The following is a 127,633-nucleotide window of genomic DNA, read 5'->3' on the forward strand; positions in this document are numbered from 1 at the left end:
CCATTTTGGTCTAATTTGGTTCGAATGGGTCTAGGGTTTGATTTTTAATTCAAGAAAGATGATCTGAAATTAAATAACTGAGCTCGGAGGCCTGGGGCATACACTATATACGGGGGGTCTAAGAAAAGAGTCAAGTAGTATCAATCAGTTCGGGGCCTTTTGTCCCTAGTAGCAGCGTCAGTAGGCTTATCAGTCTCCATGTGGTCGTCGGCAGCATCGGCGGCATCACCTCCCTCTTCCCCTTCCACAGTCTCTTCACCGAGGAGGTTGTCACTCTCCTCCTCCTCGGAGTTAGGGTCCTTAGCTGCCTCAAGGGCCATCTCCTCGGTGATCTTTGATGTTGTGATGGCGATGAGGTCGAGGTAAGGAAACTCATGCCGGGTCAACCACTTGTTGAGCTTGAAGCCTTTGCAGTAGCCCACTGTTCTAGTCTCGAAAAGCAGCTCGCGTTGTTCCATTGAAGACTTGTACTCCTCGACGGCCTTAACCTTCGCCTCCTTCATCAAACGAAGCAGGATGTCAGTCCGCTCCTTCACCAGCTCCTCGAGGCTCTGGACTTCTCTCTCAAGGCCGCCTCGCGCTTCTTCAACTCCTCCTTCTCCGCCATCAGAATAGTCAACAATTCTTTTCGAGCTCGCGTATCCTTCAGCAATTTGTTGTTCTCGCTGTGAGCCAAGTTCAGTTCGGAGTGAGCCTTGCGAGACGACTCCTCGGCCTCAAGAGCCCGCTTCTAGTTTGTCTCGGACTAGTAGACCAGGGCGTGGATCAAAGAGTTCACCTGACAAGAGAAGAAACGAAACAAAAGTATTGAGAAAAATCTAAGTATAGAAGAGTTGAAGGTTGAGTACGTACCACCATGCAGTGTGTCGCCGTTCTTCCCCTGAGCTGAGCAGCCGGTAGTTCGGTCCACCGACTAACTTCTTCGGGGAAGACCACGTCTTTGCTTTTAAGGATACCAAGCTTTGGACTCAAGACGCTCTGAGTTGGGATGTTGTCGTTCGATGGGGTAGCCTCCTAAGCTTGTTGAGCCTCGAAAGATGTGGTTTCCTCGAGCAAATGACGTGGAGAAGCCCTATCCTGGTCCTCCTCGACCAGGTCAGTTACCGATGGTTGTTCGGTGTCGGCTGGAGGTTCGGAGGTGGTGACACCGATGTCCAAGGTGGGAACCTCCTCATGAATGCGGGCCTTCTTGGAGGCCCTCTTCTTCTTCTTGCCCTTTTGCATGCCTTTGAAGAGCTCGTTGATAGAGAAGTCGGCCATGATGACTGCAAGAAGGCGACAAACAGAGTCAAATGCAACATCAAAGTAAAACAAAATAAGAAAAGGAGTACAGTAGTTAGTGACCTACCGGGAGGGCTTAGGCCGGCCTGCACGAGCTTCTCCTCAGTCACGAAGTCCTCAAACTTCAGGCCAAGCTTCGCCCAAGCCCGGACTTCCTCTCGCACTTGTTTATCCAGCCTAACGTCGGGGTCTTGCATGGCGGGTCTCCAGTGAGTTAGAAAAGCCCACCCCTCCGTGTTGTAGACTACGAAGTAACGTCTCTTCCAAGCTGGGACTTTGTTGGGGAGCTCGTGTAACAACTTGTACCTAGGGCCAGGAAACATGTAATAACTACGCCTGTGCTCGGGTAGAACACAGGCAGAATTATTTTTTATGGAAAGGATCGAGGAAAAAATGGCGAGGTCAAGAGGTTAGTTATAGTCATGAAAAAGGGAGATGGTACCTAAAATGTTGCGAATGGAGTTCGGGTGGAGCTGGTCTATGGCGATGTCAAAGAATTTGACGATCTTGACTATCAAAGGGTGGAGTGGAAGACGTAAGCCGGCTACCAAAGGGGCGGACTCACTGCTCCCATCTAGAAGGCTATCCAAACTAAGGCTAGACATAATGAATAAAAAGGGAATAAACAAAGTCGAAGTAAAAAAGGGGCAGGACAAGCCGAACTCATCGAAAGACGAAAGAGGAAGCAAACTACCCCGGATACAAGACGCGAGTTGAAGAATGGATGCATGACCTCAACTCTCGAATGCACTTTGAAGGATGAAAGAAAGGGGACCTGGGTCCCCCCTATTTATAGCCGCCATACCCGGGAACTGACGGTTCAGATCGATGCGATCCTACAACTCTCGTGAAAACCGGTCGCACTCCCTTCAAGGAAAGATTTCGGTTGAATGCGATTTTTTGCATCCGCCGAGTTTATAAATCGTGTCGAGTCCGCACACCCTCGACACGCGATCTGGTTTTTTCCATTGAGCCACATGGGTTACACCGGTCCGACCATCAAAACCAAGAGGTGAACAAAGAAGAAATCGGGCCAACCTGCTTGCGTTGACCGTGAACTCCCTGCACCGGGGTTATGACCCCTGGCATGGGGAGTGGGGGTGATTTGGCTCGACCTAGTGACCGAGGTACACGTGGATGCGATCAGCCAGTAGGATGACAACTCAGCATGGGGAGCCTTGTCAGCAGCTTGGGAGCTTGGGAACTTGAGTACCTTGGCATAAAGTCATCACGACATAAAGGCACCTCGGCACCCAATTTAGTTCAGGGCCAAAGAACTAAAGTGCTAGTTCAGGGTCAAAGAACTGAAGCGCCACGTAATCAACTCCAGAAGCTTCCCCAACGGACTCTGAATCTCTCGGGATCATGACGTCTAATAACAAGGCTCATCTTCACTCCACCCGAACCGGAGGAAAGTGATAAACCTTATCAACCGGCTCATCACTCTCTTTCGGAAACGGAACGGATCTTATCTATTTATCCCAAAGATCCCGGAGCCTTTCCGTAGGACTCACAACTACCCAACTATATAAAGGCATCGATCCTCAAGGCAAAGGTATGCACGATTACTTACACTCAAGCTCTCTAGCATTCATACTTAGCTCGCAAACACACAGAATGCTGACTTAAGCATCAGAGCGACCTCACCAGGTCTTCCACCTCGGTCCCTTTGAGCACTATTTTGCAGGTTGATCCAGCTCGCCACGCGAAAACATCCAGGCAATTCTCCAGCTAGGAACTTCCAGATTGCGCACCATCATTTCTCACAGAGAAAAAAAAAAAAGACATAAGCAAAAGAATGATTGACAATGTACAATCGACTAAATAAACACTTTTCAATTACCATTCAAGATAAATTACAAATAATTTAAGGAGTCCAAGTATGATATTGGAAAACATCTTGCTATGACTATTTCTATCCAACTTAGCAAAAACTTCAGCATTCCCAAATAGCATTTGCATGCCCCAACACCATCGAGGATACAAATGAAAAACCAATTAGAATATTAGTCATTAATAATATAGTAATTTTAAACAGATTCCATCCTTGTGCCTATTTCAATCAAGAAACACAAGCAAATACACATAGGTTACATACAAAACTCCCTGAAAATTTCAAACACTTCTATATTAATTGCCCCCTCAAAGTTGATGCAAATCTGAGTTATCAACCATACTTTCTCTCTCTCTCTCAACTTGCAAGATGCAGTCCCTACCTCCCTCCCAATTAAAAAATCAGGCCAGAAAACAATCGGTTAATATTTAGACCTCTTGTTCCTCTCCCAAAAATCAAGATAAAAAAACACAACAATTCTAACTAAATTCAGTCTTCATTCCACATTTTTTGGGAAAACACCCTATCAATCATAAAAATATTAATAATTATAATAATTGAGTTTCTTCCTAGGATCATAGATTATATGAGGTTATTTTGATTCATAATGTAAGTGATAAAATGTATATATGCAAACTTACAGAGCAAATCTTTAACTACCCAAAACCAAGAACTGAGACCTTAAACCAATTTCTAGTCCATTATAATTGTCCAATCTGCTTCAATTTCAAGAAAAAATAATTAGAAAGACCCAAGTGACATATCCATCAATCTTTGGTATATGGCTTATATAAGGACCAGCCCTTATATGGTATTATTTGTACACATGAAGTGTATATGACCCAAGGGCTAGTTAGATCCATATTAAATCTACCACTCCAAGAGCCTCAAAGAAAAAGGCCAAAGATAATAATAAATAATTAATTAGTATATAAAGTAAACAATACCTGCAGCAAGAGGATTGATTTGTTTGGATTTGGCCAGGCAAACATCAGCATTATGCCACCATGACAAACTTATATAGACATAAGCCAAATCGTGCCATGTTCCATTTCCAAATATCCTTCTACAAAAAGAATATTGGACATGATACAATTAAAAAAAGGGTAAAATATAAAAATCTCCCCTGAAATTTTTGATAATCATAAAATCCTCTCCTATACTTTAATTTTAACAAAAATCTTCCTTCAATTTTTAAAGAATTCTATAAAAAACCTCCCTTCCGTCACTGATACAGACAGAAAATGTTAGACTGATGCATTAATATTTTTCAAATACGCATTTTACTCTTTTGTAAACTAATTTACATGTATTTTTATTAAAATACCCCTGTTTCGTGATTAATGGTCTCTGTCTCTTGTCTCTCTCCGGAGAGTTAGGAGAGAGGTTTCTACAATTCTTTCACAGTTATCTTCTTGCTTAGTTTTGTCGAGCTTTTGTATATGCTCACTTGGTCGGCAATCCCTACCAAACATCTTGCTCAATCGGTTGATGTTTTCTCCTGGCATTATAAACATCTACCCTATAGCAATAGTGACATCACATGTTAGCAATGGGAATGGGAATGGGAAAAAATACAAAAAGAAAGAAGAATGACAAACATCCATAAAACCTAGTTTCCATTTCCATGTTACCAAAATAACATCCATTTTTTCCTTTAAATGAAAAAGGTGAGTCACTCTCATGTTATATGAAACCATAGTAGAAGCTGAAAATCTGTAATACTGCTAAAATCAGAATTTATCATTAAAAAATGCATCTATGAGATAAAGAATTAAGAACTCGATGACCTTTTCGAGGGCATCGAGACACTATGACCATGTTTGGTTCATTGCTGTGGGCCTCATTCTCTTAATTCTTGCTCATATTAGGCAAGAATGGGCAAGAATGAATAACATTAGAGTGTTTGGTTATGCAATTCTTGCCAAGGGCCACATTCTTTTTAAAAAATCAGCCCTATAGCACAAAAATTTACTAGCCTGCAGCATGAAACATAATCATGCCCCATCTTATTCATTTCATTCTTTTAGGAAACTCTACCTATAAAATTGTTGCCATAGATGTTTATTTTTTTGAAAGTACTTTTACGAAAGTACTTTTATATGAAAACACTTTTATGAAAGTATTTTTATGAAAGCACTTTTATGGAAGTACTTGTATGAAAACACTTTTATAAAAGTACATTACTAAAGCACTTTTATGAAAATACTTTTAGAAAAGCACTTTTATGACCACTTTTACGAAAGTAAATTTATAAAAGCACTTTTACAAAAGTACTTTTACGAAAGCACTTTTACAAAAATACTTTTATAAAAGCACTTTTACGAAAGTACTTTTGCAAAAGCACTTTTAGGAAGTACTTTCATAAAAGCACTTTTTACAAAAGTACTATTATAAAAAGCATTTTTACGAAAGTATTTTTATAAAAGCACTTGTACAAAAGTAGTTTTACAAAACATCTATGCCAATTGGTAAACATTGACTATTGGAGACATAGGCTAGCAGTTTGTGAATACCAGCACGATTTTTTTTTTTTTTTTTAAGAATGAAAATGAGCAACATAAGACACTCGTCAATTTGAAAAGAATTCATTTTTAGGAAAAAAAGTGTGATTCATAGCAATATTTTCTCATTCTACTTACTTTTACCCATTTTTTTTTCATTTTAGAATTTCATCTTGAATAAGAATGAGAGAATGAGAATTGAACCAAACATGGCCCTAGTGCGTCCAGAATATGATGAGTTCTAACAATTCCATTCCAAATTATTTACGGCAGCTGTCGGTGTTGCATTCTGGTAGGGAGTAATATTAAACATGGTGGGGCAGCTTAATGAGATGATTTGGTGGAGCCGAATTCCACAAACAGATAATCGCATCGCACGTTGAATTTGAATGAGGAATGTGAATGTTACGACTCTGGAGTGAGCTTTGAGTGAGTTGACGCACTTCTGTAAATCATCCGGCATCATTGGACCATATGATGACGTTGGTGTGGCCACCGAAACCTGAAGTGCTAACTTAGCATGTGTTGTAAAGAGCCAAGCTACAAGAACCGGACAACAGAGGCTACGGTCGAGGTTGTGACCGCATTTTCACTGACGCCGCCAAAGAGATCGTCGGAGAGGTCAAGATGGCATATCTGTACTTGTGTTTGGACGAGAAAGGCAAGAACAATGTTTGTAGTAGAGAAGTAACTAAGTTTTAGAGGTTTCTAGGGATCACTCTAAAAATCCGATGGATTACAGCGATGGATTCAGAAAGAAGAGAAGTTAGAACGATAAAACAAGTGCAATAAGGAGGTCGAAGGGAGATTTTTTTAGTGGATTTTTAAAGAGGGCTATAAAAGGATAAAATGGGTATTTAAGAAAAATGGTGTATCAGTCTAACGTTTTTTGTCTGAATCAATGACGCAAGGGAGGTTTTTGTCGAATACTTTAAAAGTTGAAAGGAGGTTTTTGTTAAAGTAAAACCATAAGGGAGGTTGTTATGATTGTAAAAAACTTTAGGGGGGTTTTTGATATTTTACCCTTAAAAAAACTACTGCTTAATCTAAAAATCCATAAAACCTAAATTCCTATCTCACCCCAAGTCTTCTAAGTAGAGAATCTCTTTCCGGACACCTAACCTGCAAAAGAAGAATGAAAACCATGCATACCAAAGAAGAAGAACACATATAACCTATTACAAATCAAAGAGGAATACAAAAACCAAATAATATAATAGAACTAAAAAACAAATAAAAAATAGTACCCAACTCCCTGATCAAATGGACAATATAAAACCAAACAAAACACCCAAAAACGAAGCTTCATTTCCACTCCGCTACACTTCCTTTAACCTACCATTGTAGAAAATCGGAAAATAATAAAACAAATCCTACCATAGGAGAAGCTATAAAGGAACCAAGAGAAGTAGGTTTATCCGATTAATAGCCATACTAATTTTGAAGTGAAAAACCTAAGAACGCAAAGAAATCAAAACTTTATTTTGGGAGAATAAAATAAAAAATAGAAGAAAATTCATCAAGAATCTAGCCAAAACCTATTACTCCGGATCTGTAATGAGACACAAATAAAATAAAATAAAATAATTTTTGGGAGTAAAATAAAAGGCAACGGAAGCAAGAAGGGCGGGAGACATTTTGGAAGTCCACATGCCTCTTGCCTCCAATTGGTTTTTAGTTTGAAGGGGGTTTCCTGTGAGGAGAGAGAGAGAGAGAATTTGTCTAGGGTTGTTTCCTAGACTCAAAACTTTTTGGAAATTCATAGGGAAGGAGATGTTTTGGAAATACACATTTCTCTTCCTTTCATTGGTTACTTGCATAGAAAATTAGAAAATTAAGTTAATTAACATCATGAATAACCTTACTATTAAGTTAATTGACCTTACATAAATGAAGTTGATTAACAAATGAGGACTGCTTGCCATTTAATTGAAAGGGCTCATACGTGTAAAGACTCAGAGGAAGCGCTCCGTGTGAAGCTTGTGGTGAGACCACTTGCCTCCTAATCTTTCCTCTTTATATTATAGATATAGATATTATTTTAAAGTACGAATAGCCTTAAGAATATTTCTGGAATTTTCTAAGGATAAATTTTATCCCTCTATATTTAAACTTATTGATAAAAAATGAGAGCAAATAGAAATAGGGTAATTGGGTATTGATATTAAATGAGTTTAAAAGAGTTAATTTTAAGATATTCAATGCATTTAAATCCCTTTCGTTAAACCCAACATTTAGGGTATTAACTTGCATTCACCTTCATTGAACATATAAGACAAATTTGTTTCTTCTCATCATTAAATTCTATTAATTAAATTCATACCTAATAAATTAATAATTCCAGTAACATAAAAACTTATACTTTTAAAATCTACCTAAAAATATAACGTTATCATTCAAGTGTTTGTAAGAATTTAAACCATTTTGGGTCAAATGGGTTAATCCATATTGCCACAATGAAATAATAAAATTTAAAAATACATAAAATACAAAAATAAATATAGAAATAAAAAAAATGGGAACATTTTTAACATCATATATTCGACATATTAAATAACAATAAATATGATACATAAGAAATGTTTTCATTAATGATGGAAATGGAATATAAAATTTAAAACCAATTGAAAATAAAAACTATTTCCTATTTTTTCTCATTTAGTCTCATATCTAAGGTATATTCTCTCATTAAATCCTATATTTAAGATATATTTTTTTCATCATTAAATTCTACAAATTAAATCCACAACAGTAATTTTAATAAACATTAATTTTAATAGTATAAAAATAAATATTTTGAAAAGTAATTTGAAAACAAAACCATTTTCTTTCCTTCTAGTGGTAGGTAAGAAATTCAATCATTTGAGGTTAAATGGCTTAATAAATAATGCTATAATTAAATAATAAAAATTAAAATATATAAAATTTATAATACAAAAAAAAGAATTGGGAATATCAATAATATTGTATATTCATTATATTAAACAAAAATAGGTATGAAATGTAAGAAGTATATTTATTAATGATAAAAATGGAATGCCAAATTTAAAATCAACCTAGTAAATGAAATGATGTCATAGTCAAATAATTACATTTTTTAAAATAGAAAATACAAAGAATAACAAAAATAAAAAAGTAGAGAAATTTGAGCACATATCTAATGTTATATGCTTATAAAAAAATAAAATATCGGATACATCTATAATAATATGCATTCACTATTTGAACAAAAATAAGTATTATACATAAGAAATAATTATATCAATGATGGAAATGCAATATAAAATTTAATATCAACCTAGAAATCAAACTATTTTCCTTTTTGCATGGTGAGTTAGTGGATTTGGTAAAATGGATTAATCGATGATATGATAGTTAAATAATAAATCTTTAAAAAATAAAAAAGTACACATGAGAAGATGTACAACGCAGGGGAAGGACCCCTACAAACTACAATGGAGGAAGCTTGTCGCTATATAGCTGCTCTAAGAATACACCACATTTAGCTAAGCCATCTGCTATATGATTGTGTTCCCTAGGAATCCAAACTAACTTTACATTTAGGCAGTCCAAGGAGTCCCTGGCCTCATCTAAATAGTGACTTAATCTCCAAGGCCCCCCTCTATCTCAACCATTTTATAGTATTTGCTGAATCACCTGCTATTGTAATATTTTGAATTCCCAAGCTTTTTATTATTCTGATTCCTGTGAGGGCAGCCATTACTTCAGCCTTTGTGGAATCTGCCACGCCTATTGGGCCACTGAAAGTCCAATAGATATTGGCCCTTTCATCCCTTAATGTTTGTAGGGATTTGGATGCTTCTCCATAGGCAACTTTAGCTTCTCCACAGCTTCCCTAGATACCAAGTTCTCACTGCTGCCCCCATCAAGTATGACATTACAGACCTTGTCATCACAAGTAACATGAGTGTGGAAAATGTTATGTCACCGCTAATCTTCAGCCTCCTTAACTTTTGGTGACATCATAACTCTTTGAATCACCAAACTTTCACTTTGAGTTGGGTAAATGTCTATACCTTCATCTTCTTCTTCTTCATAACAATCATATTCAGGTTCCCCCAACTCATTTTCTTCATCATCAAACTCCACTAAGTTAACTCTTCAATGTGGGCAGGTATAAGAAGCATGCATCTGTTCACCACATGTGAAGCAACAAAGATTAGAGTTGCTGCCACCTTTAGAAGTACCCCCATCTGAATGATTAGAATTGCTAAATCTTGTGGGTCCTTTCCCTTTCTCACCCTTACCAACTCCAATAGGAACCCACTGCTAGCAAGGTTACGTGGCCCACATGTTCCTGCATCACTTTGTTAACAATATATTCTTTAAAACCTCTCTATAAGTCTGAATTGCATTCTTCTCATCTTTTAGCCAACCAACCACCACCTGAAAATCCCCTTTAATAAGTATCCTCTCCATATTCATTTCTTTTGCTTTTTGTACTCCACATAAACAGCCAACAGTTCAACCATGGTGAATCACCAACACCACCAAGACCCAAGAACAATGCTAGGATATGACCTTTCTTATCCCTGAAAAGCCCTCCACAGTAACATCTAAGGGGTCTGGATTGCCAAAGCTACTCCCATCAAAATTTAACTTTATGAACATACCCACTTTATCCCTTTATTTAAAAGGTACAAGTCAAAAAATAATATATTATTACAAAGCTATATATTCTATTAGTATGTTATGTTTTTTTATTCGATAATAAGCCTAACAAGATACAAATGAAGAAGAACAAGGAAAAATCATTTTCTCATTCTATTCTAATGAGGTCCTGTCCAACAACCTTAACCACACAGGCCTGGCTGGGTGCCTGGGCCTACCTCCATCCCTAGAGGAGTACGAGGCAGAAGCCCCACATTCAGTTTTGAAGCCAAGCCTTTCCAACAATAGGGACTAGGTACCAATATGATGATTGTTTTAGGTAAGGTAGCCAACCTACTACAGGAACCTGTAGGGATTAGCAAGTGAGATTGTGATCCACAAATTGTCACATGGAATTCACTCTTTACGTGGGAATGGGGAGGGGAAACATGTCACAAGAGTAAGGCAAGGGGGGAGATGAGTGGGAGAGTGCTCTGTGTAGAGTTAAAGCCAGGAGTTTAGGGACTCTGTTTCTAGTTTAGAGGGAGGAAGTTCAGAAAAGGATCTGGGATCAGGGGTTACGAGTAAAGCTAGGGCGGAGGCAGGGGTGGAGGAAGTGGAGGAAAATCACAAGGTTTGGAATGAGGGAGGGAATAGGGAAGAAAGGGACTCTTCCAGAAGTTGAGGGCAAGCAGGCCTCTGACTTAGAGAATGTAAGTCAAGTCGAGGGACATAGGATCAACACCGATTACCGGGTCTTGGATGTGTTTGTTTGAAGGTTGGGAGTTTATTTGGGTTGCAGGGGATAAGAGGTGAGTGTAGTAGACAATAGTGATGCTTCGGAAATCCCAAAGAAGACCAGAAATTCAAGCAAACTCAATGTAGTGCATATCACGAAAGTTTTGTCAAGGGTAAAGGAGGGCCTGGTGGGAGCTGGACCGACAAGTATAAAAATATCTATAAAAGAATAAGTATTAAAATAAGTTCTTCGAGTCAGGAGAAATATTGCCCGGTTTCTTCACTTTCATCCAGTGGGATCAGAAATAAGCCTCGTCAAGATGGTTCTAACCAGGAGAAGTCGATTAATCTAAACTTGTCAGAGAAAATTGTGGGGGATGAGTCTGATTCGAGTGAGGTCTCTCCTAAGGAGGTACCGAAGGATAAGGAGATGAAAGGTGGCATGTATTTGAAGACTCTAATCAATAGAGAGGTGGAAGTTGGTAAATCCTTGGAATTGTTCTTCTTGGGGGGGGAGAGAAAAACGAGAGAAGAAAGCTTGAGAAAGGTCTCTGAAGAGTTAGGGGGTGAATCTTGGGGTGAGGAGGGAGGCCAATTCGGTGAGGTGGAAGATTGACCTGTGCTTTGCAGGTGCATCGCTTTGTTGGCACGGAGTTGCAGAAATGATGTGTTTCTTTTGCTTTCTCTGTTTTTGTTGTTCTTGTTGGTTGGTCGTAGTTGTGTGGTCTGGGGGTGTTATCTTAACACCTGCTCTGAGGTTGTATTCAGTTTCTTTTTTCTTTTAATAATTTTTTTTTCCTTTTACTTATAAAAAATGATCTTTTTCATAGCTTCTTATCTCTTCTCTAACTAACTCCAAATGACTAAACTACCCCAGAAAGTATATTGTTGTTTCTTTAAATTTTCAAATACATGGAGAACTCGTGCAGGAGTTTCCATTTCCGTAGGTTTCTATTGCCACTAATTTTGTTAACCAGTAAGAGAAAACTACGACTGATGTAGACAAGAAGAATAAATATAACAAGCATCCAATACAATGGTTGAGACCTATAATTAAAAATTACCACAAGACCTGTAGTTGAAAATTAACTAATGGAGCATAATACAAACTACTTTATTTTCCTTTCTAAAGATAATATTAACACATTTTCAAGAACCATTTTAATGCCTTCTTAGATATGAACAGCTCTAGGAACTCCTAGTATGACTTCTAAACATATTAATGGTCCTTTTTTGCATGTCCAGAAAAGGTAATCTGACTTTCAACTCCCTCCCTAAATCTTCCATGAAATGCATAGACATTTTACATGCCTTTTATGTAGCTGTAAATAGAAATTTTTAAATGAAGAGGAATAGTTGTTCATCTTCATAGAAAGTAGACAAGTACTACTACTGACCAGAATATAGACAGTAGGCTACATTTCAAAGAGCTGAAATAGAAATTGTGACACCCTGGTCAACTAAGGAATCAAATTCCAAAAATTATGTATTGAAGTCAGCAAGAAAATACAGATAAAAAACAATATCAGAAAGATAAGAAAATGCAAAAATAGCACCATGCAATAGAACCAGACCCCCATTAAAAAATAAAAAACAGAAAAAATATGAAAGAGAACATTTAACCATTACAAATACCAGAGTAACCCTTAACCACCCTAAGAAATGTAAACAAGGAGAAATGCAATCAATAAGTGAAGCAAGGGCTAACCATTTTTGACTTCCCTTGGTGATGGAATGGCTGAAGTGTGCCTAGGCATTGACATGTTGACCACAAAAACAGGATAAAAATTTAATACAATTCATGGAATATATACGCTACTAAAGACTGGCCATGCAAATAAAAGAAATAACAAAGAATATTTTAGTATATAGTTTCTGTTTTGCAAAAATAAAAGGGAAGTTTGGATAAACTGAGGCAAGGAACAATAGTATTTGTTCTTTAGAGAGAGAGTTAGGAACTTGACCATTTTGATGTAGTCCCCTTGTTTATGGCAACTCAGTACAGCACACTACTGATTGGAAGAGAACCTCAAACAGCTTTACTATTTTTTTGTTCTGGTTCAGTGATTAAAAATTGCAAGGCGCAAAAAAACAGTGTAAGGGGCAATTTGCGCGCAAGGTGAGGCGCGTGACTTTTCAAAGCAAGACGCAAAAATACAAAAAATACCAAAATAAATAAATAATTAAAATTAAACATAATATTAATAAAAATATAAACTTATATTTTAAAATAAATACTTTAAAAACATATTTCTAAAATTAAAATGCATAGACATAACATATTAAGTGTATTCAAATGAAAATTTAAAAATAAAATTAAACATATAAAACATTTTCAAGCATGTAAAACCTACAATTTCTTTTTTTCCTCAATTGCATTACTTCAAATAGCTAATGTGATGTAAAACATCTTATCTTGCATTCTTGAATCTACGAGCCACCTTTGTACCAAGCCCCTCAAATGCAAGCCTAAACAAGTCCATGTTAGAGTCTTAAATTCTTGCACAAAAAAAAATAATTTTATAATTTTAATTGCCTTTTAAGAAGATATTTTACTAAGGTGAATGAATGAACAACATTAGCAAATAGGGTGTTCTCGGAGCTTCAGTGAGTGAGCGAAGCAAGCGAACATGCTGGCATACCTTGTTGTAAAGATGTTTAACATGCTTCCTTGACGAAGGAGCTAACAAGTTACAAGTTATCCATTGGAACAATCACCATCCATCAAATATAACTTCTTAATTCTTCAATTCAAAAAATGCAGCTTCAATACTGAAACATAGCAATAAATCTGCAAGAACGCATACATTAATAACAGCTCAAGGATGATAAAAAAGTCCTTAAAAGAACAAAGAAATCAATTGCAATAAGACGACCTTCAACACCAAGTACAGCAATGGATCTGAACACATGGCAAGAACTAAGTCCATAGATTTTCTTTTTCTTCCTTTTTGGGGATTGGATCAGTTATGAAGCTGACATTACAGATCAAAACTGACTGCAAAAAGAGGTCCAGCTTTCCAAAAATGAGAACTAAATCAACATTCTTGTTTATCTACAAAAACAAGAAGGCCAAAAAACAAAGAAGCATAAAAATAAATAAATCCAAACACCAAAATTACAACCCACTAGCCTGGGATAACAGCCCTACAGAAAAAAAAAGGTCGGTCCTGTTCTGTCCGAAACAATGCTTATGGGAGTCTGGACAGATTTATTCATTGAATATGCATGATTAAAATACAGAACATAACCCGAACAATACAAAAGCAAATTCTGTTAAACAATAATTTTCTTCATTGAAATAATGGTATTTTGGCTTCAATAATTCTTTTGAGCCAAACAAAGGGTTACAAAAATGTTGTGCATGTACGAAGAGAAGCCCCTAATCCACATGAAAGTGTCTTCCATTCTGTTACCGGCATACGCTCATACTGTACATTAATAGATAAAACGACCACTTCCATAAACACAACATCATGGTACATCATAATCAGCACAATCACTTAATCTCCATGGTATCCATGAGTTCTGAAGGCTCCAACAAGTGTATGGGACACACATCAGACTCATCTTCACTTCCTGAAGCAGGATATTCTTGTGCATCAAATGCAAATTTCATTTCTTGGCCAACCAATTCAGCAAGGTCCTGCCTATTGGCACTTCTGTAGGCATCTATAACAGCCTTAAACAAGGATTCATTGGGCTCCATCTCTCCGTATTTTAACTGGCTGTGGATCCGCTTCACTCCTTCCAACATTCCAGCTTTTCCATAACAAACTACCAGATTAATAAAAGTAACAAGAACAGGTGCAATTCCCCTGTCTTGCATTTTCATGAAAATATTCAAAGCTCTCTACTTCCCCAAAAGCTCCATAAACATAAATTGCAACATTGTAGGCAGAGGAATCAAGACCCACCTCAGATTTTGTGAAGGTTTCACAGGCTTCCAGAGCAAAACTGTGCAAACCACCTACAGAGAACATGGAAGCTATAACAGCCTGTCTAGCAAAAGGTTTTCCCTCCCTGAAAGATGTTTCTAGTTGCATAACAGCCTCTACAGGAAAACCTCCTTTCTTCAACACAGTAAATATTACCTTAAAGGCCGTAATGTCAGGCAAAATTCTCCGAGCCACCATCAAGCATGCTCATGCTTTTGTATATCCTGAGCAATATCGATTGCTTCATCAAGCATGCCCATGCTTTTGTATAGGTACATCATTGTTGCAAATGAAACTCCATCTGCCTGGCCATTTTCTCTCAAACTATCGAATATCAATTTCGCTTCAGATACCATTCCTAGGTCTGGATAGAGATTGATCATACTATTTGACGCAATGATATCAGCACCACCCTCCAAGTCCATCATCTTCTGATACAATTCCTGTGCTCCCTCCAAGCACCCCACCTTACCATAAGCTTTTATTAACAAGGTATATACTATGCGATTTGCAGGAATCCCTGATTCTTCCATCATGTGAAAATAACGAAGAGCTTCTTCAACCTTTCCAGCTTCTGCAAATCCATTTATCAAAGACCCATAAATAACTTCATTTGGTTTGACGCCTGCTCTTCCCAACTCCTGATAGACATCCATGGCATCAGATAGTCGGCCCAAACGAATGTCACTTGCAATAACAGCAGAGAAGGTTGCACATCGTGGTTTAAATCCTGCCTTTTGCATTTCAGATAAAAGTTCGTGTGCTTCATGCACTAAATCACCTCCTGAAAGCATTTGGATAAGAGAATTATATGTGCAATCATCTGGCCATGTTCCACTGCACCTCATGTTATTGAAGATTGAGAGAGCTCTATCATAGAGTTTTGCCTTTCCATATGCTTTAATCATGACATTGTATTCTACCACATCTTTCTTTTGTCCTAACAAATCCCTCTTCCCAAGGAAGATAAACTCCGCTTCAGCCCACAGACCCTTATCTGCATAAACATCCATAACTGCTGCATATGTTTTTGTTGAAATTCCACTCTCAAGCTGACATTTTTCAAGGAGAACCTTTGCCCGATCAATCAATCCTTGATTGACATACATCCTAATAATTACAGGAACAGAGTGCTCATCAATATTTACCCCATTTCTCTCCATTTCTTCAATCACATAATTTAGTTCTTGAACCATGTTCCTCTCACACAAAATTTGTATAACAGCCCTGTGAGTTACACTGTCAGGGAAAAGACCAACAGACCTTATCTTCTTGTAGCACTTCAGTGCTGCATCAATGTTCCCTGCATCAGCATATAGGGACAGAAAAATGTTGTAAGTCTTTGTGTCAGGAAATATTCCCCTTTCTTCCATCTTACAGAACAATGACTCAGCCTCCAACAAATGCCCATGAGCTCCGCAAGTAGAGATCATGGTATTAAAAGTAAAGAGAGCCATTACGAGCCATTTGTTGAGCTGTGATCTCTTCATTGGGAGGGGCAAGGACCTCTCGGTAAAAAAAAAAAAAAAAAAAAAAAAAAGAGAAGATAAAGGAGAGAACACCGTACAAAAACTGCTCTGAATTCATTCATTCATCATGTAATTACAAAAAAAAATAAAACTCTATGGCCTCAATGGAAGAACACATTTACATCATAAAAAACAAAAAACAAAAACAAGCAGAAAGACAAAAACAGGAAGAACCCCACTAAGCTTCACCGCCAGCCGGGAGAAGGGCAGAGTCGTCAGCGACATCAGTAGCCCGGGTCTCTTTGGGGGAGTCATGGTACATCATAATCAGCACAATCACTTAATCTCCATGGTATCCATGAGTTCTGAAGGCTCCAACAAGTGTATGGGACACACATCAGACTCATCTTCACTTCCTGAAGCAGGATATTCTTGTGAATCAAATGCAAATTTCATTTCTTGGCCAACCAATTCAGCAAGGTCCTGCCTATTGGCACTTCTGTAGGCATCTATAACAGCCTTAAACAAGGATTCATTGGGCTCTATCTCTCCGTATTTTAACTGGCTGTGGATCCGCTTCACTCCTTCCAACATTCCAGCTTTTCCATAACAAACTACCAGATTAATAAAAGTAACAAGATCAGGTGCAATTCCCCTGTCTTGCATTTTCATGAAAATATTCAAAGCTTTCTCTACTTCCCCAAAAGCTCCATAAACATAAATTGCAACATTGTAGGCAGAGAAATCAAGACCCACCTCAGATTTTGTGAAGGTTTCACAGGCTTCCAGAGCAAAACTGTGCAAACCAACCACAGAGAACATGGAAGCTATAACAGCCTGTCTAGCAAAAGGTTTTCCCTCCCTGAAAGATGTTTCTAGTTGCATAACAGCCTCTAAAGGAAAACCTCCTTTCTTCAACACAGTAAATATTACCTTAAAGGTCGTAATGTCAGGCAAAATTCTCCGAGCCACCATCTGATGCAACAATTCACCACATTCTCTAAGTTGTCCATTTGTGACATAGGATGCCATTACTGTATTAAATGAAGCACAGTCCCTAAGCAAACCTGATAGTTGCATATCCTGAGCAATATCGATTGCTTCATCAAGCATGCCCATGCTTTTGTATAGGTACATCATTGTTGCAAATGAAACTCCATCTGCCTGGCCATTTTCTCTCAAACTATCGAATATCAATTTCGCATCAGATACCATTCCTAGGTCTGCATAGAGATTGATCATACTATTTGACGCAATGATATCAGCACCACCCTCCAAGTCCATCATCTTCTGATACAATTCCTGTGCTCCCTCCAAGCACCCCACCTTACCATAAGCTTTTATTAACGAGGTATATACTATGCGATTTGCAGGAATCCCTGATTCTTCCATCATGTGAAAATAACGAAGAGCTTCTTCAACCTTTCCAGCTTCGGCAAATCCATTTATCAAAGACCCATAAATAACTTCATTTGGTTTGACGCCTGCTCTTCCCAACTCCTGATAGACATCCATGGCATCGGATAGTCGGCCCAAACGAATGTCACTTGCAATAACAGCAGAGAAGGTTGCACATCGTGGTTTAAATCCTGCCTTTTGCATTTCAGATAAAAGTTCATGTGCTTCATCCACTAAATCACCTCCTGAAAGCATTTGGATAAGAGAATTATATGTGCAATCATCTGGCCATGTTCCACTGCATCTCATGTTATTGAAGATTGAGAGAGCTCTATCATAGAGTTTTGCCTTTCCATATGCTTTAATCATGACATTGTATTCTACCACATCTTTCTTTTGTCCTAACAAATCCCTCTTCCCAAGGAAGATAGACTCCGCTTCAGCCCATAGACCCTTATCTGCATAAACATCCATAATTGCTGCATATGTTTTTGTTGAAATTCCACTCTCAAGCTGACATTTTTCAAGGAGAACCTTTGCCCGATCAATCAATCCTTGATTGACATACATCCTAATAATTACAGGAACAGAGTGCTCATCAATATGTACCCCATTTCTCTCCATTTCTTCAATCACATAATTTAGTTCTTGAACCATGTTCCTCTCACACAAAATTTGTATAACAGCCCTGTGAGTTACACTGTCAGGGAAAAGACCAACAGACCTTATCTTCTTGTAGCACTTCAGTGCTGCATCAATGTTCCCTGCATCAGCATATAGGGATAGAAAAATGTTGTAAGTCTTTGTGTCAGGAAATATTCCCCTTTCTTCCATCTTACAGAACAATGACTCAGCCTCCAACAAATGCCCATGAGCTCCGCAAGTAGAGATCATGGTATTAAAAGTAAATACATCTGGTGCTACACCAGCTTTCAACATCTCTGCAAAGACATTAGATGCATCCTTCAGATGACCTGCCTTTCCATACAGATCTATCAGCGTATTATAAGTAGCAGCAAGTCGAGGCTTCTGAGCAGAACCTTCCCAGTCCGCAGAAGACAGTAGTTTTGATGGAGGGATTCGTCCTCCGGTTCTGAAAAGCTCAGTTGACAAGAAATGCTTGAGACTAATGGGATCTGAGACAGATACAGAATCAGCAATATTATTCAGATCAAGATCATTTAATTCAATCCGCCCAGCACACCAATTCTTGAAGAACCTAACTGCACGATCGTACTCTCCAGCCTCTTTGAGAACTCCAACCACAGTGTTCATGGTCACCTCATCGGGGAATAGACCTCTTAGCCTCATGTGTCTGAGCCATAAAAGCGCTTCTTTTACCAGACCCGCTTTTCCATATACGTCCACAAGCATTGCGTACGTATTGTTTGTTGGCAAAACACTGTCTCTGGCCATTTCAATCCAAACGAGCCGTAATTCATCCCATCTCTGAGCTCTTCCGAGAGCCCTAAGAACAACATTGTAATGAATTACATTAGATATGTAGTCCTTCTGCGATTTCATCCAACGGAAAACACTGATAACACGTTCCCATGTGCTTTGCTCTTTCAGAATTACAGTCTGTTCTTTGGGGCTGAGCTTCCCAGCCCAGGAATTTAGGATCTCATCAATGTCGCCTTTAGACTCCATAGCGCGCAAAACTGAATTCAACGAACCTCCATAAGTCCTCCTTTTCCGACCGTTGGAATTTTTTCTATGGGAGACTACAGCTCTTGTGTGGCACCGGAGCTTAAACCCTACAGAATCCCTATTTCCCCTGGATGTTTGCTTTCGACCGCATAGATTTATTCTGTGACCTAAGTATTTTTCAGTCTGGAAAGCAGGGAGAACAGAAGCTGCAGAACCGCCACCCCTCGTGCTTCGGCACCGGCTATGGAGGTTAAACCCTAGAGAAACCCTAGCATCTCTGGAAAACCAAACAGAAACCCTAGTAATGAAAGGGGATTGGAGGGTTTGAAGCATACGCGGAGAAGATAGCTGACTTTGGATCGACTTCTGGAAATTATTTGGCCCTAACTCTCTCCAACTGCAACAGTGTATCATCGTCGACGGAATTTTTTTTGCCTTCGTAGGTGAGCCCGAAAAAGATGGCGTTTTCGATGAAGTGGTTGAACGCCAAGTTGGTTTTAGGGGAGACAAAGAGAAATCTGACCACGAACTTTCTGTCTCAACATCTGTACCTGTTTCTGAAAATACATCATTCCGAGAGGTCTAAGCTTTCCCCTCGTCGGTTAATTTAGCTCTAAACCACTCCATACTTGGGGTTCTTGTTCACTGGAGTTGGACACCCCAAGGAACTTCCCGAAGTCCAAACACTTTCTCCATCTACTCTTCAATTACGACGTGTTCCTCTTTTTGCAAATCGGGCAAGGATTCCCTCGCCAGTTCCCCTCCGATGCTGGGCTCTCGGCTCTCCTTGCTCTAGAGGCCAAGCCTCACCGACCTGCAAAACGCCTCAAAACTGGGTGGAGAGGTCTTCACAGTTTCCTCGGGTGTTCCTTCAAAGTCTGGAGTCTCTGCCTAAAAGTCGAGCGAGCAATTTGGAAAGAGTATAAAGGTATTCGAAGTGGGCTGAGGAGAGCCCAACGCATGATTCTAACCTAAAGGTCGGGCGAGCAACAGAGATCGGGTTACACTAGTGCGTGCAGATAAATTTACATTACAACCAAACGCAGCCTTAGGCTCAATTTAGAAAGAGTATAAATAAAAATATATACGCTGCAAAGTCTTCTATTTTGTTTTTAAAAGTTGTATTTGCACTATATAGATTGGTATTTGTACTCTTTCCAAACTAAGCCTCATGTTCATTTTTCTCTTCGTGTGTATATATTTTTATTTGTACTCTTTTCAAATTGAGCCCTAATTTGAAAGGAGTATAAATACAAATATGTAAAGTGCAAAATCTTACATTTTATACTATTTTCTATATATTTGTACTCCTTCCAAATTGAGCCTTGAGGCTGTGTTTGGTTGTAATGCAAATTTATTTGCACTGATGCAAAATCATGACATTGCAAATGATTTTAGTGCAAATTATGATTTATTTTTATTTCAAATTTTACCTTATTTTGTTTGATTGTAATATAAATGAATTAAATAAAGACTTGAAGCAAAATAAATTAAAACCCAAAACAAATTTAAACCAAAATTTACATTCTTTTCATTTGCACTCCCATGCAATTGTATTAGTGCAAATAAAATTGCACTACAACCAAACAAAGCCTTATGTTCACTTTTGTCTTCGTGCCCTAAGCCCCTACTTCTCCTCTTTCTCTCTTGCCTAGCTGCCCCCACCCACTACTCCTTCCATCGATCACAAGATTCACAATAGTACTTCTTGATGTAGGCACATTTGGATGGCCTCTACAAGGCTAACGCATGTTGACTAGAGGGTGCCAGCATAGGCTTGCCATAAGGACACTCAGGGTTACCCGTCGCGGACCCAATCGCAGGGCACCGCATGGCTCTGGCAAAACATCTTACTAGGCCCTGGTACGGCTCACATCTGGACCATCCGAGCATAACTACCCCTGGCAACTCTGACTATAAATACAAGGCACCGCCCACAAGGTAAGGGATTCGAAACCTTTGTGATCTCTAGTGCTCTCTCCTCTAAGGACTTAGCGCTATCTGAGACCTCGTCTGGACCCCTCGGTTCCAGACTCGTTGCTTACCTTGGGCACTTACTAACTTGACCGTTGGAGTCCTCGCCTCGAGTTATCACTCGAGGCATTTGACACCTTCTCCCTTGCAGATCCACAACTGCAAGACTCGCATCTCATCCTCCCTCGGACACCCTTCTCAATACTAGCCCTCATCTTCTACAGTATCCGAAGGAGCGATTCGCCTCAGCCTCAGCTCATCTCCTCTGGACCATCAAAGCCTTCGGCCTTCCTTCGAAGCTTGGAAGCAAATTTACTTTGTTGCCCTCGACTAATCCGAGCATCAACAATTGGCGCCATCTATGGGAAACGTTGCTAAGACGATTCCCTAAAATACTACAAACGCAAGATCTCCTAAAGCTTCAGACACCATGATACGAAGAGCCAAGAACCCTCAAAACCTAGTCGCGAATGAACAATTTCAGGCGGTCCTCGACCGTTTGGAATATTTCACGCAACGTATGGAGCAAGCCTACCCCCAGACAGGAGGTCTCTCCTAAGGTGACCACCTCGCCAGGGTGTCGGATCACCAGGGCTGACCTGAGCACGTCAAGCCCCCAACACTCAACCTGGCCGACCCCCAACCGAGCCCGCCAAGTCTAGCAGCAGCCGACCCACCAGCCCAACACAGAGAAATGTGACGCCTCCTAGCCGAAGGGAGGAAGAGCCAACATAGTCCGAAGACAGTCGCCAACCTTATGAACAACACCTCGCCACATGAGGGAGAACCCCCAGGACGAAGGCGGGCACCTCGGTTGTCGCAGCGCCCACTCAAGGGTCGAGGGCCGACGCCGCGCCTCTCCCACACCGGTCTCAGACCTCTGCGACGTCTTGAACGACCGCCGCACCAGACGGGAGGCACGCGGTCCTACCTCGGAGCATTCTAGAGTTCATGTCGACCCTCACCATGTCCATGAAAACAGAGACGGGTGGCAAGCTCCAGCCAACCCTTGGATTGTAGAGCTGTGAGCCGAGCTTGGGGCCATCAAAGACGAGCTCCGCCAAGTCCGAGAGAGCCGGGCTGACGCCTCGGCTGATCAAAGCAATCCGATGGGGAGAAAGGATGTCTTCACCCCGGATATCATCTCCGAGCCTCTCCCCCAACACTTCAATGCTTTCACACTTGAGATGTACCACGGGACTTCGGAGCCCGTCGACCACTTGGAAAGTTTCAAAGCACTCATGACACTCTATGGGTATTCCGACGCCTTGATGTGCCAGAATTTCCATGCCACTTTCAAGGGGGTTTCCTGTCATTGGTTCTCCAGCCTCCCGCCTTGGTCAATCAGCTCGTGGGAGCAATTTGCCAACATATTTCTTGTTCGATTCATCAACAGCAAACGATGCCAGAAAAGCATAGTCTCGCTAATGTCTATCAAGCAAAAGTAGGGAGAACTTGAGGTCCGTGACCTCGACCCCATGGTCTCTATGCATGCTGCCATCAATGGGTTCCACAATGCTCGGTCGCCAAAACCCTGTCGAAGACAAAGCTAGAGTTCCTCAAGAAGGCCCAAAAGTACATCGCAGCTGAAGAGACTTCGGTCGGGGACCACCAAGAAAGAGAAGTCGAGCGCCACAACGGGTCCCCTGAGAAGAAGAGAAAGGGCGGAGACCACCACCACAACAACAACAGTAGCAAGGACCACAAGAAGCCACTGGCCTCGGCCCTAGCTTACAACCAATACACTTCGCTCAACTCTACCTGGATGTAGATACTAATGCAGATCGGGGAGGAGAAGTTCATGAAGTGCCTGAGAAGAAGAAGAGGAACCCCAAGAGGGAATCCCAAGAAATACTACAAGTATCAATGCAGCACCAACCACGACACCGAGGGATGCTATGACCTGAAGAACGAGATAGAGTCCCTCATCCAATGAGGGCACCTTAAACAATTCGTGGGTGGCAAGCCCGATGTTTCATCCTCCCAACAGCAGCAGCAGCACCAGTAGCACTAGCAGATAGCCGGCGTCATCGACGTCATCGCTGGGGGCACAGCCTCGGGTGGAGCCTCGGCCCGCAAGGTCTATGCCAGGCAGTTGAGCATCCACAGGCCTGCCCCTAAAAAGCCAAAGCAGTAGGAAACCCTCTCCTTCACAGACGAGGACTTGAAGGGGGTCACAGTCCCCCATGATGACGCTTTGGTGATCTCAGCCATCATTGCAAATTTCGTAGTTAAGAGGATTCTTGTCGACACTGGCTCCTCGGCTGACATCCTCTTCTACGAAGCCTTTCAGAAGATGAAGATAGCGCCTGAGTGCCTCTAGTCAGTCGACGTCCCACTAGTCGGCTTCTTCAATAACGTGGTCAAACGGGAGGGAAGAATTACCCTACCTGTCACGGTAGGGACCGAGCCTCAACAAGTGACGAGGATGAACAAGTTTTTAGTCGTGAGGATCGGATCACCCTACAATGCAATCATGGGGAGACTGACCCTTCACATGCTCAAGGCTGCCACCACCTCGTATCACCTCGCTCTCAAGTTCCCTATCGAGCACGGCATCGAAGTCGTTTGGGGGGACCAGCAAGTAGCCCGCCAGTGCTATGTGGCAGCACTAAAGGGCAAGAACAAGGAAGCACTACCACTAGAGGGTTTCGACCTCGGGGAGGAACCAGCAAGCCGAGGCCAACCAGCCGAGGACCTCACCTCGGTGAGGTCGAGCCCGAGAAGACAGTCTGTGTCGAGTCCAACCTTCCCCCAGGAAGCCTAGTCGAACTGGTATGTTTCCTCAAAACTAATGCAAACGTCTTTGCTTGGTTCACCGTTGACATGCCTAGAATTGACCCTTTGGTCATCACTCACAAGCTGAGCGTGGACTCGACCTCTAGGCCAGTTTGGTAAAAGAAGAGGAACTTTACACCGGAGCGTTGGAAGGCTATAGAAGAGGAAGTTGGCAAGCTACTCGACGTCGGATTCATCCAAGAGGTATACTACCCTAACTGATTGTCAAATGTGGTTTTGGTAAAGAAGGCTAATGGGAAATGACAGATCTATATTGATTTCACAGACATTAACCGAGCCTGCCCCAAGGATAGTTTTCCTTTATCAAGGATAGACCACATCATCGATGCCACTGCAGGGTACGAGCTACTCAGCTTCATGGATGCCTTATCCAGATACAACCAAATAAAGATGCACCCAAAAGACAAGGAGAATACCTCGTTCATCACCGAGCATGACACTTACTGCTACAAAGTAATGCCCTTTGACCTAAAAAATGTAGGGGCCACCTACCAACGCCTCATCAACAAGGTGTTTAAAAATCAGATGGGGAGGAACATCAAAGCCTATGTGGATGATATGATGGTGAAGAACCTGAAAGTCAAAGCACACACCTCGGACCTGGCCGAGACCTTCGACACCTTGCGAAGGTTCAACATGAAGCTTAATCCCAACAAGTGTGCCTTCGGCATCACATCAGACAAGTTCTTAGGTTTTGTCATTACTCAAAGAGGCATTGAAGCTAACCCGGATATGGCACCCCCCCGGTCGGTGAAGGAAACTCAAAGACTCACCAGTCGAATAGCTGCTCTCAACCGCTTCATGTCGAAATCGGCTAACCATTGCCTTCCCTTCTTCCATGCCATCAAAAAGTTGAAGGATTTTTAGTGGATGGAGGAATGCCAACGTTCCTAACCATTGCTCATTATACCATACTTTTCACTATTATTTTCCTTCAATGGTTATTTGGTTCAGAGGAAAACTTCCAGAACCACCTATCCAGTAAAGCAAAGTTGAGATTCTTAATGTTTCATATGTCTATACCACCTTGGGATACATGTTTAAAGATTTGGTCCCAATTAACTGGGTGGTATTTGGATGATTCTTTCCAACCCAACTAGAGGAACTCTCTTATCTTCTCCAATTCTTTAGCTACTTCCAAGGGAACCAGAAATAAGGTCATGTAATTGGCAGGGAGACTTGCTAAAACACTTTTGATGAGAGTTATCTTACCCATTTAGATAGGTACCTTGCTTCCCAAACCATCAACTTTTGACCCATCCATTCTAAAATAGGATTCCAAATGGATTTAGAAATGCGCTTTGTACTTAGAGGTAAACGCAAGTACCTAGAAGGCATGCTTCTAATTTTGAATCCCAACAAATCAGCAAGATCCTATAAATTTGGAACTTCCCCGACAACTACCATCTCATTTTTAACTAGATTTACCTTCTTCTGGAGTTAATTAGCTTATTTTCTATGAGAACACCATCATGGATGTGTTTATCATGGACAAAAGCTCCTTGAGTAATAGAAATTGACAAGTCCAATACTAACCTTAGACTAGTGCCAAAATTTTAGCCAAGATCTTGTAAACAATTTCAATTAGGTTGATTGGCCTAAAATCTTTTAGTTCAATGGATTCATTTCTCTTAGGAATAGGATAAAAATAGTTGCATTTAGACTTCTTTCTAGTGCTACAGAATTATGGAATTCCTCTAACATTTTTAGTAAGTAAACTTTGATTAATTCCCGGTATTTCTTGTAAAATAAGATTGTGAAACCATCAACCCCCAAAGCCTTTTCCCCTTCTAGATCATCTATAGCCTTTTTAAATACTTCCTCTGAAAAGGGCTTTTCCAAGTTTATTACTTGTTGCTTAGAGAGACAACTAAAATTTAACCCATCTAGAGTTGGCCTTCTTTTACAAAGTTTATTGAAGAGCTATTTATAGGAGTTTAGAAAAGTATTAGCAATTTCCTTTTCTTGATCCACAAGAGGATATTTTCCACTACCACAATTTAATTTTGCTCTTTAGCCATTATAATTTTTTGAACATAACATGGCTTGCTTAACCATCAAAGGAAGCTTTTGTCCACCACCTGTAGATATTAGTATCGAACTCCTCCATCCCCAATCAATGTTCTTACCTAAAAGGACGAAGATTCTTTTTCAAGACTTCTATGTCTAGCAATATGGGAATGCGATCAAACTCGGCGAGGCTAGCTTCCTGGGTTGAATTAGGAAAAGCTTCTACCCATTCTACTGAAAGAAGAAATTTGTCCAACCTAACTAAAGAGGGAACCTCCTGGTTATTAGTCTAGGTATATTTAGCCCTTAAAAATGGCAGGTTTAGTAACTCCCATCTTTGAAGGAACTCCACAAAAAGTTTCATTCCTCTAGCTATTGTTCTAACACAATCTTTTATTTCTTCCAGTTTTACAATTGCATTAAACTAATCCCTTATCACCCTAGGTCCTCCCCACCTTCCTCTCACATTGTTTAATTCTTTCCAGAATTCTATCTTCAACCTAGAATCCATTGGCCCATAAACCCTATTACCACTATATGCACATTATTCACCATCTGTAGAAATCTAGCTTAGATGTGGAAAAAGCACCCACCTATTTGTCTAGAAGAAACAAGATAACTTTCATCAAAAAAAGATTAGAAACCACATTGCTTAAAACTAAAGCAGGTGGCTAAATTTACATCAGATCCTCTATGCAAGCCAAGGAAAAAACAAATACGATAGAGAATCTGCAAGCACAGTTCCATGAAAAAGCAAAGTAGAAACAAAAATAAGCTTTTACACCACCATGTTTAACAAATTGAGGTCAATCAATTCATAATTTTTTCTTCATTTTCCTAGTACTTGATACTCTATTCTTTGTAGTATTTTGGCTTCCACTATAAGGCAATAAACAATATAGGTTTGGTAATTGTGCACTGTCAACACAAATTTCATGTACAAATCCAAATATAAGAAAAATGAAGACAATTTCAAATAAATTGATTTTTTATATATTTAAAATAAATGGGATACAAACTCCTTGTATTTAAAACTCTTACAAAAGAGATAAAACCTTTATTTCTCATTTGATTGTGTTTCTTGCAACTTGAGGATTTGAATTGAGTTAAAGCCGAGGATCGGATGACATGCTCTCGTACTTCAAAGAATAGCAGAGATTGCTTCTTTCAACTTGCTTTTGAAAGCTTGATTAAAAGAAGGATTTTGCAGGACTTCAAGAGTATTGTAGCTTTGCTCTTAAGAAGATGGTGTATGTGCTTACTTCTTCTCCAAAGCCTTCTTACTTCACTTAGTTTTTCTCTTTGACTAAAAGCTCCCTCCCTCTTATAGATTTCTTGGTCTAATATGTTAATCTCCTTGATTGAGAATTTGATTAGCTCTTCTTACCCTTTTTACATAGTAAAAGGTTGTAATTATTGCCATTCTTGGAGAGAATAATTTATCATCTAGTATTCTCTCTTCAATCATTAGCTAATTTCCATCTATGTGAAGATGTGCCTTGATTGACTAGAGATTTGATTAGATTTATTTACCTTTCACAAAGAAGAAAGTTAGCAATTTACTATTTATGGAGAGAATGATTTTTAATCAATTATTCTCTCTTCAATCATTGACTAAATTTCTATGACTTTAGATGAACTCTAATTAGATTATTTCCATAAACCACTAAGATTTGTAATTCAAATTTGAATTTGAATTTAATTTTGACTTCAACGTTGGTCCCACATGGACCCCTCCATCATACTAATGAATTTGCAATAGCAAAGCCCAAATGTTAAGGCCCATGAACACATTTAAGTTTTATGGGGTAGGGCCCATTTAAAAGCCCATGATTTAAATGTCTACAAATGCCTCCCAAGTTTGTGCTAATGTTAGTATCAACGGCATGAGCATAGACTTGCTTATTTTACTTGGGGATTATTTGGCGAGTCTTTCTAAGTAAATGTTTCAATAGCCCATTAGGTGAGAAGATGGGTTAAAGTTTTGGAGTTTTGTCTTTAAAGATGAAGACCATTTGAATCGCGCTATGCCATTGAGTTGTAAAAACAACAGGGGAGGCTATTTTTCTTAGCACGAAAAGAACAAACGCTCCTTAATTTTCATCCTTTTTGGTCCTTTTGCATGCTCATCTGCACATGTTTTGATCTTCATGTTTTCAGTTTTTTGAGCTTTTTGTTCCCAAAAGACGTGTCAGAAATATGCACAAAACACCTACTTAGGTAACTGTTAGATAGTACCCTAGATTTTCGTATGCGATGAGCTCCATGATCACGAGTCATGACCCGATATTTGTAGGGAATAACCCTATTGGGAATTTCTGTGGTGGGGACCAACCTATTATCTTAGTGTAGTCTTGCCTCCGTATACGTCAATATTGATGACATAAGGGTAAACTTGCCTAATTTACTTGGGGGTTGTTATACTCATGGTTTTCAAAACTGGACTGCTGGACCAAACGGTCGGACCGGAAAAACCGGTAATTGTTCAGCCCTCGGATCCTGTTATATTATAAACCAGTAAATCCTTAAAACCCGTTGAAAAAGTTAGAAAACTGTTGACCTGGGCAGTCGAACCACTAAACCGCTTGACCCAGGTAGCGGTTTGCAGGTTACCAAGTTTATTTTCGGTGGTTTAAAAAAATAATAAAAGCAAAAATAAAATGACCACCATATCCCCGATCCCACCTCTTACAAATGTTTAGGGTTAGAATGACCCCCATTTTCGTTCTAATCCTTCCCTCCTCTCAACCCTCACACCCAACCGATCACCTGCGGCAGCCACGACCTACAATATCTGATAGCGACACACAGTGACCGACGATGATTCACGACGACCAGTGACAACGGTGAGTTTCATCTAGGGCGATTAGCGTTGATTTTGTAGCAGGTCCAGCAGTAACTTCTAAAGTCTTAGTCTACTCTATTTATCAATGAGTTGCAGCGGCTGCTAGCAATTTTGTAGCAGTGGGCGGGGGTTTCTAACATGCTGCGGCAGTAACAGTTGCAGCAGCACTTGGAGCTTGGAAGCAGAAGTAATAGTTGCAGTGGCAATCACCTACAACCAAGCCTGAGCTCAATAATAGTTGCAGCAGCACTTGGAGCTTGGAAGCGGAAGTAATAGTTGCAGTGACAATCACATACGACCAAGCCCGAGCCCACCGGTGGCGATTTTTGTGAGTTTAACACCGTCACACCACCATTACTGGCAATGAAGCCAAGGACCTGAAGGTATAAAATGCTTACTTCTTTGAATTTTTTGTGAGTTTAATTGATTCTTTGAATTTTTTGCTTAATTCTTTCTTTAATTAATCTTGCTTAATTATTTTTTTTCTGAATTCTTTGCTTAATTAGTTATAGAGGCTAGTTCAAAGAATGATGATGATGATGTCAAAGAATGAACATGTATCACTAAAACATTCTACATTCTTTTTATGTTTTTTTCTGTAATTTTCAGTATTTGTTTGCAATTTTCTGTGTTTTTTTTTCTATTTTTCACAATTTTCTGTGTTTTCTGTAGTTTTTTGGATTTTTTTTTTGTATTTTCTGCACATGTATGAGTATGACTCAACACATACTAATTTATGTTTATTCTTTCTGTATTTTCTTTATTTTTTGTGTTTTTTCTGTATTTTTAGAATTTTTTTTTGTAATTTCTATGCGTTATGTACTTTATTACTTTTGTATTTAGATAGTTTTATTTTTCTGTATTTTTAGAATTTTTCTGTATTTTTTTGTATTTTCTGTGTTCTATATTTTATTATTTTTGTATTTAGATAGTTTTATTTTCTATATTTTTTATGTATTTTATTTAATTTTATATTATTTATAAATATTTTTTATTTTTAATTGATTTATGACATCATGGGTTGAACCGTTTGGCCCTTGAACCACCAAATCGGAAAACGATTCCCTAACCGGTTCTATTTGTTAGACAGTTTTGTATGCCCTTAGCTTCAATCAGAATGATGTACTTTATGAGTTTATTGTAAATGAATAAAGATACATATTTGATTCATGTTCCCTTGGTATGTTTCTGTGTAATACCCTTAAACTGGACACTTAATGAGACTCGTGTTAGTTTAGAATGTTCACACAGTGGGTCGGTCTGGGGAGACCTATCCTGACAAGGCTGACACTGTGGTGCCACCAAGTCGATTGGGGTGGCCTGTCTCAGCTACCAGGGTGAGACCCTAGGCACATACAGTGTAGGATTAATTGAATCTTTGAACTGGACCAGATTTCCAGTATTGCCCTGGACCTTGGAGATTGATGGGCAAAACTGGAAAGTTACACCCGACCCCTAGACTCGATTATGATACTGCACTAGGTGTCGGATTGGGCTATCTTTGATGTACCAATCAGTGAGATCCTTAGCGGGGGTAAAAACCTGGGTATGTTGGGACAGTCCGAGAATTCATTTGAGTGGGTGATCATAGTGACAGGATCAGCCCCTTTGTCGAACAAAGGTAATGATCGGGGATGCACTCTCACTGATGGAAACCAAGACTGTCGGCAGCCGATTTCAACCGTTGAGATTTGTTTTGCAAAATGTATTTTATATAAGATATAAAAATATATATATATGGTTTCTAAATTGTTTGCAAGAAGGTTTTAATTCCCGGGATCCATATGAGTGGAGAGTGCAACACTGTTCCTTACAGCCGAAGGAGAGGTCCTCTCTTGTCGGGCAGTGTATGATCATTATGGGCTGAGAGGTTAAGTGTAAGACCATTGAGGATAATACCTGATGGGCTAATCTTGCATCTGCCCACAGTCCCTGGGTGTTACAAGGTGGCTTGGCCCAGGGACCTCTTAAGGTAAGTGTTGGGCCCGTAGAGCCCATTTCTAAGTGGATAGGGGGTGCATTGTCTTTAACAGTGTATTCGGCCAGGCCTTGTAACAAAGGCTGGGCCGAACCCATGTGGCTGATGTGTAGATCAATGCTTGGGTCCCACGCCATACAAGGAAGCCCAACTGGGCAGCAGTTAAGAGGGTTAAGTGAGCACATAAGCTTAATGGGCCTAAAGCCCATTTCGAACTGGGCTGTTTATTTAGTTAATAAATGGGCGAAATCTGAAGTGGATCAGCTAATAGGATTGGGCTTAGACCCTATCCACTTAGAGAGTCCAAGATCTAAATAAGATTTAGATCTGGAAACCTCCTAATTAGATTAGGAGATGGCTGATCTGATCTCCAGATAAGATAAGGATTATCCCTTATCACTTAAAGGGACTTCTAACCCAAATGTGATTTGGATTAGCAACTCCTAATCTGATTAGGAGCTGATCCCTTTAAGACTATAAAAGAAGAAAGGGGTGGCAGCCTAATAGACACACAGATCATCAGGTTTTCTTTAGTGCTGAAATCAAGAAGAGAGAATTCTGCTCCCTGCAAATACTCTCTTGCCGCCTCCCTGTTCTTGCCGCCTTGTTTGCCAGTTCGATCTCCACTTGTGGGAGAAGTCAAGATTGGATCTTGACATCAGTCCTTTGAGAAAGGATTGAAAGGAAGCTGTGCTCACGTACCATCTTGCTGATTCTTGCGAAGGACAGAGTTCTTGGAGAAGAACACTGCTGATTCTGCTCCACCTGCACTGCGCCATCTTCAGTGGGAGTAGTCTTTGGATCCTTCCTTGGGCGTGAACACCTTCGTTGGGAGATATTACTTCTCCGTATCAGGTATAATCCTTCCCACTCCTTTTTGGTTCAGATCTGGTTCAGTTTATGGTTCAGAGTTGATCGTTGAAAATATGATTTTCTAAATGGGGAATACGATTCCCAGTTGAAGGGAGAGAAAAATTTTTGAAATTCGCCCCTTATTCCGTAATCTTTTGGGCGTCCATAGGATGGATCTCTCATCCCCTTCAGTGGTATCAGAGCCAGGTTCAAATCTTGAACCAGTTTGTTTCAGATCTGAACCTGCGCAAATGGGCAGAAGGTGTTCTACCCGATTTGCGCAAATATGGGTTTTGGGAAATTTGTTCCCAAAATTAATGGGCGAATAATCTGAAATTAATTTTATATAAATCTGATTATTATTTAGAATTGTTCTTTATGATTTTCTTGATTTATGGGTTGTTCGTACAAGAGGAGATCGAAATCTTGCTTTGCGCAGGGAACCTGCAAGATTTGCAGTTTCTTGATTTATTTATTACATTTGGTCTGTAAATAATTTTTTTTTATTTTCTAGACTCAATGTATAGGTATTCGATCTGTTGTAATTATTAATAGAAATAGGATTTCTATTTATTTTAATTATGGATCGAAGATGGCGGCGCAGAAAGGGAGATTTCGTAGAGAAGAAGATTTCGCAGATGGGAGAATCGCCATCTGCGATTTGCAGTTTGTGAAACTGCATTCTGTGATCTAACCTTTGTTTTGCAGGATGGATTGTGCGAACAGCCCTGATTTACTGATTCTTGTTTTTCTTTTATCAGTAATTAATTTTAGATTATTTTCTTGAATTAAAGATTTAATTAAAAATCAAACCCTAGACCCATTCGAACCAAGATTGGTTCAAACTGTTTTGACCAAATCTAGGGTTTAATCAAGGCAGAAAGTCAGCCCTAATTTTCCCACTAATGGGCCTAAGGATTGATATTTAATTGAATGGTTAATTCGGCCCAACCTGTAAAGGCCCAGTTTTAAACAGTTAAAACTGCTAAAAGCCCACTTAACCCTTAAAGCTATATGGGTTGAACCGTTTGGCCCATATACCTAGATAATGTTAATGGTTAATATTATGGATTTAAAATGGGCTTCAAATGGGCTTTACAGATAATTAATTGATTGGATCAATTTATCCCTGCATGTGATGTATGGATGTGTGATGTGCTACGTACATGGGCCATAAGTACTTGGCCCATGCTCAATCGACAGTGGCTCTTTCGCACACCATGGCTAAATGCACATCATTGCCATGGTGTCCCTTTTGGTCATTGGATGACCTCCCTCAGTGGTGGGCCCCACACCTCATCATGAGGTCTCGTGCGGAACCCTAGCCGATTTAGGCCCACCAAAATCTGGCTTTATGAAAGTCAGTGGGAGCCACTTTGGTTTGACCTAAAGATAGAATTAGGGCATAATTATCTGTTCCCTCCAGATAATATGAGTGCATGTGATAGGGAGATTCATATGATGAACTCTCTAAAGGCCTTCCATCATTAGCACGAGGATGGGTCCTTCAGTAATGAGGAAACGCACCAGAAAATGGGCTATCCATTTGCTGTTGGGCTTGTCTAAGTGTTTCATAAGATGATAGGGGCGTCATAGACCGATGTGGGAGGGGCTTCACCAGAAAATGGGAACTCTCTCACGGTACCTTGGCGTTCACGAATATGATGGGTAAGCACTCACTGGACAGAAAGGTTTACCTGAAAACGGCTCTGAACCTTGTCTGACAGAGGCCAAAGGGAAAACTCATATGATGAGTGGATATGATCCTTCACAGAAAGGTGGTGGGGTTTTGCAGCTGAAACAGTTGGCCTCATGCACCCAATGTGATTTCCCACATTTCCAGAGACAACCCGTAGTCTCCATCACTGAGAAAGGAGGGAAATCTCAGAGACGAATAAATGGAAATGGATCGTAGACTAAAATCCATATCTATGAAATGAACATGAATCAAATTAGGTTGTGGACTGATGTTTGCTCTTTTATCAGAAAATGGCAAACGGATCATTTGCAAAGCTACTTGATGACAACAAGTTGAAAGGCCCAAACTATGCTGACTGGTACAGGAACCTTTTGTTGGTCTTAACCTCTGAGAAATTGGACAAGGTAGCCAAGAATCCTGCCCCAGATCGTCCGGGGGATAGGGCTTCTGAGGCCCGAAGAAGAGAATACCAAGAATGGGAGGAGAAAAACTCTCTTGCCCGCTGCTATATCATTGCCTCCTTAGACAATCCAATTCAGAGGCAGTTCGATCAGATCGAACTTGCTAAGGACGTATTGGACAGTCTTAGGACAATGTACGAAGAGCAGAATCGTTCTACTCGGCAGAAGGTCTTGAAACAGTTCATGACCGCGCAGATGACCAAGGGCCAACAAGTTCACGACCATTGTCTCCGGATGATGGGCTATATCAACGAACTAGAGGCTCTTGGATCCGGGCTGGATCTGGTAACTCAGATCGATGCTATTCTCAACTCTCTGCCTCCATCCTTTAATCCATTCATCATGAACTATAACATGAACAAGCTGAACGTCAGCTTGCAGGAACTCAGCAATATGTTGCAAAGGGCCGAAGAATTGATTAAAAAGGATGAGCCCATTGCCATGCTTGTTGAAACTAGCAAATCGGGCAAGAAAAGGAAGGCGAAGAGAAAGCCCCAGAAAAAGGCTACCAAACCCAAGAAACAGAGGAAGGACAAGGCATCAGATGCCTATCAATTTTGCAAGAAGATCGGCCACTGGAAAAGGAATTGTCCTGCCTACCTGGAATCCAAGAAAGGTAATTTCGAAACTTGTGTTATAGAAACCAATTTGTTGGTAGCTTCTGCGTCCTGGTGTATTGACTCTGGGGCTTCAACTCATGCGTGTAACTCACTGCAGGGGTTCAAGGTAAGAAGAAGGCTGAGTGAAGGAGAAGTCACACTCTACTTAGGGACTAGTGCAACTATTGCAGCCGCGGCCATAGGAACCGTGGAATTATATTTTAGAGAAGGAATAATTGTACTGAAAGATTGTCTTTATGTACAAAATTTAAGAAGAAATTTGATTTCTGTCTCAAAACTGTGTGTAGATGGTTATTCTGTCTTCTTTAGTAATACGATTACTATTAAAAGAAACAACAGATTCATCGCATACGGGGAACTGGAGAACGGTCTCTATGTTCTACATCCTTCTCTAGAAACTAACATAACCGAAACTACGTCGGTTGAAAACCCCAAGAAGAGAGCCCGTGATACAGTTAATCCCACGTGTCTGTGGCATTACCGACTTGGCCACATTGGTGTTGACCGAATCACAAGGTTGGTAAACGATGGTCCTTTGGATTTTCTAGCTGTAGAAGATCTTCCCACCTGTGAGCCTTGCCTACAAGGCAAGATGACGAAACGGCCATTTAACGGTAAGCCTGAAAGATGTACAGGCACACTTGACCTAATACATACTGATGTATGTGGTCCCCTGAGTGTTAGGACACGAAATCAACACGTGTATTTCATCACCTTCACAGATAATTTTTCATGATATGGTTACGTGTACCTAATGAGACACAAGTCTGAATCCTTTGAAAAGTTCAAAGAGTTTAGACAAGAGGTCGAGAAACAGTTAGGGAGAGAAATTAAAGCCCTTCGATCAGATCGAGGTGGCGAATATCTCTCTGACGAATTCAGGGACTACTTAAAGGACAATGGGATAGTGTCACAATTAGCTCCTCCTGCTACACCACAACTTAACGGTGTTTCAGAGAGGAGGAATAGGACCTTATTAGATATGGTCCGGTCGCTTCTCATACACTCAGAGTTACCCACATCCTTTTGGGGTTACGCATTAGAGACTGCGATTTATGTGCTGAATCGGGTTTCAACCAAATCGGTTCCGAATACTCCATATGAACTTTGGACCGGAAAGAAACCAAGTGTCAGACACTTGAAGATTTGGGGTTGTCCAGCACACGTTAAAAGAACGAGTGCAGACAAGTTGGAATCTAAGACCAGCCGTTGCCTATTTGTAGGCTACCCAAAAGGCTCTGTAGGTTACCTTTTCTATGACCCAAGTGAGCAGAAAGTGTTCTGCTGTCGAAATGCGCAATTCTTGGAAACCGACTATATCCTGGACACCCATCGTCAGGAAGTTGTTCTTGATGAGGAGAACTCAGGAGCAATGGGAGATGTCCCACAAGTTCCAGGTAGTGACCAACTTAGAAGATCCACTCGGGCATCCAGGCCACCAGTCCGTTATGGTTATGATCAGGATAGTTACCTGGTGGAAACCTTGACTAGTGAGGAGGATCCCGTGACTTACGCGGAAGCTATGTTGGACATAGATTCCCAGAAGTGGGTGGAGGCCATGAGAGCAGAGATGGACTCAATGGAGGCCAATGGAGTCTGGACTCTAGTAGATCCACCCTCCGGGGTGAAAGCAATCGGTTGCAAATGGATTTACAAGAAGAAGAAGGGCCTCGATGGCAGGATTGAGACCTTCAAGGCTCGTCTAGTGGCGAAAGGGTACACTCAGAAAGAAGGCATCGATTATGAGGAAACCTTTTCGCCTGTGGCCATGCTTAAATCCATTAGGATCCTGCTAGCTGTAGCAGCATACCATGATTATGAGATTTGGCAGATGGATGTCAAAACTGCATTCCTGAATGGAGATCTTACTGAAGATATCTATATGCAGCAGCCGCAAGGCTTCATTGCTACAGGTCAGGAAAACATGGTATGTAAACTTAATAGATCTATTTATGGACTTAAGCAAGCTTCTAGAAGTTGGAACATCCGTTTTGACTCTGTTGTCAAATCATTTGACTTCGAGCAGAATCCGGATGAACCCTGTGTCTACAGGAAGTTCAATGGAGATAAGGTTACCTTTTTGGTTCTATATGTAGATGACATTCTACTCATTGGGAATGATGTAGGAATGTTAACTACAGTGAAAGTATGGCTTTCGCAGCAATTCTCCATGAAAAATCTTGGAGAAGCCTCCTATATACTGGGTCTTCGACTCTATAGAGATAGATCGAAGCGGATAATTGGATTATCCCAATCTGCTTATATTGACAAAATAGTCAAAAGATACAGCATGGAAAACTCCAAGAAAGGAAATGTTCCTTTCAGGCACAGAGTCACTCTCTCCAAGAAGATGTCTCCCAAGACTTCTGAGGAGATTGATGGCATGAAAGACGTTCCCTATGCCTCTGTCATAGGGAGCATCATGTATGTCATGTTGTGCACTCGTCCTGACATTGCTCAGGCGGTGAGTGTAGTAAGCAGATTTCAGGCCAACTTAGGGCAGGAGCATTGGACTGCTGTGAAAAACATACTTAAGTACCTTCGAAGGACAAAAGAGTTTTGTCTGGTGTTCGACGGTAGCTCACTACAGATCCAGGGGTTTACAAATGCCGATTTCCAGTCAGACCCAGATGATAGAAAGTCTATATCTGGATATGTTTTCACGATAGGATCGTGTGCTGTTTGCTAGAAAAGCAGCAAACAGGGGTCCACTGCAGACTCCACGACCGAGGCCGAATACATTGCCGCAAGTGAGGCTGCCAAAAAAGCTGTGTGGATGAAGAAGTTCGTTCACGAGTTGGGAGTTGTTCCGTCCAGCACATCACCCATCCCATTGTTGTGTGACAACAATGGAGCCATTGCTCAGGCTAAGGAGCCACGAGCCCACTCGAAGTCAAAGCACATCGAGAGGAAGTACCACGTACTGCGGGAGATTGTTGGTAGAGGGGACGTCCTGATTCAGAAGGTAGCGTCAGCGGAAAATGTAGCAGACCCATTGACAAAGCCACTATCACAGAAAGTGTTTGAGAAACACGTGGAAAGCATGGGACTCCGGCTAGTACCTGATTGGACCTAAGTGCAAGTGGGAGCTGTTAGACAGTTTTGTATGCCCTTAGCTTCAATCAGAATGATGTACTTTATGAGTTTATTGTAAATGAATAAAGATACATATTTGATTCATGTTCCCTTGGTATGTTTCTGTGTAATACCCTTAAACTGGACACTTAATGAGACTCGTGTTAGTTTAGAATGTTCACAGCCAGTGGGTCGGTCTGGGGAGACCTATCCTGACAAGGCTGACACTGTGGTGCCACCTGCACTGCGCCATCTTCAGTGGGAGTAGTCTTTGGATCCTTCCTTGGGCGTGAACACCTTCGTTGGGAGATATTACTTCTCCGTATCAGGTATAATCCTTCCCACTCCTTTTTGGTTCAGATCTGGTTTAGTTTATGGTTCAGAATTGATCCTTGAAAATATGATTTTCTAAATGTGTAATACGATTCCCAGTTGAAGGGAGAAAAAAATTTTTGAAATTCGCCCCTTATTCCGTAATCTTTTGGGTGTCCATAGGATGGATCTCTCATCCCCTTCACTATTTTCGGGTCATTTTTAAAAACCTTTGTTGTACTTACCCGATATTTGTAATGAATAACTTTGCGGGGAATTTTCATGGTACGGGCCAACCTAGTGCATATATATAGGTTTTGCATGCACTTGAATATGTGCCCAACAACGCCCAAAGTAGGGTTGTTCATAAGAAGACCCAATCCAACCAAATTGACCAACCCAGACCAACCCAACCCGAGTCGGCCGGGTTTTCTTCAGCATCGGTCGGTTTCGGGTTATAAAAATCATAAACCAATGATTCGGTTCGGTTTCGGTTTTCACACATAAAAATCGAAACCGACCCCACCCGAACCGACTTAGTAGTTAGTTCCTAGTTAGTAGTTACAACCTATTTAGTTCCTACTTAACTAAGTTGTCTCTATCCTAGAAGTTAGGTTGTATAGCAACTAAGTCACCACTAAGTAGAGTTGAAACCGATCCAAACCGACCCAAATCGATCAGGTCGATTTTGCTTAACACTGGATCGGTTTCGATTTCAATTTCAGGTAACCCAACCAGGTCGAGTGTTGGAAAAACATCAATAAACCGACCCAACCCGACCCATGAACAGCCCTAGTCAAAAAAAAATAAAAATCACAACCACACTTCATTTATCAAACCATTTAACTTTGTTATGGTACAAAAACCCACATGCTTTCTCATGCATGATTCAAGGCCTTGTGCCTCATGCCACACACATATGTTGCCTAGCCAACACAATGTTTGATTTTTTTTTTCTATATATAGTTTATAAGGTACTCTGTATCGTGATGACACATCATAGTTAGCGGTGGCAATTGGACGAGTTAGATTGGATTCGGTTTGGTTTGGATTGCCAACTCGTAATTGACCCAGTAAGGAAATTTAAATGGGTTGGGTTTAACCTAAAACCTCCTTAATCTAATCCAACCTGCCCAACCCATTAATTCTATATATAAATTACAGAAAATATAACAAAAATTATAAAAAACATAAAAATAAAAATTATAAGAAAATATAAAAAAAAAGTTATAAATAAACATAGAAATTGAAACAAATAACAAAAATTATAGGAAAATATAACAAAGATTAAATAAACATAGAAAATAAAAATAACAAAAATTACACCATAGGTAAGAGATTTTATGTTCAAACTAGGCTTTGGGCTTTATATTAGGGTCAGGCTTGAATTCAGGCCTAGACATTTTTTATTAATAAAAAGGCAAATCTTGATCCGAATCGACGAAATGCAACTCATGAAAAGGTTTATTCAACACCAATTGATGAAGACTCTTGCATAGAGGTGTAAATCGGGCCATGTCGGGCCAGACCCATTATTGTAACATGCAGGTCATGCTGTGGCCTAACTCATACTCTAGGCCGTGTCGGGCTCTGATTTTCAGGCATGTGGGCTGGCATGGCATGACATGACAAAGTGGGTCGTACTGCCATGGGCTTGCAGCACAACCCATATATATTATTATATATAATAATTATAGAATTATATACATATATATATATATATGTATATTTAATAAAAATTATATATAATATAATTATATATTAATATAAAAATTTTCAATTTTTTGTCTATTTTGTTAATTTAAAAATTTTCACTATTTTAAATTACGACGGCGGTGATCCACCAACTCATAAATGACCCAAGCCTGCTTGGGCTCATGCCATGGGCCATGTCGGATCTAACCTCTTAAGGATCCCAAAGGAGGTAGGCACGACCCGCATAGGCCCGATAAACATTGGCAACTGACCAAGTTGTGTCATGCCAGCCTGGCATGGCCCAATTTACACCTCTACTCTTGTGAAAGTCAGGTGAAAAATAATAAAAATATAAGAATAGAAAGAATGAAAATTTGTTAGTCTTCACATGCTCTAATTGTTGTTTTCAATTCCTTATTGGTGTTCGGATGGGATGGATTAGTAAGATAGTAGAACGAAAAAAAAAAATGACTTGATCTTGTGCTAGAAAGAGTAGAACTGTAGAATTAAAATGAGTAGAGAGAGAAAGAGAAGGGGGGAATAGTGGTTACCCATTGGATAACCATGACCAAGCCCAACCCAACCCATTAAATAGTACTTTATTAGATTAACCATCCCACTACTGACCTAGGCTAAATGATTACAACCCAAACCATTAATTAATGGGTGGATTGGGTGGATTAGAGGGTTGTGTCAAAAAATTGCCGCCCCTAACCGGTGTATAAGCCTCATGTCGAGCAATGTGTAGCTTATTTGATGAGAAGTCATGAGATTTTAGACTTTATAGACAAACAATATCATTCTCCTTTTTATCTTTTTTTTTTTTTTTTTTTTTTACTTTACTTCATTCTCAGATTGTGGAGAAAAATTTGGAAACTTCCAATTAAAGGATCTTGCTGTTAGACAGTTTTTGTATGCCCTTATCTTCAATCAAAATTATGTACATTATGAGTTTATTGTAAATGAATAAAGTACATATTTGATTCATATTCCTTTGGTATGTTTGACACTTAATGAAACTCTTGTTAGTTTAGAATGTTCACAGCCAGTGGGTCGGTCTGGGGAGACCTATCCTAATAGGGCTGACATTGATGTGCCGCCAATTCGGTTGGGGTGGCCTGTCTCAGCCACTAGGGTGAGACCCAAGGTACATGTAGTGTAGGATTAATTGAATCTTTGAACCGGACCAAATTTCCAGTATTGCCCTGAACCTTGATGATTAATGGGCAAGACTGGAAAGTTACACCCGACCCCTAGACTCGATTATGATACTGCACTAGGTGTTGGATTGGGCTGTCTTTGATGTACCAATCAGTGAGATCCTTAGCGGGAGTCAAAACCTGGGTATGTTGGGACAGTTTGAGAATTCATCTGAGTGGGTGATCATAGTGACAGGATCAACCCCTTTATCGAACAAAGGTAATGATCGGGGATGTACTCTCACCGATGGAAACCAAGACTGCCGACAGCCAATTTCAATCGTTGAGATTTGTTTTTGCAAAATATATTTTATGAGATATCAAATATATATATATATATATATATACATTATGGTTTCCAAAATGTTTGCAAGAAGGTTTTAATTCCCGGGATCCATTTAAGCAGAGAGTGCAACACTGTTCCTTGTAGCCGAGGGAGAGGTCCTCTCTTGTCGGGCAGTGTTTGATCATTATGGGTTGAAATGTTGAGTGTAAGACTATTGAAGATAATGCCTGATGGGCTAATCTTGCATCTACCCAGTCCTTGGGTGTTACAAAGTGGCTTGGCCCAAGGACCACTTAGGGTAAGTGTTGGGCCCATAGAGCCCATGTCATGGGTTTTAGGGGTGCACTGTCCATAACAGTGTATTCGGCTAGGCCTTGTAACAAAGGCTGGGCCGAACCCATGTTGCTGATGTGTAGATCAATGCTTGGGTCCCACGCCATACAAGAAAGCCCAACTGTGTAGCAGTTAAGAAGGCTAAGTGAGCACATGACCTTAATAGGCCTAAAGCCCATTTCAAACTAGGCTATTTTAATTAGTTAAATATGGGGCGAATTCTGTGATGGATTAGCAGATAGGATAGGGTCTTAACCCTATCCACTTAGAGAGTCTAGATCTGAATGTGATTTAGATCTGGAAACCTCCTAATGAGATTAGGAGAAAGCTAATCTAATCTGCAGATAAGATAAGGATTTATCCTTATCACCTAAAGGGATGTCTGATCCAAATATGATTTGGATCAGCAACTCCTAATGGGATTAGGAGCTGATCCTTTAAGGTTACAAAAGAAGGAAGGGGTCGCAGCTTTTAGATCATCACAAGATCATCAGATCACTATAAGTCTTTGGAGCTGAAATCACATAACAAAGAATTCAGCATACCTGCGAAAATTCTCTTGCCGCCTCCTTCCTACCGCCGCCTCGCCTGCCAGTTCGACCTTCTTTTCAGTGGGAGAAATCAAGATTCGATCTTTATATCAGTTCCTTGTGAAGGGACTGATAGGAAACTGTGCTCACGTGCCATCTTGCTATTTCTTGCGAAAGACTAGGTTCTTGGAGAAGAACACTGTTGATTCTGCTCCATCCTACACTGTGCCATCTTTAGTGGGAGCAGTCTTTGGATTTTTCCTTGGGCGTGAACACCTTCGTTGGGAGATATTATTTCTCCATATCAGGTATAATCCTCTCCTGCTGCTTTTGTTCAGATCTGGTTCAATTTATGATTCAAGATTGATCCTTAAAAATATAATTTTCTAAATAGAGAATGTGATTTCTAATTGAAAGAAGAGAAGGGACTGATAGGAAACTGTGCTCACATGCCATCTTGCTATTTCTTGCGAAAGATTAGGTTCTTGGAGAAGAACACTGTTGATTCTGCTCCATCCTACACTGTGCCATCTTTAGTGGGAGCAGTCTTTGGATTTTTCCTTGGGCGTGAACACCTTCGTTGGGAGATATTATTTCTCCATATCAGGTATAATCCTCTCCTGCTGCTTTTGTTCAGATCTGGTTCAATTTATGATTCAAGATTGATCCTTAAAAATATAATTTTTTAAATAGAGAATGTGATTTCTAATTGAAAGAAGAGAAATTTTTGAAATTCGCCCACCTTATTCCACAAGATTTGGGCGTCCATACGATGGATCTCTCATCCCTTCACTTGCACCTTTTACAAGGCAAGAGAGAATGATAACTATTCTCGTCAGAGAGGATGAAATCATCCACTCTTACCATTTCTAGAATTTCCATTAATGTTATTCTTTACAACTCCTTAAAAGCTGGGCAAAACCCTAGCCATGTGCTTTGATGAATTTTATATATAGATAGATAGATAGATAGATAGATGGATGGATGGATAGATAGATATAGATAGATTGGCTCTGAAACAGTGCAGTTCAATCCCCAATCCAATATGGCCAAAGGAAATTGTTCCCTACATTGCAAATATTTGAAGTTTGCAATTTTCCCTAGTAGAATTCTTGAAATTCCACCTACTCGGATCTAGGTTGCCGAAGTCTTCAATTTTCACAAAGTTTCTTCACTGAAAATAAGAGTGTGACTCGTGCATACAAGATCAGTTTGAAATATTGCCATATAAAACATGTATGACGCAAAAAAAAAAAGAAAAAAATCTATTACAACCCTAAATCACCTTATTAAGCTTTCGGGGAGATTTCTTACAAAACTCACAAGGACAAATTATGTGTGGAGAATAAGAATTTGGAAATCAATAGATGTCCTATGATTTCATATTTATAATGGCAAGAGAATTTCTTTTACATGGTACACCACTCTTTCCATAACGAATAACTTTTACCCTGTGATGTGATCTGTATACAGAGATTTCTTTAGGGGACTACACTGTTAATTGAACTCCAAAATTAGGTTAAAGGCTTTTCTTCAATCCTAATTAGATTATTCTGCATCCCAGCCAGGAATGTTGGCAGTAGCTTCATTTACCATCTTTACAAGAGTAACCTGAAATACAATGGTAAAGAGTAATATATATAGAAGTAAATGAGTCAAAATGAAACAAAAGTATACACTCAACAATGCCAATACAAGTAAAAAAAAATGGAATTCTCAAATCTCAATATCCACACAGATCACCAACACAACTATATTTAAGGTGTGGTATAGATTGGGACTCTCACAAGGCGATGAAAAATCAAAAAGATGTGCAATTATTTGTTCCATATAATGAATTCAGCATAAATGCTTATTTATGGAAAATACGGCAAAAAAGTCGGCATAATTAATCATGATAGCATCTACTTGTTCACAAACTGCTTCGACCTTTTGGAGTACAAAGGCTACATGGTCACTAAACTAGAAATCAGTCAAACATAAAAACTCACAAGGTAGTTGGAAAAGGACATGATAATTATCTACTCACAGGTGAAGAAGGAAGCTACTTACTAGCTGATGAAATGGCAAAAACGATGGGTACAAGGGTCAATTGTAAAAGCTAGCAACTTAAGCAGGATAGGTGGCAAATGCCAGCCTATAAAGGTGTCTTGGCACATTGAATATACACATTTTTATAATTAATTAATGAAGTTAACTGTTTCTGATCAAAACCAAAAAGAATTGGTGTATTCATTGTCAAACTGTTCAATGAAAATGTTATTAGAACAAGAATGTTCCCAGTCTAATGTCAAACCAAGCAAGAGATCCTTAAACTTCACCTACAGAATGGTTTGTTTGACAAAAACTTTCAACGCGTAGAGAATGCTGCTGAATAGGACTCCCAACTTCCTAAGAAAACTGTGTTGGAGAAGCAATTTCTAAAACCGAGACTGACAGTACAGTGACTTAAGTTGAGAGATGGAAATGATACATTCTTTTATTCAAACACCGATATATGAAGCTGGGGCACAACCAGAATCTTGGCTACCAAAAGAACCTTAGAGTGATCTACCTTGTATTCAACAAGCAATGAAGATGCTAGATGCATGAAAGGTTTTCTTGGCATGGAGTTTGGAAAAAGATAGTAGGAGATCAATGACCAGCCAAAGTACCTTAGGAATTGCACAAGGAAATCCACCAAGGCCTTATAGAAACAAACCAGTGTTTTAAAAGGCGTGGGAGGTGTACACCCAGATGCACACCTCCAGGCAAGGTGCCCCCAAAATGCCTTGAGGCATATGCCAGAGATGTTGACACCTCTGAGGCATACACCTCAAGTGCAAAAGGTGTACGCCTCATATCCCTTTTTACGAGGCATGCTAGAGGTGTATGCCTCATATGCCTCACACATAACTCATATAGAAAGACAGAAAAAAAAAGAAGAGAGAAGGATTATGCCTCCTTGTGTTTGGGAGGGCTTACACCTCTTATGTTCTGAACTATGCATCATGCCTCTAGGTAGTGGAACATCTCACATCACACCTCCACGTTTTAAAACATTGAAACAAACAAATCACAATAGAATAAATGAAGAAAAGCATATGACTCTTCAAAATAGGAAAGATGTTAACTGGACTCAGTAAGGTCTCTGGCTGGTTGTAGCCAAGACTTGGGATCAAGTCACACCTTCATCCGGCTGGGGGGTTGTGAGTTTGGGAGTTGTGTAGCCCCCAAGAAGCCAAAAATATCTTATCATTTTGTTCGCAAAATGGAGTTCAATGGAAACTCTCATTAAGCAATTAAGTCTTTAAATCCAATTAGCAAGACCATGGGGGAGGTAGGTGTGGTTTCTGTTCATAGAAAGGAGTAGGTTAGAGACAAAGCAAGGGGATGGGGATTAATGAAAAAAAGAAAAGAGATGACCCAAGTGAGACTATAAGTAGGCACTAGCCAGAAGGAAACCAACCAACCATGATCATTGTTTCAAGGAACAAGGAATGAGCTTATACCTAAAGAATGTCATTTTTCACAACCTAACTGAATGCACAAAGTCATCGATTGAAAAAACACTAACTTTAACAGTTAATGGACCAACAATATCGATTTAGCATGTGTAGTGTCACTGATGTAGAGCAGGGTACGGGTCCTACAAATTTTAGATCTGGTTGTGGGTTTTGTGGTGTGGAGGGGATTTGGGTGATTAATAATTGTTAGCGTAGGGGTATTTCTGTCTTTATACCTTGATTGATGTTGCTGATCTGTTATGTTGTGTTGAAACATGTGCTCTTAACTTAAGTAAGGGCACATAGGTCTTTTCAGTTATGTTTTAATAATAGTATAAATACTTACTGGCCGACTGGGAGAAGTCAAGTTGACTCTTTCAGTTCGAACCAGAATTCTCTCTTCTCTCTTTCTCTCTCTCTCTTTCTTTATCACTCTTTCTTCTTCTACATAACTGAACTCAGTCAAGCCGAACTCTAAGGCAGACCTGAATTATATCATGGTATCAGAGCTAGGTTAAATCTGCCTAGATTTCTGCTTGCCTAGGGTTCATTCTCTACGCACCCTATCTAGGGTTTTCTTTTTTTTTTCTGTGTTCGATTGGAGATAAGGGAAAGGGCTGAAAAGGAGTGATCGCCCTCTTCCCTTGGGGGTCTCTATGCCTCCAGTCAGGTCGTATGTGGTCGGTTGCTGTGATTTCTGAGATCGCTCTCTCCTAGTAGAGGAAGAATAGAGGGCCGAACTGTGTGTGGCTGTTGTGTGCGAAGCGGCTGTTGTGTGTGGACTGCTCTCCTGCTCGCATGGGTGTTACTTCAGCGATAAGGTAAGAGACTTCAGTGCATGATATCTGTTATGGATTAAATAGAAGGTGTGTTTCAGACCATTTGCTAGGGTTTCGACCAGTTAGGGCTAGGGTTTATGCTGGTTTCTTTGTGCATTTTGAAGGAAGAGATATGATCATATAGTGGTGAGATTTCAGGTAGTTGTAGAAGTAGGGTTTGTGGTGTGAGCACACTTTTCAGCAACAAGTGCTGAAATCAGTGTGACAGGTGTGATTTAGGGTTTGTGGTGTAAAGAGCACACATTCCAGCAACAATTAGTGCTGCAATCAGTGTGACAAGTGTGACCTAGTGGTGTGGAGTGTGCAGATCTCAGTGATAATAGAATTCAGCAAGTGTGTAGAATTGGTGACAACATAATGGGAGACAATAATGATTATAAACCTAGTGTGATGGTGCCTACAGACTACCTGAATGTTCAGATGACCTCCATTAAGTTAAATGGAGAGAATTATGTGCCTTGGGCTAAATCCGTTGAAGTCTTTCTGAAGGCAAAGAAGAAGGTAAAACACATCATAGAGGAGAAATCCTCCTCTGACTCTCACGAGTATGAAGACTGGGAGCAAGAAGATGCTCATATCATCACATGGTTGTGGAACAGTATGGAACCCAGGATTAGTGTGAACTTCATGTTCCTTGATACTGCCAAAGATGTGTGGGACCATGCGAAGAAATTGTATTCGGGGCAGGACAATACAACCAGAGTTTATCAGCTTTATCAAGAGTATTTTAATCTGCAACAGGGCAATCAGAGTCTTGAGGAGTACTATGCCAACATGAGGAACATACATAATGAGTTGAATGTCTATCATCCTCTTACTTTTGATGTCAAGATTCAGCAACAACAGAGAGAGCAGCTTGATGTGACTAGATTTTTGGTGGGACTAAAGTCTGAATATGAACCAGTACGGGCTCAGATATTAGGGGGATCAACTCTTCCGTCCCTAGAAGAGGTATTTGCTCGACTTCGGAGGATTTCTATCGGATCTACTGAGAACTCTAATATCTCAGATGGATCTGCCTTTGCTGCATCGAGAGGCCGTGGTGGTAGAGGTGGAGCTCGGGGAGCTCAGTCTGGCCGTGGTGTTGGTAGTGGTTCTGCATATGGCCAAAGTGGCAATGGTGGGTCTACTTATAATCGAGGTGGTGGTCGTACTGGGAGCAGAGATTCAAGGGGAGCCCGTGGTAGAAGACATAGCTCAGGCCCGAGGAAGTGCACTCATTGTGGTATGGATGGACATACCATCAACTATTGTTATGATTTACATGGTCCTCCCTCAACCTGGGCCAATCATGCCACGACTGGTGACTCAAGTTCCAGCATTAGATAGGAGAATCATTCATCTGACCAGTTGCCTCCTACATCCACAGATGGTCCCATGAAGGAGATGGTGAGTGTTCCCCATGATGAATATGAGAGGTTTATCCAATCACAGCAGAACACGGCGATTTTTGCTCACTCAGGTATGGCTTGTCTGGCATCTACACCCAATCCCTGGATCATTGACTCTGGAGCCTCCGATCACATGACTGGAACTCCAGGTGTGTTTTCCTCCTTATCTCATTGCTCAACATCACAATCTGTTACCCTTGCTAATGGTTCCACATCCTCAATTTGTGGTGTTGGTAATGTTGACCTAGATCCTATATCCCTCTCATCAGTTCTGTATGTTCCTAAATTGCCTTTTAACCTTATGTCTGTTAGTAAGCTGACCAAATCACTTAACTGCTCCATTACCTTTTATCCTTCTATGTGTGTCTTTCAAGATCTCAAGACGGGGATGAAGATTGGTGGAGGGCATGAAGCAGGTGGATTGTATTATCTTGACGGTGGTGGTGGTAGAACTTCAACAGCTCTCTAGTCATCTCTTTCTCCTCTCCAGTGGCACTGCTGATTTGGTCATCCGTCACTCAAAGTCTTGAAGTCCTTAGTTCCGTCCTTGAGTCAGCTTTCTGTTTTGGATTCTGAGTCGTGTCAGTTTGGGAAACACCATCGTGTTCCCTTTAGTTCTAGGGTTGATAACCGTGTGTCGAGTCCTTTTTCTTTAGTTCATTCAGATGTTTGGGGTCCTTATAAAGTAATGTCATATAATGGATACAGATATTTTGTCATTTTTGTGCATGATTTTTCAAGGATGACGTGGCTCTATTTAATGAAAGAAAGAAGTGAATTGTTTACCATTTTTCAAAAATTTTATGCTGAAATTCGTAACCAATTTGGTACCCACATCAAAGTTTTTCGTTCTGATAATGGCCGCGAATATTTATCCTCATCATTTCAGGAATACCTGGACCAACATGGCATTATACATCAGACCTCGTGTACCTACACCCCACAACAAAACGGGGTGGCTGAGAGAAAGAATCGCCATTTCCTTGAAACAGCAAGATCCCTAATGCATCACATGCATGTTCCCAAACCTTTTTGGAGTGATGCAGTGCTTACCTCTTGTTTTTTGATTAATCGGATGCCCACGTTCATCCTTGATGGTCAGTCTCCGTTTCAGGTCTTGTTTCCCACTTTGTCTCCGTTTCCTCTTACGCCGAGTGTTTTTTGGTGTGTCTGTTTTGTCCATAATCTGGGTCCCGAGAATGACAAGTTTGATGCCCGTTCTCTCAAGTGCATCTTCCTTGGCTATTCTCAGACCCAGAAAGGGTATAGGTGTTACCATCCCGGTTCTTGACGGTCCTTTGTGTGTGCTGATGTCAGTTTCTTTGAGTCTACTCCGTTCTTTTTGGGGTCTGGTGATGCTTCTTCCTCCTCATCACCTCCTCCTCTTCCACTTCCCGTTGTCGATCCTCCTCCCTTTGTTCCAGTCGTGACCAAATCCTTGCCTCCGGTAACACCACCTGTTGAACGCCCACCTATCCGTCATGTGTATACACATCGCCCACGTGCACCAGCTACTACTCCTCCGGCTACATCTCCGTCGACGGATCCGGCACCAGACCCCCACTTAGCATCTGAGATTGATCTACCCATTGCTTTGCGGAAAGGTAAACGTACTTGCACCCTTCATCCCATTTCTAATTATGTTTCTCTTACTCATCTTTCCGCTTCCCATCGCCAGTTTGTTACCTTGTTATCATCAGTTATTGTTCCTAAAGATGTCCAGGAAGCCCTTGCGTCTCCAGGGTGGTGCCATGCCATGGAAGAAGAACTCTTAGCCCTTCATCATAATCATACTTGGGACCTCACTGCTCTTCCTCCTGGGAAGCAAGCTGTTGGTTGTAAGTGGGTTTATACGGTTAAGTATCTGCCTGATGGTAGTGTTGAACGCCTGAAAGCGCGATTAGTTGCAAAAGGGTACTCCCAAACATATGGCATTGACTACACAGAGACCTTCTCACCGGTTGCTAAGATAGGGTCAGTTCGTGTTGTGATCTCTCTTGCAGCCATGTATGAGTGGCCACTATATCAGTTTGATATCAAGAATGCCTTTTTGCATGGTGACTTACTCGATGAGGTCTACATGGAGCAACCTCCAGGGTTTGTTGCTCAGGGGGAGGATGGTAAGGTGTGCAGACTAAGGAAGGCTATATATGGGCTTAAACAGTCTCCTCAAGCATGGTTTGGTAGGTTCAGTAAGGTGGTAAAGAAGTTTGGCATGAAACAGTGCAAAGTTGACCATTCTGTATTTAGTCATGACTCTCCGGGAGGAAAAATACTGTTGGTGGTGTATGTAGATGATATTGTTATTACTGGGAATGATAGCATTGGTATTGACAGGCTGAAGACTTATCTGCAGGATCACTTTCAGACAAAAGGATCTGGGTAAATTGAAATACTTCTTGGGGATAGAGGTAGCGAGATCCAAGTATGGGATTAACCTGTGCCAGAGGAAGTATGTGCTTGATTTGTTGGAAGAAACAGGCTTGTTGGGTGCCAAACCAGCTGAAACACCCATGGACACAAATACCAAGCTAAGCAGTGATATGGGTGAAGTGTTTGAAGACCCTGGCAGATACCGACGACTTGTGGGCAAACTGAACTACCTAACCATTACCAGACCAGACATCTCATTTGCATTTAGTGTGGTAAGCCAGTTCATGCAAAAATCTCTGATTCCTCATTGGAATGCGGTTCTGAGAATTGTGAAGTATCTAAAAGGGGTCCCGGGTCGCAGTCTGATATACAAGAGTGGGGGAAAACTTGAAATAGAAGGGTATTCTGATGCTGATTGGGCCGGTTCTATGTCTGATAGGCGGTCTACTACAGGCTATTGCACGTTTCTGGGAGGTAACCTGGTGACATGGAAAAGTAAGAAGCAGACGGTTGTGGCAAGAAGCAGTGCAGAAGCAGAATATAGGGCTATGGCGCATACCACTTGTGAATTAGTGTGGCTAAGGAACCTTCTACAAGAAGTACGGTACAACATTAACACTCCAATGAAGCTCTATTGTGATAATCAGGCTGCAGTTCATATCTCCTCTAATCCAGTGTTTCATGAAAGAACCAAGCACATTGAGGTTGACTGTCACTTTGTGAGGGAGAAGGTGTTGAATGGAGAGCTAGACACTACACATGTTAATACAGGAAATCAGTGGGCTGACTTATTTACAAAAGGCTTGAGTCGGGGAAGAGTGGACTACATATGTAACAAGCTGGGAGTATATGATATATACTCACCAGCTTGTCTTTATACCTTGATTGATGTTGCTGATCTGTAATGTTGTGTTGAAACATGTGCTCTTAACTTAAGTAAGGGCACATAGGTCTTTTCAGTTATGTTTTAATAATAGTATAAATACTTACTGGCCGACTGGGATAAGTCAAGTTGACTCTTTCAATTCGAACCAGAATTCTCTCTTCTCTCTTTCTCTCTTTCTCTCTTTCTTTATCACTCTTTCTTCTTCTACATAACTGAACTCAGTCAGGCCGAACTCTAAGGCAGACCTGAATTATATCAATAATGAAGAATAGGGACGAGGAATCAAGTAGAAAGCTTCCACCAAAGAATGGGCAAGAAATTAGAAAGAAAGAAATCTGTTACTGTCAAGTTAAACATCAAAGATATAGATTATTTAGAAGAAGAAATAAGATAGAGAGAGAGAGAGAGAGAGAGAAGAGAGAAGAGAAGAGAACAATCCCTAGCAACAACCAGAATTCACTAAATCAAAAATTGTTAAAATCTGCTCTTTGTTAATTGCAATTCCAATGACTCAATTTATAGACTCAACTTATGAATTCGGATATCACATTACAAACTCCAATTTGGACTTGGAAACTGACCCAAATCAACTTTTAAGTGCTTTTATAGTAAGACAAATCCATAAGTAACCCATTGGAACACTCCAATAAGGACTCTTAACTCCTAAAACAACCCCAACACTTTACTACTAAAACTAACAAATGCAAAGACAACAGAAATTACTAAAAAATAGTAAATAACAAGTTTACCATAAATGGTAATCATGTGAGTTATTATAAGTAGTAAGTCCAAAAGTTATCAGAAATAGTAATTTTGAAATAACAGCAAATTTCTAGAAAACTTAAAACACTATTCTTAAGACACTAGCAACCATAAGATAAATACAAAAAAAAAAAAAAACCTCAAACAATACCAAGATCTTATTAGCTAACAATTCTGAAACTGGTGTAGGAATTAGAAAACTGATTTATTTTCCCATGGGTTCTTTCCTAGTTTGAGTATCCACATCAGTCACTAATCTATTCTCTAACAAGTTTTAGATATAGACAAGTCAACCTTAAAAATGCAATAACTACCAATAGATGTGCAGTAACAGATGAGTCTACTGGTTCTTATCAAATGTCCAGCTATGTACATAGAGATACTGGAATGATCATCTGACCCTTTATAAACTGCATTAAAATTAATGAAAAGAAAAGAACAACTAACATTACTAAACAAGGAACTGATAAACAAAGGTTTTCTCAAGTTCTGAAATAAATCAAAACAAAACAGAACACTTGAAAGCTAGTACTGGGGTTACATAGCTGTCTGGCTAACCCTTCCAGGAATATCTCCAAGACTCAAAAGTCTAAGAGATATTCAAGAAACACAAGCCACACCTTTTAGGATTTCCCCCATAAAGGCACCACTCCCAACAAAGGCTACAACTCGGTAGGGGCCGTAGGGCCCAACCCAACCTGATATTTTGCATGGATTGGATTTTTGGGCTCTGCGCTGGACTTGGTCCTGAATACTTGGGATTTAGGTCACATGTAGGCCAATCTGAGCCCAAGTCAAGGCAATGCCTAGGCAACTAAGCGCTTTTTATTGCTAAATTCGCCCAAATGGTTCTTCTTCCAGAACAGAAATAGAGGATCAGATCAGTGCCTTCTTTTTCTGGGAAAAGAAATAACCCTCTCCCCTTAAATTTCTGATTCTTTTCCTTTCTTTTTTGGAACAAAAACAGAGACTTCACTCCTGTTCTTCATTTGACATTTTGTTAATTCTGTTTTTGGAAATAATAATAGGAATGATCATCATTTTCAAGTTTTCTTCTTGCATTTTTTTAAAACAAGAACAGGGGCTTCACCCCTCCTCCATCATTTTTTAGCATTTTTTCTCTCTTTTCTGAGAGAAACAACAGGGGCTTCGCCCTTTCTTCTCCTTATTTGTTGATTTTTTTCTTCTTTTTCTATGACAAAAGCAAAGCTTAGCCCCTTCTTTTCCTAGGCAATGGTTATTTCTGAGACACTAGCCTTGAAACATTACAAAGAAAAGGTTTATTTCTAAGACATAAGACTTGAAACACTAGGAAAAGAAAGTTTACTTTTGAGATACTAGGGCCATGTTTGGTTCACTGCCCTGGGCCTCATTTTCTTAATTCTTGCTCATTCTAGGCAATAATGGGCAAGAATGAATAACATTAGAGTGTTTGGTTACAAAATTCTTGCCCAGGGTCACATTCTTTTTAGAATGAAAAATCAGCCCTATAGCACAAAATTTGACTAGCTTGCTGCATGAAAAATAATCATGCCCCATCTAGCTCATTTCATTTTTTAAGGAAACTCTACCTATAAAACCGTTGTCAACTTGCCATAGATGTTTACTTTTGTGAAAGCACTTATACGAAAGCATTTTTGTAAAAGTACTTTTACATGAAAGCACTTTTATGAAAGTACTTTTACAAAGGCACTTTTAGGAAAGCACTTTTATAAAAGTACTTTTCAGAAGTACTTTTATGAAAGCACTTTTACGGAAGTACTTTTATAAAAGCACTTTTATGGAAGTACTTTTATGAAAACACTTTACAAAAGTACTTTTATAAAAGAACTTTTATGGAAGTACTTTTACGAAAGTAGTTTTGTGAAGTACTTTTACGAAAGCACTTTTATAAAATCACTTTTATGAAAGTATTTTTATAAAAGCACATTTATGAAAGTACTTTTATAAAAGCACTTTTATGAAAGTACTTTCATGAAAGCAATTTTACGAAAGTATAAAAGCACTTTTAGGTAAGTACTTTTATAAAAGCACTTTTATGAAAGTACTTCTATAAAATCTCTTTTACAAAAGTACTTTTATAAAAGCATTTTTACAAAAGTACTTTTATAAAATCACTTTTACAAAACATCCATGCCAATTGGTAAACATTGACTATTAGAGACCTAGGTTGGCGGTTTGTGAATACTGGCACAATTTTTTTTGAAGAATGAAAATGAGCAACATAGGACACTTGTTAGTCTGAAAAGAATTCATTTTTAGGAAAAAAGCATTTGGTTCATAGCAATATTTTCTCATTCTGCCTATTTTTACCCATTCTTTTCCATTTTAGAATTTCATCTTGGGTAAAAATGAGAAAGAATGAGAATTGAACCAAACATGGCCTAGGCGACTAAGTGCTCCACTGTTGCCTAGGTTTGCCTTGGCACCTTGAAAACCATGAGCCCAACCCAACTTTCCCAAGCCCATGGTTTAAAATGTCCATATATTTTCTAATATTTCCATGGCATATTTACATTTTAGTGGTCTATGTTTTGGGCTCAATTGTAATATTTGTGGGTTTAGACATTCGGTGTCTAATTGTATCCTTCACAACTTAGTTGTTGTGCTGCCTTAATTAGCTAAATGAAATCTTTTCTGAATTATCAATAAAAAAATGGAATAAACATATTCTTTTGTGAAAACTATGAATGCTATGTGGCGTACAAGAGACAGTATTATAAAATAAGTTGGAGACAATATTGTAGATATGTGGAATAAAAGTATTATTGCCTACTGAATTGATATGATTACCACATTGAACTACCCTGAAGTTCTTTTCAAATATGAAAAATTTTAGTTTTTGTTAGTGTAATAGATTAGTTTGTTGATCCATCAGAATTATTTTCACTTTCTATCAGTTTAAATTTTTCTTAAATTCACTCTATCAAGTAGTTTACAGAACAATTTTACAGCACATTCAGTTTAAACTTAGTTTATTAGCTTGGTTTGATGGTTTAGTGTTGAAGATTAATCAGTTTTGTGTTGTTTTATGAGTAGATGTTTTATGTTAGTTGTTAGATAGGACGTGGGGACCACAGTAGTTATGTGAGTCCAAATTTTATTATGTTTTTGAGTCTTATATGTGCTGTTTTATGTTATGCTGCCCTATAAGGGCATAGTTGTCTTTGTACTGCTGTTATATTTTTAGTATAAATAATAAGTGAAGAGGGTGGCCAGATTATTGCTCTCTTTTCTTTTCAAGATCTCTTCTTCTCTTTTTCTCCTTCTCTCTTCCTTCTCTCTTCAAGAAACTACTTTTTCTGTTCATATTTTTGAATTCAGCAGATTTCTACTTGGTATCAAAGCCTCGGCTAGGGTTCTTGAAGCATTCTCATGCAGCCCTAGATCGACCAATTGCATGAAGTAACAAAGGGCTGATCGATCTGGCTATAGATTGCCCAATTCTTGGATTTTTTGGTGGGATCTAGTCATCAGGAAGGTGATCTACTGTTCGGCATCAAAATCAGGAAGAACTAGAGTACGGGGAAGAGTCCCAGAAAAGTTGGACTCTTTGTTTTTGATCTGATCTTGGGCGCCCAGGTATTGTTAGTTTTCTTTTGTTATTCTGAAGAGGGCGGTTAAGGTTCTGGAATTTTCTGAGCCTCCTAGAGTGATCGGTTCACTCTTCTCTCTATTGGGAGACGTGGGGAGGAGAGAGATTTCTCTCCAGATAGGGTTTTCTTCTTCTGAAAGGGTTGGTTTCTGTGTGTGTGATATTGAATTGCTTTTAGAAGATCTCCAATCTATTTTTTTCTTACTGTTGAACTGTTTGAGGTAAGATGGAGAGTTGGAGTACCGAGGTGAAATCCACCGGTACCATGGGATTGGGTGTTGGAGGTAGTAGTGATATTTTTGGGTCTGGAATCATTACTACAGTAAAACTTAATGGTACAAATTATTTAGAGTGGGCACAATCAGCCAAGATGGTTATTGGTGCCCGTGGAAAATTAGGATACATCACTGGGGAGGAGAAGAAACCTGATACAGATTCTTCTCGATGGGTGCAGGAGTAATGTCCTAGCTATGTAATTCTATGTTACCTCATATTGGAAATAATTTCCTATGTGTTAATACTGCTAAGGAGATTTGGGATGGAGTGACTGAAACCTACTCTCATAAGCAAAATGTAGCCAGAGCCTATCAGTTAAGGAATCAGGTGATTAGTATAAAACAGGGAGAAAAACCCCTTGCCATGTATTTCTCTATGCTAAAAACCCTTTGGCAGGAAATAGATCACTTAGAAACTGTGGTATGGGAAAGTGTAAATGATGCACCAACTTATCAAAAACTGGTAGAGAAAATTAGGGTTTTTGAGTTCTTGGCAGTGCTGAACCCTGAATTTGACATTGCTAGGCAGCATATTCTTTCTAGGGAGAGTGTGACACTCTCTCAAGCCTATGCCTTTATTTGTGGAGAGGAGAGAATGAGGAATGTCATGCTGAGATAGCCTAGGATTGACTAGTCGCCTATGGATAGTACAATCAAACCTAAGTCAAATGGAGATAGGGGGAGCAGTGAGACTAGAAGGGAAGATAAAAAGGACTTGGTGTGTGATTTTTGTAAAAAGCCTAAGCATACCAGGGATACTTGTTGGAAGCTTCATCCAAATCTTATGCCTGCCCGGATAAGGAACAAGAAGGGTAATGCAAATGTGGCCACTACAAGAGACTCTTCGGCCCCTCTTTCCCAAACTGGTTGGGAATCCATTGCAATAACAGCAGTGAGAACATAATTGAAGAGGTTTGGACAGATTATGAGTAAGAAAGATACAACTAGCTCTAGCCTTCCAGATGGACAGCAGAGTGTAGGAGCCAACTACACTTCTTTTGCACATACAGGTAGTTCATATGCAACTGCAAAATCTTTTATCCACTTTAGGTAAAGAGGGACCTCCTTGGATTATAGACTCAGGAGCATTTGAGCACATAACTAATGTCCTTACCCTTTTCAGTTCCTATTAGTTGTGCTCTGAGTCTCTACAGCAAATGGTTCACATATTCCCATTGCTAGGAAGGGGACAGTTAGAGTGACCAATGATATTACTTTATCTTTTGTCTTACATGTCCCTAAACTTCATACCAACCTACTTTCTGATAGTTCTTTGACAAAAAATTTGAATTGTTCAGTGACCTTTCTTCCTAGTAATTGTGTTTTGCAGGATCTGGAGTCAAAGATGATTGAGAGTGGTCATGAGGTGAATGGTCTGGATGAGATTCCGAGACATCAAAGCTTTCATGTTAGCAGCAGTAGTAGTAGTAGTGGGTCAGAGTCAGTGACCTAGATTATGCTTTGGCACAATCGCTTGGGACATCTTTCTTTTAGTTCATTGAAATTTCTTTTCCCAAAGTTATTTGAGTCTGTTCAGTTATTTACCTTGGAGTGTGAGAGTTGTCAGTTAGGAAAGCATTGTAGACATTCTTTTAAGCCAAGTAATAAAAGAAGTACTTTTAAGCCAGTGGGCCTAGTTTTAAATTTAGAGGATTGTGCTCATGTGATGGCCTGCCATATTGAGCTCCTCCTGATTAAGTATTTAGGGCTGCCTCTTGGGGCCAAATGTTCCTCTTCCTCAATTTGGTGCCTAATCATTGAGAGAATGGAAAAGAGGTTGGCGCTTTGGAAGGCTAAATATTTATCTTTTGGTGGAAGGGTTACTTTGATTAAGAGCACCCTTTCCAACCTCCCAACACATTTTCTTTCTTTCCAATTCCAAATAAAATAGCAAAGAGGTTGGAACAGCTTCAAAGGAACTTCTTATGGAGGGGTTGGGAGGATGAGAAGAAAATTCACATTGTTAATTGGGAGCAAGTGTGTAATCCTAAGGATGTGGGTGGTTTGGGAATTAGGAAATTGAAAGATTTCAATGCTGCTCTTCTTAGCAAATGGATATGGAAATTTGCTTCTGAGAGAAATGCATGGTGAAGGAGTCTTATTGCGGCAAAGTATGGTGTGGATTGGGGAAATTGGAGAACTCTTGATCCCCTTCCATTTGGGGGTAGTTCTCTCTAGGCAGGCATTTCTAAGTACAACACTCTTTTCATGAATGGGGTCAGTTTTAAAGTTGGTAAAGGGGATAGAATTCAGTTTTGGAAGGATTCCTGGTGTGAGGAGGGTCCCTTGGCTGAAGCTTTTCCCCGGCTGTTCCAAATTGCAGTGAATCAAGATTCCTCAGTTGCTGATAACATTTGTATCTCTGGGGATTCCTTTACATGGACTCCCCTATCTAGGCGGAATTTGCTAGACTGGGAAGTGGAGGAGTATGTAGATCTGTTGGGGTGGATTCAAAATCAGAGAATTGACACAAGTGTGGAAGATGAATGGACTTGGAAGTGGAACACAGGTGGTAACTTCACAGTTAAATCCCTTTTCCTCAAGATGTGCAGTTCAGGTCAAGAGAACTTCCCTGATAGGCAGATTTGGAACCCCATATGTCCCTCCAAGGTTAATTTCCTGGTTTGGATAATGGTTTTGAATAAATGTTTAACTAGGGTTAACTTGGAGAGAAGGGGTATTCAGATTCTTGATCCCTCTTGTGTTTTATGTTGAATGGTTGCTGAATCTACAGAGCATTTGTGCATTCACTGTCCGGTTTCCTCTTTAATTTGGGGACATTTTTTCAAGAAACTAGAGGTGTGTTGGGCCATGCCTAAGTCTGTGAAGGAGCTACTTATGGGTTGGAGATTGGAGGGTCTTAGCAAGAAAGGTATGCTTGTTTGGAATACCATTCCGCAGGCTGTTCTTTGGTCCATTTGGACTGAAAGAAACAATAGGATTTTCTACAATCAACCTAAAAGTCCAAAAGAAATTGTGCAGAAAGTGGTGGGGAAGATTTGCTCTTGGGTGTTGGTGAATGAGGAGTTTAAAAATCAGAATGTATCTCTCTTACTTTGTACTAAATCATGGATGTTCTTGTAATTTGTTTTGGGTCCAGGTAGATCTAGTGGCCTGGCCTTGTTGTGGTAATCTTCATTCTCTATGAATAAATTACTTTACCTTTTTTCCAAAAAAATATAAAATAAGTACTTTTGCTTTTAATATTGTTCACACTGATGTATGGAGACCATATCATATTCCTACCATGGGAGGATACCGTTATTTTCTCTTGTTTGTGGATGAATATACATGATATTCTTAGATATATTTGATGAGATCACGAGATGAGGTTCCTAACTTGGTACATAGTTCCACCAGATGGTTCTCACACAATTTGGAGTGAAAACTAAGGCCTTTAGATTAGATAATGCCATAGAGTATTTTGAGAAGGACCTGACCACATATTTCTTGGAGCATGGTATAATTCATCAGAGCAGTTGTACATATACACCACAACAAAATGGAGTACTTGAGAGAAAAAATAGACAATATTGTAGAGGTGGCAAGAAGTCTTATGGTGTGTGCTTCAGTTCCTATGCATTTCTGGAGGAGATGCAGTTTTTACAGCCGTGCATTTGATTAACCGTGTTCCTTCACGGACTTTGGAGTTTAAGGTGCCATTTAGCCTTCTTTTTCTTGACGGAGAGATATTTCACATAACTTTGAGGGTTTTTGGTTGTGTTTCCTTTGTTCACATTCTTGGCCCCCATCGCAAGAAATTGGATCCTAAGGCCAAGAAATGTGTTTTCCTTGGGTATGCTCAGAACCAAAAGGGGTATTGTTGTTATGACCCTGTGTCGATGAGCAGATTTGTCGCTATGGATGTTACCTTTTTTGAATCCACCTTCTTCTCAAGTGGTTCTCCTCAAGGGGAGAGTTTTGGAGAGGAGAACTTACAGTCCGTTCCTCTTCCTATTTCTTTTATGCCTCCATTAGTTCCATCAACACCTCCATCAGTTTCATTGCCAACACCTCTATCAGTTTCATTGCCTAAGCCACTACGGGCAACCTCACAGAAATATCAGCGCCGACAGACAATGGTTGACTCCACACATCCTCAACCCACACAGCTATCTATCAGTCCTTCTAAAACTCCAGATTCAATAGATACATTTCCAAGTATTCCCCTTGAGCCTGAGCCTGTTACATATTCTAATGATAATGTTCCTGTACCTGACACCATTGTTGCAGTTGATCCCACTGACCTTGATCTTCCCATTGCACTTCGCAAAGGGAAGAGAAAGTGTACAGCCCATTGCATTTCACACCATCTTTCCTATAGTGCCTTATCACCCTCCTACCAAGCTTTCCTTTTTCTTCCCTGGATTCTGTGTCTATACCCAGGAATGTTACTGAGGCTCACTCCAAACCTAAGTGGAAAACAACCATCCAAACCTGGGTTAAAAACCAAACTTGGGAAATAGTTAATCTCCCTCCAAACAAGGAGACAGTCGGATGTAGATGGGTATCCACTGTAAAGTACAGGGTCGATGGCAAGATAGAGAGGTACAAGGCAAGGTTGGTAGCAAATGAGTATACTCAGACCTATAGCATTAATTATCTGGAAACCTTTGCACCGGTAGCTAAGATGAGTTCAGTTCGTATTCTTTTATCTCTGGCAGCTACCTATTCATGGCTCTTGTTTCAGCTTGATGTTAAAAATGCTTTCCTCAATGGTGATTTACAGGAGGTATATATGGACATTCCAATAGGTTTTTATGAAAATGTTGGTAAAGGAAGAGTGTGCAAACTCAAAAAATCATTGTATGGCCTGAAACAGTCACCTAGGGCTTGGTTTGACAGGTTCAGAGGGACACTTATCCGTTTTGGGTACACCTAAACCCAGTTTAATCACACCCTCTTTGTAAAGAGGAGAGATGCTCTGGTGTCAATTTTGATTGTGTATGTGGATGATACAGTGGTTACAGGAAATGATTTGGAGGAGATTGATGATCTCAAAAAGTCATTGCAGCAAAAATTTGAGATCAAAGATCTTGGTGAGCTCAAATACTTCCTGGGGATTGAAGTTGCAAGATCCAAGCATGGGATCTTCATCTCTCAAAGAAAGTATGTACTTGACTTACCGCGGGAGACTAGGAAGCTGGGGACCAAACCAACAGATAGTCCTAATGATCCAAATCATAGAATTAATGTTGTGGATGGTGAGATGGTAAAAGATGTGGGGAGATATCAAAGAATGGTGGGCCGATTGCTATATTTGTGTATGACATGACCAGATATTTCCTATGCTGTTATTGTTGTGAGTCAGTACATGCATGCACCTTGAGTTCAACACTGGGAAGTTATTGAGAGAATACTTGCATATCTTAAAAAGCACCCTGATAGAGGCATTCTTTTCTCAAATCATCAAAATCTGAAGCTAGAATCCTATACAAATGCAGACTGGGCAGGGTGCTTAGATGATAGAAGGTCTACATCAGGAGTGTGTACCTTTGTAGGTGGAAACTTGATCTCATGGAAGAGTAAGAAGCAAGCGGTTGTGGCAAGGTCAAGTGCAAAGGCTGAGTATAGATCCATGGTTCATGGTGTCTCAGAACTTCTTTGGGTTAGATCTCTTTTGAGTGAGATTGGGGTAAAAGCAGAGGAACCTATGATGTTGTACTGTGACAATTAGGCTGCAATCAATATTGCCCACAATCTAATTCAGCATGACAAGACAAAACACATTGAAGTTGATAGACACTTCATAAGAGAAAGGGTAACAGCCGGAGAAGTTTGCTTATGTCTCTTCAGAGTTGTAGTTGGTTGATGTTCTCACTGAAGGGGTGGCAAAGAACAAGCTTGAAAATGATCTACGCAAGTTGGGAATGTGTGACATTTACTCCCAACTTGAGGGAGAGTGTTGAAGATTAATCAGTTTTGTGTTTTTTATGAGTAGATGTTTTATGTTAGTTGTTAGATAGGAGGTGGGGACCACAGTAGTATGTGAGTCCAAATTTTATTATGTTTTTGAGTCTTATATATGTTGTTTTATGTTATGTCGCCCTATAAGGGCATAGTTGTCTTTGTACTGCTCTTATATTTTTAGTATAGATAATAAGTGAAGGGGGCGGCCAGATTATTGCTCTCTTTTCTTTCAAACTTCTCTTCTTCCCTTCTTCTCCTTGTCTCTTCCTTCTCTCTTCAAGAAACTACTTTTTCTGTTCATATTTTTTAATTCAACAAATTCCTACTTTTAGAATAAGATAATAATTTAAAAAGGTGCGCATTATTTTACAATGTTTCCACCATGTCTATAAGTTTTGTTTCTATATGACATTTCCAACATGTTTTGTATTTGGATTTTCGATATTTCCACTAACACCAACATTTTAAACCTTGCACACGCTTGGTCCACTAAGTTTTGAGTCTTTCTACTTTCTTGGTCCCTTTTTGAGTTACTTTTGGGTAACAATGGATTATTAGAATTGTTTTAGAAGCTAAAATCCTTATTCCATTTTGGTGGAAAGTTTGTGGAAATTTATGAATTGCAGGAGTTGCCTCTTTTGCAAGCGAAGTTTACTTGGTCAAAGGATTGTATTTCCTCCTATCATTATTCCATTTTGGTGTACGATGTAGCTAGAAATTTCTTTCCTACTAAGAGGGACCTTAGACAATGAGATCCTCTTGCCCCTTTCCTTTTCACCTTAGTAGCTAGCCTCTTGAATGATCTGATAGCCAAGGCTGATGTGGAAAACAGGATTAAAGGCTGGAGAGCTGGGAGCGAAGGAGTGGTGGTTACACATTTGCAATTTGCAGATGAGTTCATCTTGTTCTATCAAAGGGAAAAGGAAGAACTAGTAAACTTGAAGGGAGGGGGTAAATTAATATGGAGAGCCACAAGGGCAGCAGTCCTCTGGTCAATTTGGGAAGAAAGAAACAACATGATCTTTAGAGATGTTGGAAAATCTAAGAAAGAAGTCATTGATGGAATAATCATCAAAATTATACATAAGCTGAAAACATTAGAGCTTTTCAAGGACTTATCAGTTGATGACATCTTCTGCTTCTTTGAAGGTTGGAACTCAGGATCTATGGATTCCTATTTTCCAAAGGGTAAAGCTGAATTTTGATGGGAGTTCTTTAGGCAACCTGGGCCATTCTGGAATAGGTGGAGTTCTAAGGGATGAAGAGGGCAGACTAATTGCTATATTCTCCGGGCCAATAGGAGAAAGAGATTCACTGAGAGCGGAAGTGTTGGCTCTACTTCAAGGTTTAAGCCTGGCTAAGCAGATGGGTCTTCATCAAGTTAAGGTAGAGAGGGATTCTAAGCTAGTAATTAGGTGGATGCAGTCACAAAGTTTGGGAATCCGGATCTATAGACAGTTTGTGAGGGAAATAAATTGGTTAGCAAGGGAGATAGGAATCTTTTTCAAGTGGGCTAAAAGGTCGGCTAATGGATTAGATGATATGTTGGAAAAACAAGGGAATTTTAGAAAGAATTTGTTTTGGGCAGTAACGAGCTCGAGCCCAGTAAAGCTCGGCTCATGAGGCTCACAAGCCTGATATATATATAATAAATAATTTTTATTATATGTATAATAATATTTATAAATATAGTACTTTTATTTTTTATATGTATGATAATAAATAATTTTTATTTTTTATAGGAAGCTTGGCTCACGGTCAAGCTCGAACATGCGAGCTTTTGAGCTGAGCCAAATTCGAGCTCAAGTCTCTAGCTTGAATCAAGTTCAAGCTCAAGTCTAACATTGTTTTGGTGAGCCAAGCTCAAATAGCCAGGTTTTTGGCTCAAATCCACCCCTAATTGTAACTCAAGATTGTAGAAAACCCATATAATCGAGTCTAAGTACAGTCCTTGTAATTGAAATTTTAGAGTTAAAATTAATTGAATATAAAGCTTGTTTGAAGTTACCTATGGGTTACAGTGATCTTTTCCTTCCTTTCTCCTTTCTACCATTGTATCCCTCAAGACGCAATATTTCTCATATCTCTTCTCTTCCTCTTATCTATTCAAATCTGGATCTCTATACTTTGCTTATTTATTTTAAAAAAGGCAAAGTAAGAATTTATAAAAGAGACTTTCTCCTTCTATACTTTACCGACCACACACACCACAGTAGGACTTTCTCCTTCTTTTCTACATCTCTAAGCCCTTTAAGCTATAGTTGCTGGAGGATTTCTATATGGAGAACCAACTTTGGAGAAATTTGTTGGCACTCCAAGGAACTGTTCTCACCATGGGGTTAAGTTGATTTTTTTCTTTTATAAATGATGATATTTCATATAATGTGAGGAAGAGATTTCTTCAAAACTGCAAAATACAAGAGGAAGATTTCAAGGAACAGAGACAAAACAGAATGCAAACTTCCCTCACCTCAAAAGCGGGATAAAAAAGGATGCAATCCCAATCTTTCCTGAAGTGATCTTGCTTGAAACCCACCATGGTGATAAGTTACTGTATTAGATTGTTCTACATGCATGCCAATGGAAGATGCAACAGGGAACAGGTTATCACAACATATGTTCTATATGCAGTATCTAATGTAACTTAGCTCAATTTTACAAAGGGTAGTTAATAGATAGAAATACCGGTTGCAAGAATAATACAAATAAAAGAGCACATACACAATAAACGTAGGAAATTAACTGATAAATTTATCACATTTCATAAAAAAGGGTACCTACTTTCACAATGGTATATAAAATTTCTAAGAATTTCTTAATAAATTTTGATGGGAAAAAGTAAATTCCACTTCTGAAGTGCTTGTTTTTAATGGTCATATAAATTCAATATAAATAAGAATTTTTGGAATCCATTGGGACTTCGTTATGGTTCCAATTATGCATAGATATCAATTAATGCAAATTCTATGGTACAAAAAAATACATCATTTTTCCTGTACCAGTACCATGAAATGCACCTCAAGATACAAATGTTGAAATATGAGCACATTTTTTTATCAGTAACAATAAAGCATTTTATTATTTAGAAATAAATAAATGTAAATAACAGTAAAGGGATTATCAGCCTCAACTAACCATTCTTGTGAGGTTCAGCATCAAAATATAATTTCCCCTTTGATGTACAATTCCCCAATATGTTAGATTCCTTGCCAACCCCTGTTTCACCAGCCTATCTGCTAGACTATTAGCAGGCCTAGGTATGAGGTATCCACTGTATGGTCTCAATTCCTTTACTAACTCTTTAGCTTCTCTGGTCTCATATCTGTGCTTCCATGGTCCCTTGTAATTCCCAGCCAATTTGCTATGACCTTAGAGCCCCCTTCAATCATTATATTGTTGTACCTCATAACTTTGTTCCTTTCCAAACCTGCCAAAGGAGCCTTTAGTTCTATCCTAATTGAATCCCCAATGCCAATGAGTCTTGGATATATAAACATGAAATCAATGTTTTAAAAGGCATGGGACGTGGAAGACAATGTCTGGAGGTGTGCCTCTTGGCCTTGAGGCATAAGCCAAAGGTGTTGATGCCTCTGAGGTGTACACCTCAGGTACATGAAGTGTGCACCTCATGCATGCCTTGTGCACTTCTCTCCATCCCTTTTCCTCCTCATCCCCCTCCTCCTATGCCTCCTTGGGCTCAGGAGGCTTACGTCTCTTACATTCTCACACCTTCAGGTAGTGGAACGCCTCGGGTCATGCCTCCACATTTTAAAACATTGACCATGATATCACCCATATGGTTTCTAATCATTCTTATACCTAATGGACCCAGGTTGCCTATGCTGCAACCATCAAAATTCAGTTTGATATACGGTAGCTGTGATTGCCTATGAGGACTGTAATGTTGCACCTCAGGCACTTGCAATACTGATGTTATGATGTTGCACTTGAGTCAATGTGCAACATTAAGGTGCCCATGGTGCTATATTTATGGCTCAAGGTACATTTTGTAGCATCTACCAAAAGACATCTCTATGTACCTAGGGGCTAGGGTTACTCATAAATTAAAGGATCATTTACTAAGACACCACCCCTACTTTGCAACCACTTTGCTAATTGGTGGTTCTTTTCTATGGAAGTGTTAAAATGACATTTTTCACTCTGATGTCTATTCAACCAAAATAACTAAAAGAAAATAAGTAACTGAAATGTCAAATTGAAATAACAGAAGAGAAAAAGAAATAAAAATAAAATAGACAATAATAAGAAAAATAACAGAAAATAATAAATTACAATGAAAAATAAAGAAAGATAACAGAAAATAAAAAATAAAAATATTTTTCTATTATTGTCTTTTATTTTTTCTGCTATCTTCCTTTATTTTTACTTTAATTTTTTTTTTGTTTGTCCTTTTTTTATTTTCAGAATAAAATAATGTGGGGGAGAGCTTTTGTTTCTAAATGGAGGGTGATATGAGACTTTTATATGTTTACTTTTTGAATAAAAAACAATTATTAAAAGGATATACAAACAGTTCCTAATGGATGGTGAATTAAGTAAAACAATTGCAAACTAGAAGGATTGTCATAGTAATGCACAAACTATAGTGTAGATCTTAGTAGTTAGTGTTTACGTGAAACCATAGGGTCACTGTATAGGAGTGATATTTTCGAAGTTTTTTTTAAATCGAATTCAAATTCAAATTTTAAATTTCCAACTGTCTCCTATTCATTCAATACTATTAATTTCCACCAATGATGCCATTAACTCCTATAATCTCTCATTGATTCCCTTATTTAACTCTTTCTCTCTCCTCATTAACATGTCATTAACTCTTTCTTACACTTTCCATTATTTAACTCTCTTTTTCTACCCTCATTGACACGTTATTAACTCAGTTCTCTCTTCTCTCATTAACACACATGTTACATAAACTTACAAACAAGGGCCAAGGAGATTCGAATCCAAGCATCTAAGTTCTGAGGCATCAAATCTACCACAAGTCCATATCTCGTTTATTAGTTATAATTATCCTAGTTCTAGATTTTAACTTATATTTCCTTTTCTTGGTTCATGCTTAAAACATATATATTTGTAAATATCAAAAATAATTACACTGGTTTTCTAAGAATTAAAATATAACCAAGCCATGTGTTGGATGCCTCCCCTTAGTTCATACTTCACATAAACTATGAAGTATATGTCTTTGTCTTAATCTTATGTGCTTAATTTATAGATATTTAAATCTAGATTTACTGTTGATACACTTTTTTGGGGGATTTATTTGAATTTTAATAGTGAATCCATGTTTTTCCTAAATTTTCTACTGTATCCATGTATATCCAAAGTGTATCCTGATATATCTCTTAAAATTGCCTTTTCCGATACTCTTTGCGTTTCCGATACTTTAAACCTTGAACACCAGAACACAAAGTGATTGAAAGTTGTTAGATACATAATATACAGCTAGTGAACTTATTGTCATAATGCCATATGGTAGAGATGAAATATGAGCATTAAAATTCTTACAAATACTACTTCAGCTGAAAACAATGATCCACCATAGACACCAAAAAGATTTATACAATAACACAATGTCCGGGCTTACTGAAAACAATGAAAAGCACATACTTTCTAGATTTTACATTCAAAATAGAAACATGCAATACTTTTTAGTCATAGTAAGATAAATGCAGTCATACCACACTTTCTGGGACTCCTGGAGGAGGCAAAGGGAGATTTTTTGGCGGAGGACCACGAAGATATGATCTCTTGTCAAATCGCCACTCCCCAATTTTCCCATATGTAAGCTTACCCTGAGTAATCATCTTCACATAAATAACTAAAGAGAAAATAATGAATCTAAATCATAATCAAGAATCATGTATTGATAAAATGAAATTTCAACATCACAGAATAAATAAATGCAAATAAACTAAGATTGAACTAGCACATGGTTTGGGGCATCAGCTCTTCATGGTTTATTAGCATACCTTTAGAGAATAATCACATCCATAAGTGTAATGGATGATAAATTTCTTCCCGACTTCCAAATCCCAAGGTGGCTGAAAAACCATTTCAAATACTATTAAGGACATTTTCTGGTAATATATCAATGATCTGTAATTGGGAAGAATTTCGAAAACTAATAAAATAGATAATTAAAGAAGGTAAGATGAAAAACCTGTATCATGAAGTCTTTCTGAAGAATATGTTGCACGCCATGTAATGCAGATGCAACAGCATATGCATACCTTAGTTCAACATAGAAATGACATAAACATCATGAGATTGTCAGTAAACGAAAATGAAATACTCTCTGCAAAAATATAAAACTGTGCATGTATGAAATCCTTCTGAAAATATCCTTACATTTCTAGAACCCATCCAAAAGCCTTGTCAGTCTCTGGGTCATCTTTCATTCTCAATGACACATTCATCCATGTTGGTGCAATTTTTTCTAGCAAAGACTGAAAAAGGTAGTTTAATATGGAATATAACTTAGATACCATAGACAACCAACAAATTGAGTGTGGATAAGGAATAAGGACTATAACAATGGTAACAATGACTTCCAACAGTTAGCACCAATGGAACTCTTGATAAAGCCACAGTTATACCTTATTTTGACCAACATTTATACATGGAGAGAAGCAGTTTATTTGAATCACAGCAGAAAGAATAAACCAACCTTCTTGATAATTACAGGAGAATTGCCAATTGGATCGATATTTATTACTGGACCTTTCTCTTCTGGGTAAAACTTCCTTATTATTTTCTCATTTTCAGCAGGCTTGATGTAGAAAAATGGGAATGCTGCTGGATATCCTCCATGTGACAAGTTAGGGAGAGGATTTACAAAGATGTGATCAGGCTCTGCCATCAGTATATACCTGCATTACTCATGGAATGCCTACACATTCAAATTTATTGGATAATCAAAGAACCTAAAATCTTTATAACATAGAAGTGAACTTACTCCTCCTCAATTGTTGCCTTTTCCAGCCATTGCACAAAGGCCCAAGGTCTATTTAAGACAATGTAACCCTGGAAACAATATTTAAAAACAATTTGAAAAATAAGTAATTAAAAAAAGAAAAACAAAACCAATAAGATGAGTGAAACTGAACGGTCTAAATATTTGATTTTCATAAAAAGCAAGTGGGAAGCTCATTGATTTGGTCTCATTTTTTCCACCAAAACAGTCATTCACTGTAAATGGTGTGACATAAGTAACCTCTATGGAAGCAACATTATCAGCATTAAGTAGGAGGAAAAAGGCATAGTTTAAACTTTAGAGAAAAGTTAAAGGAAATCCCTGTATGGCTCTAATACACTTAGAAAATAAAATGTGTTTAAATGAGCAAATGAAAGAATGCAGGCACACTAGAAGAAAACAGAAAGTGTTTACGGAAGTAGAGTTCTCACCCGATCAAGACCTGCTGGGAGAGGATCAACTACAAAAGTTGGAATCTCATCCATTAGGTTGTCAGGGCTTCCAGAATGTAACACCCTAGTGAATCCACCCATATCTGACCCAGGCATTTCTTTTATCCTCTTGTACCAATAGTACATAATGCGGCATTGCCATTTGCTATAAGGTGCATCGGTTGCAGTAAGGGCAACATGAAAAGGCATCTTAGTGCTCCCAGGTCTCTTAACATTCTCAGGCATCTGAATAATGGGATCAGATAACGCTGACAAAGAGGTACCATCCAAACCATCCACTATCAACTTCCCAGAACTTATGGCTCTATTGTGGATTACCATTGTTATCAGATTATATGCAAAGAAAAAACCCAGTGCCAGAAGAACCAGAAATAGAGACGCCCGTCCCATGTTCTTTCTTCCAGTCATTTTAGTTTGCCTCACTAAACGAATTCCAAATTCTTCCAAGTTAGTTTAACACAGTCGTCCTATCCATGGCAGCTAGAGGAAAAACACTCCCTCATCCAACCCCAAATTCCTTGCATTTAATAGCTTCGTACACAATTTTTATCCAAATTCCAAACAATTTGACAGAATTCACACGTACCGAAGCTCTGATGAGCAAACTGCAGTAGACAAAGAAGAAGAGATCAAGGTCATGCAGTTGAAGTTAACGCAAACAAAATGTTGAACATAGACAGAACTAAAACTGAAAACAAGAAACAAAATGCATACACGAAAAAATCAGAAAATTTGCAGTTCTTGTGATAGAAAGCCTAAATCTATTACACTTTCCATAAATTTGTAGAACAAGAAAGCTACAGAAAATCTTATACATTCAACACAAAGAAAAGAAGAGAGGGGAGAACCATTCATCAACCAAGACAGCAAGACACAGAAATTATTTTTCCTAAAATCGTCAACCCAGATCTGGAATTCTACTAGAGAAGCCAAATGGGTATCAAATCACAATAACAGAAACTGAGAGAAAGATATGCATTATTAACTTGATTACGAAAAATGAAAGAGCATTTGCTGCAATTGATTGCATGTACCGTGTCACTGAACAGAAATGAAGGAACTAAAGTATCGTATGAGAAACAAGAGGAGATTTTTAAAGGAAGAGGAGTAGAAAAAAAGTGTGTGACCCGAACAATTGCAGAGAGAGTTCCAACTTCCAAGCTTCCAAGCCCCTATGGATCAGAAACCAAGAGATTTGAAAAGTGGGAAACAGGAGGGGCCTCGAGTCTGGACTTCAAAGGATTTGTTTCTTTCTTTTTATATTACAATTTACACCCTTCTCGTAATAGGGTTTTAATAGAAATCCCATTTTTTGGGAATTTCCGTAACCCCCTATTCTTTCTAATTTTGCAAAGTGAGCGATTTAATTTAAAATATTTAATACCAAGATTTTAAAAATCGATTCAGAAACGGAATCACTATCGCCACCGATTTTTGGGTTAATGGTTCAAACATCGGTCTAACGGTACAAATGGTTTGATTACATTAAGACAAATATTTTTGTTGTCTATCTTTCATGAGAACAGTGGTTGAGACAGAGGTGGTTATAGGTTAAGTAAGAAAGAAAGAAAGAAAAGGTGAAAGAGAAAGGTAAAAAAAAAGAAAAGAAAGGAGAGGAGGGAGGAAGGAGGATGAGTAGGGACGGCAATGGAGATGGCGGTGACAATAGAAGCGCAACACAGATCTCTGAGAACTTGAGATCTGTGAGATCTCTCCGCTCCAATATTTTTCTGGCATCTCTCTCTGGGATTTTGGTGATTTTGATACGAGAGTCCCTCTCAATCTTTCAACATCTTTTTTGTCATTAAATGGTGAATCACTATCTGGGTTGACGGTTTGACCGCTTGGGTCAGTTATTTTTTTACCAAATCAATGATTTTTGTTCTAACAATGGGTCAAAGGTGAAATGGAGCTGGTTACTTGAACGGTTTCTGAGCCAAACAGTTTGACTATTCAGGTCAACAATAGTTCAAAAACATGGTTTCATAAGGCAAAAAACTCTTGGTGGGTCAGATTAGAGACCCTTGGCTTTTTTTCTTTGATTTGTGACCCGTCTTTCATTTATGAGAAATTAGTGAATGTGACCCCGTAGTACGGGAAAGTTAAATATAAAATAATTATTTCTGAATTATTAATTACCACTATGAATCGTTATTAATTATCATTCCGAATTAATAATGAGCAATATTATCAGTAATTAAGTATTAGCAGTAATCAGTGAGTTATTACTCTTTCAAAAGGTTGACTCATCATCATCATCATCATCACCAATGACAACAACTTGATAAATACATAATTTGATAAAAATAGGTAAATATCATTAGTTTATTTTTTCATCTTTTGAAAAACTGAATAAGAGAAAAATAAAAAAGTTTGCATTAAAAGTGAAAATTTATTTGGATTTTTGCAAAAAAAAAGTTATTGAACATAAAAAACCAATTATTTAAAAATAAGGTCGTAAACCAAAGAGTAAATAAAGTTATTCAGTAAATAATAATTTTAAGAAATTAAAATTAATAATTAATTATCTATTGAATTAAAATGGGTAATTTCAGCAAATAATTTTAAGTAATTAAATTTTTCTATTAACATTTTTTAATAATAATCAGTATTATTAAAGGATTAATAATATATTAATAATTATGAAATCAGTAATAATAAGTATATTATTATTATTATTATTATAATAATAATAATAATAATAATTATTATTATTATTATTATTATTATTATTATTATTATTAACTAATAATATATTCTTATTATGTGTGTATTGATTTTGAAATCAGTATTGTTAAAGTAGTAGTAGTATTATTATTATTATTATTATTATTATTATTATTATTATTATTATTATTATTATTATTATTATTATTATTGTTATTATTATATTATTATTTTATTTTTAATTTTATTAAGTAATTAATTTGTTATAATTACAACCTTTATTTATTTCATGAAATAATAATTGTTTTTATAATTCTTTAAGTTTAACAATATTGAATAATTGAAAGTTTTATAATTTAACTTTCACTAAATGAAATATTTATTGGAGAATAATAATAGTATTAATTATATTATTTATAATAATAATAATGTAAATAAGTAACACTAATTATATATTTATAAAATAATTAATATGAATGTATATAAATATAAAATGATTATATCCCAATGAAGAACTAACATTATTAAAATACTTATTAATTATCATTAATTAATTAACATTCCGAAGTAATAATTATTATTATTAATATTACTAATAATTAATTATAATTATTGATAATAATAATAATATAAGTTTATTAGTTATAATTACTTATAATAATATAATTAATTATTTCATATAAGTGTATGAATTATAATTTCTGATAATAATTATAATATAAATAATTAACATTAATATTTATTTTCAAAATAATTAATACGAGTTAATATAAATATATAATTATTATTTCTGAATTATTGATTACCATTATAAAACCGCTATTAATTATCATTCTGAATTAATAATGAGCAATATTATTATCAATGATTAAGTATTAGCAATAATTATTATAAGAAATTACTTTTCTGAATTAATAATGAGCAATATTATTAGTAATTAAGTAATAGCAGTAATTATTATAAAAATTTATTTTTAGAAATTAATTATTATGAGTGAGTAATTATTTTTAGTAATTAATAGATGGAATTAATTAATTAGAAGTAGTTAATCATAATTAATTAGTAATTAACAATAATAAATTAATTAGAAGTAGTTATTAGTAATCAATAGCCAAAATTAATTAATTAGTTTAGTAGTTAACAGTAATTAATAAGCATGTTGAATTAATAACAACATATTTAATGGAACCGATTTGATTTTAAATGCATTAATCAGAGTTTCCTTTTTTTTAGGAAAGGATTGAGAGTGGGAGCTTCCCACTTCTCACGACTCTACATGGTGGTGGGCTCCACTCTGCATGTTAATGGGTTCTATTCTTTAATTACCACTAATCAGAATTTGACATGTGTCTAGTGGGCTCTATTCTTGAACTATTATTAATAAGAATTTGACACGTGTCTATTTTGTTTACAATTTTGGAATGAGAGGTGTCTGAATGGAGGCGAATCATGCGTCTTTAGGGACATTCAACCTAACGTTTATGATGAAGGATGAAATCAAATGTTCAAATTATTCAAATTACACCAAGGATCAATCAACGGTCAAAAAGGTTATAAGGATGCCTAATTCTTAGGTGTCGTTTGTTTGCATTGAATGGACCTCTGGTTGGTTAATATGGTTAGGACAGCTCTTATAGATAGGAAAGATATTGGGTCTTGGGCTGAGTTGTTCGCCATTGTTTATTTTGATTGTTAGAGAGGTTCAAAGTTGATTTGTGCAACTAGCTTATTAGGGCCCATTTGGGAGGCCTTTAACATTGATTGAGCTGCATAACCTTCATTTACTAAGCTACGTCAAAGAATCTACCAAAATTAGCTTCATATTGATTTCTCAAATCAATCAAAACATGGTTGGGTTTTTGAGTTTTTCACCAAATATAACTTCATAGCCTTCCCACATGTCTACCTTGCAACATAGAAAGTCATACTAAATGGCCACTTACTTTTATGTTGTGTTCGGTTTGAAGGAAAAAGTAGGGAAAGGAAGGGAAGGCAGGGAGGGAAACCTATACTACATTTCCCTTCCTTTCCCTACTATTTCCTTCAAATCAAACATAGCCTTAGTGTCTATCTGGGTGGGACTTTCACATAGGTTGCATTTATTTGTGGTATAAATACCGGATTAGAGGATTTTTTACACTTCGATCTAGTTTTGTAGTCATTTGGATGAAATATAAATAACTACCAAAAATCGATGTAAAACTCCTCATAGGATGAATTTTGCACCGAACCGAGGGAAATTTAACTCTAGTAAAAATTATGTAAATCTTTACATGGAAAACCGCTATTTTTTTTTTAAACCAATGAATATAGAATTGGTTTTATGAGGTGGATCCCACCTGACCATATAAGCAATGTTTTGTGAAAACCCCCCAAAAGCCCAAAATAGAATTGGTTTTATGGGGGGTTTTGTGAAAACCCCCTACAAGGGGCTGCCTCACAACGCCCCACAGCACATCCCTGCCGTGTATTGGGAACATCTCCTGATGATGACATCATCGATTCTAGTACTATCATCGGGAGATGTTCCCAATACACAACGGGAATGTGTTTTGGGGCATTGTGGGACGGCCCTTTGTGGGGCAGAGATGTGAACTTCGTGAACTAGTGCTAATTTTAAATCATTTTCTTTCTATTTATCCTTTTTTTTCTCTTTGTCTAAAAAATTATAAATTCACGAGTATAAATATGTCAAATATTAGTATCTTTTAAGATATTATAAAATTTAGATATTCAAATAGAAAAAGAAAAAAAAAACAAATTTTAGGTATTTTTTAGTGTGTGTGTGTGTCCAACAATCAAACGATATTGACATATCAATCCATGAACCAGAAGTTAAAATGGTTTAAATTTGGTTCAAATCTAACAACATCAAATTAGATAATTTAACTAATGACCTAATTTGAAATGGATTTCTTGATTTTTTTTTTCTGTTTTGGATATAAGGATTTATTGAGTTGAGATTAATCAAAACCACTTAATAATCAAATTTGTATTTTAAATAAAAATTGCAAGATACATTTTAGTCAATTAAAGATAGAAATCATCTAATTCTAGTTCATCAACTATGGCTCCAAAGCTTTTTCTACCATTCAACCTCCCCTTTGACACTTCATAGTTCAAAGTAAATGGAATAGAAATTGATGTAGGGTGGCCCAGCCCAGCCCTCAAACGCCAGAACCAGGGACGCGACTAGCCATAGCAGGGGCTAACCTACAACCCTCATACGGAGCCAATCGCGGAGAGCCCATACGTCCCCATAGAGCTCACTGACCGCCTACGTACGACTCCCATCTCAGGCATTCATTTCCACCAACCTCCAGGTGGCTCAAGTATAAATAGGGGGTACCCCCTTCCTGGTGAGGGATCCTGAAATCTAATCCTACTATAGAACTTAAGCGTCCTCACTTTTGGGAATTCAGTATCCACGAGTAGGCCCCTCAAAGCCCTCGTCCATACTTAATTCCCCTCTTTGTACCCTCGTACTGACTTGACCGTCAGAGCCTCTGCCTCAGGTTTTCACTCGGGGCCTCTAACATCCTCTGCCTTGCAGCACCTTAGCTATCAGTCATCGGCTTCTACGAAACTCGGTACGCCATCAGCCTCGGCCTCCTGTCTTCGGCCACGGCACTTCGTTCCCGAATCCTTTGAAGCCCTCAGCCCATCTTCAGAGCTTCGGGGTGAAATTACTTTGTTGCCCTCGACCAACCCGAGCATCAACAATTGGCATCGTCTGTGGGAAGCATTGCTAAGACGATCCCCTAAAAAACTATAATAAACTAAGAAGTCCCTAAGTTCCAATCACCATGGTGCGAAGAGCCAAGAACACCTAGAACCTTGTCACTAGTGAACAATTCCAGGCTGTGCTTGACCACTAGGAGTATTTAACCCAACGAGTTGAGTAGAGCTACCCCCAACCAAGAGGTCCCCCCAGGGAGACCGCCCCGCCGGGGAGTCAGCACAACCAGGACGACATAGGTCCACCAGCCAGCCTTTGGCCCCTGCCACGTGCCATGGGTCGACGACCCCTCCGAGTCCGGCAGCAGTCACCCAACCAGCCTGCCCAGGGACTCCCGACCTCCTAACCGAAGGGAGGAGGAACCATCACAATCTGAGGATAGCCGCCAACCCTTCGAGCAACATCATTGACGCCAAAGGGCAAACTCGAGGGATGAAGGCGGGGGTCGCGATCTTCCCAGTGCCCATTCTAGGGCTGAGGGCCGACGCCGAGCCTCTTCCCCTCACTTCTCGGATCTCTGAGATGTCTTGAACGATCGCCACACCAAGCGTGAGGCCCACGGTCTCTCTTCAGAACACTCCAGAGTCCGCGACAACCCCCACTATGTCCACAAAGACCGGGATGGCGTGCATGCCATGCCCGACCCTCAATTCGCCAAATTGCGAGCAGAGCTTGGTGCCGTGAAATCCAAGCTCCGACAAGTCAAGGAAGGTCAAATTGACACCTCGGCCGGACATAGTAACTCTATGGGGAGAATGGATGCCTTCTCCCTCGACATCATCACCGAGCCATTACCCCCAAACTTCAAAGCTCCCACCTTGGAGATGTACGATGGGAACATAGACCCGAATGATCACCTAGAGAGCTTCAAGGCACTCATGATCCTATATGGATACTCCGGCGCCTTGACATGCCAAACTTTCCAAGCAACCTTCAAGGGAGTCGCTCAACGGTGGTTCTCAAGTGTCCCACCTCGGTCCATTGACACGTGGGAGCAGTTCTCCAACCTGTTCCTCACCCGCTTCATCAGTAGCTGACAACCTCGGAAGAGTGTTGTCTCGCTAATGACAGTTAAGCAAAAGTGAGGAGAAAGTTTATGGTCATACATTGACTACTTCGAGAAGGAAGAGCTCGAGGTCTGCAACCTCGATCCCATGGTCTCCATGCACGCTGCCATCAGCGGACTCCTCCCTGGCTCGACCCTTGAGTGCTCAATCACCAAAAGCCAACCAAAGACAAAACTGGAGTTCCTTGAGAGGGCCCAGAAGTACATTGCCGTCAAAGAGGCTTCGGCTGGTGATGTTCAAGAAAGGGGCACTGAGCACTAGGACGGAGCCCCAGAAAAGAAGAGAAAGAATGGAGACCACAACCACAACAACAACAACAACAGCAGGAAGCCATCGGCCTCGGCCTCGGCCCTGGCTTACAATTAGTACACGCCACTCAACTCCACCCGCACGCAGATTCTGATGCAGATTGGGGAGGAGAAGTTCATGAAGTGGCCTGAGAAGTTAAAGAAGAATCCCCGAAGGGGGAATCCCAAAAAAATACTACAAATTCCATCGAGACACTGGTCACGACATTGAGGACTACTATGATCTCAAGAATGAAATAAAGTCCCACATATGCCGAGTTCACCTCAAGTAGTACGTTGGAGGCGAGGCTGGCACCTCGTCCTCTTAGCAGCAGCAGCATCGGCAAGTAGCTAGTGTCATCGATGTCATAATCGGAGGCATGGCCTTGGGCAAAGCCTCAGCCACAGCTCGCAAGGCCTACGCCAGGCAGTTGAGCATCCAGGGGCTAGCCCCCAAGAAGCCGAAGTAGGAAGAGTCTCTCTCCTTTACGAACGAGGATTTGAAGGGGGTAGCAGTCCCCCATAACAACACTTTGGTGGTTTTGGCCATCATAGAAAACTTCATAGTCAAGAGGATTCTCATTGACAGCGGCTCCTCAGCCGACATCCTCTTCTATGAAGCATTCGAGATGATGAAGATAGCATTGGAGCACCTTCTGCCAGCAGATGTCCCACTAGTTGGCTTCTCTGGCTACATTGTCAAACCAGAGGGCAAGATCACCCTATCGGTCATAGTAGGGATGGAGCCCCAACAAGTGACGAGGATGGCAGAGTTCTTGGTCATAAGGATTGGCTCACCCTACAATGCAATCATGGGAAGACCAACCCTTTATGCACTCCGGGCAGCCATCTCCTCCTATCACATCGCTCTCAAGTTCCCCATTGAACACGGCGTCAGAGTTGTTTGGGGGGACCAGCATGCTGCCTATTAGTGCTATGTGGCAGCACTGAAGGGCAAGAACAAAGAAACCTTGCCACTAGAGGGCTTCGACCTCAGGGAGGAACCAGCGAGCCAAGGCCAGCAAGCTGAGGACCTCATCTCGGTCTCCCTAGACGAGGACAAGCCTGAGAAAGTAGTTCGTGTCGGGTCCAACCTTCCCTCGAAGAGCCTATCTGAACTGGTAAGTTTCCTCAGACTTAATGCCGACGTCTTTGCTTGGTCCGCCACTAACATGCCCGGAATTGACCCTTCGGTCATTACTCACAGGCTGAGTGTGGACCCGAGCTCTAGGCCAGCCTAGCAGAAGAAGAGGAACTTTGCACCTAAATGATGGAAGGCCATAGAAGAGGAAGTTGGGAAGCTACTCGATGTCAAATTCATCCGAGAGGTACACTACCCTAACTGGTTCTCAAATGTGGCTATGGTAAAGAAAGTTAATGGGAAATGATGGATCTGGATTGATTTCGTAGACCTTAACCGAGCCCGCCCCAATGATAGTTTTCCTCTGCCAAGAATAAACCACCTCGTTGACACCACTGCAGGGTACGAACTATTCATCTTCATGATGGCTTCTTCGGATATAACCACATAAAGATGTACCCGGGTGATGAAGAGAATACTTGTTCATCATCGAGCACAACACATATTACTACCGAGTGATGCCCTCCGACCTCAAAAATGCCGAGGCCACCTACCAACGCCTTGTTAACAAGGTGTTCAAAGAGCAGATGGGGAGGAATGTCGAAGCCTATGTGGATGACATGGTAGTAAAATGCCTAAAAGTCGAGGCCCTTATCTCGGACCTAGTCGAGACCTTTGCCGTCAAATTAGGCAAATTTTTAGGCTTCATTGTCACTCAGAGAGGCATTGAGGCTAACCCTGGGAAGATACAAGCCACACTGGATATGACACCTTCTCGGACGGTAAAGGAAACCCAGAGACTCACTGGCTAAATAGCAGCCCTCAATTGCTTCATGTCGAAGTCAGCTGACCGTTGTCTACCCTCCTTTCGTGCCATCAAGAAGCTGAAAGAGTTCCAGTGGATGGAGGAGAGCCAGCATGCCTTCGACGAGCTCAAGGCATACCTTACCTCACCTTCCCTCCTCGCCCGGCCGGCCGAGGGAGAAACCTTGTACCTATACCTCTCGGTCGAGGATGAAGCAGTTAGTTCAGTCCTGATTAAAGAAGATGATGTGCAGAAGCCAGTCTATTATACCAACAAGGTACTTTGTGATGCTGAGACCAGGTATCTCGAGATAGAGAATTTGGCTTTTACCCTTGTGGTTTTGGCTAGAAATCTTAGACCATACTTCCTAGCTCACTTAGTAGTGGTCTTAACAAACCAGCCCTCAAAGCTGTCCTCACCAAGCCCAAGACCTCGGGACGCCTGACGAAGTGGGCCATCGAGTTTTCCGAGTTTGATGTTCAGTACCAGCCGAGGCCCGCAATCAAGGCACAAGCTCTAGTAGACTTCATAGTGGAATGCACCTTCAGCCGAGCCCTCCACCAGACCCTAGAAAATGGCGGAAGGGATCATGTGGGCAATGAGGCTCACCCCCGATGGAAACTCTTTGTCGATGGTTCCTCCAATGCTAAAGGAAGTAGAGTGGGCCTCATCCTTCTCGGCCCCGATGGTGTGGCTGTAGAGTATGGCTGAGATTTGACTTCCGAACATCAAACAACGAAGCCAAGTATGAGGCCCTCCTCACTGGCCTACAGCTTGCTAGGGACCTCGGCTCCTCACGCATTGAAGCCTTCAACGACTCTCAGCTGGTGGTGAATCAAGTGAAAGGCGAGTACGAGGCCAAAGAACAAAGCATGTCCAAGTACCTCGCCAAAGTCCAAGACTTAGCCCGCCACTTCCAACGCTTCTCTTTGCAGCAGGTTCCACGAGCCGAGAATGCAAGATCCGACGCCCTCTCCAAACTAGCAAGCACCTCAAGCAAAGTCCTCGGCCAGACCGTGCGCGTAGAGAAGCTACTTCGGCCCTCTATTGAAGAAGTCCAAGTGCTCCCAGTAGAGGCTGAGCTGTCATGGATGGATCCCATCATCAACTTCCTATCAACAGGGCAGCTGCCCGAAGACAATAAGGACAAGCGACTTAGACGTCAGGTAGCCCACTATGCCTTGTTAGAGGGAAAACTATACCGAACATCTATTACCCTGCCCTACCTCCAATGCCTCCATCCAGAAGAGGGCGAGTATGTACTACGGCAGATTCAGGAAGGCATCTGCGGCAATCACCTCGGTAGAAAGGACATAGCCCAGAAAACTCTAAGGCACGGGTACTTCTAGCCGACCCTTCACAAGGACGCTGTCGAGCTAGTGTGAAAGTGTGATCCATGCCAGAGGCACGCCAACTTCTGCCACCAATCGACCACCACTCTCTCGGCCCTCAGCAGCCCCTAGCCCTTCGCCAAGTGGGGGATGGACCTCCTTGGCCCTTTCCCGTAGGCCACGGGGGACAGAAAATACCTCGTCGTAGCTGTAGATTACTTCACCAAGTGAGTAGAAGTCGAGCCCTTAGCCACCATCACGGTCCAAGCAATACAAAACTTCTTTTGGAAAAACATTATCTGTCACTTCGGCCTACCCCACATGCTGGTCACCGACAATGGGAAGTAGTTTGATGATGCCAAATTTCAGGAGTGGTGCGCCTCCCTCAGCATTAGGCAACAATACACCTCGATAGGCTACCCCCAAACCAACGGCCTAGCCGAGGTCACCAACAAAATGATACTAGAAGGGTTGAAGACTAGATTAGACCGGGCAAAAAGCCTATGGTCTGATGAATTAAATAGTGTACTCTGGGCCTACCGAACCACACCTCGGACAGTCATCGGGGAAACACCCTTCGGCTTAACCTAGGGCATGGAAGTAGTGATTCCAACAAAGATCAGCCAGCCGACACCCCGAGTTGAAGTGTACTGCGAAGCTAGAAATAGCAAAGCCCTCAGAGCAAACTTGGATATGCTGGAAGAAGCCCGAGAGCAAGCGCAAATAAGAGTGGCTTCCAAACAACATCGAGTGGCCCACTACTACAACTCCAAGGTAAAGGAAATACACTATAAAAAAGGAGACCTTGTCCTTAGAAAGGTTATGGTCCACGAACCTAGAGTGGGAAAGCTGGGTCCCAACAGGGAAGGCCCCTACAAGATTAAGCAAGTCGTCGGCCCCGACACCTTTCACTTGGAGCATCTAGATGGAAGACCCATCCCTCGGACATGGAATTTGGAGAATCTCTAGATGTACTACAAGTAGTTGTAATATCTTTTTGGAATGATTGAATGAATGAAGCAATGTACCCCTTCGGCTCAATGCTCAGTGTGTATACCTACTAAGTTCTTACAACTCTTCGGCTTCGTGACTGGTAGGGGCGCATGGCCTCTCCAGAGGACCGTGCCCTCTCGCCGAACCGATGCTGACTTAAACAATTAAGTAGCGAATACACTAGTCGAGCGATGCATAAGAATATACCAAGACGGTCGAGGCCTTACGTCCCTCAGCACCCCACCTCGGTGGCAGTTGACCTCTTGGACTTTTTCACTTAGCACCATTAGCAAAGGATGATAGCGCCCTCTGAATGATAAACGAGACCTCATCAAAAGGAACACATGGGGAACGGGAGCCAGGCAAGCCTCAGCTCTACCTCGGCGACTCCTCCGTGTGGTAGGCCACCTTGGCCTCGCCGAACCCAACACTTGGGAAAATGGGAGCCAGGCGAGCCTCAGCTCCGCCTCGGCCCCACCCACAGCTTGATGGGTCAGCTTACCTTTGCCTAAATACTCGTAGGAGGAAGAGATCCAAGCAAGCTCTTGCTTCACCTCGGCCTCCTCCCCCCCATCGCAGGCCACCTCGGCCTCGCCTAAGTGAACACTTAGAGGGAAGTTAAGCCAGGCGAGCCACAATTCGATTATATGGCTTTGCCTCGGCTTCCCTCCGTCACACACCCAGGGCACATGTGTAATAAGCCAAAATGAACTATTTTACACTGTGTTCTTTTTACTTGGGGGGGGGGGGGGGGGCAAGGGCCCCTTGGCAAAAAATAATTCAGCAAGGCAAGCAAAAGAGAAAGAACACAGTAGAAAGCAGAAATCAAGTACTTAAGAGAAGATTCAAAAAATGCCACCGATTTCCATTATATTCAAAAAATGGGCTTTACAAAAACTCATTCATGGCCTTCAAGGCCGAACACATGTATAGTATCAAAAAGGAAAACAAAAAGAAAACAAAAACCTAGCCTAGGCCTCGCCACTTATCGGTGGGGGAAGAGCGGAGTTAGCAGCCTCCTCAGGAGTCAGGGATCATCTTCAAAGATTCGGCATCAAAGTCAGGTAGAGCCACCGCGAACGCCTTCTTAGTATCCTCAATCCTATCCAAGTAAGCCCTGGAGGTGAGATCAGCCAGCTCCTCGGCCTCCTGAGCCCTCTTTTCGGCATTGACATCCTTCTACTTGGCCTCTACAGCACGCTTTGCTGCCTCCTTGGCCTTCTTCTTTGCCTCAGCAACCCGCTTCTTCGCCTCGGCAGCATCCCCCTTGGCCTGGTTGAGGTGCCTTTCAACCTCGGAGAGAAGGCTTCCGATGCGGGCCCTCTCCATCTGCTCCTTGGAGAGGCTCTCCTATGCCTCCTTCAGCTGCGCCTCAGCCTCCATCTGGAATTTCTGTTTGTCGATGAGGCTCTACCGAAACTTGTGGTACTTCTCTTCGGCGGCAACAACAACTTGCTGGAGTTTCCCCTTCTCCTCCTCCAGCTTGTCCATTTGGGCCAAGGTTAGCTTCAACCGGTCCCCAAGGCCAACAAAGTGAAGGCAGACCTGCAGTAAAGGAACAATTAGTATTTCATAGAAAATCAAATCATTGTGAAGGAAAAGGGACAAGTGTTACCTCGGTCAGGCTTCCCAAACCCTGGGTGTAGACCTTCTCGAGAGCGCTCCCCAACATCTAAAAGTGATCCCTTCGAGAGGAGGGCCTTGCTCACCAGGGCCTGACCAACCCCCCCTCCCGGATGGAGTCCCCCTCACAGACGTTCCACTAGGGATGAAAGATCTGGTTGGACCGCTCGGCGAGCTCCTCCAGGGGTGTGGGGCAAAAAACGACCCCATTCGTTCTTTGTTGGACCCCCTCAGTGCATCCCCCATCGAGCCTCGGTGCGGGCCACCTTTTGCGGCGGCTGATCCCCCATGGCCTCCTCGGCCGGCCTTTTCTACCCCGCCTTGGTCTCTAGGGTGGACTTCTTTGACCCATTGGTTGGCTTTGGAGGCACCTATTGCTCCCGCCTCGGCTGGACCTCCTCGACGGGCTTCTTCCCCTTAGTGGGGACTTGTGAAGTTGCTCCCTTTGTTGGAGCTGCTGGAGTGGCCCCTTTGGCAAGGACCTATGGAATGGTCCCCTTAGCAGGGACCTGGCGAGAGGACCCTCCCTTTGTAGGGGCAGGGACCTTCTCCTTCTATGTTGGCACCCCATCAGAAGGCCTCTGAGGTGTCTTTGCCTGCTTCTTCTGCATGGCACGAGCACGTTCTATCACAGCCTTCTAGGCATCCATCGACACCTCTGCAAACAAAACAAGGCCGTTAGTAATGCATCACAGAAAAAAGAGGACGAGGGAACGTGTTAAGGGACTACAGGGCCTCTCCTACCAAGGGGAGCAGGGCTGAGCCCCGTAAAAACTAGTGGGACCTCCTCCTCTACCAAAGGATGGGCTCGGACTCTCCCCAGGTTGAGCAACCGCACAAGATCATTGTTCTCCTCACTCATGAGCAGGGGGACACTCTTCTCCGCAACCTAGCTAACCTCTCCCCACCCCGACCTAAAGGACCAACCCTCGATATAGGACAAAAAGAAAAGTTTTCCCTTCCAATTATGCACGGAAGAGGGGTTGTCTATTGGCTTGGTCCTACGGGGTTGAAGGTAGTACATGCCATCTTCGAAAGAGTGCTTCCTCGGCACAAACAGCACTCGAAAGATCTTCGACATTAGTTCCACCCCTGGAACCGAGCGACCACCAGCATCGCCACTATGGTCCTAACGGCGTTGGGCACTAGTTGACTAAGGGTGATCCCATACGCCCTCAATAGTTTAGAGGTTAGCGGATGAAGGGGGAACCGAAGACCGAACTGAAGAAAATGTTGGTAAACGCAGGTCTCCCCTTCCTTGGGAGTCCATGGCTGTTCACCCACCTTGGGTATCCTCATACCGTAAGATGAGGTGATGAAGTACTGCCTCACCAAAGCCTTGACCTGATCCCCATCCAAAGAATTCTCAAATCCTAGGCGAAGGATATCGGTCTTGGCTACTACTTGGGCGGCCCTCGTCCTAAGAACAACATCTGGGGTCTCCTCCCCCTCGACTTGGGAGGACCCCTTGGCCTTCCTCGGCATCATAGAGTTGGCACTTTCACAGGGAGGATCATTGCCTCAACGCCTGCCTTCGACACCCCTAGAGGCTACCCTCTCCCGAAATATGAGAAAGGGGAGAAGGGGTTCGGGTGGGGCTCCCCTTCGACTCATTTGGAAGATCATAGCATTCAGGTCCAAAATTTGAGAAAGAAATCATTTGAGATTACCTAAAGGATGTGGAGGAAGAAGAAGTGAGAACGAAGTGTTGAAGGTTGGAGAGTCTGGGAGCTGAGTTCACTCGAAAGCTAAGGAACTTAGAGGCAAATGACAAGAATGCTGCCGTCAAGGCCCCTATTTAAAGGAGAATGAACGGCCCAGATATCTTGAGATCCAATGGCTGAGAAGCCACCGCCTCCACAACTCAATTGCAACGTGCCGCATAATGCTCAGCCTCAGAAGGCGAAACGATGCGCTAGCAACGACTTGGATCGTTTCAGATCTAATGGACGCAAAACACCTCCGCACCTGCGATCCAGCCATGTCGCACCCTTGAGTGCTTGTCCTCGGAAGGCGAAACGATGCTCGAGGTGAACAAGCACGTCCGCCCACTGCAACCCACCGGTTTATGTGACCCGATCGTGCGAATGCGTACACTGGTTTGACCAGAAAGCCGTTCCGCGCATGGGGTGTTCTCCCAATGCTAGGCCCGTGCAAAATATGGCCCCTGATTGCCTGTCTGAAGTAGAAATTCTGCAGATTGCTCACAAATTTGGCCCAACTTATGAAGACGAACTTGGCGGAGACACGAAAGAGAACGCCACTGCAAGGTACACCTTAGTTGTCGGACCCATTGGCGCTCACCATTACTACTCCCATAAGCCGAAGCCGAATTCTTCACCTCGGCCTCGGGAGTGAGGGGGGCAAGTGATGTAGGGCGGCCCAGCCTAGCCCAGCCCATTTTGGGTTGGAAGGCCCAACCCACGAACACCAGAAGTAGGGACGCGACTAGCCACAACAGGGGCTACCTTGCACCCCTCGTACAGAGTCAATCGCGGAGCGCCCACACGTCCCCGCAGAGCTCGTTGACCGCCCACGTACGACTCCCATCTCAGGCATTCATCTCCACCAACCTCTAGGCGGCTCAAGTATTAAATAGGGGTTACCCCCCTCCAGGTGAGGGATCCTGAAATCTTATCCTACTACAAAACTTAAGCGTCTTCACTTTTGTACCCTTGTATTGACTTGACCGTCGGAGTCTCTACCTTGGGTTTTCACTCGGGGCCTCTGACATCCTCTGCCTTTCAGCACCTTAGCTATCAGTCCTCGGCTTCTATTGAACTCGGTACGCCATCAGCCTTGGCCTCTTGTCTTCAGTCTTGGCACCTCGGCACCTCGTCCCCGAATCCTTCGAAGCCCTCAATCCACCTTCAAAGCTCAAGGGCAAAATTACTTTGTTGCCCTCGGCCAACCCGAGCATCAACAGAAATAAATGTAAAGGAGTGAATTTTTTAAAAGTTTCAAAGTAAATGGAATAGAAATAAATGTAAAGGAGTGAATTTCAATTTTTAAAAATAAGGGGTCTTTTTGACATTTTGGCCTATACGAATAACAAATTTAACAAGGATATTGACAGCAACATGGTTTTCAAACCGCCATTGACTCGGATGGTCGATCATTCGACTCGAGAACCATCTAGGGAACTAGTTCTGTTTTACCCCAAACCTGGTCCCTGGCCAAAAAGCTGTTAAATCTGACAACAGTCCATTGACCCAAACGGTTGGACCATCAACCCAATTGACCTGTTCAACGGTTTTGATTATTTATTTTTTATTTTTTAATTTTTATTGTCAAAATGGGCCATCCATTTGAACTGGACGGTCAAACCATCAACACAAAATCCATTGGCCAGAATGATTCCAGTTCCAAGTCATTTTTTAAAACATTAGACAGTAATGACCAAGACCTTTAGACCTTGTACATTTTTCTTGCATAAGTAGACTCAAATAATAGAAACAGAATATCATTCCATTAACGACTCAGACCCATTTACATGGAATTCATATGATTTGGCCCTTATAACAAAAAAAAAAACAATGTTTTTAAAAAATGACCTATAATGAACCCACAAATCACTAATTCAAGGGATACTGGAAAGATATGGTATGAGAAGAATTTTGTTGATTGATTGTGAGCTTTTAAGATCATATCTTTCCATTATTATAGTCAAATCCGTAATTTAATCCTCTGGGTTAAATGGGTTAATTTATATTATCACAAATCAAACAATAAAAATTAGAAGAATTAGACATATCTTTGTTATTAATGATGGAGATGGTTCAAAATAAATAAAAAAACAGAAATGAAGAATTAACATCTAATGCACGATTGAAGCAAAAAATGAATAAATAACTAATATATGACCTGCACACTAGGTTAAGTTTTTGTGAGTAAACAATTGAGGGTCCAAATGGACCCAAAAACTTGAGTGGATGATGAGTTGATTGGTCTGAAAAATCGGATCAACCACGGATTGAAAATATTGCCAAAAATATGGAATTCCATGCAAAAAAGATAATATTCTACAAATTCCATTCTACCATGGAATTGGATTCAAAAGTAAAATCTAAAAACTTGCATGATTGGACCCTCCCATTCCACCTTCAATTCCTTCATGCTGTAGGCTTATTATTGGGTGTATTCAAGGATCAAAGTATTGATATCGGGTACCGTATCGGATAACTTGGATATGGTTACGGATACGCTTTGGAAACGCATAAATACGAACAAAAGATATAAAAACACTTAGATACGCTAGTGAAATGCATACAAATCACATAAATACATTCATCATAGTAAACCAGAAGCTGAATTATCTATGAATAAGATATAAACATATGAGAAATGCATACTTCAATAAGTTATATGAAATAAATATTGCAATAAACAATACCGGGACTCTAGAACATTCAAACATTGTACAATAACTATCACTCTTTCAATTTTATAATTATAATTTTCAATTATTATTAATTTTTAGAAATATTTATTAATTTAGAATTTTATTTAAATAACAACCATTTTTTAAATAATAAATATGTTTTTGTTTTTAACATATAATGTTTTTATTTTACACATAATTGTAAAATAAAACAAATAAATCATTTAAGGTAGCAATTAGGATCATTACTTCCACAACCTAGTAGAATGAAGGTATTTTACAGAGAAATGCATACTTCAATAGGTTATATGAAGAGAAATATTACAATAAACAATACCAGGACTCTAGAACATTCAAACATTGTACAATAACTATTGCTCTTTCAATTTTATAATTATAATTTTCAATTATTATTAACTTTTGGAAATATTTATTAATTTAGTATTTTATTTAAATAATAACCATTTTTTAAATAATAAATATGTTTTTATTTTAACATATAATGTTTTTATTTTATACATAATTGTAAAATAAAACAGATAAATCATTTAAGGTAGACAATTAGGATCATTACTTCTACAATCCGGTAGAATACCTAAGTTTGCTCAATTGTATATTCATGATACAGAACATGAAGTTCAAAATAGAATGCATGCAATCAATAGCAATGGTAGTGCATCACATGTTGATCCACAAATTGTTCAAGGTTTACAGAATATGCTTGATCTCATTAATCCATATGTGCAAATTTTTCGTAGAGCTAGAAATATGCTTTTTCGAGAGGAAGTTCAAGATTTGCGTACAAGAATCATAGAATCAAGGCAAGGAAGACAATATATAATGCCCATAACAAATGAAATAGTTGCACTTATAATTAGTTATGGAAATGAAAATGTTGGAAATCAAGATATCATTATCCAAACAAATGAAGGTATTTTACAGAGAATTGATGAGATACATCCATTATACATGCCATTACAATACCCTCTATTGTTTCCACATGGTACTGATGGATGGAACTTAAACATATCATGTGTAAGTGGGTCAAAGGTTTTAATGAGGGCATTTGTTTCATCAAGATTGTAGCATAGAGAAATGAAAAGATTGACATTTTTAAGGGAAGGAAAGTTGTTTCAACAATTTGTTGTTGATTCTTATGCAGCAATTGAACATAATCATTTGAGCTATGTCACAAATAATCAAGCAAAGTTGTGATCTAATCTGTATCAAGGTCCACAAGATGCTATTACAGCTGGAGATACCAATGCGTCTGCGGTTTGAAGAAGATTTATATTGCCGTCAACCTTTACAGGAGAGCCACAATATATGATACAACAATATCAAGATGCAATGGCAATTTGTAGATGGGCAGGGCCCATTGATTTTTTCATTACTTTCACCTGTAATCCAAAATGACTTAAAATTCAAGAAGAATTAAACCGAATACCATGGCAACGAGCGAAAGATAGGCCTGATTTGGTTGCTAGGATCATCCATATTAAATTGAAGCAATTACTTTTAGACTTAAAGAAGAATAAACTATTTGGAGAATTTATTGCAGGTATTTACATATCTAATTAAATTTCATCATAAAAAATGTAATAATCATTATCATGTAATAATTATTTTTTCTTTTTAAATTATAGTTGTCCATGTAGTTGAATTTCAAAAGAGAGGGCTTCCACATTGTCACATACTCATAACCCTAGCAAAAAAAGATAAGCTTGTAACAATTGATGATATCGACACTATCATATGTGTAGAAATACCTCTTAAGGAAAAGAACCATCTTCTTTATGAAATAGTGGTCCGGTGTATGATACATGATCCATGTGGTGAGCATAATCCAAATAGTCATTGTATGGTCGACGGGAAGTGTTCGAAAGGTTACCCAAAACTATTTTGTAGTGAGACCATTATAGGCAAGAATGGATTTGTTGCATATCGAATGCAAAATGATGGAAAAAAAGTTATGATAAATGGGATTAAGATTGACAATCGATGGGTCATTACATATAATCCATATTTATTATTAAAGTATGATGCACATATCAATGTTGAAGATGTGTACAAACAAAAGCCATTAAGTACTTATATAAGTACATACACAAGGGCTCAAACCGAGTAACTGTATTATTAAAGAAAATAATGTATCCATTACAAATGGTGGAATGCAACAATATCAACAAGTGGATGAGGTCAAGAAATATTGTGATTGCCATTACATATCTTCAGTTGAGTCATGTTGGAGGATATTTAAATTTGAAATTCAAAAATACTTTCTAGTAGTTGAGCGCTTACAATATCATTTGTCGAATCAACAAATGCTCGTATTTTCAGATTTTGATGACTTCAACACAATTCTTGTTTGCTCGAGTGTTAGAGATAATATGTTGACAAAATGGTTTGAAACAAATTGAAATCATGAAGATGCAAGAACCTTAACATATATGGAATTTCATACACAATGAGTGTGGAACAAAAATAGAAAAAATGGACAAGAAGAAAACGACAAATATGTATACGGAGAATATATTATGCACATGCAAACTCAGGTGAAAGGTATTATTTGCGTATGTTGCTTCATAAAATAAAAGGAGCAATGTGTTTTGAGGATGTAAGGACATTTAATGGTGTTGTACATGCAATATTTAAGGAGGCTTGCTTAGCTTTAGGGTTGCATGACGATGATAATGAATGGCATGAAGCAATACCTGTGGCATCACTATAGGCGTTGGGGTCACAATTAAGAAATTTATTTTGTGAGATTTTAATGTTTAGTGAAGTTACAAATCCATTGGAGCTTTGGGAACAACATTGGGAAGACATTGCAGATGATCTTCAAGCAACCATGAGAAAATATACTTGTGATCTTACATTAGAATTAGGTGCACCCACATTGAAAGACATGGCTCTTTATGAAATTGAAAATATTTTAAATAAAAATGGAAGGTCTTTAAAAGAATTCTCATCCATGCCAATGCCATCCGATCATTATTTTTAACACTTATGCAATAAGTTGATTTGTGAAGAATTTAATTATGACAGTGCGGTGGAAGCTCAAAACTTTGCTACATGGCATGAAGGCTTAAATACAGATCAAAAATTGATTTTTGACAAGATAACGGAAGCGCATAACAATGAACATGGTGGTTTATTTTTTGTTTAGGGGAGTGGTGGAACAAGGGAACTTACCTTTGGAAAACAATCATTACCAAGTTTAAGGCTGAGAATAAAATTGTTCTGTCAATTGTTTCTTCAGGAATTGATGCTTTATTATTATCAGGAGGAAGAATAACTCATTCAACGTTCAAGATTCCTTTAGATTTACATGAATTATCATGTTGTTCAATCAACCAACAAACAAATTTAGCTAAATTGATCCAAAAGGCGGATTTAATTATTTGGGATGAAGCTCTTATGACAAATAGGAATGCATTTGAAGTGGTTGACAAAACTTTTAGCAATATAATGAAATGAATGTCAGCAATTGTGTACAATTTTTGGAGGGAAATTGGTTACTCTTGGAGGTGATTTCCATAAAATCTTGCTAGTTATCAGGAAAGGTAGAAGATAACAAATTGTTGCATCAATGATTCACAGATCACACTATGGGATCATTGTCAAGTTCTTATGCTTAAAACCAATATGCGTATTCTATCTTTGAACATTACAGAAGAAGAGTGTCTACAATTACAAGAATTTGCATATTGGGTTTTATAGATTGGAGATGGTAAGGTGCTGATTATATCTTTTGTTCAAGGTAAAGAACCAAATTGGATACAACTTCCAAGAAAGTTTCTTATTGACAACAATAATGGAGGAATGCAACTTCTTTTTTATACGATGTATCCATGCTTCCATATCAAAGGATGATCCAAAAATAAAGATGCAATTCTGCAAAATGGCGTGTGTGATGTGGTTTTAGCCTCTATAAGGACAGATTGTTATATACCCGAATCTCTTGAAAGCAAAAATTTTGCAGACATTTTGAGAGCATGGCATCTAGCCGTGCATTGGGAATATATCTTCCATAATTATATTAATTTATAAAATTTATGGGGAAATATTTTCAATATATGAATTCGGATTTTCTCTTCACAGAGTGCACCTCACATCAATCTCACAATACTTTTAGTCATGCATTGAGAACGTTTTCCATACTTGATTGTCATTCATGGAAAGGTAGATCCCAATGTAAACATTGCAATGTGCTAGGTTGGTGTGAGGCGTGCTTTGTGAGGAGTAAATCCAATTTCTAAATATACACCTAGATCTTGTGCTATCTGGATATTTGTACAATTTTTGCTTTCAGGAATTTTATCTGATCATATGGTAGACCCAATTAGCAGGGTTAGCATGATATGTGTGCAAATGCCCATTGACCATGAGAGCCTGCCCTTCTTTGCTTCAAATAAAGGGATGTTGAGTGACTAACTGAATTATTGAATCATTATCAATGTTGGATGGTCATTAGCATTAATAGTGGAAGAGTGAAATGCTAGGAATGTACAAGTAGGAAGATGCAAGAGTGAGTGTTGTAAGAAGTCTTAAAGGGAAGAAGATCGCTTACTTGAAGTATCAATGACTTGATCATGGATACCATTTTGCCTTGACAATTAGGAGATTATGGAATTTTCTTTTGGGGGCCAAGCTAAACAAGAAAATGAGATAGGGATGAGAAGAAGTAGGATTTGGGGAAAAATTTCTTGAGATTAGGGGTGTAAACGGATCAAATTCAAATTGGATCAGGCAATATTCAAATTCGAATCCGACAAAAAATTTGATATCCGAATTTGATTTGACATTTGATGGATATTGAAAATTAATATCCGAATTCGAATCCAATTAAATATTCAAATATTTGATTTTATTCAATTCAAATTCAATTAATTAATTATTTTAGATAATTAATAAAATATAAATTATTTATATAACTTAATTATATAAAATATTTTATATATTATATAAGAACTAAATAATTAGTCGAATTTGGATATCTATCGAATCGAATTAGGTCAAATCCGATTAACTATTTGGTATGAATAGGATATTCGAATTTGACCGGTTAGATATTCGAATTATCCAAATTTGATTCGATTATGTCGAATATCAAATTTGAAATTGGATTTTCGAATACCATTTATACCCCTACCCGAGATGGTTTGGGTTTATAGAACTTCTAAAGAAAAATAAATAAGTTTTTTTTTTGGAATTGGAATTGAATAGCCTTGAGAGTGATCCATTACAATTTTAGTTCATTTTTTTATTTGGGGGGGGGCAAGAACCCACTTAATTATGTTTCTAACCTAGCCTTCACTAGGTAACCATGGTTTTAACAAAAAAGTTTGGGAGAGCCAAGGACCCCACCAATATATTTGGCTCCTCCCCTAGTTAGGGATGTCAACGGGTCAAGTTCAGTACAAGTTTGCTTCCACCCTAATCTGACTTGATCTGATTCGAGAGCATGTCGTTTCCAAACCCATTCTGATGCCATAGGGCTCAACCCTATACTGATCTAACCTAACTTCCAATCTCTAAAAGACATTAATTTAAGTTGGAATTTGGTTAATAGGTTTTAATGTGACATTTACTCCATAGTGAAAGAAGAATAACCAAAATAAATAGGGAAATTGTCTAAAACTCACCATGAGTTTTCAACTTTTCTCTTAAACTCACCACAACTTTTCAAAATGTCTAAAACTCACCATGTCACTGACTTGACGTTAAACAGGCTAACGGGTGTTAATATATTACCATTTTAACCTTCATAGAAAAATATAAAATATATACAAACTAATGGGTGTTTATATATTACCATTTTAATATTTAGACATGAAAAAAAGGAAAAATGTTCAACAAATATTTTCAAATATAAAATACATAAAAATAACAAAAAAATATAAAAATTATAAAAATTGTAAACAAAATAAAAAGTTATTTTCAAATTATAGAAACTATAGAAATTGAAAAACAAAATCAAAAAATAAAAATTATAGAAAAAACACAGAAATTACAAATAAATAACAAAAAATATAGGACAATTTATAGATTATAGAAAATAGAAAATGTAGAAAACAGATATTATAACAAAACACTAAAAATTCAAAAAAAACAAGAAAATTGAAAATTGAAAAAGACCATTTTTCTTCTAACTCGCAATTAAAGCGTAATTTGGTCATGAAAAATGTTATTTATGTTGACATGGACACCTCTGTTAAGAAGCATTAACGGTGCACTAATGGAAGGTGAGTTTTGGAAAATAAAAACTTAGTGACATGGGGAGTTTTAAACATTTCGAAAAGTTGTAGTGAGTTTAAGGGAAATGTTAAAAACTCATGGTGAGTTTTAGACAATTTCCCAAATAAATATGAAACAAAATCTTAAACTTTAAAATTATAAAGTTAGACATCATAGCAAATTACAAGAATACCCTACATAACTTGCACAATAGGTTAGCCAAATCCAAATCTACTACTGGTTAAAGAATCAAAATTGTAACCCAACCTTACACCTAAATAAACTTAACCCAAACCTAATCATGTAGGATCGAGTCATAACCCGACCCATTGACTCATCGCTAGTTGAGTAGTTGTTGTCACTCACTTCCATGCAGTAGGTCTTAGGATTGAAATAAGAGAATGTTTTAGTCCCCTAAAATGTTGTACTAGGAGTCTGGGATGTAATCTCTCCTTGGGTCACAACATTTCGGTGCTTTAAAACAGACTAGTCTGGTTAATACAACTTGGTTTGATTTTTTATGGATCCATTTTTGAACCTAGTTGGTTGGAATGGTGACCTGGTCAAAATCCCAATTGTTATTACAAAATCCCTATTTGATCAACGACCCATAAATCTAAATAGTTGAACCTAAGGATTAAAGTATCTGTATCGAGTATTGTATCTTTGGAAACGCATGGATACGGACAAAACATATGAAAAACTTGGATACACTAGAAAAACACATGTAAATCTAATATATCTATACTACTAATAAAAGAGTGAATAGTCCCATTTTCTAGACTTTTCATTAGACATTATTACCATTTTATCTAAGCAACAACAACGAGCATAAAAAAGGGAATATATGTCCTTTACTTTCACTCCAAAAACTACCCACTTATAACAGTTAAGAAACTACCCACTTATAACTGTTCAAAAACTGTCCACTAGTCATAAATAGTTTTGTCTTAGAGATATTATCACGTGCAAATGCACATACATGTTTACTAGTATATATTAAAGGAATGATTTCAGGCCAAAGCCCCTACAGTCAGACATGTGGCCCATCTACATTTAGACACCTGTCATTCCAAAGATTTAAACAAAATTGACACATGTCAAATTCTGATTAATGGTAGTTCAAGAATAGAGCCCACTAGAAATGTGTCAAATTCTAGTTAGTGGTAGTTTAAGAAAAGAGCCTACTAACATGCAGAGTGGAGCCATCACCATGTAGAGTTGTGAGAAGTGGGAAGCTCCCACTTTCAATCATTTCCTAAAAAAAAGGAAACTATGCTATTAATTATTGTTAACTACTAAACTAATTAATTAATTTCAGCTATTGATTACTAATAATAATTACTGTTAACTACTTCTAATTAATTAATTATAGCTATTAATTACTCATAATAATTATTGTTAATTACTAATTAATTACTGTTAACTACTTCTAATTAATTAATTCTAGCTATTAATTACTAATAATAATTACTCACTGATAATTATTAATTACTCAAAATAATTTCTTATAATAATTACTGATGTTACTTAATTGTTGATAATAATTCATTAGTGATAATATTGCTCATTATTAATTCGGAAAATAATTTATTATAATAATTACTACTAATACTTAATTATTGATAATTTATTACTAACAATATTGCTTATTATTAATTTGAAATGATAATTAATAAATATTTTCATAATGGTAATTAATAATTTGGAAATAATCATTTTATATTTTTATTAACTCATATGAATTATTTTAAAAATAAATATTTAATGTTAATTATTTATATTATAATTATTATCAAAAATTATAATTCATACATTTATATGAAATAATTAATTATATTGTTATAAGTAATTATAATTAATAATATTATTTTAATTAATATAATTATATCATTATTATCAATAATTATAATTAATTATTACTACTACTAATGATGATAATTATTACTTTAGAATGTTAATTAATCAGTGATAATTAATAAGCATTTTAATAATGTTAATTATTAATTGGGATATAATCATTTTATATTAATATTAATTCATATTAAATATTTTTATAAATATATAATTAGTGTTACTTATTTATATTTTTATTATTACAAGTAATAATAATTAATACTATTATTATTATCCAATAAATAATTCATTTAGTGAAAGTTAAATTATAAAATTTTCAATTATTCAAAATTGTTAAACTTAAAGAATTATAAAAGAAAATATTATTTTATGACTTAACTAAAAATTGTAATTATAACAAATTAATTACTTAATAAAAATAAAAATAAAATAACAATAATGATATTAATAGTAGTTGTAATAATAATACTTTAATATTACTGATTTCAAAACCAATACACACATAATACGAATATATTATTAGTTAATAATAATAATATACTTATTATTATTACTGATTTCATAATTGTTAATATATTATTAATCTATTAATAATACTAATTATTATTAAAAAATGTTAATAGAAAAATTTAATTACTTAAAATTATTTTCTGAAATTACCCATTTTAATACAGACATATAATTAATTATTAATTATAAATTTCTTAAAATTATTATTTATTGAATAATTTTAATTACACTTTGATTTAATGACCTTATTTTTGAATAATTTTTTTTTTATATTCAATAATTTTTCTTGCAAAAATCCAAATAAGTTTTCATTTGCAATGCTAACCATTTTATTTTTCTCTTATTCAGTTTTCCAAAAGATAAAAAAATAAATTAATGATATTTACCTGTTTTTATCAAACTATGTATTTATCAAGTTGTTGTCATTGATGATGACGATGATGATGAGTCAACTTTTTGAAAGAGAGGGGTACTAATAATAATTAATGACTTCTAACTAATTAATTTCAGCTATTAATTACTAATAATAATAACTCACTGATAATAATTTCTTATAATAATTACTGCTAATACTTAATTACTGATAATATTTCTCATTGTTAATTCGGAATAATAATTAATCAATGATAACTAATAATGATTTTCATAATGGTAATTAGTAATTCGGAAATAATCATTTTATATTTATATGAACTCATATTAATTATTTTGAAAATAAATATTTAGTGTTAATTATTTATATTAGAATAATTATCAGAAATTATAATTCATACATTTATATGAAATAATTAATTATATTATTGTTATCAATAATTACAATTAATTGTCTACATATATATATATAAAGAATGATTTCAGGCCAAAGCCCCCTATAGTCAGACATGTCGCCTATCTACATTTAGACACCTGTCATTCCAAGGATTTAAATGAAATTAACACTTGTCAAATTCTAATTAATGGTAGTTCAAGAATAGAGCCCACTAGACATGTGTCAAATTCTGGTTAGTGGTAGTTCAAGAAAAGAGCCGACTAACATGCAGAGTGGAGCCCACCACCATTCAGAGTTGTTAGAAGTGGGAAGCTCCCACTTTCTATCATTTCCTAAGAAAAAGGAAACTGTTGTTAACTACTAAACTAATTAATTAATTCCAGTTATTGATTACTAATAATAATTACTATTAACTATTTCTAATTAATTAATTACAACTATTAATTACTAATAATAATTATTATTAATTACTGTTAACTACTTCTAAATAATTAATTTAAGCTATTAATTACTAATAATAATTACACAATGATAACAATTAATTCCTCAAAATAATTTCTTATAATAATTACTACTGTTACTTAATTGCTGATAATAATTAATTAGTGATAATATTGCTCATTATTTATTTGGAAAATAATTTATAATAATAATTACTACTAATACTTAATTATTGATAATTTATTACTAACAATGTTGCTCATTATTAATTCGAAATGTTAATTAATAAATATTTTCATAATGGTAATTAATAATTCGGAAATAATCATTTTATATTTATATTAACTCATATTAATTATTTCAAAAATAAATATTTAATGTTAATTATTTATATTGTAATTATTATCAGAAATTATAATTCATAGATTTATATGAAATAATTAATTATATTATTATAAGTAATTATAATCAATAATATTATATTAATTAATATAATTATATTATTATTATCAATAATTATAATTTATTATTACTACTACTAATGATGATAATTATTACTTCGAAATGTTAATTAATTAATGATAATTAATAATCATTTTAATAATGTTAATTATTAATTGGGATATAATCATTTATATTAATATTAACTCAAATTAAATATTTTATAAATATATAATTAGTGTTACTTATTTACATTATTATTATTACAAGTAAATATAATTATTACTATTATTATTCTCCAATAAATACTTTATTTAGTGAAAGTTAAATTATAAAATTTTCAATTATTCAATATTGTTAAACTTAAAGAATTTTAAAAACAAATATTATTTTGTGAATTAGATAAAAATCATAATTTTAACAAATTAATTACTTAATAAAAATAAAAATAAAATAATAATAATAATGGTAATAGTAGTAGTAATAATAATACTTTAATATTACTGATTTCAAAACCAATACACACATAATAAGAATATATTATTAGTTAATAATAATAATAATATACTTATTATTATTACTGATTTCATAATTATTAATATATTATTAATCTATTAATAATACTGATTATTATTAAAAAAACGTTAATAGCAAAATTTAGTTACTTAAAATTATTTGCTGACATTACCCCTTTTAATTCAGACAGATAAATAATTATTAATTTTTAATTTCTTAAAGTTATTATTTATTGAGTAATTTTAATTATTGTTTATTTAATGACCTTATTTTTGAATAATTGGTTTTTTATGTTCAATAGTTTTTCTTGCAAAAATCCAAATAATTTTTCATTTACAATGCTAACCATTTTATTTTTCTCTTATTCAGTTTTCCAAAAGATAAAAAAAATAAATTAATGATATTTACTTATTTTTATCAAATTATGTATTTATCAAGTTGTTGTTATTGATGATGACGATGATGATGAGTCAACTTTTTGAAAGAGAGGGGTACTAATAATAATTAATGACTTCTAATTAATTAATTTCAGCTATTAATTACTAATAATAATAATTCACTGATAATAATTTCTTATAATAATTACTGTGAATACTTAATTACTGATAATATTTCTCATTATTAATTCGAAGTGATAATTAATCAATGATAAGTAATAATGATTTTCATAATGGTAATTAATAATTTGGAAATAGTCATTTTATATTTATATTAACTAATATTAATTATTTTGAAAATAAATATTTAATGTCAATTATTTATATTAGAATTATTATCAGAAATTATAATTCATACATTTATATTAAATAATTAATTATATTATTATTATCAATAGTTATATTAATTAATATAATTATATTATTATTATCAATAATTATAATTAATTATTACTAGTAATAATGATTTCTGATAAAAATCAATTACTATTTATTATTACTTCTGATAATTAATTCCTTAATTATAACAATGATAATTATTACTCCGGAATGTTTATTAATTAATGGTAATGAATAAATATTTTTATAATTTTAATTATTAATTGGGATATAATCATTTTATTATTATAAATATATAATTAGTGTTACTTATTTTCTTTGTTATTATTATTATTATTATTATTATTATTATTATTATTATTATAATTCTTAATTTTTAAAATACCAAATTAAAAATAACTTTTTATTTTTATAAAATATTTAACTTACGGTCGAGCTCGAACCTAGGTGAAGTTGAGCTTACGAACTTTTGACTGGAGCTAAACTAAAACTTAAGTCTCTAGCTCAAACTTGAGCCGTATACTTTTGGTTTGTCTCAAATCCACCCCTACCTGTTAACCTAGAGTCCTAGACGACTGAACAACTGACATATTATCCAAAGGAGAAAATGGTTCAACCTCTAGACGAGGTATTAATGGGGTTAATGGTTCAACCTGACAACCAAAATCCACATGATGAAATGTGCTATGAACATCAATAGCATTATTCCAAACTAATGGAACAATATTGAATCTATTTATACCTTCCATATTAGAAATCAGATTTATCTACTTCCAATCAAATAAGGTGGGACTTTAGAAAAAATGTTCTAAAGATTAGGAGAAAACTGATCGGCCATGAACTTGATAAATGGAGGCCACATCGAGTATCAGGGGTGTCCAGGTTCGGTTAACTAAATCATGGGCAATTTTTATAAATCGAACCGATGCAATCGATTTTTCCATTTCTCCAAACCGAAACTGAACCAGTACCACCGGTTAATCGGTTCGCTAGTTTCGATTTTTGACCGATTTCATTCTTCGATTTTTCAGTTTTTTATATTTATAATATATATTATATAAATATATGTATAATATTATATTTTAAATAATAAATGATATATAGTATATTTATAAATAGATTATTATAAATATAATATATGTATATATTTATATATATAATGAATATATATTTATATATAATATATAGAAAATATGTGACATATATTAAATATATATATACCGGTTGGTTCGATCAACTGCTGGTTTTTTTGTAAGTTAACCGAAAACTGAAACGATCCTTTAATTTTTCAAAAATACCAAACCAAAAGTGAACCGATTGATTCAGTTAACCACATTTTCAGTTCGATTTTCTTGGTTTGATTCGATATTTCATGGACACCCCTATCGACTATGGTTTTAGTATCAGTATATTATGTGCCGCATAGAGAGGCTACATCTCATTCCTTCAAACCTAATATTCGTTTCTCCTAATACCCAAAAAAACCCATATCCCCTTTTCTTATACTCCATTCTTTTCTGCTACTTTGTTAAAGTGGGGCACCATATTCTCTCTCTCTCTCCCCCTTCCTGAGCATTTTGTTAAATTAAAAACTTGAAGCTTTGGACAACTACTACTCTACCGTATCAATGGAGACAAGATAATGAATCAGCAGAAGTAAAAGGTTGTGATATCCATCGTGTCCATCACTAATTGGCCAAAAATTGGAAATGCCAAAACATTTTTAAGTGTCTGATCAATCACTGGGCAGATGGCTTACTCAGCATGACTACTCCAAATTGTCCCCTACTTGATGGGCAACTTCAATTGGACACATCATCTATCCACGTAGTACAAGAATCATGAGTGACCTAATTGGGGTGCCTGTTGTATTTCTGCATCTTCATTCAAATAGGAAATCTAGTCACCATTAAACTAACTGAAGTAGTAGTCAAGTTGAAGAAACCTTGAATTGCAGTAAAGGATTAGCTACCCTACCAATTGATGCAGAAAGTGACCAAAAGATGAATCAACTGATGTTGAACAACCCAAACCCAAAATAAAATAGCAATTGTCTTGACTTCCACTCAAATATTGCTGGCATGTTTGACAGATGATTGGGAGATGACAAATCACTCTGCCAATAATTTTTTCATTCAGATATGGTGCTGAAGTACATGAATCATGAAAGGTGGCCATACAGATTACTCAACTCAACATATATAACCTTCTTCCAACTATATGGGTTCGGCTACACAAATCCTGTTCAGCCATTCTGCTTTGTGTGGTGTCATAACTTTTGTTAAATAATGAATCCTTTAAGTTGGGACAATTGATTTGAGGGTCCATAGTTTAACAAAAGGATATAGCTGTGTCATATCCTTTGTTATTATAATTTTTTTGGTAAAGAAGATTTCATTAAAAACGCCATTATGAATGCTTGGATGCTATTTCTCTTATTAAGGGTCCATTTGCTTCATGAGAATAGGAGTTTCGAATCAGAATTGGAATGGATCATTCAGATTTTAAGTATATGGTTGGATGGAATTAGAATCTCATTCTCATTTTTGGTGAAATAGAATTTTCCTGTTTGAGGAAATGATCATTCCCTCTTTCTTTCTTGGAAATGAAATCACATAGCAGCTGATTCTGATTCCTGTCTGAACTAAAACAGACTATAGGAATAGATCATTCCAATTCTGATTCCAATGAATTTTGATTTTGATGCCAATTCCAATTATAAGCCAAAGGGACCCGTAGACCCTTAAATCATTTCTCCCAATTATATGGGATCGGCTAACGAATCCTGTTGGGCCATTCTGCTCTAGTCAGTGCCATATCCTTTTGTCCCTCAAATCATTGTGGTAGACAAAATAAAAAAGTAAAGGGCCTTTTGGCCCTAATGAAAGATGATTAAAAGAAATAAACAGAATCAAAGAGCCATCACCAAATCCAAAAAGAATCAATAATAAGTCACTTAATGGTAGGACAAAGGACCATGCCACAACCACAACAACATTTAACAGGCTAGGCCAAGGCAGTGAACATGTCTTTCCAATTTTAATGGATTATCAAAACATCATGGACTTGGGCTTTTAGGCCTCAAACAAGATCCTTTTCATTTCAATAGAAAAAAAAAAACTTTTTCAAACAAAAAATTCTCAAATAAAGACATCCAAAGATTATAAACCTGTGTGTGTGTGTGTTGGAATCTCTAGCCATATGGCTAGTCCAAGCCCGTTACCTTAAGCACTTGTTGAATTAAAAAGTTAAAACTTTGGACAACTACTCCACTAGCAATGGAGAAGTAATGATGATTCAGCTGGAACTGTCACGCTGAGTAAAGGTTGTGATATCTACCATGTCTATCACTAATTAACCCAAAAATTTGAAAAGCTAATACATTTTTTTTAAGTGCCTCAGTCCTCAGGCAGCTGAGTGATGAATATGTTAGGGTTCATATGGGTTACTGACTCCTCCAAAGTGTCCCCTACTTGATGGACAGTTTCAATTGGCCACATCATCTATCAACAGTCATGATACAAATTGCATAGATCAGTAGTTGGCTAAGAACCTTTGGCTGCATTTGGCATTAGGACTTATCTCCTTTTTGAAGTTAAAATGCCCCTATGAGTACTAAATTTTTAATAGCAGAAAGGAGAATAAATCCTTAAATAGGAACGCCAAATGCAGCCTTAACTTGATCCAATTAGGATACCTTTTATTTTCAATGAGTACAGAAAGATTCAAAATATTGATTGATACGCAAAACTTACGTGTCAAGAACTTATTTTTAATTTATTGAAAGGGAAAATCTATGATGCAAAAAAGATATGGTATGAAAAGAGTTTTGACCAATCAAAACCCACCCATGAATTTTGATTAATAACACCTGATTGGCTACCAGGTTAATGATTCCATTTAATTAATCAGATGTTTTTCAGATATGATATCTTTTCCATATCATAGTTGAACCCTTATTGAAATTCATTTCTATTTTTTCGTGCGGTAATTTAACAGGGGATGTGCCACATCACTTATTAGGGTTTAAAATAATTGAAAATTTGGAATCCCTGATTTCTCTTATTCAAAGTATCATTAACTTTGAAAACCAATATATGTATCAATCGAAATGCATTGATATTTTGAACATTTTTAATTATCATATATGGTAAGAACATGGTATTGGATAAAAAATTTGTACTAAAAATTGAAGTATCTGACATAATACGCAAAACCTTTGTACCAATATGCACCCAGGTAGTCAAGTTGAAGAAACCATGAATGGTAGTAAAACAAACAGCTAAAATTTATGATTAAAAGGCTGATTATTTATGGTCCTTTAATGTCACTCCAAATCTGCTACAAACAAGACGTATACTGCATGCTACATCAGGAGTAAACACATTAGTGATAAGATACACATACTGATTATGTGTTTAGTCATGATTGGGTGTCATGGTGCACACCTTGTTTATAGCAGTTCCGGATAAACCATTTATCAAGGCCTTTTGGCAAAAAAAAAAAGAAAAAAAAACTAAAACGGGATTAACGTGGACCAAATTAAATGCAATAAATGGGCATCAACGGGCCAATAATAGCCTATTGAGATGATAGTTTAATGGGTCAGTGCCAAATGCAAAGACATTCATAGGTTTAGACATGGAATGGTAGAATAAAAATTAAAACATCCCACAACAAAATTTAGCAAGCCAAGGTAGGAAACTGAACCCTTCTTTCCTGTTTTAGTGGTTACGTGATTAATACCAAGGAATCGGGCTTTTGTGCCTAGATAGTTGAACCCTTTAGATTTGAAGTAGACCTGGTAATTGGGTTGGGTGGGTCGGGCTTGGGTTGGGTTAAGATACTTCAGGTTGATTTTGGGTCGGGTTGAACTTGGGGTTGGATTGTCAAATGCTAGACCCCAATCCTAAATATTCAGGTTAGGATTGATCTATGGATCAATTCGGGTCATCTCAAAAAATAATTGAAAATTTAAAAAATAAACAAAAAGTACATGAAAAATGTTAAAATTAAAGGAATTAATCTTAAAATTCCAAAAATAAAATAAAATAATTTGAACATTTAACAATTCAAAGAGTAAGCAATAAAGAGTAAAGATTAAATAGTAAAAATTAAAGAGTGGAAACTTCTAACAATGCATAAATAATCCCAATTAGACCTAACAATTGGGCCAGCGGGTTGACCTATGACCCAACCCAGTTTTCTCCAGGTTGGGTCGGGTCTGGTCATTATCAAATCCAGGTAGCTAAGTATGCCACCCTAACCATATTTTTCTGGATTGAGTTGGATCGGGTTCACAGGTTGGGTCAACTTTTTGCAAGGCCTAATTTGAAGTCATTTGGATTCTAGATCTCACTTTAGGCATTGGTAGAAATGCTTGGAATTAGGATAATACATAGTTTTTAGAGATGTGGTAACTTGTGGAACTAAGCTAAGTTTGGAAACATTTTTGAATCAAAGTTGTAATAATTATTGGGCTGTTTGAATGGGATTGTGCAACCAAAATGGTTTTTGGTTGCCCCATTTTCATAAACTAGCAAATGTGTATGTGCATTGCACATGATAACTTCAATAATAGATAAAAATAATAATTTCAATATGATTATCTAAAATCATTATAAAATGGTAATTAAATAATCAAAACATGTTGTGCTTGTGATTTTAAATTATGTATTTTCATTTCCATTGTTAATAAAATACTGTTTATTTAAGAAATCTATCTTTGTTTAATATGATAGATGTATGATACTAGATGTTTGCATTTGTTTTGACATTTTTTTGTATTTTCTATATTTTTTGTTTTTATCAAATTTTGGAGTTATTATTACATAATTATGACATCATTTGTTGACCTTTTGACTTGAAAGAAAAACGATATCATTTTTGGGCAGCCTTAAACGTTCTCTTCTATTTTCATAATTTATTTATAAAAATAATTATTGCTTACCACACTTATCTTTGTTTAATATTATAAAATTATAATATTTGAGATATGTTAATTTTTTTATAAGTTTCTTTATTTTTATTTATATATTTTAGTAGTTATTATTTAATTATGAAATTAGGGGTTCAAGCTGTAGAGGGTGCAAAATGGATTAAATCATGATCTGATTTGAATTCGAATACAATAGGATTGAAAAATAGAATCAATTAAAAATAGGATCAAATTCGAATAACCTATATATATTGCACCTATGTAATTTGATATTTGATATTATTTATGTTTTTTTTATAAAAAGGCATGCATATATAATAAAAATGGTTGAAACAAATGTTTGTGTTTTTGTTTTTCTTTGTATAGACTGTTTTATTTTTTTCCTAGAAATAATTTGTTAATTCTTACATAGGTGGTAATCATATTGGATAAAATCAAATTCGGATATCCGACATCCTCAATAAATTTGAATTCAAATTGATCTTTGTGAGATCCATCAAATCATCATATCAAATATAGGATTAACCTTATTGGGATATAGCCCTATCTGAATCCAATTTGATTCACTTACATCCATAGAAAGTTGGGCAGGTTAGGCCTAATTTAAGATCAATCCAAGCTCAACCCTAAGAATTGGCGCTAAGGCTTGAGTCCAAGATTAATTTGTCCAATCCAAGCCTAACTGCACTGGAATTTAATGCACTTGGCTTAGACTCAAGCAAGGTTTAACCTTTTGGAAACTCTAAGTGTATCAGAAGGACAAATTTAAGAGATGTATCAGAATACGCCTTGGATACACATGGATATGGGTGAAAAATTAAGATATGCATGGAATCCCATGAAAACACTATAGATACTCCAATAAATCATAAATATACATCAATAACATTAAATATCGGGCCTAAATGAGCTATATATACATAAAAATTATGTCCTTTAATGATTTTTATGAAAAAGATATGTCATAATCAACATGCGGAAACATAAGGGTATTCTCTAATAAGGTTATAACTACAAAATATAAGTTTAATAATTATTTAATGAAACATTTTGTATGATTGTTTGAACAATTATTCATTTATTATTCAAAAAATTATTTTATTTTTTATTAAAAAATTATGACAAAAATGAAAAAATAATATGTAGCAGAAAAATTGGAAAAAATATTTTAAAATTAAAAAAGTTGAAAAAATAAATATTTTCAGATTTACAAAAAATAAATATTTTTTCATATTAAAATTGAAAAATAAATATTTTTATTCAAAAAATTACAAAAAATAAAAATAAATATTTTAGAAATTTCAATAGATTTATGGATATGGTAGATCACTCATAGATCTATGACACAATTATTCTTCATGGGCAAATTACACCAAATATATAAAATTTTATTTTTTGTTTTTTATTTTAACTTAAGTTTCTTAAAAAATTAAATACATCTATTTAAAGCACAAAAAATAGAATTTTCAACATAAGGAGAGTATATATATATATATCAAAGCATTTCTAAGCATTAAAAAAACACAAAATATTGTAACATACTATCAAATAAATTGAAAAAAGTATTTATTTTTGTAATTTTTGTAAAAGGTTGAAAAAACCTCAAAAATCTTGAGTTTTGGAGATTGTTTTTGGGTTTCTTTTAAAAATTTCACAATCAAAAAATGTGTAGGATTGATTTGTTGAGTTTGGGAGAGAGAAGACTTTTGGAGAGAATTAAAACCCTTTTTTTTCTCAAAAAATTTTAATTCATTTTTTGCATACAGGAAATCATAATTTATTGGCCGATGCACCTTGATACTGTTATGATACGGTCCCAATACACCCCGATATGCCTCAATATAGGTCCAATATCCCTGATACGGTCACAATATGGGCAGAGTCTCCCATGTCAACCCTTTGAGATATGATATATATCGGTCGATACGCTGTGAAATTTTGAACCTTGGACTCAAGTTGAGGATTAGGCTCATGTTGCTAAATCAACATTGACTATAAATTGGAAAAAAGTGAATGTATTTTTGTATGCATATATGTATGTGTATATGCAAATATGTCTCTATATGTATATAGTTGGGCTGGGCTCAAACTACCTAAGGGCTAAGTTCAAGCCCAACCCAAAAAAAAAAAAAAAGGAAAGGCCAAACTTTTGGGTCCAATCAACCCATGGACCGAAAATCCAAGCCTAACTTATCTTAAAAGGGAATGTGGTAATGAGCTAGTGAATGGTATTGAGATATGCGGGAATACCAAATGCAACCAATTGGGGGTGTTATTGGATCATAGCTGAGGTAGTGAGGTTGCCTTTGATAGAAAAGAGGTGATAGGAGAAAATGCTTATAGGATAGAAAGATCAATGTTAGAGGAAAGTAGGTTTTTAATAGTATATGTGGAGGTGAAGTGGTCACATATGATTATTAATATGTTTTTAATGGTCTATATGAAGAAAGTACATCTTTAATGGCTTAGATTGGTTGATGTGAATTACATGATTTGTAATATGATGATTAATACAACCTCGATTATTTTAATTACTTCTTTATTAAAATATTAAAATACAAAATTATCCCCTTGAAATGTATAGACGGGGGGCAATTTATGTCCAATAAAGATTCTAGAAAGAGATACCCCATTTGCACTTATATAAGCAGTATAGATGTTGACTTGGTCAATACACCCCAAATACATGTCTTAATGTGTTATAACTTGTAATCTCTAATATTTATTTTTTAGCAATAAACTTTTTTAATATTTATTGTTTTATGCTTGTTTTAGCATAAAATACCTTCAAAAGATAAGGTGGAACCACGTAATATTTTTTCTATTTTTATTTTTGTAATTTATTTAAATAATCAAACAATTGAACTAGATGGCTGAACTCTTCCATTTGTAACCCAGTGAAAAAACAATTATACATTTAGTTTGTCTCTAACGATATTGCTTTAAAGGATAACATTGGCCCAAAGAGATAAATGAATCACACATAAAGCAAAATTAAAGAGAATTTACAAAAAAACCTTATTATCCAATATAATATGCTATTGGAAAAGGATATATTTGTTTTTGGCCTAAAAATCCTGGTCAAATCGGACTTAAAAGGGAAATGGAAACAAAAAGCACATTTACACCGTAACTTAGACCCATGTACAAAATGACTCAAACCCACAAGGTCCCTTACCAGGTGGAAGACTTTGATTATTTTTTTTTTTGGGTAGAAAAGGAAGGGTACTAGGTGTATGACTTGGCGCCCTTTGTCTCATTTAGAAAAGTTGCTACTTAGGTCATTTAATTATTGTGAGTGTCCCCAAAGTTGTATTTGGTAAGTCACTAGGTTTATGATAAGTATCAAAAAGTAATTCTTCACATATATAATTTGCTTTATCGTTAGTTATAAGTAGGTTCTTTTACTTGGCCTAATTTACTTAAGTTTGCTTACGAAAGCTATTTTATAAATGAGAAATAAAAAATTTTACATTTTTGCTTGTCTTTTGATATCAAAAAGTTACATTTATTTGTAGTGTATCAAATGCCCCTTATATGACTAGAGGCATTGCCTATTTTTGCAGGCCGCCCACACTATAGTTGGTTGTTCTTGCTTGGCCCATAACCCCTCAAAGGGAAAGCCCAACATGGTCAATGGAATGAGCCCTATGGGCTTGTGTAAATCCTAGCCATGTTGTGAGCTTGGGCTGGGTCATGGTCCTGATTATTTTTCTAAGTATTTTCACTTTTTTGTTTCTTTTTCTAAGTAAAAATGACAAATATTTTGGAAAAAATAAAAATTAATAAAAACCACTTAAAAATAGAAAATAGACAACAAATTGAAAAGATTCCAAAAGTTTTATTTTATTTTAATTTAATGCATACAATTGATCATATAAAAAGTAATAAAATTAAATTAAAAAATGGGCCAGTATTGCCATTTAAGTCTTGTAAAACTTAAAATTCTTTTTTTGGTAAAAAACATGATTGATCAATAAAATGCCATGTGATATAAATATATCTAATATTATATTTAGAAGTCCAAATATTAGATATAAGTGAAATTCTAGAATTAAGACTTAACAAAGTAGAAATTAAATTTTGTTTGTATAAATAAAGAAATTTTAAAGTATATACTCTAATGGTATTTCATGATTTTCTATTTTTTTTTAATTTGAGGATTTTATTGTTGTAAAAATATTTTAGGCATAGGGTGTTCAACTAATAAAAAACAATTGTTTATCATGCATAATATATTTTGATAGTTCTTGTCTCATCTTTTTCTTGTGAATATTCAAAATTACCAAAAACACCACACCCAATTTTTATTTAATTTCATTATTATTTTCTTTCAAATGCTGACCATGTGTCTAGCCAAATGGTTAGTATCACCTTTACTATTATAATGACAATGTTAAAGTTTAATGGATCATACAACCTATATCCCTTTGATCTTTTTGGGTACCCTAGAAATTAACAACTAATGGATTTGGATGAGGCTTCAAGTAATCCTGGGGTTGGAATCTTAGCTTCAATAGCATAACCCCATACATGTAGGTGATTCAAACTTGGATTCTTTCCAGTCCATATTTCATATGGTATTTTGGGCACTGATTTAGAAGGTACTCTATTCAAGATGTAAACTGCCATTTTAATGGCTTCTCCCCAAAAGGATGTGGGTAAAGTGGCATTTCTCATCATACTATGTATCATATCGATTAATGTTCTATTTTTTCTTTCAACAACACCATTTTGTTGAGGAGTATGGGCTATGGAGGTTTAATGAATAATCTCATGCTCTTGAAGAAAAGTTTCAAAGATCTCGAACTCACCACCTCTATTAGACCTTACAATTTTGATTTTTTTACCTAGTTGATTTTCCACCTCAATCTTGTAAACCTTGAATGTTTGTAAGGCATCTGATTTATTCTCAATTAGATGAATATAACCAAATCTAGAACAATCATCAATAAATGTAATAAGGTATCTATGTCCACTTTGAGCAGGAACTTTAAAAGGACTACAAATATTAGTGTGAATAATCTGCAAGAGTTCATTACACTTAGTACCATTAGGAAATGGTTTTCTAGTCATCTTATCCTTGAGGTAGTTAATATAATCACCATGATCATCAAAGTTTACACTTGGAAGTATTCCCTCTCTTACTAGTCTATTATGACGATCTTTGGATATGTGCCCTGACCTTTGATGCCAAAGTATAAATACAGATCCCATCTCTTTTCTTTTAAGTGAAAGTTATCAATAAGATATGATTCAATATTCACAAGTACCAAAGATTTTTCATATGATTGATCAAGATTCAATTTATAAAGTCCACCAAAACAAGTTGTAGAGCCAATATTATTCAAACCATAACTAATAGTAAGAGTTCCACTAGAAAAATAAAATAAGTACCCACAAGCATCCAACTTTAAAACTGAAATTAAGTTTCTTCTAATGAAAGGCACATAGTAAGTATTAAAAAGATCTAGTGTGAATCTAGATTCTAAGATAAGTCCATAAGTGCCAACTCCTAAAACTTTAACATGCTCTGCATTCCCCATGTAGATGTAAATGCTCTCTGGATCAACCTTCCTTATGTTTAGGAACCCATGTAAGGTTTTTGAAATGTGAATAATATATCCATATATTCAATTATGAGCACACTAAGGATAAAGGATTACCTTGCTTGTTCTCCTTTTTCCTCAACTTCCAACAATCATACATGTAGTGCCCTAGTTTCTTGCAATAATTGCAGGTAATTACTTTTGCCTTCTTTTGCTTAGGCTTAGTTAAACTTTTCTCCTTAGGGTTATACTTATGTTTCTTTTTTTTTCTTTCTCCATTATTCTTAAACTATTTCTTCTTTGGTCCCAAAGTAGTAATATGCATAGATTCAATTTTGCCTTTCTTTTTGTCTCTCCTCCTTTAGGACACATTGGTTTATCAATTCATTCACACTAGTGTTGTAGTTATGAGTACTAGTGTTGTAGTTAGGGGTGGCAATTTTTCACCCAACCCACTAAACCCACCCAACCCACCTAGTATCTAACCCACCCAACCCGCCCATTTAATTGGCGGGTTGGAAATGGGTTGATCACCCCATTGGATCAATTTAAATGGGTTGGGTTGCTACAGATATAAGTATTAATTCCTTAGCCAGTTTTTTAATTTTCTTCATCTAAATGAAATAACTTATAATTAATGCATTAATTTTCTATTAATTATTGACTAAAATTAGTTTTGTCTCAAATCAACACACTTCACCCAAATCAACATAAATCCAAATCAACTTGACCTGAGTCCGGACCAGCTCAACTTGGTCTAAATATGAAAAAATCCGATCACCTCGGTTCACTTCATTTGGGTCGGTCATCCCAGTCCAAACCCGACCCAACCCAGGGCAGGCCAACCCGAATATGAAACGGGCCTGAGCGGATGGTTTGGCCTGACCCAAAATCTGTCTCGCTTGCTTTGCCCAGTTTAGATCATCTGGTTCGGCCTGTATCCGCATAGGCGACCCAAATCCGGACCGGCTCGATTTACTTCTCTTGATCCGCTTTGGAACAGTCAGTTCGGTCCTAAATCCGTGCACAAACCTGATATGGGCTGGTCCAAGTCAATTTGCCATTGATTGAACCAGTCCGGTCTAGTCCGACTAGACTGATCTAGATCTAAATGATTCAACCACCCTTGATGTGATTAGCTTGAAGACAATCCAATTAGATAGTTCAAGTTGGTCTGACCGGTTTGACCCTAAGTGATTCGGTCAAACCCGAAACCTGAATATAGTCAAATGGCTTCGCCGCTTGTGTAAAAATAACATGCATGTAATGTGATTTGAACCTTCACCACTTGTGTAAATAGCAACTACTATTACCACCAAGCTATGACCAACTTATTTGTCAACAAAGAGATAGTTTTTTGTTTTAAGTACATAAATATAAGATTAATGGGTTTGGATGGGTTGGATTGGGTTAAAGTGGGTTTGGGTTGAACCCAACCCATTTAATTTTATATAACTGGGTCATTAATGGCTTGGCGGGTTGGGTTGGGTTGAAGCTCAACCAAAACCAAACCCAACCCAACCTGCACAATGGCCACCGCTAGTTGTAGTTAACCACAAAGGTTTCAAAAGACTTGGGCAAAGTTAATAACATAACATAAACAAGGAAATCATCACCTAGGTTTATCTTCAAATCTCTAAGATGATAAACAATCCCTGACACCTTACTGATAAACTCTCTAATACTTCCAAGTTGCTCAAATATTGTAGCAAAAAGTTGGGATAGCAAACTCATAATCATTGCTTTTGTGGAGCCTACAAACTGATTCTTGGTCATATCAGGAGTTTCCCTAGCAGTATTAAATATGGAAATGCCAGGCTTCAATGGCTCAGAAATCCAATGTTGAATGAGAAGAAGAGCCATTTTATTGGCTACTCACTTTGTCAGAGGTTGTAAAGGTTCGGGTTGTGTGAGGAAAATGTCATATCCACAGGCCCCTAAGATTGTGTCAATTTGACTTCTCCATCTCTTACAGTTGGTTCCAATCAAGAGTTTAACAGAGAATGATTAAAATTGAGCAAAAAGGTTTTGAGTGTTCAAGGCTGTCATGCAATTACAAATACCAAATTTAATTTACACATTGGGAGCGAAATAAACAAATTACAAATCATACATCCAAATAATAAATGACAAAATTATATATGGTTTCACCCTCTCTCCTTTGGGTTCACGAATGATTCCATAATAACCAAGTGAATTTAATCACACAACAAGGCAAACTACACATGTACATACTTTACCATTAATAACTTAAACCTTTGGGTTCAAGTAATTAATAATAAATATGCACACATAAAGTTCCTTGATCACTCAAATTAAACCACAATAAATGATGTTACCTTTGGGTTAGTCATTCACAAATTCAATGGAATGGACAACTATTAGTTGGGATCAAGAAGCTTCTAATATCAATTTGAGTCCCAATTTATTTGGTTTTTCATCCTCAAATTGGCCTTAAATGCAGCCAAGGACAAATGAATAGTATATTCCACATTCCTTAATCTTCATATAAGCAGAGAACAGAATATCATTAATGGTAGCAATGCCTAGACATGATCAATCTAATCCTAATGGAAAAAGATAAAATAAAAGCAAAAATAATGATATTCAGCCCTAAAAAAAATTTTTAGGCAATTAAATTGGAAAAAATCCTGTAATCATCAAATTGAATATAAAAGAGCTTATATTAGGCTGAATCAGGCATTAATTGCAAGAAAAAGGGCTAAAATGCAACTTAATTTGAATAAAACGGTCAAAATTATAGTTAAATTGGTGTTAACCTACTAACGCATGTATGTGTACGTGTACATGCGATGCACCGAATCAGTTTTTTGTTTTAACTGGATTAAACTTTTGAATTTTGAATTAAAACGTGTCTCTTCGTATTTCGATTTGTGTCTCTTCCTCCCTATTCCTCTTCGAATAGGTGCACTGTTCTGAAGAGGCTCCTACATGAATGGACAAGAGAGTGTTCAAGTGGAGTTTTAAAGAGAGTGACCAAGTGGCACGATTCAGCCCTCATTTTCTCAGTTTCGTAGTTCTGCAACACCACACTCCTACAAGTTCTCGGTTTGGAAAGCGAATACTAATAAGTTCCATTTGCCTTCTTTTTTATTTTACAATAGTACCATGTCGAACACAGTACCGTGGCTATGACAACCCACTGTATACAATATGTTTCTATAAAAAATGGGCCAAATTTGACCCAAAAAACTCGTCTTCTTTACGTAACTTACAAATTCGGTTTTTTCATAGGCTGAATTAACTGATTGATTTAGACCCTCTATTTCCGATCTGTTTGAAGTTGAACGGTGGTCGGAAGCGACTGGAGATGGTTTTCAATTAACTAGAGATCAATATTTGGCATATATGTCCCTGGAATCCGATCAAATCGTCAGAAAAAGCAATCTGTGGTATTATAGAATGGCTCTGATACCAGTTTTGGAGTATTTTTTGTTGGAAATCGGCTTTATAATCATGGTTAAACAAGAGGAAATGAAAATAAGTATTAAAATATAGTCATACCTTCCATTTCCTTTGCTTTGAGCTTACAAACTTTAATTCACCCATCTGAGACTCTCAACTCGGCTCTAGGTCTCCAAGAAGATGGGAAAGAAGTGATTGAGAGATGGATGCCTAGTCCAATGGTGTAAAATGCTATCAGATGCAAAAAAAAAAAACAGAGGGAGAAACTCTAAATTAATTCATTAAGATAGATGGTAGATATATATACAAATATATTTGATTTGGACAAATGGGCCAACTTGGCCAACTGTCAAGTGATTGAGGGCCAGCTGTCGGATGGTTGTTAGAATGCAAGAGGCTTTCTGTTACGACTGTTGTAACAACAGTCAGTATATGCTAACACCCCCCCTTCAAGTTGGTGCGTGAAGGACTTGAATGCCCAACTTGGTCACTAGATGATGAAACTTGTCAGATCCAAGAGCCTTTGTAAAGAGGTCAGCTGGTTGAGAGTTGCTAGGCAGATGTAATGTTTTTATTTCACCACTTTGGACATGTTCGCATACAAAATGGCAGTCGATGTCAATGTGTTTAGTATGTTCATGGAACATGGGATTAGCAGCTATGTGAAATGTCGCTTTGCTGTTACAACGTAATTGCATGGCGGGGGTGTTGATGGTTAAGTCATGAAGGACTCTTTTCAGCCATAAGAGTTCAGCAGTTCTAGTGGCCATGGCACGATATTTAGCTTCAGTGGAGGACCGAGAAACAGTAGTCTGCTTTTTTGTCTTCCATGAGAGTAGTGAAGTTCCTAACAAAGTAAGATACTCGGTAGTAGATCTCCGTGTTAGTGGGCAACTAGCCCAATCAGAATCACAATATCCACATAGCATGGGTTCACTCATAGCATTGAAAAAAAGGCCATTCATGAAAGTACCCTTCAGATATCGAACAACACGAAGGGCGGCATCAAGACGCTCTTGTCTTGGCATTTGCATGTGTTGACTAAGGCAGTTAGCAGCAAAACTAATGTAAGGCCTTGTGACAGTTAGATAAACTAAACGGCCCACAAGGCAACGGTAACGGGTTGGATCTTCAAGAAGAGGGTTAGTGGAATCAATAAAGTGACGTTGCTGCTCCATGGGTATGGGAGAGGGTTTGCAATCTGTCAGCCCACATTCTGTTAGACAGTGTATGCCCTTAGCTCCAATCAGAATGATGTACATTATGACATTTAATGCAAATGAATAAAATACTTATTTGGTTCATGTCATCATGGTGTGTTTCTGTGTAATACCCTTAAACTGGACACATATGAGAATCATGTTAGTCTAGAATCTTCACAGCCATTGGATAGATCTGGGGAGATTTATCTTGCCAAGGCTGATACTGATGTGCCGCCAAGTTGGTTGGGGTGGCTTGTCTCAGCTGGCAGGGTGAGACCTAAGGTAAATGCAGTGTGGGTTTTTTTGAAACCCTGAACCAGACCAGAATTCCATTATTGCCTTGGACCTTAGAGATAGATGGGCAAAACTGGAATGCTACACATGACCCCTAGACTCAATTATGATACTGTACTAGATGTCGGATTGGGCTGTCTTTGATATGCCAATCAGTGAGATCCTTAGAGGGGGTCAAAACTTGTGTATGTTGGGACAGTCCGAAAATTCATCTGAGTGGGTGATCATAGTGACAGGATCAGCCCCTTTGTCGGACAAAGTGAATGATTGGGGATGCACTCTCTCTGATGGAAACAAAAACTGCCAGCAGTCGATTTCAACCGTTGAAATTTGTTTTGCAAAATATATTTATATAAAGATATACATATATATATATATATATATATATATATATATATATTATGGTTTCAAAATGTTTGCAAAAGGTTTTAATTCCCGGGATCTATGTGAGTAGAGAGTGCAGCACTGTACCTTGCAGTCGAGGGAGAGGTCCTCTCTTGTCGGGCAGTGTTTGATCATTATGGGCTGAGAGGTTAAGTGTAAGACCATTGAGGTTTATACATGAGCTAATCTTGCATCTGCCCACAGTCCATGGGTTTTTATAAGGTGGCTTGACCCAAGGACCATTTAGTGTAAATGTCGGGCCCATTAAGAGCCCATGGTGATGGACTCAGGGTTCACTGTTTCCTACAGTGAATTCGGCTAGGCCTTGTAACAGAGGCTGGGTAGAACCCATGTGGCTGATGTGTAGATCAATGTTTGTGTCCCACGCCATACAAGGATAGCCAACTGGGTAGTAGTTAGGAGGTTAAGAGAGCACATAGACTTAATGGGCCAATAGCCCAATTCGAACAGGCTTAATAAGACTTATTAATTAGGGGTGGTTCTGGGATTTAGATCAGTAGACGGGATAAGGGATTATCCCTATCCACTCAGAGAGTCCAGATCCAAATAAAGATTTGGATCAGGAAACTCCTAATTTGATTAGGGAGGTTGATCTTTATCTGCAGATAAGATAAGGGGTTATTCTTATCTCTTAAAGAGAGTCCAGATCCAAATACAAGATTTGGATTTGGAAACTCCTAATGAAATTAGGAGATGCTCTTTTTAAAGGCTATAAATAGAGGAGCAGGGAGAACCTCCAACACACAATACTCAATTCACAGGTTACAAAGAGAGAAGAATCTGCAGTTTGACTGCTCTTGTCTTCTACTATTTCCTGCTCTTGTCGCCCCTGTCAGTTCAATCTCCACCTATGGGAGTGATCAAGAAAGGTTCTTGATATTACCTTTTGGTAGAAAAGGTAATCTGAAGTCGTGCTCACCAGCCCTCCATTACATTCTTGCTGAAGAATTTGGTTCTTGCTGAAGAGCCATCCTGCTGATTCTGCTCCACCTCACATTGTGTCATCTTCAGTGGGAGCAATCTTTGGTTTTTCTCCTTGGACGTGAACACCTTCATTGGGAGTTACTATTACTCCATATCAGGTATATCCCTCTCCTACCTTTTGGTTTCAGATCTGGTCCGGTTTGGTTTCAAGATTGATCATTGAAAATGCAGTTTTCTAAAATAGGGAATGCGATTCCCACATGGGAGAGAGAGAAATTTTTGAAATTTCGCCCAACCTTCCTGTAGGGTTTGGCCATCCATATGGTGGATCTCTCATCCCTTCAGTGGTATTAGAGCTAGTTCAAATCTCGAACCAAAATTAAACCAGATCTGCAACTGCGCAAATGGGCAGAAGGCGTTATACCCGATTTGCGCAGATTAGCGATTTTCTGGGAAATCGGTTCCCAGATTTTGGGCGATTGATCTGAAATTAAATATTTATAAATTTGAATTATATTTAGAATTGTTCTGCATATTTTTCTTGTTTTTTGCGCTGTTCGTACAGTGGAGATTGAAATCTTTAATGGCGCAAGAAATCTGCGTTTTTTGCTGTTCTTTTGCATTCTTGGTCTGTAAATAATACTTTTTTTTTATTTTTAGATAGAATGTATAGGATTTCAATTTTAATGTAATATTAATAGAAATTAGGTTTTCTATTTTATTTCATTCAAAATTGAAGCAAAAAATGCAAGGAGGAGATTTTCGTAGATTAGAGTTCGGCCTACGAACAACCTTCTTACAGATTATTGAATGTCTTGTTTCAGTAATTTAATTTCAGATCATGTTCTTGAATTAAAAATCAAACCCTAGACCCATTCGATCCAGATTGGGCCAAACTGGTTGAACCGAATATGTGGTTTGATGGGGGCTGTTCTCAGCCCTAATTTTTCAAATATGGGTCCAGGAGTTGATGGTTAATTGCAAGATGCAATTCAGCCCATACCTGTAAAACCCAGTTTTAATGTGTTAAAACTGCTTTAGCCCAATTTCAGCATAAAAGCTATATGGGCCGAACTGCTCATTGCAATTCAGCCCATATACCTAGATAATATTAATCAGTAATATTATGGATAATTATGGGCTTTAATTATGGGTTTTACAATTATTAATTGATTGGATCAATTATGATGTTTCTGCATGTGATGTATGGATGTGTGATGTGCAACGTTCATGGGCCATAAGTACTTGACCCATGCTGATTCGATAGTGGCTCTTGCGCACACCATGGCTGAATGCACATCATTGCCATGGTGTCCTTAAGATCATTGGATGATCTCCCTTCATGGTGGGCGCCACACCAGCTTCCTCCCCAAGAGGAACCGTGCGGAACCCTAACCGTTTAGGGCCCATCTAAATCTGGCTTTATGAAAGTTAGTGGGAGCCACTTTGGTTTGACCTAAATTAAACTAGGGTTTAATATTTCGTTCCCTCCACTGAAATATGAGTGCATGTGATAGGGAGATTCATATGATGAACTCTCTAAAGGCCTTCCATCATTAGCATGAAGATGGGTCCTTCAGTAATGAGGAAACACACCATAAAATTGGGCTATCCATTTGTTGCTGGATCTGTTGGATTATTTCATAAGATGATAGGGGCATCACAGACCGATGTGGGAGGGGCCTATCCTAAAATGGAAGACTCTCTCATAGTACCTTGACGTTCACGAATATGATGGGTGAGCACTCACTGGACAAAAATGTTTAACCTAAAATGTCAATGAACCTTGTCTGACAAAGGCCAAAGGGAAAGCTCATAAGATGAGTGGATATGATCCTTCACAGAAAGGTGGTGGGGTTATGCAGCTAAAACAGTTGGCTCCATGCACCGTATGTGATTTCCCACATTTCCAGAGACATAATTCGCAGTTTCCGTCACTGAGATAGGAGGGAAATCTCATAGATGAATAAGTGGAAATAGAATATAGATTAAAAACCATATCTATGTAGATAACATGAATCAAATAAGGTTGTGGACTAATAATTGCTTTGCCCTTAATCAGAAATGGCAAATGGACAATTCGCAAAATTGTTGGATGACAACAAACTTAAGGGCCCAAGTTACGCTGACTGGTATCGTAACCTTATGCTTGTCTTGATGTCCGAAAAATTGGACAAAGTAGTTAAAAACCCTGCTTTAAACCGTCCGGGTGATAGGGCTTCTGAGGCCCGTAGGAGGGACTATCAAGAGTGGGAAGAGAAAAATTCCCTTGCCCGTTGCTACATCATAGCATCCTTAGACAATCCTATACAACGACAGTTTGATCAGATCGAATTGTCCAAGGATATCTTAGACAGTCTGAGGATGATGCATGAGGAGTAGAATCGTTCTACTCGTCAAAAGGTCTTGAAACAGTTCATGACCGCGCAGATGTCCAAGAACCAGCAAGTTCATGACTATTGTCTTAAGATGATGGGATACATCAATGAACTTGAGGCTCTTGGATCCGGGCTTGATCATGTCACTAAGGTTGACGCCATCCTAAATTCTTTTCCTCCTTCCTTCAATCAGTTCATCATGAACTATAACATGAATAAGCTAAATGTTAGCATTCAGGAACTCAACAATATGTTGTAGAGGGCCGAGGAACTAATCAAGAAGGATGAGCCCATTGCCATGTTTGTTGAAGCTGGTAAATCGGGCTAGAAGAAGAGGAAGGCAAAGAAAAGGCCTCAAAAGAAAGCTATTAAGTCCAAAAGGCAGAGGAAGGACAAAGCATCAGATGCTTGTCACTTCTGCAAGCAGGCCGACCACTGGAAGAAGAACTGTTCTCAATACCTGGAGTCCAAGAAACAAGGTAATGGAGTCCAAGAAACAAGGTAATTTCGAATCCTTTGTCATAGAAACCAATTTGTTGGTAACTTCTGCTTCTTGGTGTATTGACTCCAGGGCTTTGACTCATGCGTGTAACTCACTATAGGGGTTCAAGACAAGCAGAAGACTGAGTGACGGAGAGGTGACTCTTTACTTGGGGACTTTTGCAAGTGTTAATTTTCAGAGAAGGAATTATTGTACTGAAAGATTGTCTTTATGTACCTAATTTGAGAAGAAATTTGATTTCTGTTTCAAAATTGTGTGGATGGATATTTTGTTCTCTTTAGTAATATAATTACTATTAAAAATTAAAAGAAATAACAAATTCCTCGCATATGGAAAACTTGAGAATGGTCTCTATGTTCTCCATCATTCTCTGAAAACTAACATAACCGAAACTACGTCAGATGATATCCCCAAGAAAAGAACCCGTGATACAGTTAATCCCACGTGCCTGTGGCATTACCGACTTGGCCACATCAATATAGATCATATCACAAGGTTGGTAAAGAATGGTCCTTTGGATTTTCTAACTATAGAAGATCTTCCAACCTATGAACCTTGCCTTCAAGGTAAAATGACGAAATGACCATTTAACGTTAAGCCTGAAAGATGTACAGGCACGCTTGACCTTATACATACTGATGTATGTGGTCCCATGAGTGTTAAGACATGTAACCAACACGTTTATTTCATAACATTTACCGATGATTACTCACGGTATGGCTACGTGTACCTAATGAGACACAAGTCTGAATCCTTTGAAAAGTTCAGAGAGTTCAGACAAGTGGTCGAGAAGCAGTTAGGGAGAGAAATTAAGACCCTTCGATCGGATCAAGGTGGCAAGTATCTCTCTAACGAATTCAGTGACTATTTAAAGGACAATGGGATAGTATCACAACTAGCTCCTCCTGCTACACCACAGCTAAACGGTGTGTCAGAGAGGAGGAACCGGACTTTATTGGATATGGTCCGATCACTTCTTGTACACTCAGAGTTACCCACATCCTTTTGGGGTTACGCATTAGAGACTGCGATATACATGCTGAACCGGGTTCCAACCAAATCAGTTCCGAAGACTCCCTATGAGCTTTGGACTAGTAAGAAACCAAGTGTGAGACACTTGAAGATTTGGGGTTGTCCGACACATGTTAAAAGAATGAGTGCAGACAAATTGGAATCCAAGACCAACCGTTGCCTATTCATAGGCTACCCTAAAGGCTCTATGGGTTACTTATTCTATGACCTAGGAGAACAGAAGGTGTTCTGTAGTCGAAATGCCCATTTCTTGGAAGATGATTACATCCTGAACAATCATCATCAAGAAGTTGTTCTTGATGAGGAGAGCTCAAGGGTAGTGGGAGATGTCCCACAAGTTCTAGTAAATGACCAACCTAGAAGATCTACCTAGGTTTCCAGGCCTCCAGTTCGTTTCGACTATGACTAGGACAGTTACTTGGTGGAAGCCACGACCAGTGAGGAGGATCTCGTGACTTATACAGAAGCTATGTTGGACACAAACTCCTTGAAGTGGGTAGATTCCATGAGAGCTGAGGTGAACTCAATGAAGACCAATGGAGTCTAGACTCTGGTAGATCCGCCCCCTGGGGTAAAAGAAATTGATTGCAAATGGATCTATAAGAGGAAGAAGGGCCCTGATAGTAAGGTTCAGACCTATAAGGCTCGTCTTGTGGCAAAAGGGTACACTCAGAAAGTAGGAATCAATTATGAGGAAACCTTTTCGCCGGTGGCCATGCTTAAATCCATTAGGATCCTGCTAGCTGTAGCAGCGTACCATGATTACGAAATTTGGCAAATGGATATCAAAATTGTGTTCTTGAATGGACATCTTAGTGAAGATATCTATATGTTGTAACCATAAGGTTTCATAGCTGCGGGTTAGGAACACATGGTATGTAAACTAAACCGATCCATATATGGACTTAAGCAAGCTTCTAGGAGTTGGAACATCTGGTTTGACTCTACCATCAAATAGTTTGACTTTGAGCAAAATCCGGATGAGCCCTGTGTTTACAGGAAATCTAGTGGGGATAAGGTTACGTTCTTGGTTTTGTATGTAGATGACCTTCTACTCATTGGGAATGATGTAGGAATGTTGACTACAGTGAAGGAATGGCTTTCACAACAATTCTCCTTGAAAGATCTTGGAGAAGCTTCCTACATACTGGGTGTTCGACTCCAAGAAAGGAAATGTTCATTTCAGGCATGGAGTCACTCTCTCCAAGGGCATGTCTCCCAAGACTCTCGAAGAGATTGAGGGCATGAAAGAGGTTCCCTATGCCTCTCAGCCTTAGGGAGCATCATGTATGCCATGTTGTGTACTCGTCCTGACATTTCTCAGGTAGTGAGTGTGGTAAGAAGATACCAATCTAACCCAGGGCAGGAGCATTGGACCGCTATGAAAAATATACTAAAGTACCTTAGAAGGACAAAAGAGTTTTGTCTGGTATTCAATGGTAGTTCACTACAGATCCAGGGGTATACTGATGCCAACTTCCAATCAGATCCAGATGATAGAAAGTTTACATCTGGATTGTATGCTGTTTGCTAGAAAAGCAGCAAACAGGGGTCCTAAGTAGTAAGAATAACAGTCCACAACGCAAGCCGAACACATTGCCATAAGTGAGGCTGCCTAATGAATGAAGGCGTTCATTTTGGAATTTGGAATTCAACACATCACCCATTCCATTGTTGTGTGACAACACTGGATCTATGAGTGATTGATGTTAAAAGGTAGCATCAACGGAGAATGTGAAAGACCCATTGACTAAGCCACTGGCACAGAAAGTGTTTTAAAAACACGTGGAAAGTCTGGGACTTCGGCTTGTACCCGATTGGACCTAAGTGCAAGTGGGAGCTATTAGACAGTGTATGCCTTTAGCTCCAATCAGAATGATGTACATTATGACATTTAATGTAAATGAATAAAGTACATATTTGCTTCATGTCATCATGGTGTGTTTTTGTGTAATACCCTTAAACTGGACACATATGAAACTTGTGTTAGTTTAGAATCTTCACAACCGTTGGATAGATCTGGGGAGATTTATCTTGCTAAGGCTGACACTGATGTACCGCCAAGTTGGTTGGGGTGGCTTGTCTCAGCTGCCAGGGTGAGACCTGAGGTACATGCAGTGTGGGTTTTCTTGAAACCCTGAACCGGACCAAAATTCCAGTATTGCTCTGGACCTTGGAGATAGATGGGCAAAACTGGAATGTTACAACTGACCCCAAGACTCGATTATGATACTGCACTAGGTGTTGGATTGGGCTGTCTTTGATATGCCAATCAGTGAGATCCTTAGCAGGGGTCAAAACCTGGGTATGTTGGGACAGTCTGAGAATTCATCTCGGTGAGTGATCATAGTGACAGGATCTACCCCTTTGTCGGACAAAGGTAATGATCGGGGATGCACTCTATCTGATGGAAACCAACACTACCGGCAGCCGATTTCAATCGTTGAGATTTGTTTTGCAAAATATATTCTATATTAGATATAAAAGTATATATATTATGGTTTCCAAACGTTTGCAAAATGTTTTAATTCCCGGGATCTGTTAGACTGTTTTGTATGCCCTTAGCTTCAATCCGATTTGATGTACTTTTGACATTTAGTGTAAATAAATAAAGTGCATGCTTGCAAAATGTTTTAATTCCTCTAGATATTCTCTTTTCTCCTTTCTCGCGCTTCTCTTCTCTCCTTTCACCTTTTGAGGGTTTGAACCCTTTTCTCCCCTTTCTCTTCTCCTTTTATACTTTTCTCTTCAGTCCTCTCACTTCTAAAAGGTAGCTGCCTTTAGGACCCCTTGGGTTACAACTTGGGCTGCACTTGGGCCTCCCACTTGGTGGGCCAAAAGGTCTCCCTTGGAGAGTCTCAGTTGGTCTCTCTTCTTGGTGTTCCCCATGGGGCTTTGTTTCTTTGTGGACCGAAAGTGCCCTCCTTATGATTCTCGGCTGGGCTTGTCTTCTAGATGGGCCGAATTGCTTCCACATTTGCCCTCTCAACATTGTTTTATGCTATCTTCCCCCTAAGCTGGTCCACACTCTTGAATTCCTGAAATCATTCTCAATTAGGGCGAGAAATCATGCAAATTATCATCAAAACCGTGCATAAAACAATAGAAATGCTGTGTAGCTTGCGCACACATCAAACTCCCCCACACTTAAGCTTTTGCTTGTCCTCAAGCAAAGATATCACCCATAAACTGATCAGCCCCCAGATTATTACCATATACCAGATGAATTTTAGGATGACAATGCATTAAGTGGTCGGGAAACCTGCATAATTATTCTGATTTATTCCTATGATTAGCCATTCTTACCACATACATAAGAGCAAAGGAAGGGGAGAATATGAGATCCTTCATGCTCCAACATTCACTTCCATTCAATACGTATAGCAGCACCTTGACCACCAATATTAACCATTACTTTGAGCTTGGTCTCAAATCTGTTAATGTATCTAATTGAATGTTCAACCACATTTTGTCCCTTCAAACCTCAACCGTCACCGATTCTTTTCTTTCCCCCTTTTTTTTTGTGTGAGTGCATTTTATGCTCCATCTCACACTGGGCACTTTCTTCTTTCTCTTTTTTTTTTGGTGTGAGTGCATTTTATGCTCCATCTCACACTGGTCACAGGCTAGAGGCAGATAACAATACTCATATTCCAAGTTGCTAGTTTTACTATTCAGCTTGGAATAGCAGAGTTGGGACTGAACTCATATCATAAATCGCTAGTTTTACTATTCAGTTCATGACAGCGGAGTCATTTGGACTTTGTCCCTTTGTCTTTCTCTTTTTTTTTTTTCTTTTGCAATTGTTGAACTTCATGCATTAACGGTTCATATTTGAACTAATAGCTCGAATGATCTTTAAGATGTCAATCAAGTGCATTATACACATGAAGAGAGTAAGGGCTGGTCATGATGAAAGTCCTATTCGACTTCCTTAACCTCATGCAATGTGATAAATTTGGATCATTCACAAGAATAAATTCTAACACTTATAGTGATTTCCCTCAACTTATTGTATTCCCTCTTGGAATTTACCTTATAAACAACAATAATCTTGAGGGAATTTCAGTTTGTTCGGCTTATCAATGCATGTATGTGTTGGGGTGATTGAGGTGCATAGCTACGGCCTAACTCCCCCACACTTAACATGAACATTGCCCTCAATGTTTCTAGTGAGAGAATGTGAAGATGAATCCAGCAATGAGGGTCTTTTCCTGAAGAGCATTATCAAGTAATGAGAGGGGTTTAGAGGACTTCCCTGAAGAGTGTTATGAAATCTGGAATAGCTCCTTTGTTTGGAACCTCTAGCTGCTAAGAACCACAAGAAACTGAATGGAGAGAATGATAAACTCTCAGAGAGATCAGAAATCTACCAAGTTAACATCCTAGACAAGAAACTCGAATGATACAGAAAAGAAAAGCAGAAAAACAAATGAAAATAAAAACTACTCATCCGTGTTGGGTTGCCTCCCAATAAGCGCTTGTTTTCAGTCTGAAGCTCGACCTTTCAGTAGGATCACCGGTCGTCTAGGTATATAGTGGATGGAGTAGGCAATGTTCCACCCACTATATATGGCTTGAGGCGCTAACCATTGACCTTAAATGTGCCTTGTGTCGGGTAAGTGACCTCTACGGCTCCATAAGGGAAAACCTGTGTGATGGTGAAGGGTCCAGACCATCTTGATTTCAGCTTGCCTGGGAACAACCGGAGACGTGAATTATACAATAACACTTGCTGGCCCACATGAAAATCGCGTCTCAACAAGTTCTTATCATGCCATCTTTTTGTTCTCTCCTTGTAAATCTTGGCATTCTCATAGGCTGCAAGTCTAAATTCATCCATCTCATTCAGCTACAGTCATCTCTCGGCTCCTGTGGCATGCAAATCAAAATTTAAGAACTTTAGTGCCCAATATGCCTTATGTTCCAGCTCAATAGGTAAATGACATGCCTTACCAAAGACTAGCCTATATGGGGACATGTCGATGGGTGTTTTATATGCAGTTCTATATGCCCACAATGAATCATCTAGCTTGATTGCCCAGTCCTTCCTAGAAGAGTCTACCGTCTTCTCCAAGATTCTTTTGAGTTCCCTATTAGCTAATTCGACTTGGCCTCTGGTTTGAGGGTGATATGAGGTTTCTAATTTATGCATAACACCAAATTTTCGCATCATCCGCTCAAATTGGGTGTTGCAGAAATGAGTTCCCCTATTTCTAATTATAACTCGAGGTGTGCTGAATCAGGTGAACAGATTTTTAAGGAAGTGTACTACCCTCCTAGAGTCATTTGTGGGTAAAGCTGTGGCTTCCATCCATTTGGATACATAGTCAAAAGCAACTAGGATGTACTTGTTACCAAAAGAATTCGGAAAAGGTCCCATGAAGTCTATACCCCATACAAAAAAAATTTCACAAATTAAGATATTAGTGAGGGGCATTTCGTTCTATCGGGAGATATTACCTATTCTCTGGCATTGGTCACATGTGGACACATACTTGTGAGCATCCTTGAACAAGGTTGGCCAATAGAAACCTGATTGCAAAACCTTGGCTGCAGTGCAGTTGGCTCCGAAGTGGCCTCCCGCTTCTCTATCATGGTAGTACCGGAGCACCGACTCCATCTCTTCCTCGAGGACACACCTCCTTATGATCTGATCTGCACATAGTTTGTACAAAAAGGGATCCTCCCACAAATAGTGTTTCACATCAGAGAAGAATTTCATCCTCTGCTGATATGAAAGATGAGGAGGGATAACATGTCGAACTAGATAATTTGCAAAATCAGCATACCAAGGTGATGCATCTACCTGAATGGAGTAGAGCTGTTCATCGGGAAACTCCTCTTGGATGGTGCTGATTGTCTTCTCTTCTAAATCTGCATTCACTAACCAGGAAAGATGATCAACAGTTAGGTTCTCGGTACCTTTCTTGTCACGGATCTCAACATCAAACTCTTGCAGCAATAGGATCCACCTAATCAGCCTCGGTTTTGCATCCTTCTTTGCGAGTAGGTGTCTTAATGTCGAGTGATCTGTATATACAATGACTTTGGACAAAATTAGATATGAACGTAACTTATCAAAAGCAAAGATTACCGCTAGTAGTTCCTTTTCTATTGTGGTGTAATTCTGTTGAGCTCCATTCAAGGTTCTGCTAGCATAATAGATCGGCTGAAAGTGTTTGTTCATTCTTTGCCCTAGAACAACTCCCATTGCTGAATCACTCGCATCACACATCAGCTCAAAAGGAAGTGTCCAATCCGGTGCTATAATGATCGGAGCATTGATCAGCTTGTCCTTCAGGATGTTGAACGCTTGTAGGCATTCGTTTGTGAACTCGAAGGGCACATCTTTCTGAAGCAAAGTGAACAATGGCTTAGCTATCTTGGAAAATCCTTGATAAATCTTCTATAGAACCCGATATGTCCCAAGAAGCTTCTCACAGATCGGACAGATATTGGTGGTGGCAACTTCTCAATTGTCTCCACCTTGGCTCTGTCAACCTCAATACCTCTTTGTGAAATCTTATGCCCAAGCACAAATCCCTCTTGCACCATGAAATGGCACTTCAACATTAGATGTGTGTCCTTGCACCGCTGTAGTACCTTCTCCAGATTATTCAAACATGCATCAAATGAAGAACCAAAGATTGAGAAATCGTCCATGAAGACCTCCATAAACTTCTCAACCATATAAAAAAATATTGCCACCATACACCTCTAAAAAGTTGCTAGAGCATTGCATAACCTGAATGGCATCCTCCTATAAGCAAGGGTACAATAGGGGCAAGTGAAGGTGGTCTTCTCCTGATCATCTGGTGAAATTGAAATCTGATTACAACCTGAATACCCATCCAATAAACAATAATACTCATGTCTGACCAGCCTCTCTAGCATTTGGTCAATGAAAGGGAGAGGGAAATGATCCTTGTGTGTGGCTTCATTCAATTTTCTGTAATCAATGTGTTAGACAGTTGTATGCCCTTAGCTCCAATCAGAATGATGTACATTATGAATTTATTGTAAATGAATAAAGTACATTTTTGATTCAAGTTCCTGGTGTGTTTCTGTGTAATACCCTTAAACTGGACACTTATGAGACTCGTGTTAGTTTAGAATGTTCACAGTCGTTGGATAAGTCTGGGGAGATCTATCCTGCCAAGGCTGACACTGGTGTTGCCAAATGTTGGGGTGGCCTGTCTCAGCCACTAGAGCGAGACCCAAGGCACATGCATTGTAGGATTAATTAAATCTTTGAACCGGACCAGATTTCCAGTATTGCCCTAGACCTTGGAGATAGATCGGCAAAACTGGAAAGTTACACCTGACCCCTAGACTCGATTATGATACTGCACTAGGTGTCGGATTGGACTGTCTTTGATATGCCAATCAGTGAGCTCCTT

The 127,633-nt window shown here is 38.0% G+C and overlaps 4 protein-coding genes and 2 pseudogenes across 7 annotated transcripts; 1 reads left to right on the plus strand and 5 right to left on the minus strand.

Moving 5' to 3' along the window:
• Positions 1–4,848: 4,848 nt before the first annotated feature.
• LOC148802421 (putative GPI-anchored protein At4g28100) lies at positions 4,849–14,453 on the minus strand (annotated as a pseudogene).
• LOC148802422 (pentatricopeptide repeat-containing protein At1g73710 pseudogene) lies at positions 13,986–16,396 on the minus strand (annotated as a pseudogene).
• Positions 16,397–16,470: 74 nt separating this feature from the next.
• Positions 16,471–20,401, minus strand: LOC104606063 (Pentatricopeptide repeat (PPR) superfamily protein). Its single transcript, XM_010271111.3, has one exon. The coding sequence runs from the start codon at positions 19,835–19,837 to the stop codon at positions 16,712–16,714; it is 3,126 nt and encodes a 1,041-aa protein (XP_010269413.2). The 5' UTR covers positions 19,838–20,401; the 3' UTR covers positions 16,471–16,711.
• Positions 20,402–43,443: 23,042 nt separating this feature from the next.
• On the minus strand, positions 43,444–70,322 carry LOC104606062 (hydroxyproline O-arabinosyltransferase NOD3-like). Of its 4 annotated transcripts, XR_016082630.1 has the most exons (10): positions 70,091–70,320; positions 69,036–69,661; positions 68,587–68,654; positions 68,299–68,500; positions 67,980–68,077; positions 67,792–67,861; positions 67,601–67,672; positions 67,310–67,423; positions 64,078–64,173; positions 43,519–43,702 (listed from the first exon to the last, which is right to left on the minus strand). XR_016082630.1 is itself a non-coding variant. In XM_010271106.3 (9 exons), the coding sequence occupies exons 2-9, from the start codon at positions 69,462–69,464 to the stop codon at positions 43,640–43,642; spliced, it is 1,116 nt and encodes a 371-aa protein (XP_010269408.1). In that variant the 5' UTR covers positions 69,465–69,661; positions 70,091–70,322; the 3' UTR covers positions 43,444–43,639. The 4 variants fall into 4 exon arrangements, 3 of the variants coding, with proteins under 3 accessions (XP_010269408.1, XP_010269412.1, XP_010269409.1); XM_010271106.3 differs by lacking the exon at positions 64,078–64,173 and having other exon boundaries at positions 43,444–43,702; positions 70,091–70,322; XM_010271110.3 differs by lacking the exon at positions 64,078–64,173 and having other exon boundaries at positions 43,444–43,702; positions 70,184–70,313.
• An 8,408-nt stretch (positions 70,323–78,730) lies between these two features.
• On the plus strand, positions 78,731–80,051 carry LOC148802423 (uncharacterized). The gene is made up of 2 exons (XM_088897898.1): positions 78,731–79,002; positions 79,403–80,051. Exons 1-2 carry the CDS (start codon positions 78,731–78,733, stop codon positions 80,049–80,051), a joined length of 921 nt encoding a protein of 306 aa, XP_088754024.1.
• Positions 80,052–113,942: 33,891 nt separating this feature from the next.
• LOC109115317 (secreted RxLR effector protein 161-like) lies at positions 113,943–114,671 on the minus strand. The gene has a single exon (XM_019199222.2). It carries the CDS (start codon positions 114,669–114,671, stop codon positions 113,943–113,945), a length of 729 nt encoding a protein of 242 aa, XP_019054767.1.
• Between the last annotated feature and the right edge of the window lie 12,962 nt (positions 114,672–127,633).

Source organism: Nelumbo nucifera, chromosome 2 (genome assembly GCF_055504915.1).
Source record: "Nelumbo nucifera cultivar China Antique chromosome 2, China Antique-T2T, whole genome shotgun sequence".
Taxonomy (NCBI): Eukaryota; Viridiplantae; Streptophyta; class Magnoliopsida; order Proteales; family Nelumbonaceae; genus Nelumbo; species Nelumbo nucifera.

What these genes read in the sequence shown, in the direction of transcription:
- LOC104606063 (XM_010271111.3), bottom strand. Translation starts at nt 19,837, where the DNA reads ATGATACACTGTTGCAGTTGGAGAGAGTTAGGGCCAAATAATTTCCAG.
- LOC104606062 (XM_010271106.3), bottom strand. Translation starts at nt 69,464, where the DNA reads ATGACTGGAAGAAAGAACATGGGACGGGCGTCTCTATTTCTGGTTCTT. An exon ending in TTTGGATGGGTTCTAGAAAT is followed by an intron (nt 67,862 to 67,979) that starts GTAAGGATATTT and finishes TGTTGAACTAAG; the next exon opens with GTATGCATATGCTGTTGCAT. An exon ending in AGAAAGACTTCATGATACAG is followed by an intron (nt 67,673 to 67,791) that starts GTTTTTCATCTT and finishes ATGGTTTTTCAG; the next exon opens with CCACCTTGGGATTTGGAAGT.
- LOC148802423 (XM_088897898.1), top strand. Translation starts at nt 78,731, where the DNA reads ATGTCGAAGTCAGCTGACCGTTGTCTACCCTCCTTTCGTGCCATCAAG. An exon ending in CTTTGTGATGCTGAGACCAG is followed by an intron (nt 79,003 to 79,402) that starts GTATCTCGAGAT and finishes GTGTGGCTGTAG; the next exon opens with AGTATGGCTGAGATTTGACT.
- LOC109115317 (XM_019199222.2), bottom strand. Translation starts at nt 114,671, where the DNA reads ATGGAGCAGCAACGTCACTTTATTGATTCCACTAACCCTCTTCTTGAA.